The sequence below is a fragment of the Pseudopipra pipra genome, chromosome 1, assembly GCF_036250125.1.
Source record: "Pseudopipra pipra isolate bDixPip1 chromosome 1, bDixPip1.hap1, whole genome shotgun sequence".
In the NCBI taxonomy this organism is placed as follows: Eukaryota; Metazoa; Chordata; class Aves; order Passeriformes; family Pipridae; genus Pseudopipra; species Pseudopipra pipra.
In genome coordinates, this window is record NC_087549.1 from 118,748,270 (window position 1) to 118,892,448 (window position 144,179).

The window sequence follows — 144,179 nt, forward strand, 5'->3', positions numbered from 1 at the left end:
TGGTAGTGGTACAACACAAGGGAAAAATTGTTTTTTCAAAAAACAAATTTGTTAGGCTTTCCATTGATTTAAAGAGGCTGAAAAACTGTAGGCTCAGAAATACTTGAAACAAGTTAAACAAATGCCTAAACTTACCATATTTGTGAGGAGCTACTTAGTTGTTGAAATAATGTGATAATTCTTTTAAAAGTAAGCCTTTTAAAAGTAATGAACTATGTCCATATTTACATGTTCTCTTCACCAAGAAACACAAAGACAGCACCATCTTCCTGTGAATCTCTAGCTGCTGCAAGAAGTTTCAAGTGTCATCAGCCCTTGATAAAATTAAAGTTTCTCCAAGTTTTGCAGCTTCATTTAAAGGCATCCTGCAGGTTCTTTAAATGCCAACAAGTTTGTAGTTTCTTATAGGGGGAATAAATTCTGTCCTGTTTCTTTCTTAAAAGTTCTTTCTCTCCTGTGGTTCCCATAAACAGTAGTAGTAAAAGTACTTTACATACACAAAGTCATGTACACAATTTTAAAAAAGCAACCTACCAGAAAAAAAAAAGACAGTGTAACAGCCATCTGTTTGTGTCCACAATGTCCAAAAAGTGTAATCCATAAGTAGATATTTTCATCTGTGTCAGAGGTGGCTTGTTCTGTGATGCTCATCACTGTTGCTGTACATGTTGTTGGTTAAGCCATTCTTAGGGATTTTACTGTAAAATTTCTCCTCCAAATGTCTGTGAAGGGCAAACAGTGATTAAATCAGTACCTTTGAGAGGTGGAAACCCTGAGGCCACATCAAAATTAGTCTTGGTGACCAATACCTGACGACTGAGATTAAACTATGCTTTTCTGAGAACCATATTGCAAACCAACACAAGAATGAAGGCTTTTTTTTCCTACTTGTTCTTATAGATAAAAGTTATATATAAAAAAATGGGCTAAAGTGTGATGAGCTGGCTACCTTGTGATTTGTTCCCAGTAATCAGAGAAAAACTTCATCTGACCTTGTGGATGTGTGGGGAGAGCTGTGAAAAAGCACGTAGCACTTGTGGTAAAAACTGCATCCTCACTGCGAAAAGGTTAATGAAAGTAGAATCCATGCTCAACTGCCCTCCCTAGTTAATCCAGATGGTCACTTTATGAAAAGTAACCCTTGTTTTGGAGTAGAAGAGTTCAGGTGCAAAAAAATTAGGGAGGGATGCAAGTTGTCATTAAATGATACAGAGGAGTTGGCAGTGAAGAAACTTTCTATTTCCTCCTTCCCCCTCCCCACTTCACAGTTTGCCTCCCCCTGATCATGCCAACACAACTAGATGTTGGGCTGTGTAATAAACCAGATCCCTGAAGTGATCCCAGTAAAAATAACCCTTCTGACTGTCTACAACTGAAGTATAATTCTTGCAGAGCTCTTGAAGACCAATTTAATGCTTACTTTATTTAAAATAAATAAGACAAAATGATTAATTGTTTTATCAGAAAAACACTACTGTTAAGCATTACAGAGTGGTGCATCATGCTTTTTCCAATTCATAGATTTTTTTTTACAGCCAGAAGGGGACTAAATATTATGAAGATGATTTTAAGTTTGTGGAGAATAAACTAACGGAATTTTGAGTGAGACGTAAAAATTGACACTCTAAAGTTAAAACTAGATTGGCAGGATATCTAAAAATGCAATATTGAGTATTTTAAAAAAAGAAAGAGAGTGAGAGCTAACCTTAATAACAAGAAAACATGCAAGACCAAGTGTAAGTTTTTGAAAGATAAATTTATTCCTCTTACATATTACTGCTGCTTGCTAAAGCTGTCTCTGCCTAGTTTAAATAGATTGATGAAAAAATACTAAACAATAGAAATGAAAAAGTGTGCATTTCATACAAGTGAAACAGGGAACAAGAGAATAAGCAGATTTCCCAATCATCAATGTCTTCTAAATGCTTGGCAGGGATAACTTTTAAAAGCAGTGCTCAGTGTCATGCAAAAGAGAAGATGGTAAGTAATGACACAAGTCCTTCAATAACACGGCAGTGGCATTTGGTTCCCAAATTATTTGTATAACATGCACTGTATTGTAATTCTGTTACTTTTACTAAATGCATATTATGCTATTTATGATAGAACAATTAAAGAATTGTCTGTGAAAGACTAGGCGACCAGATGCTAGCAGAAAAATCATCAAAAATGCCCTGATAGAAAGTGTAGTCTCAACAGGGGGTTTTGGCTCTTAACCTGAATATTGCAACTTTCTGCTTTCAGTCTGTAAAGTTTCCTGGACTAGAGAGCAGTTACAAAAAGCTTATTCGAGGAAATTTCATTTTGATTCCTGCAGCTTAGGGAGCTTCAGCATCATTTTCTCATCTGCTTCTCCATTCCACTCACTTACTTGGACAACTTTCTCTCCTCTGCTTGAGTTGAAGCAACCTTTCACCAGTGTTGTTCCAACCATCTATTTCTTTCGGCTTCATCACTATCAGATGGTGTGGTGTAGTATTAACATCTTTATGTTTTAAAGTCTCTCCTCCCACACGGTGGGTAGCTGGGACTTATTTGGCTACAAAAAAATAGTGGTGGGAAAACCTCCACCATTTTCTAGAGAGATTTTAGGAGAAGAGCAAAAGATGATCTATATCTTTCGAGACAGAAAATAAACCCAAGATTTACTGAACTCTTCTAGATTGCAGGAAATTTTATAAGCCTACCACAGCTTAGAGTAAAGGAGGAGCAGAGAAGGGCTTATCTACGATGCAATATAGTAACTAAGATGCTTCACTGTTTCAGATTATGACAGTTCAGCTTTTTCTGGAACTAAAATACAACTTTTTAAAATGTTAGTGCCATTTCAAAATCATTTATTGCTGAGCTCTAATAATAAATTTTTCTTTAGAGTGTCATTTTACTCTTTGCATATTCATTAGCGTCTTGTTCTCAGCCATAACTTCTAAGACCTAATCTAACATGAACAAAACAATATTTAAATCAAAAAAATTTTGAACTCAGATTAGAGCACTTGTATCTTCTGCAAACTCTTTGCCTTGGTGCCAGGTAGTATATTTCTCCTTCTGACATGAATACGCACATGGTTTTACTAAGCTATATGTGGCAGATACCTTGGCAGTCTTTCTTTCCCACATCCATATTTATCAAAAATCTTTACAAAATGCTAATATAATTTTAAAAGTTGGAAAGAAAATATCAATTAAAAAACAGTTTAAGAAGGTCAATTTTCATTTAAGTTTACTAATGGAGTTTATTTCTTTTAAATGTTGAATTGTGACTCCGGTTATTTTAATCTAGGTTCCAGGCCTTTTGTGACCATTGTTTGGTTAAAGACAAGAGGACAGTGAAAGACTGAGTGAAAAGAAGATTTACAACACTCTTTCCCTTGTTAGTTACATCCATGTAATTATAGCAAAGTGCTGAGTGGGTACCACTTTGCCATGTACCTGAAGCATTTTTTTTTTTGACAGTGCACTGACATTTTACTAACACAGCCCCTACTGTGACTGACAGTTGGTTTTGGACTAAATCATATAAATTGAATAGGAGACAGCGGCTATTGGCTTGTTCAGCCAAAGCCTATTTTCAGAGTAGATTAACCTCCATGAAGCTCTGCATTATTGCACAGCTCCATGCAATGCTGCTGTCTGCAGCACAGTCTTACCCTTAGCTTGGCTACTAAGAGTAGCCAAAGGCAGTGCCGTAGAAAAGCAGAGGATCACTGAAAATGTTTTCTTTAGCTGCAACAAAGATTATACGTGTGCCAAACACATCAATATGGCAGATGACCTGACAGAACAGGTAGTTAAAACAATTTAGTCTTCTTAGGAATGTTGTTCCTGGGATAAAAGCTCAAACCTCAGCTCTCAGAAAAAATTATTCTAGAGCATCGTTTCTATAGTTAACACCTTGAGAAGGAAAAAAGTGTAGATGAATATTGTTACTTCAACACTTTTATCTGTTTCATTTGGTATTTTCCAAGAGCCAGTTCAATGCTATCTGAGTCTGTAAATTACTGAAGTGGAAAGCATTTACTTCTATTGACTGGGGAAAAAAAAAGTGAATACCATATTTCTATTGAAGACGCCAAATCTGAAGGTGGTCCAAGAAATTGTATTAATGTAAGCTGTCACCCAGAATCAATCATCAATCACCAGGGACAGATGAGAAAAATAAACAGGAGCATAAGAAGAGATATGATGGAAACATGGTCTAAATCCAGCAGAGCCCAGTATTGATGGGAGCTCCTGTGTGAGTTTTCTAAATCAAGTTTGTGCTCTTTTCAAGGGCGATAGGACTGTAAGATTAGGGCTCCCAGCTGATCTGCAGAGACCCCAGTGACGGAGGAGATTGTCATATCACTATACTGGCATGCTTTACTTCAGACATTTAGACCAGTTGCAATTCAAAGTAATTAAAAGTAGGAGCCCAAGATTCAATTACTTTCTTCAGAATTAAGCCTCAAGTTCTTGGAATAATTCGGGGTAGCCAAGATAACAGCCCAAGGCTGCCAAGTGTAACACAGGCACTACAGGACAGTTGTACCCTTTTGCTGCAGCAGTTGCAGGCTAGGCAGATGACAGGAGGTATCTCCTGTGTCCAGGCAACTGATTCGAGAGCCTAATTTCTCTGGATAACCCACAGGAATATGTAGGCACCTGCATCAGTTAGTTCAGGGCATTGACGTTAGAGAACGTGATCACAGCCCTTAGAAACTATTTACAGAGACAGGTGGCCTTGCCTGTTCACCCTTGCAAATACACATCCTAAGTGTTAGTGACCTCTCATCCCTGCCACCAAGATTAAGATGGGATTGAGTCTACTGTTGTGGAATGGTGCAGTCCGTTTCCCTCTGATGACTCCCATCCTTCCCCAGGAGAGAAACTCTATTGAAGTGAAGCAATGGCAAAACTGCCTGATGCTGAAGCCTGCAGCTACAGGCTGTCTTAATATAGGCTGCTGTATCACACCTCTTCTGCTGGGCCTCTCTCTGACTGCGTAAGCAATTCACACGGGACGGAGAAGAGATTTGTGCAGAGGGGTGGGGAAAATCCCATCCTTGAAAAGATGGTGAAAAGGGATCATGTTTTGTACATGGCCTCTGGCAGGTTCAAATGTTCGATTAGAATTAAGTAAAATCAGGGCTTGCAGTATGGGTCTTTATCTTCCATGTGAGTGTCCTAATATCCTCTAGGTTACTGGCTTCTCCAGAATTGCCTTAGAACACTTGTTTCATCCTGATATAAAGAGGGAAATTTCTGAATTTTTGGCAGGATAGTGAAACCACCCAGTTACAGTCTCAAGGCATGCACTCTCTCTCCATGGGAGGTGAGCAATCTCATTCCACACTGTTCCCTCAGGTACTGGCCCAGCTCCATAGGCTGATAGGGAAGGATAATAGGTCTACGGCCCCACCTCCTTCCTTTGCCTTTTTGACATCCTGCTCCCCAAATCTGAGTGACAACAAAGGCTAGTGCCGTAGTTCTTGGGCTGCCTAGGACACCCACAAGGCAGCCTGTCTGCATGGATGCCAAGGCTCAGCTGGGAGCAGATCCTCTGCAACACAAACAGCTTTGGAGACTCAAAAGCACTTGCTTCCTTTTCCAGCCACTAGCAGCTTCACCCTGGGTTACCTGAATTAGTTCAGGGTCCAAAGTTTCCTTCCTACCCTGCCACTCCACTCCTGCGTGACAGGAGCCCTAGGAGTACTGGCCAAACCTCACCTGTTGGAGGGGTAGGACGGAGGAGGAAATTAAACAGTCATTGAGAAGGCTCACATAAAGCGGAAAGATAATGACTGCTCCAGCCAGCTCTAGCAATCGCCGCACAAACTTCCCCACACGGCGCTGCCAATGCAGCTCGCTCCTGACTGTGACACACCTGCTTGCTGAGAGCTGTGCTGCTCCGTGCCAGGGCTGCCCACTGCACCGACTGCCTGCGACTGCTCTGCGCTCCGAAACAATGCAAGCAGCAAAAGGCAATCAAACAACCCCATGCACTCCACTTTGACACACAAAGAGCCAAACTCAGACCTATAGCTCTCAGTCCTAGTGTAGTAATGCACTCTTCGCATCCTTGCTACCTGTGTATGTGCTATGTACCAAGGCCGGAAGTCACGCTTTTCTGCCTGTAGAATCCTCTACGTGATTTACAGAACATCACCGAGCGCATTTTAGGAGAATCCAGTGCTGGAAAATGATTTTCAGTGAATCTTTTATTAATCAACACATGCCAAATCATATCTGCAGGGGGAAAAAAAACTCTAAAAGAAACCCAAACAGAAATAATAGAACAATTATTGCTTGAAAATTCTGATTGCCTATAAATTATAACTCTATTCAGCTCCGTGACAATTTATGTTTTCATTTATGAAACCATTCTTGTTATTAACTTTCAGTCTTGTTTACTGAGGGAAGTAGGAATACACCAAGCAGGCAAATCATTTTAAACCACATCTTGAAAACACAGGATTATGGCACATGGGACACGTTTATTACCACTGTTTTAGAGCACCTGATAAGTTTAAAATGGGGCCCTATTTCAAAAGGCAGGGGTTGGCTAGGACAAGGCAACTTACCATGACCGCAGTTCCTAATGTAAAAGTGTCAATGTGCTTGGTATATTCATAATGTGTTTATTCTCATTACAGTTTTCAATTTGTCAGTGTTTTACTGGCATGCAACCACAGAGCATAGACAGCTATTGCTGGTTAACCTTGTTATTGCAGACAAGTTACAAGTCCTGACAAGAGTCTGATAACTGTGCCTACTTATTTTAAGCCATACATGAGGAAAGGGTAGGAGGTTCAAAGTAAGTTATGCTTTCCTGTGTGAGTCCCCATATGATCACTCAAAGTTACTGTAAATATAAAAGCAGAAATGCCTGATTGCCTTTTTGTCACTATGACGCTAGATAAGAAGGTAGTCAAAAAACAGAATCAAACATGAGGCTGAAGTTACAAAAGTGTAAAACTCTGGAGTCTCAATCCTCTAAAGCAAATGTATGGATTTAGTCACCTGCACAGGTGCTTGCAGGATGGAGGACTCATTCACTTGCAGATAGTCTTTCCTGGAATCTATATCCCAGAAGAAACAGTGATCTAACAGGTAAAGAGTGGAAATTACTGTTTCTCATGGTAAAAATATGTTTTTCTTCTCCTCCTTTTCCTCTTAACATGTTTACTGCCTATTTATCTGTCTCAGCACCTTGTTGTATCCTGATGTAGACTTTGATTGTAAACTTGCTGGGTCAGAATAATCTATTTTCCTATTAATTTAACAAAACCAAAACAACTTGTAAAAAAACCCCCACCATCTAGCCCTGGTCCTTGACTGAGGCCACATATCAGTGCTGGAATGTAAATATGATCTTACTATTTGACCAAATGCTCCACAGCAGTTAAATAATAAATATAGAGTTGTGAAGAAAAAAAAAAAAAAGAAAAAAGGAAAAAGTTTAGGCAATTCATGGATGCAATTTCTCAGATCATGGCAAATCAGATAACACTCTTACAGCTTCCCAAAAAGAGATACCGAAATAAAATCTTTTAAATATTCAGAAATGTTGGCCATGTGCTGTTCCTTAAAAGTGAGGATCATGGATGTGCAGGCCTACAACTAAAAGATTCATTTCCTATTTACATTTTGTCATCTAAATTAGAAAGCCACCAAGGACTGCCAAAAAAAAAAAAAAAAAAAAAAAGGAAAAGTCATCGATCTTTAACAAGCATCTGCCAGTGGCCATTTGCGCATCAATTCTGATTGTTGTCCTGCTGTGGAGAGAAGTGGTGCTGCCCTGTGTATACCTTTGATTTCAGCAGAACTTCCTTATCATTAAGGTCTATTAGGGTTCATTAGTGTCCTACAACATGAGCAGCCGACATATGGGAGGTAGAGCAGAGAGAGCCAGGATTCTGCTCCCAAAGAGCATCTGATGCTGCTTGGAAATCCTGCTTTTTCACTCTAGGAAAATGCTGCCTCTGAAAAGGCAGCATCTTACACATAGCATTCTTGCAATAGAGTCCCATTTTATCAGAAAGTTAAAAAAAAATAAATAAAATAGCTATACTCAGAGAGCTGTGGAGCTGCTGTAAAATTTAAAAAATCCTGCTCTCATTCATCTTTTAATATTCCCTCAAATTAGATGGAGAGAAAAGATAGTTACTTGCTTCACCCTCACCCTTCTCCACCCTATCATTTAACCACAGAAAAGACTGATTTATAACGACAGTAACTTCTGTACTATCAGACATCTACAAGTTTTCAGTCTGCCATTTTACCTCACATGAATAGATACTGCAGACTTAACACGCTTCAAAAAGTTAGAACCATTTAATGAACTACTACTAATGTGACTACACTTCTGAGAACACGCAGTTCTTTCAAATGTGTTTCCAAGTGAAATAACGCTTCTGAGATTTATAATAACACATATATTTTTTTTCCTGAAAATTCAGGACTCAACTAGCCGCAAAGCCAAGAGTGGCATGTAGAGATATCTCCTAGCTCTGGACTGGACCATTTTCAAGATAGATGGCTTTAAGTAGAATTATGCTTAAATTATTCTTAAACATTTGAAAGCTGGTTATTTTCTTCTTTTAAATCTATTTTGACCCAAGTTTGGTTTTAAGAAAACAAAGTAAATTAAATGTAAAACTGTCCATTTCTGCATGTGTTGTTTTGCAGTCCTGTGAATGTTCTGCATTAGGATACTCCAACTCAGATTAGAAATTTCCTACATGATTTCACAAAACTTCAAGATGGAACACCTATTCCTCTGATAAAATCTTTGTTTAGAAAAACCTGGTCTTTTAAGTGCAAGCTTCCTGGTGCCAGTTTTGCCACCTTGGTAAATATTTATAAATGAGTCACAAGCCTCTGAACAAAAACTTGGAATTGGGAGCCTGACTGAAGCACTGTTATTAGTACACATATTCATGTTTCACTTGCTGACCTTGTATCTGCTACTTTTATGGGAAAATCAAATGCTTTTCATTATTACATTCAATTTCTGTCCTATATTTCAAGCCACATTTAAATTCTACTTCTTGAGGCTTATGCTGATGTGTAAACAGAATGTTTCTTTATGAATCATACAGAATTGTCAGCACCATGGGTCTTGGGTAAAGTTCGCACACTGGATAAAGCTAAACCTCAAGGGACTTTTGTTGAGTCTGAAATGGCACATTTAAATCGACTCTGTTTATATCCAGGGCACAAAAGAAGCTTATTTTTATACTCTGATACACCTCAGTATCAGGAGGTGAAACATCAAGAGTAACAAGGAATAAAGGGTGTAACAGACATTCCCTCAAAACCAATATACTTTAATGTACACGAGTTGCCATACCAGGGTTAATCCCATTTTTAGCTCTGTGGCTGACAGTCCATAGGGACTATGGTGTCTCCACACAGACATGCTACATAGGCAGCCTCTGTAACTGTCCTTGGGCCAGTAGATTTACATGGCAACACACTGTTTTGGAAAAACATCACAGTTAAATTAAGGTTGTTTGTTTGTTTTTCTTTTACATTAAGTGCCAAGCAGAACTTAAGAATGGACATGAACTGTGTGAGGTCCATCACCAAGGGATTCCTGGCCACCAATTTACCCCAGTCATTCACCACTTTGAAAATGGAGGCTGACTTTTCTTAACCAGTTTCAACTTGGGATCAAAACAGAAAAAAATGTATATATAGTCTCTGCTGCAATCCTCATCTTCACGGGGCCAAGATCATTCCATATACACCACCACCCCTGATGCAACTAGAGAGTCAGAGATATCAGGCTGGTCACCTTGCACTTCTCTGCAAAAGATTGTTGGGGACATGAATCCCAAAAGAAGTTGCAATTGCAAAATAAGCCTCCTACAGAAATGCAGGGAATGTGCTGGAAGGAAAAGACTTTTCCTTTCAGTCAAGCAAGGTAAACCACAGCAGGTATTCTCTTACAGGTCTGTGTACTACCTGGACCTTTAAGGTGTCAGAATTATACACTTCCCTGATCTGCAGCAGAACAAAAAGAACCAAGCTTTAAAACAAAGAAAAGCATTTATTCACTTTTTTTTTGCCGAGGCTTTAGATTTGGAAAGATGTGACAGAGAAACCCCAACAGTGAGGGGAAACAAGACAAGGGAATTCATGACTAAATATATGACATTCTTTTTATTAGAGTCACAGTGGCTGATGAACTGAGGGCAAGCTGCTCATAAGGTGAGGTATATAGGACACGACGGAGAAGGGTTTGAGTGGACAGTAATACAAGTGTTACAGAGTAAAAAGGAGAGTTATATTCCCATCAGTGTGCGACCTGCTGACATGGTTTTAAACAGCACTACTCTTACTTAAAATGTGTTAAAACACAGTAGTTAGCCAGGGTTGTAGTGTAGCTCATTTTTCTAGTGCTAATGATCATGATTGCAGGAAGAAAAACTACAAAGACCATAAACTAAGTGCAAGCCAATATGGGAATACCTCCATGTTTGTGGACAGACTGCCCTATTTATTCAAAGGCATTAACTGGGACATCTTCTCGTGGTGTTTGAATGGGTAACAAGATTATCCTTAGCAATATCACAATTAAGAAAGTGTGCAAGAACAGGCTGATTATCAGAAACAGCACAAATATTTTATTTTCCTGCCTGAAAATAGTTGAAAGCAATAGAAACAAGTATCTGGTGCCAAAAAAATACAAATATTATCACTCCAGCATGAGATTCATGAGCCAGCTCTCAAATTTGAATCCAAACATTACTGACAATTCTTTAAAAAAAGTTCAGTAATATGTTTTTTAAAAATTCAAATGTTTCTGCTATTACTTTTTTCATCTAGATCTCAAAGGAGAAGTATCGGAACATGAAGAGAAAGGTCTGGCAGTCCTGCTGAGCAAGATGAAAACACAACAGGAGCTAGAAGACTCACAAAACAAACAACCCCTCCCAATTGTTTTTTTTGGTGCGTCTTTTTTTTTTCTACATTTCTCCAAATGTGAAGTCAAGAAAAGTGTTTTTATATTTAGGAAATTATCCCTACATTATTTGATATGTTCTTCTCAATACTATTAGACTATTACTTATGTATACTTGCTGAGAGCGTCCTCTCAAACTGACTGAAATTAAAGGGACATTAAGGCTAATTCCCCCCCTCCACCCCATTTTCTGGAGCAGCTGTGGAGAGCTGCAAGAACCTGTGGTGGCAAAGGACAAGTCAGTCCCTAGTGGTGCCTACATCCACTATGTGGCTGCAGGGGCAAGTAGGGGTCCCAGGAGGTTGCACAGACATCTCCACCATCCTTGTACAGGAACCACAGAGATCCACATCCCGACTGTGCACGCTGCTGAGCCCTGGACTAGCTGGAGTGGGCAGGCCGTGGCTCTTCACCATTGTCCACAGAGAGGAGAGGCAGAGGGAGATGCTTGAGTAGTTCCCAGGGAGAGATCTGAGAGGAGCAGGGGCTGGGGCTCTGGAGGCAGATACAGGCACAGGTGTCCACAACCAGAGTGCCGGAGGGAGGGTCACCTCGCCAGCATGGGTCCAGATGGCATCGCACATGGCTCTCCTCTTGCCGGAGCCGTGTCTACTGAGGCAGCACCTAAGGTCACAGCAAGGCTTGGCAGACACCTTACAGAGCTTGGATTTGGAAGGCCAGTGGATTTGCAAACAACAAGCTGCTATCCCCTAATCTGGGGAGGGCTACCTGGTGACCTTCCAGAAGACAGTGCCTACCAGCCTTTGCCCTAGGATGGGCAATCTGCCTGCTCCAGGAATAATAAAAAAAAAGGGGAAAACAAAATACAGTGGTGCTCCTCCACCTATCCCAAAATTACAGCTCAGGGTCAGTCGTTCCTTGTCTAGAAGACTCACAGAGAGAGCATTGTTTGGCTAGTGATATGTACCCAGAGCATCTGGGAATGCTGGATCTGGGCTTGGAGGCAGCAGCTCTTACCAGCCAGGTGCTGTGCATCAGACATGGTGCTTGTCAAGGGGCCTTGGCCAGGAGATATGGTGCCTGGTCAACAGGTTTTGATGCTCCCAACAGAGCTAGCAATTTCTACCTTATGCTTGAACACTTTGTTCTTCCTCCCTGCTTCTCCAACCCTATGCGTGGCCACATGCTTCGGCATGTGTGCATATTGGTGGGTGGGACATGTACATGGTACCAAGTGGTAGAATGGGTTTACCAGGGATAGCACAGTGACTGTGGGAAAAAGTCCAATGGCATGTCACACACTGTGTGCCCCAGGAATGAGACTGAGACAGTCGAGGGATACTGCAAGGGTACCTCTCTCATGAGGATATGACAAGAATCAGAGAAGAAGATGATTCTTCTTGATCGTCTAGATCAAGAAGCCTTGAGAGTGACATAAAGTGACAGAATAGTCAGATTTCCACTCAGAACCACAAATTCCAGAAGTCTTGTGACTTATACATAGTTTTTATGTTGTTTTTTTTACTAGTTCCAAGAGCATGAAAACATGATCTAAATACAATGAATACAGATGGATACATCACTCAACCTGAAGCAAGAGAGAGGGTGGACTGCATTGTGCATCTCAGTAAAGTATTAATATAATAGGAGATGTACCAGCTCATCTTATAAAACATTCTTCATTCTTGTCCTTGAGCTTAATTTGTTGTTGAGGCACATGCCACAGTTGAGTATTTCAGCTCATTTAAGGAGTTACGACCCAGCACCATATCGAGGCTACCATATTCCAAAAGACTGAACATCGCTGTTAATCACACCTTTCCAGCAGATCCAGAGAGGAAATACCATAAAATTGTTGAGTAAACAGTGCATCTTCATTGAATAAAGATGAAAGCTCAATTTGAAATATTTGAAAGTAATTTTTAAAGAAAAAAGAAAAGGCGTGAATTCTTATTACACTTTTGCACAAAATCCTTTTCTGCTGCTATTATGGTGTACCTTCCTGGGATAAATACGTGGTTTACAGCACCTACATTACAATGTATAACTTTTAACACTCACACTTTATGCTGTAACACATGCACAGACACTTTTTTTTTTTGCTCCTTGATCTTCTTTTGGATATGATTTCTTAAGGCTTGTCTACACGGGGGAAGTTAAGCAGCACAGCAATTCCAGGATAACTACTCTGTGATAGCTCCCTGTGGACACTTCATTGCACTAAAAAAAAAGACTTTATTTGGGAATAATTACTGTGCATTGTGAGTAGTGGAATAATTATTCTAGAATAAAATTCAGTCTAATTCCAAGATAAAGTGTATACACCCATGCAGGAGTTTTTGTCTGTTTGTTTGGGACTTCGGCTTTTTACCCCAGAATATGAATACTGTATAGGAGTAGGTAGAATATTTTTCTTTTCCCCCTGGAATAGCTATGTTAGTCCATTTTTCCTTATAGATAAGGTTATGGTATGGAGCTAAATAAAATGTCTGTCACCTGGATTCTTGTTGGTTTGAAATGTAGTTTTTGTCAGTCCAAAATAGCTATGTTGGCAGATAGTAACAGGCTGATGGGCCTTTCCATGACAAGGATTTTCTATTCCTTGGTAACAGGAGGATTTGTCCTCCTCAGCATACTCTTCAGATAGGAAATCTGTAGCTGGAAGCCAAAGTGTTACAAATTTTATTTTGTGGGATCATGCTGGAATATATCTTATCTTTTGTACATCTCTAGCAAAAAGAGCAATTGTCTCTGGCCCATAAATCCAGAAGACTCAAATTGTGACTGGCAAACTCTTACCTAATAGTGTTTTGTCTCTCCTTTCTCCCTAAATGCAACTGGCTAATTATTTCAAGCAATTAGGTAATAGACAAAGATCCGAGAAGGCCTTGATGCTTTGCCTGATAAGCAAAGCTGAAACAGCTCTCCACCTGGCCAAAACACAGGCCAAACACAGGCATCTCTCCTGGTCTTGTAGCACTGATCTTTCTCCAAGTTCACTCAGGCATCCTCTATCTCCTGTATTTATTACCTCTCCCGCCTTTGTATTTTAACTGGCTTTGCTCTCAGGCTGTGGGTGGAGTGAAATGTGTAGAACCACCTGCCCATGATGCTGTGTTTCCATTCAGCTTCAGGAAAAAAAGGTTTATTCAGTAATTAAAAACTCTTTTTTTGCCTTTAGATGTGCCTAAGTGTTTCTAGCAGAAACATAAGTCACGCAAATGAATCCATTTCTCATTCATCTTGCTGGCCCGCCTTTCCCTTTCAAAGATATGTAATTCTGCAATTCTGGTTGAGGGTGATCTTCAGGGTCCTTAGCGCTTTCATAATATGGTCTTTCATTTTCCTTCTTACCCTTCAGCATTTTTAAGGAGATCTGGCAGGAAAGGATGTTTCAGATACAGAATGTGTTTGTGGTACTAATAGTCCAGTGGAGATATTTAAAGCATTCCATGAACCATAAGGAGTTAAATTCAACTGTCTTCAATATGAATCAGCTTTATGTGCAGATAAATTGCCAGGCATAGAGCAAATTGCAAATGTTGCTCCTGATTCTGTGTACACCAGCATTTTTGGTAATTTTTAAACATTCTATATTATCTTTTAAACAACAGATGGTGTTAATAAAATTATAAACCACACCCCATAAAATGCCAAACAGCAATAGCATTTTCCACGGAAATAATACAAGGTATAATATTTCCACATTTATGAAAAGCTGAGCATGAAAAACATTCAGGTTGCAAAAGATAAGACTCAAAATAGTCCTTTTCATTTCTTGTTAATGCAGCTTCAGCATTTTAATTAGTATCAATTACTGTGAATGGAGTTTTGGATGTGTTTTAACTTGTTGAAAAGTTTCAAAAAAGAAAGTTTTTATTTGTTTGGTATTAGTCTCACTGCAAGTTCAGATGTGCCATGTGAAAAAAAAAAAGGATTTACTTTAAGAAATGGAGTTTGCTTTGAATCACTTAAAATGAAAGAGATGGATGACATGTTTAGTTTTTTGTGAGCTCTGAGTATTAAATTACTTAATAAAAGAAAAGTAAAATTTGGCAACGCTAGGTAAGTAATCAGAAAATAATGAAAACTCTCTTAAATAGGTGACAAGTCAAAGCTCTATCAAGGGCCAATTTATATTCCAAGGAAATCTCACATTAACTTTGATCGAAGCAAGAGCTTTTGGTCCTTCCACAGATGGAAAAGAATATAGACTAGTTAACGTAGAGATCTTTATTCTACTGACATTTTCCAACAGTTTATAAACTAGATGGAAACAGACTGGCTTTCCCCTTCAGACTAAACTTGTGGTCTGAATATCACTGCAGGAGAACTCTACAGTAGTTTCTCACCTACAGTATGGAGACATATGGACAAAACAAGTGTCTTCTATACACGCAGGAGAATGCCACCAAGCCTGTCATCACTTGGGTCATTCAGCACTTTCTCTGCCTATTTTGAGCCCAGCCTGCTGCCTTATCACATTATGCTAAAGGGAGAATCTGTTTCTTCTCTCCTCCATCTATCTTTTTGATATTCACAAGGCAGTCCTCTTCCCCCTGAGAAGTCCAACAGTCATGGCAGCTCAGCTACTAATCTTAAAGAAATGAAAGCAGAGTGTTTTTGTTGAGAGCTGGGCAAGAAGTCTGGTATTGAGGATCTGAGCATAGCTAGACTGCAGCACAACGAAGTGTGAACCCAGTCAGACTCTGCACTTAATTATGGAAAGTAGTGATTATGCAGGATGAAAGTCCCGTCTCAGCCAACTGCTGCCAGGTCTACCTGTCTTAAGGTGTTCCAGCAAGGTGTGTGGCTGAATCCTTGTAGCTCCACCCTCCTTTCAGAGTCTCCTGTGGCATGTGTGCATCTTCATTTTATAGTCTTCAGGGCTAGTCCTCTGAGTGCAGTTTGTATGAGTCAGGAGACTCACGCTGGCATTACCAAGATCAGAATCTAGCCATTTGTATGTCTGAGCACATATTCTCCTTGAAACAAGTTTGTGGTAGTGTATTCAGGAATGTTTCGCACTTGGGTTCAGATCTGGTTCCAGCTGGAGTTCCCTTGTAATGTTCCAAATCTCATTAAGTTAATGAGAGTTTTTTTCCAGCAATTTCAACGGGATTCCCTGTTTCTGTGCCCACATCTTCAGCTCAGCCATGCACATGGGAAGCCAGGGTAAGTGTCGGGAACAACAGGTCACACTCCATCCTGGCTGCTCCCTTCACAGCAGGACACTGAGCAGGGAGGCAGGGCAGACAGGTAGCCACTCTTGCCCACCTCCCTTATGCCTTGCCTTCCCCTGCTCCCCAGTTTTCTCTGTTTATTGGTATGGTCAGAGACTTGAATTTAAGAATGGAGGATAAGAAAGTTGCACAAGTAAAAGGAAAATTAAACATGAATTCTGTGGAGTGCACACTGACATTGCAGCGGTGTGACCCCCACCTACAGGTCAAGTTCAATTATTTAACACACACTCTTTTCCTTTCCAAGTATATTATCAAATTGCCCTGTCACATCTGGCTGCCTTGTTGACCATCCCCAAAAAAAGAGACTTCAGACAGAAGAGACTGCCCTCAGATGAACTGAGGGATGGCTGGAAACCTTGCACAACAGGTGACAAAGCTGACATTTTCATGGAAAGAAGACTGTAGCAATCAGGACAGTCAAACCAGTACCTTTAATGAGAACTAGATTCACCTACACAAACAAGTTGAATGGACTCAGAGATACGTATCTTCTCATATCCAAATCATATACTTCCTATTAGCACTACAATTATTATACAGACTTACTAAGAGAAGACAATCTTCCTAAATATTTATTTAGTGTTGATAGAATTGCTTACAAAACCTCTCTCTCATTCTGAGAATCTCTTACAAGACTCCCTTGTTCCCAAGTTCATTACTGCTACTTATATTATTACTGTAAATCTTTCTAATGCCTCAAATGCTTGGCTCAGAAGAACATTTTTATAATGAGGGTGGGGCAATGCAAAACTTTTCCTCTCCTAATTCATTGCTAAATTGTATTTGCAAGTTCAAATGCCAGAGTGATGAAATCACAATATTATTCATTGGATTTTGTTTGATTATTTGGTAGTGTTGTAGGGAACGTATCTATAAAACAACATGAAAAGCAAAGCAACAGAGCTGTAGGGGTTTTCCGGAATTTCTCTTCCGCACACATCAATTTTACTGTATGACTGTCCTGAAAGATTTATGCTTTGTGTTTTGAGGGCCAGGTTTTAAATGGCTTCACAGAATAAAAATATTAAAATTTAAACGCAACTTTAAAAATGTGTGTTGGACCTCTGGGCCTTCTGAAGAGGTCAAGTTCAAGACACTTATAAAAAGACCATTCCCAGAGAGACTGCATGGGAAAGCCTATTAACATTACTGCTTTCCCTTTATTTCCCCTTTGATCATAAAATAAGGTTATGGGTGGCAAAAGCTGTAATGGTGGGAAGATCCCAAATAGGATAGTATGATTTAATCTAGTGAATATAAAAAACCCCAAATTACCAACAACAATATGGTGGGTTACCAAGCAAGAGCATGATTACAAAGTGCCTTGCTAAGGAGAAACAAAAACAAAAACAACAACAAAAACATGGAAAAAAAGGCCCTGTAGAAGTACATAATAGGAATGAAGGGGGTTTTTTTAAAAAAAAAAAAGGAAGGGAATTTTCATTCTACTTCTTCTCCAATTAAATCTCATTTTGTCCATATGACAAAAAGCGTAACTACTATTTAAAGTTTTCCTAAATATTGAGTAAAAATAAACAAGCTCTGCATCTGGCTTAGGAAATAACAAAGGACAATTACCTGTTTACACTAGGGACATGACTCAAAATCTCCATATTCCATACAGAGAATATCCTTTTCCTACTTTTGCAGGCCTAATAGTGACAGTGAGTGATTTAGGGGAAGACAGGGAGAATATACAAGTCTACATAAGCACTTCTGAGCCCATTTTCATCCAAACAAATTGGCTTTTGATTCTTATTTGTATTTTATATTAAAAGTTGGGGGCTTTTTCTCAATTTTACTGTACAAGGTAAAATTTAGAAAATACACTATATGAACTGTCTTCCATTGCTTCTAAGGCCATTTTTTTACTGTGTGGGTATCAAAAGGTCCCTAGTGCAAAACAGTTTAAGCTCATTGATTTTAAATAGTCCTATCTAAATAAAAGCAAAATTTGGCCCTGAATGCCTCTAAGCAGAAAATTCTGTTACTGTCATGAATATCTTAAATGTAATCGTTTTTCTTTTAATTAACATTCTAAAGAGAAGAGGAAGTTGGAAATCCAGATAAATCTGTTATGAGTCAATTAAGAAGCTAGGATTAGCATATGCAATCAAGATGGGTGCAGCAGGATTTCATGGAAGAGTTCATGAGGAAGCAACCAGGATGTATCATTTGCATGGGCAACCTCCTTGGTTTGTGTTCTGCTCAACCTCAGTATTGTTGACTTGACTCACTGCATGAATATTGTCAAGCAGTAGCAAACCACGATTTCATTTTCCTGCTTGCCCAGATACAACTTACTTTAACTTGCAGTTTTAAAAAAGACAAATCATATTAACTATGGCAAACAGTATTGGTCCTTTTTTTCTTTCTGCAGATATTCTTTTTAATAAAATCTTTTCCTAAACCCCAGTTGTATGAATATGCTGTAGACTGTCCTACTCTTTCCTGCATCAGGCAAATGATTTTGAATACCCCTCTTAAACTAAAGTGGAATACCTCACACATAGGCCACCTGAACAATGGAAGCCTTTATCAGCGGGTGATTGATTAGTGGAAGGTATAAAAGGAATCGATGATCTCACACAAGTTACTATCAGATAAGCATTTATATTCTAAAGCCGATGGACAATTTACAAGAGAATGCAGCACTTTTATTTTTGTTTTTGTTGTTAGGGGTTGTTTGGTTATTTGTTTGGGATTTTATGATTTTATGAGTACAGAGCTTGAAACTTTTAACATTTTCAGCCATCGTGGAGAATCTATCTTTCCATGGTGCATCTTTTCTTCAACTAAACCAAAGCTACAAGTATCCCAGGATAAAAAACTAGTATTTTCCTAACTTCACATTTCACAGAAACAAGAATTCAAGGCTTTTGAAATATGATACTCAATGGTAATAAAAATAATTTAATATATATCTGTGATCTCAATTGTTTTGAGAAAAGCTGTACATAGCACTGCAGAACAATACAAATTTAGTACAGCTGCTGAAAGACAGTCATGACTGAACTCATTTTCAACATATGGCATGATTTTGCTTAGATCTACACATTGAAGAAGTTTGATGAAAACTAAACAATTGTTCATAGATCTCAAGCCTCAGTTACCATAGTTCACAGAAAGCCATACACCTAATGCCAGTTAAGAAAGCTATTTGTTTTGTAATGACTACAACAAGAGTATAGAGCATGAAGAAATGAGGAAAACTGAATTTCAGCCACCTGAAGCCGTGTTAAAAGCGCATGTCTGCTTTGGTGACTTCACAATCAGTAGTTATGATAGGCTTTGCACAACACTGGTTTTCCATGTGTTGACCAAGGTTTACATTAATACTAGTTTAACACAAATTTGATACCTTCAGATTCAACAAAGAAAATTATACTACTTCACAAATGTAGTTTCCTAATTTGATTTTTTTGGAAAAAAAAAAACAAAACACAAATCTGAGTTATTTGTGGGGGTTTTTTTGAATGTGCTGCACAATGAAAGATGGCAAGGCCCTGACATTGTAGTAAAGACTGACCATTATAATCATGGCAAAGATAAGCCTTTATTCCAAGACAGAGACTTCAAAGTCTCAAAAGAAACACATCTACTGGACCTTCTTTTCTCTTACTGAATCTTGCTCAATTATATTTGTCTACATCATAGTCAATCTAAAAAGGGGAAAAAGAGTAAGGAACCCTACAATTCAGAAATGCTCAACAGGGACTACATTTTTAGAGGGTGTAAACACATTAGAATATATCAATGTACATGAACAAATTTGTGTAGAAGGGTGTGTTTCAGAGGCTTCTCAATGTGTGCACACTATTAAAATCTGTCTGAGATCTGTTTGGAGAAAGCAACAATTATATTTCTTATTAAAGAATATGCAATTATAGCCTCTTAGCACTTCCTGCTTCCTTCAACAATGAAGACCTGTCTGTACTGAAGATTATAAAGTCCTCCACTGTTTCACTGGGTCACCAGACTAAACAGGCCAATCCACTTTCACGGCAATTTATTCCAGATTTTCTCTTTTGGGCCAACTTCTTTTATAATAAAACTGGGCCTAGCAGGAGATTTACATCACTGTCACTGCAGGAGAGCTAGACCCTGTAAAATGACACAGAATGCTGTTTAAACTTAAACACTAAAAACTTCTGTGAAGTCCCTAATGTATTTATTCTCCTATCTATTATTTTTTTTAATTCTTCATCAGACATTGACAAATATGGTTTTCAGACTTCTCAGGTTTCCACAAAAGTTACCACAGCCATAGTTCCTTTTTGTTTATGGTATTTGTCTGTCATCAGAAAAACCGGAAAGTCTACAGTTCAGATTTCTCAGGATCATAAATGGTTTGATTAAACTACAGATGTTAATTAAAACTCAAATCTGTATCTTTATGCATAGCCAGAATAACCAGCTTGTTAGCTAGGGAAAGCCCAAGATATTTAGAATATCCATATTGTAGGATGTAGATCACAAATGGGAGGGTTCCAGGGCAGCTTTGTAACCTCCTCTTCAGTCGTATCAAGCAGGTTTGGGGAAGGGAACACACATGGGACAGACTGCCTGAACAACTGTGCCCATACATCCTATAAGTGGCAAAAGCAGTCAGTTATGCCACAGCAGAGGAAACTTGTGCACTGGACTGCTGTCACGTTGTTACCTATTTTTTGAGGAATATACTGCCCCCTGATTTTGCAAGTTTTCAAGTAGGCAAAATGAAATTATTTTTAAAGGAGGAATAAGCATCTTTGAATATAATTACACTTTCCCCAAGAAAGGTCAAAATTTTCATATGTAGTTCCATTTTAATTTAGATAAATTCCATAAAAATATAATTCTAACCTTGTATCCCACAGGACTCAAAACCAATATGAGTGTCTAGCCATGCTAGCCATTAGAGCATCTAATGGGAAACACAGTGAGAATTTTCATTATAAATAAAACGCAATCCAAGTTTCCTGTGCGGTCCTTTGCAATACAAAGTAAAAATGGACAAGAAACTCTACTCAGAGAACCATTACCACCAGATATCAAGTACTGGTGTTAATATGAAACCAACTGTATGAATTATCAGATACTGATTTATATGGCCTAACCCTATAAAGGCTTCTGGTGCTCCAAAACTACATTTTTCATCCCATGGTTCCCTACCAGGTATCCAGTATCATGTTTAAAAGTGTGACCCTCCTGTGGCTTACGTAGGGAGACACTTGGGTGGCCTGGAAAACAGCCAGCACAGCATGTCTTGACCTCAGCATAAGATGAGTGGAGTTAACCAGGGAAAACATGAGGTTTGTCCCAAATCTAAAATCCTGCCTCCTTCTTAAGCCAGCGCTCTACCTGAGGGTTACCTCTAAAGACAGGGCTGTCTGAGAGGTGCCTCCATCCACTCAGAATCTACACCCTGATTCTTTTTATGAAAATAGGTTCCTGTGATCTTTCCTTCAAAACTTATGTTTTATTAAAACATAGCTGGAGGAAAAGCTGGCTTCTCATCTCCCACTATATAACAACTCTATGATTAGAGCACTCACACAATCATGGGATTCATCTCTCCTGCCCTGAAAGGCCCCAATTCACAACTCCTCTCACCCCAGGGAGGACTCTGACCACCAGGCCGATGGTTATTTTAGAAGAGGCAGTCTCGACCCTTCTGCTGAAACAGCGCCCTTGAGCACAAATGAATTCAAGATCATAATCTAATGTTTAGGTTATTCCCAGGGCTGGGGCACACACTGAGTTTTCTCGGGATTATTTCTGTCTTCACTATGTTAAATTGTTGTGGAATACACAAAACATGCCCCTCAAAAAAAAAAAAAAAAAAGTAAAAATAGTCCTGGGAATAAGTCCTATCATTACCGCTGCGACGCTGCTGCACTTTGTCAAAAAGCCAGTCATGTCAGGGAATCTGGGCACACTCCAGAAGTGACCCGGAGGCCAAGATGACCAGGACACTTGAGTGGAAGAATATCGCAGTAGTGATGTCCAGAGGACTTGGGTGGGCATGAACACTCCTGGAAAGCCACTTGGGAGCCACAGGGGGAAAAGGAACTAACTCCAAGGCATGAATCACGACAGCCAAACATAGTGCTTTGAGGTTTAGGCAACTGCTTAGCAGAGGTTTTGTGAATCACAGCTGTTTGTTCAGATGTTTCAATTCTAACTGAGTCCCACATTTCACACCATCCAGATCCTCTTATTGATCAAAACACAAGTATTGACAGAGACATCTTTGTGCTCACCAAAATATCTTTTTATTTAAGAAAAAACAGCAGCAATTACCAAAGAGAGTTGACATGGAAAGCATTGAGTTGTTACCTTCACAGCATAATCCTTGTCATAGCTCAGCTGACAGACTGATTATTCAAAGTATGGTGCACCTATGGCTGGGAATCATATTGCAAGGCTTAGGGCTTGACACTAAAACGGCCCTGTCTGTCAATAAATACCACAGAAAGAATTTTGCTAAATCCTATTTTCACTTCACAATATTCCCAAGGTGAATATATAATATTGCGGAAGTAAAAAGTTTATTTTGACATTTGACTTCCACTCCATGATAGAAACATTAGCAAAAAGCCCTACTAACTAGATGCTGTAAACTCCAGACCAAAGACATGTTGCTTTAAAACTTCCTCATTCTGGCCATGTTTTGTTTAGGCCCCTACAAAATCTCTACATTTCTAGTAACAAAATGTATTTTTGTCTCTAAAGACAAACAGTATGTGAGATGTTTAATATTATCACCTATAGCAAGAAAAACTTTTTCACTGAACTTACCAGGAATACAAGAAAAAAGGTAAATTTCTTCTATTTCTTCTGTGTTTGTAAACCTATTTACCAAGACCTAGTGGCACACCTTGTAACTCCTAGTTAGGTATTTAAAATTGCAACATGACTACAAGTTAAATATAATTTGTGAAATATATGCCATATTTGAAAAAAAATGCATGTAGTCAGAATCATATGATGATTTAATTTGCATAGATGTAAAACCTGAATTTATTATACACAACCTATATTCATAAAAGTAGACAGTCACCTGGTTTCTCTTCACTGGTTTAATCTGGCAGTCCCTCACTAGAGGCAACAGAATTTTTAAAAGCAGCCAAGATGAACCAGACACCAAGAGGAAGGAGAAAAGAAGAACAGACAATGAGCAGGAAAAATGGTTCACACAAGTATTAATATAACTCCTTCAATCCTTTAAAAAATTACACTTTTTAGACTGACAGAAGACGGAGAGAGCAGTCAGACAAAACAGAAGTGAGTTTGATATCACTGATGTACCCACAATAAGTTGATTTTTTTCCTAAAGAGAAGTTTTAAGAGGAAATATACAGGATGCAGCTTACTTTTTTAAGTAATCCAAAGATCTCATGTAAGAGATGTGGAACAGAAAGTAGTTACCATCTTGGAGAGAAGCTGAATGGACTGACGTACTGTGTAGCATCAAGGCTGGAAAACACAGGTCTTCACTAAGTGACTGGAGGACACTTAAGCCAGTCTGGAGACAGATAGATGAATTTGTTATTACTGACAGGATTCCCATTTCAGAAAACAAATTTTCAGGAGAGACATTCAGACAGTGAGGTGGCATAGGCCTAAGCTTGGGAGATTGGTGTCTAACCAACAAAGAGTAGAATAATCAAGACTGCAGAAATACCCTGACGATACATTCAGAAAAGTCTGACTACCTTCCACTGAGTCAATAGTGAGACGGAACACCAGACAAGGTTGAGGTACTGCTGATAATGGCCACTTGCACCTAAAATATGCACAGAAGGCTACAATGCATGGTTGTATTTGTTCACTACCATTTTCATCCTACAACAGGTAATGCTTAGAACCGGTTGGAACACAGTTACTCAAACCACGTCTTAACATTTCAACAAGCAGCTGAGACATCTATGTGTAGACCATGCTAGTATGCAGGCTTCTTTGTTATGTTTCACAAGTAACAACATATAAATAGTTTACAAAACCTTGGCTGTGGGTTTTTTATGTTAAGAAGGAAAAAAGACCCAAATGTTATTTTCAGTTTCTGATGTGCTTAGCTTAAAGCAAACCACGAAAAAAGCAAACAATCGTAGGGCATGCTAGGTGGCATGTAGTTTTTTTCACTCATATAGCATTATTCATATACTACAAGCTGGAAATAAACCATACTTGGTAATGTACATATTACTTGAGAACAACATAAGTATCTGAGCATTACTGAGAGTTCTGTTGCTCATCTGTAATTTCAGGCAGAAGATGGCCTTCTCTGTCAATCATGGGTAAACATAAATCTCAAGTATCCACACATTTATACAGCGTTTCTTCTTGATAATGAACATTTCATTTTCCCAGCTAACATCAGATAGAGAAAAAAAAAAGCCACATGTATGTATTTGGTTCCTGGATCTATGTGGATGCTTTTAACCCCGTTCTACTCCTCGCTGAACTTCGTTTTCCACCCCTCTCTACTCATGTCTAAACATAAAGATATTTACATGTCTGAAAGGAACTGGAAAGCAACTGGGATATTTCCCAGAGGATTTTAAAGCTCTTCTCACACAAAAGAGTCACAGCAGCACTTCGATAAGGAGCACCTCAGGAAAGGTCTCTGACATAGTTACAATTAGCAGTTTCATCACTTTCACTATCTCACTTGTAAGTGAAAGATGAGAACAGATACATTTTCAGTTAGTATTACCCTTCCCTGGAATCACTTATGTCTGTCGCCCTTATAGAATGGGTCATCAATAAGATGGTCTTTGGATAAACGTACTTTTACATAGTATTCAAAGTCCCTGCAACTGGTGGGACTTTGAAATCTCATGTATATCTTTCCTTGGCAGGTTCTAAATCCACAAATTCATGAGTAGCTTATTGTGATTCATATGCCACTTTCATTTTTGGCAGGTAATGCTAATGGTATTGGAGAATGACTATTTGAATGAGATCTGCACCCACTTCCCTCAAATCAGGACTCTAAAAATGCTCAGAATGGAGCTGTCAGCATAAATAAAAAAAAAAATTAAAAAAAAAAAAGCCAACACTTATTCTGTATAGGGTTTTGACCGTACAATTCCAGGCCCCAGGGATGAGCAGGATGAGCAGGACTTTCTATAGTTCCTGTAGAAGGCTGGGCAAGCAAACATCTAGGAGTGGACATTGAGGAAGAGGAAATGTCTACGTGTCAGTAACAGGAAAGTTATATTGTATGCCTGCTTTTTAGGCATGCCATCTGTGCTCAGTCATACCACACAGCTTTCATGACATGTCACAGCTAAAGGGCAGGCAATATATGTCTTGCTTCAGTGACATGAATGACACGATTTGGTACATAACTCTCAAACACAGTATATGGTTGTCCCATATGTTTTTCAATGTTTAGACCCATGCTAAGTATTTTGATACTGAAAGCACTGAAAGTGCATTATAGTGAAAACTGATGCACACTAGGTAAGCAAGAGCAGCTTACCTATACTAATGCTGGACTTCTCATTATGTTTTGTTGACCTGTAACTATACCATAACATTCAGCAAATATTGTTTACAGGAGCCTAATAACAAGCAATTCTGTTCCCATTACTGCTCACAATCTCATGTTAAATATTTTTTTCCAAAGTAAACTGGCCTATGTAGTTGAAAGGTACCACCACACTTTTTTTTTAAAGCTGGATAAATCTTATCTTTACAAAAGGAAAATGTGAGCTAAAAAAAAAAATGTATTTTGACTAACTTACAAAATTGATGAAAAATAAGGTTTATATTACATTTCTTTTTTAAAGAAGCATTTTCCATAGCACATTTAAGAATCTTTAAGAGGGAGCTTGGTCTAAATTCAGTTCCAGTCCTGGATCTGCTCTTAAATCCACGTGTAGCCTCAGGCAAATGTGTTAATTTTCCTGTTTCAGTTTCCCTGCCTTTAAAGTAGGGATAACGCGACTAACCCACATAGCTTAGCTGCAATTTGTAACAATGAGTAACTTGACTATTAGATTTCTGAGACATGAAACATGATTATTATTAGGGCTTACTGACCAGCCAGTCAGAAATGTGATACAAAATAAAGGAGATGGATCTTTGACAATACAAGATGCAGGTTAGTCAGTCAGTCAGTCTGAGTAGCCCTGTGAGGAGGCAGCTCTAGGAAGGGGGGAGTTGGACTTATAAAAGTGAGAATGTTCCCTTTGTACTGATTTCCTATTTATTACCCCATGGTATCAAAAGACCACAGAAAGCTAAATTCTCTCTGAGAAATGAATAGGTCCAAAGCACTACAACAAATCAGCTGCAGGCAAATAAATTTTTATCTGTGTAAGTGAGCTTGATGTTATTTTCTAGTGGAAATGTCAGAATTGATTAAAGACCTAGTATTTCTATCTAAACTGAGAATAGTGAATGATATGTTTTAAAGGGAGAAAAAGTCAGAGGACTGATAACATGGAGATAATGGGGTAAATTAATTTCTGGTGTTGTTGCATTAATTTGGTACTCAGCATATTGGGTCCAAATTTGCACCACTGTACACAGTACAAATAGGAGTGCCTTTTAATAACTAAGACAAAAATACTCTTCCCACTGGCAAGGTCAATATTATTAATTGCTATTCCTATTATTAACCTTTGGGCTTGTGTATCCTCCATGGATTAATGATTATTCAATAACTGAGCTACAAGGTTAACTTTCTAATAGCAATTAATAGAAGGGCATACCGGTGGTTAACTAGGAAAAGCACTGACTTATCAACTTCTTGGCCTTGGTCTTGTTTATGAGACATGCAAAGGTGCCTACAGGAATTGTACCTGTCAGTTCCCAGAGCTGAAAGAGGAAATCTGCCTCAAAGTCGAGACAAATAAAAAACGGAGATTGGGCTGACATCCGGGGCCCCCTCTCTTCTCAGTCTCCTAGGGAATAAGAAACAGCCTCAGCTTTCAGGGAAACCTGCACTCATTGCCAGCGTCCTTCTCCAGGAAGTCTGCTTCCAAATCCTGCATCGACGAAGAGAGAGAAGAAGGTCTTAAAAACAAAAGAAAAAAGAACAAGTACTTCCCCAAGGAGAAGTTTCACGAAAAAAGGCAATTCTCAAACAGCGTTACCGATGAGCATGTGGTGCCGGGTGAAACACCAGTCAGGAGCACCAGGGGTGATGAGCGGCGGGACACGACCCCGCTCCCGGCCCGATGGGGAAGCGGAGGTGCTGGGCGGGCAGAGGCCTCCGGAGGACGCATCCCCAACCCTGAAAGGCCGCCAGCGCGGTCGCGGAGCATCGCTCCCTCAGCTACTTCAAATCGCAGGTGGCCGTGGGGCACTGCCTGCCCGAAAGGGGCAGCCGCCAGAGCGCTGGGAGTAGCGGCGCGGGGGCAGGTCTGGAAATAAAGGAGTGGGGGAAAGATAGACAGAAGGGGGAAACCGGGGGCCGAGGAGGGCGGAGAGAGGGCCGGGGGCGCGGTGCCGGGGGAAGGCAATGCGGGGACGGCGGAGGGTTCCGACCCGAGTCGCACGGCGGCGGGTCATGGGGGGCGGTAGGGATGGACACTCGCACACCCTCGCCCCTCGGGACTTCCACCAAGTCAGCCCCACCGCCACGCGGGGCCGGGAGCCGCCGGAGAGGAGGAGACGCCGCGCACACACACACAGACACACGCCACCTCCGCGTTCCAGCCGCTGCTCGGTTCTTCCTCCCCCCACCTTCCCACCGCCGCCGCGCAGGCAGGAAGCAGCAGGCGTGGAGCCGAGCGGCGGCGCAGGGCTCGCAGTCCCCCGGCCCCAGTCGGACCGGCCTCCCGCGGCCGCGCTGCCCCGACGGCACCGCCGCCCCCTCCCCGGGGGCAGCGCGCACCTCCCCGCCCGGAGGGGCTGTGCGAGACAGCGGGCGGGGGGAACGCGGGCACACACACACACACACATATACACACACACGCGCACGCACACCGCACAGACACGCAGGCAGAGGCAGGGCTGCCCCACGCCGGTACCTTGCTGCCCTGGTGTTTTCCGTCCGGGCTCCTCCTTGCTGAGGCAGCTCGGAAGCGGAGCCGAGCGGGCGGGTGCGTGTGTGTGTGTGTGTGTGTGTGTGCGAGTGCATGCGTGTGCCTGTGTGTGTGTGTGCGCGAGAGCGAGCGAGCGAGAGAGACTCTCCCCCCTCCCCCTCCCCCTCCTCCTCCTCGCTCTCCTTCCTTTAAACGCCCACTCCTGATGGGTGAAAAGACAACTTGAACTTCAGTGCAATTAACTTCGCCGGCGCCTCGGAAGCCGGAGGTGTCGCCGGCCTCGCCCGCCGCGCTCCCATGAGTGAGTCGGTCCCGCTCCTTCGGCGTCGCTCCTCGGGGACGGGGGGGACGGGGCCGTGCCGGGGGCACCCGCCGCGCTGATTTACCGAGGCCGGCGGTGCCGGCACGAGAGGGCGGGCGGGGGGAGGCGCGGGGCGGGTGGCTCCGCTCGGCGCTGCCGCTGCAGGAGCTACTCGGCCGGCACGGGCTCACACCTGCCGCCGCGCCGCTGGCGCTCGCCGGCCCCGTTCCGCTCCGCTGCCGCCTCATCCACCACCGGCACAGGGAGAGCAGGGGGAATGGGTGACAGAGGGGGGAAAAAAAAAAACCGTAGAAGTTTGGCAAAGTTCTCACCCGGCCCCGCGCGCCTCCCGGCAGCGGCGGGTACGGGGCGGCGGCGCCCCCGACGGCGAGCGGTGCGGGGCGAGGCGGCGGCTCGGAGCGGGCTGGGGGGTCGCGGGAAGCCGGGTGGGGGGTCGCGGGGTGGTACTTCCGCGGGGCGCCGGGGTTGCCCGGCGGCCGAGCGGCGGCGGCTGGCCCAGCCGCGGGCGCGCCCGTGGCAGTGGGTGGCACGTTCCCCCCGCCCGCCCGCGGCGCGACCCGGCGCTGCCGCTGTCACGGGGAGCAGTGCCAGGAACTCGCTCGCCTCTGTGCTCCAGGATTGTATTTTTGATTTTTCCGCTCCTTCTCCGAACCCGCCACCCGAGGTTTTGCTAAACCCTCGCCCCTTTGTCGTCGTCCCTGCCGGCTGCCTGGGGGAGCGCTCCTGACAGGCACCTGCCCGACCCGGAGTTTCCCTCTGCCAGTCTCCAGCTTTCTCTGACTGCGAGAGAAACTTCGCTAAAATGCAAGTTTGCTGAAACACTTTGCACCAGCTCCTAAGCTGAAATGAGTTTAAACTGAGGAAAGCTCTCCGTTGGTTTTAGTCCATCCAAATGAGCGCAGCACTTTTGAGAAAATAATTCTCAAATTCAGATGCAGAGACTCCAGGGCATGTGATCTGGAGGTGCCCTTTCATTCTGGTCCGTGCTGCTTGGGTGGGAGTTAGCAGCAGCCCTTTATTTCTACTTTATATTATTTTGGTACAGTGCATTCGTATATTTGTCTGCTGTAGTCTGCTGGCAAACATTAGCATTCAAGCTTACATTTTTGACAAATGTGCAGACAGGAATAGCATGAATAGGCATCTTAAATATTAACAACCTAAGCATCTGTTGTGAAACAAATTTAATATATTTACTCTGTTTTTCTCACATTGTTAGAAAAGGTTACAATAAGTGTAAAATTTCAGCTGTAGTTAGCACAAGGAATGCTTGGATATTTCACTGTCTCTTCAAGCATTTAACACAATCACCAGATAGAAATGTGTCAAATCAGGCGCACTATTCAAAAACAACTTGAAACTGTAAGTGTAGAGTGTATAGACATGAATGTAGGATGTTCACCGCAATTTCTATCTTCTAATTACTCTGCAGCACTATTTGTAGAATTTGAGAGTGCTCTTTTCAGTCCCGTACTCCTATATGCTCTTTAATATGTTTTATACATACACTAATTTTCTAATTCACTTCCTATTTGAGATTATTATTGGTAGTACCTTGCTTTTCAAGTTGAAGCAATGGTTTTCCATGGAAATGTGAAATAACATAGAGTAGGTAAAAAAATGAGCAGACAGAAAATGCGTGTTCACGTATAAGCATGCGTCTGAACAGACAACGCACACACATAATAAGGCAACAGAGGAGAAATTAAAATCACTGGCTAGTATGCTATGTATGCCCACTCCTGAATACAGCTAGTGGAAAAGAAACAACTGACTCCAAGGAATTCTTCCGTCCCTGGAATAAAACTGTTCAGAGTAGAACAAGAGCACAGAAGAGCGAAGTCTCCAAAAAGACTGTAGAGTTATTTCAGGAATCAGTGCATTCCTTCCCTTTTTCCCACAGGTCCAAATATGTAATAAATAAGTCCTTTGTATGCAAAAGAGTTTACTGGAACAAAAAATATTTAAATGAAATGCTTTTTGTGCATGCACTTTGAAAAACTGACCATTTCCTTTTTATATTCTTTTTTCTTAATTCTTTAAATAGGAAAGTAACTCTTGCAGTTTCCCCTCGCCTGTTATTTTAGTGATTCGCATGATTCCTAACCTGCTGCTGTGCTCCTAAGAAAACACTGTAAAGCAGAGTCGATCTGTAACTCACTGATGGGACATAGTGCTTTGGCAGCATGAAAAGCAGAGAGAGACTGCCCCACCTTGTATGCGAGCAGGACACCTTTTTGGTTTGCAGCGTAGGCCCAGCAGGTCAGCAGATGAGCACCTGCCCTCTGTTCATGTGCTTCCCAAGGCAGGACAGGCAGCGCCAGCCCTGCCTGCAGCCATTCCTGCAGCCCTGCCAGTATCCCACAGGCACCGACCACCACGTTCAGCCCTGCTGGGGACATGGACAAATCCACCCCCGCAGCACAAAAACCTCTTACAGAGGTTTCTCCCGCATTTCAGGTTTGGGCTAGAGAGGGGTTTACTGCCATTTAGAAGACAATCAGCTGAAGTCTGATGTTCTTGTTAAAAAGCAAACCACCAAATCTTTTACATGTATCAACTATTCAATTTTTGGAAATATTGTCACCTTTTTATTGTCATCTATTTTTTAATCTAAGCATTGTCGGAGAAATTTGAAGTAATTCTTTAGGTTTCCAGCTGTATTGGGGGAAAAAAAAATCAAGATTATTTTATTAACAAAATAGCATGTAATATATAGAAAAAGATATTAAAAGCAGATTTCTGAATTAAAACTGGAGGAAATATGACTTCTGAAATATTTTAGTCATATTTCTAGGAACTATGGTATTTTAACATAGACTCTAGTGAAGCATTTTATTGCCTTCTTGTGTATAACTGCCATTGCTCTCTCTAGATATATTTAATATATAACCAATGAAGCCACAAACTTTCCTTCTACAACAGTTTAAACACATCTGGAATGTTTTACTTTCTTATAATTTATGTTAATAGATGTAGAGTGTATATACAATCTTCTCAGACATCATTGCTTTTTCCAAAGGGGAATTTTTTTACTTTCAGTCAGGGAATATATTTATAAGAACAAAATAACTCAAAGTATAGGCAATTCTATATATCATTTTATTTTCTGTTATATTAGGTTGATTATATAAAGCTTTCATTTAGAGCAATGAGATGATGAAATTACAGAGGAGTGATTGGCTTTTGTTTTTTTCAAATGGTTCAAGTTGAGGGCTGCAAAAATGAATGTTTTTGGTAAAGTTCTTTGAGTACATAATATTTTTCATAGAATTCTGACAAATTAATTTAATAGAAAAGCCACAAGTCTCTTAGCGTGGAAGGCTATATTTTCAGGTAAAATGGAAGTTCTGCTTTTGCCGTTATAGGCATCAGGCTTCAGTAATCTGCTCCTCTTGTGGAATGAACACTTTCTACTTAAAGCTATCATGCACCTACTGTTTATTTACGCTGCATTAAACTGACAGCACGGCAATCAGAGGAAAAAATATGACTTACTTTCCTGAAGTAAACACCAGCTTATAGGTTAGTGCATGTATTTATATTCCTGTCGCCACTAAATAATGGCTGTCTCCAGTTTAATATCTACCTGTGGTGTTACCGAGGGCTGCTGGCTCTTCCTTGTTTAAAATGAGGAAAAAAACGAAGGGGGGGTGAAGAAGAGAAGAAAGTTTTGTTATCATTCCACTCCAAGAGGAACTTAACAGAAAAGTGATTCGGTATTCCTTTCTGTGGCATGCTGAAGCCAGTTTTAAAGACATAGTATTCTGTTTTACTTGGTGTAATTGAATTACATCTCAAACAGGGAAAACAGAATTCCTTAACAGTATTTGTCTATCCAAGACACTGAAATTGTATATTCAGGCAATGGCAGATTAAGGGCAGAAGCATTTTATTAATAACTGAAAGCACATATGTGTGTGTGATGAAAAATGTTCTGCAAATCTGTCACTATGCAATCAAGTGCATTTTTTAAACTTTAGTTGTCACAAAGTTGCTACTGATTCTAAAAAAAAAAAAAAAGTAAAACAGTTTGACGGTTAAAGAGTAACTTACTGTTCTTACTGCCTGTTATACTGAAATTCTGCAACTTTATAAAGTCCATGTCAGAAAGCCCTGTTGATGTTACTTTTAATCTTGGACTAATGCATCGAAGTACCTGGCATTTGAACTGAAGATAACTGTAGTCAGAATAACCCATAGTTTGCAGAAAGCTTCCCTAAATTCTCTGTTGGAGAATTACAGTAATAACCTCTACATCAGAGGTCCATTTATTCCTTAGATTCTGAAATTATTACTTAACATTAAGTTGACTTGTTTGTCAGTTCCCGTGGCAGTGGTATCCTTAACTCTCAGTAACCCTGACCATAACTTGTAACTGTTACTTCCAAAAGGATATACTATAATGTATAAAGGATACACTAATAATACTAAATTTCCTTCAAAAATGTTGGTGTTTTTGAATATTTGCCATCCTGTGGCATCTAAGTTAACCACAGTTATGACCAACCCTTCATTACTTAATTGGTATCCATTCTGTTGCTTTGCAAATGTCTACTTTCTAATGGTTTCTGCACTGCATTGCTCTCAGTAGGTATAAGTCTTGATAAAGATTAATTTTAAGGAGACTTGTCAGTACTGATCTTGTACATATGTTCTGATCTGGTCCTCGTGCCCTGTACCAGCTGTAATCTACTCTTAATCTGTGTTATCTGGTGCAGTATAGTAGGAATGGCAATGCAATGTAGTAGTAATAGTAGAGTGTAGTAACATACCTCAGGCACTGTCTGAATAGTAAATATTTCCTTTTAAACTTGTTGGGCCTGACTTTGCTCCCATCCACACTGGTGTGTCACTGCAGAGGTTGGTAAACCTTCGTTTTTACAGTTTTTGTAGAGTGTCAGTGTTAGGTGTTCAGATGGGCTGAGAAACACACTAACACTTAGTATTTATGCCAAGGTCCACCTCTTAGCTATTTATTTGGAACACCAACACAGTGATCTCTGTGGAGATTGGTTGTCCTGTGAGACACTGCGCATCTGTGTATGCTGGGATTAGGACTCTAAGAAGACTTCCTTTCACTGGAGCCTATGCTAGCTCTGCTCTGTGAGCTGTTGTAAAGCATCGCTGGAGACACCTCTCCCCAGCTGTGGGCTCACAGGAGTTAGCTCTCGCCACCTTGTGCTTCTCTGTTGTGAACTGCAGGTTAGATAGGCAGAAGAGTCTGCTTGCCTGCAGATGGGCCTCAGTCACCCCAGCTGCACCTGGGTGCAGAACATCAGGATGGGCCACATCTATCAGCTGGGTTGGCCTTACATAACTTCCAGCGACTATCTGCTCTATCTTTCCCTTGGGACATTATGACATGATATGACCTGAGGAGATAAGGGAGGTGCTTTAAACCTCGAGTGCATCTCATCTTCCCAGGATCCTGCTCTGACAGGATTTATTTGGCCAGCAGCAATCATTTGTGGGTCATTCCACTTGCTGCTCACTAGACAAAGTGGTGATGCACTCAGTTCACATATACTTGGAGGACTGTCTTATAATTTTTTCTAGTGTCTGGACTCCTGGTTCTGGTTTCAGCCCTGACAAAAATGTGTGATTTTGGGTTCATAACTGTCCATGCTATGTTTGCCATCCTTAATGCTGTGACCTTGATTTTGAAAATGCTCAGTAGTCACAGCTTCAGATGAAAGAAAAGGAAGCCGCCGCGCACTATTCTTCTACAAATGTGGCCTTTAATACGCTTTAATATGGTTTATTTACTTAGCTATAAAATTAGTAATATATTTGTTTCGTAGAACACCGAAGGATTAAGTAATTCTTTGCATTTGTAGATCAGTCCTAGAGTGGAAAACATTTTCAGCACAAGTGCCAAGAATTGCTGCTCTGAACTCAAACCCACATGCAAAGGTGCAACAAAGGTATATCCTTTTCAGTAACTGCACTTAGAATATATGTCTGGTCATAACAGCCGGGTAATTAAAAACATTTTCAATGAACAGGAGAAAAATTCTAAATATCATACATGCCCTGAATTCCTAATTCTATTACATTAAATAAAAGACAGAGAGGAGGGGAAAGAGAGTGGGAGAGAGCGTGCATGCACACAAACTCACAGAAAGACCAAAGGCAAAAAATGAAGTGGGGAGAAATTGCACAGCGAGTTTTAAAATGTTCATAATCAAAGATTAAATTAATATTTTTGTGGAGAGCAGTCTTAAAAAGATTTTAAATTATTGACGCTTTTCATCATAGGTGGGCTTCCTTGATAAATGTAAGAAGTCTCAAGAATAATTAAAGGCATCTTAAAACTTAAAAATGACAGTTTTAGCTTCTAAGGATTCATTGTAATATAATAATACTGTATGCTTTTTAGTGTTACTTCTGCACTAGACATTTAATTACAGTCTTTGTAAGACATGTTATCTGTGTAGTAACCAGTGCATAAAAAGAATGATATTTACTTTTACATACAAGCTCTTGCTTGCCAGCTTTCTTTTTAAGATTATAGATTAAGATCTCCAATCCAGAATGTTCATGTCTTCAGTGAAAACAACTTAATTTGACACGATTTTTGGGAGGAATGGGGCATTTATTGTAATAGTACTGCTTCTGTAGTCACACTTTTTGCAATAATACTTGAACTGCTGCTTAGCAGTGTTTGTTTTTTTTTGTGCAAAGGCCCAAACTCAGCATTTCTTTGCTTGTTTAAAGGATGGATTTTAGACTATTAAACGAAAAAGCTGTTTAAGTTTTATATTGAGAAGTAAGATTAAAAAAAAATCCAAGAGTAGGTTGGTAGGTTTTCCACAGGTACAGCTTATTGCTGGGAGGAAATTTGGGGCCTGATTTTCCTATGTCAGATAATGAGTATTGTCTGAAACACATACTGGATAATGTAAATTTATGGGATTTATAGCTTGGTCCACACATTGCTGTGGAAAAGTGCAAGAAGGTGGAGAAAATTAGTTTTTCTTGTGATACATTTGCAGATTCCCCTAAATGTGAAAAGTGCTCTTCCACAGTTCCTAGATTTTGCACTGCCGTCATTGCAGGATGAGGCACAATGGAGACCGCATCCAACCGTTTTAGAGCAGAGCTTTTCAATCGATCGTATGTATCATATGTCTTCTTTCAGGTCTTGTTTTTCGTTTCTTATCTAGAAGTCCTGTGCAGGAATGGTACAATATTGGTGTTGAGGCCCTAGTTTCGGTATCCTTCGTAAGAAAAACTCACAGTCAAATCAGTCAGTCAAAATCAGTCTCTGTCCCATTGACTGTATTTTGTTGACTTTCTTTTTCTTTTTTTTCCTCTTCACTTGACTCACTGAATCCATAATCCTTTTTGCCATTCCTGATGAATTTTGCCATAATCTTTTTAAGATAATTTTATAATAACATGTTTATATTTGAAACTTGTGGTTCCACTACTTTATTTGGGCTGCAAGTCCTACAGGTAACTGACTTCTGCATTGCCACTTAAAATGACAATTAGGATACTCACAGGTGTAGTTATTGTTTTCTAAGCATTCCAGAAGAATTTTATAGATACCATGCAAGAGAATTGAACCAGTAGAATTTCTTTATATATTTGGCAGGATGACAGATATGCCGTAAGAAGCATTATACTGTCTGATAAATTGCATTACCAAGCACTATTTCATATAGGTCCTGTCTCTTTAAAAATGCAGTCTCCTCTATTTGCCCTATTAATTGTTGATATGTTGCCATCCACAAGACAAAAATTAGAGCTGTAATTAAATAATCATGTGATGCTCCTTAGTGCCAGTGAGAGCAAACTCATTTTTCCAGGCCCTGATGGTCACTGATTATTGTATTACTACTGGCTTGCTTTATTTTTTTTTAATGGCTCTGTATTGCTGGGTTACCTAACCACTGCCCTTCTTTTCAAAATTAAAGGAATTGAAGAACATTAAGTCACTTAATTGGCCAGTGGTCTACAGGGACACAAAGTAGTCATACCTTCTCTGCTTTTTGGTCACTCAGTTGGTTCTACTGGGAGAACTACATCAGTGGTGTGGTTGTGTGCCATTTAATTTACACTGGTGTTTTGGCTGGGATGGATGCATATAGGGAATGCCAGGAGAATTACAAAAGGAGCAGGGTATTAAAATTCAGAAATGATTAAAATTGAAATAAAAGGATGCTGCTTCTTTGCCAGTACTCTGGCAGTCATAATGACACATAGAGATTAGTTTCCACCTTCATCTTTTCCTTCTTTCTCATTTCCTCTTGTTTATTGTTGACACATTTTCCTTATGTCTCTGCTTCTCAGTGCTTTTTTTTCACTGTTATATATTCCTACTTTTTCTCTTTCCTTAAGCATGGAGAAGCTTACTTAACCTTATTATAACAATAACAGAATAGGTTATTAATATTTAATATGCACATGATTAAAATTTCTCTCTTAAACATAGGTCAGCTCTATTATTAACTGACATGTTATTTTTCATTAAAAAATTTTTATTCTGCCCTTACGGTTTCTCAAACACCCTTTACTTTGGTGGTGATTTAACACATAATGTTTAGAAAACTGTGTTAGGCTAGTGAAAAAAAAGAACTTACCAGTCATGGATAATCAATTATGCATGAATTCAGATATAACAGATGGAAACTGGTGAGTTAAAGTTTCTCTTTAGCTTCGTGATTTTTTTGTTTTGTTTTTGTGACACCTGTCTCTTATGTATAGATAAACATCTAACATAGCATACTGCTTTTCATGCGTCTTTGTGTGTTTTGCTTTTGGGGTTTGGGTTTTTTGTTTCTTTTTGGTTTTGTCGGTGTGGCATAAACTTATTTTCCCCTGTTCATAACTTACTATTTTTAATTTGTTTGTCTGTGAGCATCTCTATACTGCCTGCTTTTTCTAGGGCTAAATTTTCTTGTGATGAAGCCAGCACTTAATCTTCTAATAACTTACACAATGTCATTTAACCTTAAAATTGAGTCAGCACGATATTTTAAATTAGAGGAGTTCACTTTTGCCTTCAGCTGCTCATGGCCTATAGTGTTATGACATTAAAGCAACAGGATAGACTGAGGTTGGGCATATATATGCATATATGCATATACACACATTCTTGTGATTGTGATACTTATGTAGGCGTTCCCTCCAAAGGCATTAATTAAATTGCTTTCTATCATTTGACAATGAAGTAGATTGCTTTACTGCTTTTTATTAAAAAGTTCAGTATGGACTGGCCATAATATTGCTTTTGGCCATGGGAAGAGTTTCATAGACGTAAATCAAGTGAAAAAGACAATAACACTTTTTGACATGCCCACAGCAATGACCACTTAGTATTAAGTAAATGAAGGGCTGAATATGTTTTCTTTCTCTTTTTTACACAGAAATATCTAAAAGAACTTTAAGCATGGGCTTAGATGTGAGATGGGAGGGTTTCTGTGTAGCTCATTCCTGGCAGCAAATTGAGCAATTCTTATATTTGAAGGTGTCCCGTGTTTCAAAAACATGGGGGTAAATTAATTTGGACATTACTTTTCTATGATTGCAATAATTTGGAGCATTTCCTCACATGGCTCCACCCACCTTGGAAGTGGCATATTTGCAGATGTGGTGCAGAGAGATTTTCCATCTGTATACCTATAAAGGAAAAATAAGTTGAGAGAATGCACTGCATCTTTTTCATGAGCAGAATATTCCAAAACTTCTTGTGAGCATCTTACCAATATTTGTGAAGGAAAAAATCTAATATGGGAAAGAGTTTGTAGTATAACCTGCCAGAAGCAAATCATAGAGAAGAGATCTTTCCGTAAAAATTTTGGTATTTAATGCAGGAACTAATTTTACACACCTGTTCAGGCATTTCCTTCAAGTGCTTTCATGAGTATAAATTACTATCATAAATATTAAGCAAATTTTGCCCTAAAAATATTGTATTCTACTGGGTTCCCAACTGCTGCTTTCCATCTCAGTTCGTTTCCATTGTAGCCACTTAGCAGGAAATCTAGAAACGTTGTTGTTTTAGCAAATAATACATTAAATATATGAATACATTTTTGTTAATTTCTCATTTATTTTTGGTTGTTTTTTCCTAAATCAGAACAAGTATGTTGAACATGTACAGGGTGCTTGGAATGACATTTTGAAGTGATTTGGTTTTGCTTTATGTTGTTTGCCTTAAACTAAGCATACTCTGACATATGTATAAATGACCTTTATCTTAGTAACACTGCATATGCTAGACCTTTTTTTAGTTAGTGCCTGAATATTAACAGGTACCTTGTTCCTTAAAAGAGCCGTGAATATTAATGGCTAATTGTTCCTGAAAAGAACTGTGAAAAACTCATTCATTTTGTCTTTGTTATTGTGGAATCATCTGAGATTGAGATTGGAAGGAGCCCTAGAAGAAAAAGCTAATTCGGCCAAAACCACCAACTTTCAATTTGTTTTACACCACAACCACACATTTTGCATGTATTTTATGTACAATGAATATTGACTCCTGTCAAGTTTGGCTGTAATTAGATGCACAGTTTTACTTTAAAGTTTTGAACCTTAGAAAAAGCGTAGCAGAACCTGGGCAGAGTTCTGAGTTAATAATGAAACTGGAAATAGGACATTTCATGTGGTTTTGTGTTTCATAATGAAAGTTTTACATAGTTAAGTCATCAATCAGTTCTAACCATTTCCTTAGACTTAAAACTCTTCCATGTTTTCAGTTTGTATCAGTAAATTTTTATTCATACTATCAGGTCAATGAAGGAGATGATTCTTCCGTTGATGAAGTATTCCTATGTAAGAAATCACTGTGGTTTGAGTTCAGCAGCATGAACATCTAAGCTGTAGATAATAACGCTTGAATAACCCTCTGTAGAGCTAAGTGCAATGGTTTCAGATGTTTTCTACCACAATGCACAGCTTTTCTTCGGCTGTGTGAAATTGATCCTTATCCAGAACTGTTCGATCAAATTTCTGTATTCCTAACAGCATACAAGTGATGGAAAATGAGTCAGGAACTGGAAAAAAGCAGAATCAGTCAACAACATTGCAAACCACTTTGGAGATAACTTGCTGTACCTTTGCTCTTAGCCAGTAAAAATAACTGGATCTATGGATTTATATGTCCAGGGATCATGGTTTACATACTGTTAAATTAAGAGAGCTTCTATTCAGACACATCCCTAAAATAACCACTTATCAACTGACTCTTCTTTTAGGTAACAATTATATGCCTGTCTCATGCCTAGGAGTTATCTAGCGCTGTGATGATCAGAGTTTCAACAGGAACCACTTTTTTTCATCTCCCCACATCCCATATTAAACATCTTCATAGGAAAGACCTTAAAATTATACCTCTGAGGAGAAAGCTGTGAAATTAGTGACCTGCTGAACATACACTTATGACATAGGTAACTTGACTGATCCTAAGACACCAACTCTCCTCCTTTCTTCCAGCTGCCTAATTGCATTAAATATAATTATATAAAAGTTCCATTGCATTTTTTTATTTGTTCTTTTCTGTGGAAGTAGCTGGCTGTAGTTGCCACATGGAAATTACGAGCATGACTCATCAAGGTTCTAGTCTAGGTTCTAAGGATGGAAGAGGACATGGTCCCCAAAATGCTTTTTTTAAAGTTGAAGCTTATTATTTGAAGTAGTTGTGAAATCCACAGTCATAAAACATATTGGCTTATATTAAATAACATATAGATAGTGTTTGTGGGAGTTCATGTCCAACTACAGATAGGCAGTGAACTGAAGTTTGTCCACGTAGCAGGCAGAGACACTGCAACTACAGAGTAAGATATATGTAATTAACCATTAATATTCATTGCTGTGATCTTTGATGGGCACACCTCTGTTAAAATTCTAGGCAGCTAAGATTTCTTGTGGCAACCAGAGGTAAAAGATTTGCTGTTCTCATTAGGGGTCTTGTTCACCCTTCACCATGCCAAACGTTTTTGTTGGGTTTTACTCCTTAATTTTCTTTCATCATTTTGCCTCTCTGTGACTCACCAAGGGGCGAACTGAAATAACTCTTGTGGTCACATCTGCAAAAGTATGTATATACTTCACTTGTACAAGTGTCCTAGTCAAAATAGACACCCAGGTATGAAATGACTTGCACAAAATGGTGTGGTAGTTTGAGTAAAAGCAGCTTGTTTTATCCAAAACCACATTTTGCATATTCTTATTAAACTCTGTTTTTAAAAAAAGATTCTGTGATTGAAGTACATTGCAGATAATGTTTGCAGGAGTAAACGAGCCTCGTCACAGAGGCAATCAATAGGGAGATGTCTGTTTGTATATGATTTTACATATCTGCAAGCTAGCTGAGACATCCAACTACAAAATAGTGCACCATGGGACACTGTGTAGATATCTGATACTTCCCAGGGGGTTTGGGGTCTGTAAACTAATGAATGCACTACATGTAGCCATATATGTAGGTTTTTCACCTCTGACGAATATGGTAAGGATAATTTACTTCACTTAATAAGCAATTAAGTGCAGTTCAATACAGCTGACTATCGTAAGTTAAATATTCATTTTACGTAACTGTTTCAGGACATGGTGTGTGAGAGAACACAAACGAGCAGAAATTGCTCATGCAAAATGTGAGAGGGGACGACAGCTTGTGTGCGATGCCTTTCAGTGCTATGAATTTCATTTCATAGCACTTTTGCTTTTTGACAGGCATCCTATCCAGGCTGGGGCAGGTTGCAGTCAAAAAAAAATCTAGGTTGGTATGTAACTTTTGAGTTCAGCGTGGGGGATGTTGCAGAATGCTGTGATTCGCATTGGTGTGCATCACATTCTTGGGTCATATGTAAATTGAGATTGCTGCAGTCAGGTTGGTTAAAGCGTTCGAGCAGTGTCAGGCAACTATTGTTGCTCAGGGCAAAGCAAAGGGGAAGTCAGTCTGAGGAGACTGAAAAACAACTTCAATCAGAGGTGCGAAACTTGTAGGGCTGCAGGACTGCATTGGCACAGCAGCAGTGACTGTGATGAGGTTTGCACAAGTAGTTGTGGGATAAGAGAGTAGGGCACATCCTTCCCCTTCACCCACAATTCTGTCCAACCCACATGGCAGTTAGGCACAAGCCCACCAAGAAGTCATCCACCTTTCGGCCATAGATGTTTACCTTCAGAAAGCCACAGATTGGTATTTTCATTGCCTTGCTGTCCAGCAGTTACCAGTAACCACAGATGTGCACCAATCACCCCTTGCAGTGGGGGAAAGGCATTCAAATCCCCACCAAAGGGAGGTTCTAACAGTCCCCCGGCCCTTGCCCTTCTCTGCATCACCTCCAGCACAGGTGCTTAAGAGTCACCCAAATGGCCACAGTGTTGTCAGGAGTACATATGTATAAAACCCAATCAGCCTTATCTCCCCGAAGAAATCTGATAAAAGAAAATACACGGCCTTGCTGGTTTTGCTCTGCTGCCAGGTCATTTCTGTTTGTGTTGCACAAGAGCCAAGCCTCAAGATATGGGCCCATATTTCCTAATTTATTTTGAACAAGAAAAGATTGGAATAGAGGCCTTAGGAAGCACCAAGGCAGTGTGCCACACTGGAGAATTTGTTTTGCTTTGCAGCTACCGAGACCACTGCTCGAGAGTTAATTCATCATTGAGTTGAAAAAACACAGCCCAACTTTTATCTTATTTCAACACAACCTAGTGCAAATGCATTTATATATCATAAACATAGTGCAACAACTTTATTAAGGATTAATAACCTTTATTAAGGATATATTTGCCTGCTGTATGTTGACTAGAAGCTATGAAAAATGTGATGTTACTATTGCCGCATATTTAAATGATTGGCTGCATATGTATCCATGACAATATCTATTCATCTTCTGTTCTTTATATATATTTTTATTATAAATAACTTTCTTCTAGTGGAACATTTTAATATCAAAGTTGACACAGTGAAGTGCAAATTGTAATAGGTCAAATGAAAATCAGATATCTGTATCTTGAATTTATTCCAAGTACTTTGGTATTGATAAGAGATATCTGATTGTTGTCTATCTGTCAAGACATAGCAGCCTTTAGTAATTTGTGCTTTCTAGTCAAAGCAAGGGTTCCACGCTCAGCTTTCCAAGTCTGTAGTAAATACTTTACCAGGCATAAGTGGTGTATGGGAATTAGATTAATCCATGTGGTAGGAAATTTATAAGGTTTAGTACATATAAGCAATTTCAAGAAGAGAGTTGTTTTCCATAATCATTTATCCCAAGCATAGGAAGCATATGCACAATTATATAATTAACAGAATATTTGTTTGTCAGTGTTTGGTTAGTGTGTGTAATAATATCATTATTAGGCCTTCTGTGCTCCTGTATTATCAGATTGTTATCTCCCTGCTCCTTTAATTCACCATCTCTGCTTTTTAGATTAATCACTTTGTTTTAATCCAAACATTTTAATTTTTTTTTTTAACATGAAGAGAATGATTTGTGAACACCAAAGCAAACTTTATTTTAAAAGATTGTAATCTTTTGTTGTTAGTTATTGTCATGTCTGGTAATCATTTTGATAAGGTGGTGTTTTAGTCCCAAATCTTGTTCCAGATCATATTTGCTCTATTCTAATCAGCTCTGCATCTCTCAGATTATCTTCAGTGTCCTTCTCCTGTCATGCTGCAGGCAGCATACTGCCAGCTGAAACTCTCACATCCTTTATGACTTTCTTTAGTGGTCAGTCTTGCTGAAGTTTACTGAATCATGCTTTTTTGAAAAGGTTGGAAAAAATGACACAATGTTGATATTTTTCATTGTGCCCACAAAGTTTGAATTCAGCTATTTAAGACTGGTTTTCCTCCAAGTATTCAAATGTATTGGGAAATAATAATTATCTTTGTTTCTCTTTTTTTTTTTAAGAGGGACTGAATGATAGTCTATCTTGTTGGAAAAAGATTGGTTTCTAAACAAACAACCCTCTAGACAGTTATCCCTTGATCACATGTTATGGAAGATGTCATCTACATTTTCCCTTGCTTTCTTTGTGAAATATGTTTCTTGGGTTTTAGGTTTTGGTTTTGTTTGGTTTTTTTTTTTTCCCTTTTCAGCACTCTCTGTAACCACCTTAGTAACCTTTTTTCAAGACACACAACATAGATACAACTTTTATCGTTTCCTACGTATGCCACCTCCACTTGCTCTGCTTTGAATAATAGTATTATGTAAGAGTGTATTCATTTTCCAGCCTTGCATTTCTTTGCTTCTGAGATTATAATCTATTTTATGCACTGCATAATACGATACATATTTCATGCATTTCACGCTATTACCATTTTCTTTTTTCCTGCATGCCCTGTATGCTATTTGTGCTTATTTTGGTAAATGTCAGTGTGTTTCTTTACCTAGTCTTGATGCATTCTTCTTCTTTTATAATAAGTAATAAATATGTGTAGTGAAAATTTTCCTCTTTATAATGTACAGAAGCCGTATTATTTTGCGTATTACAGAACTAGTATTAGCCTTCCCACTCGCCTACTTTTGCTGCTGCCTCATGTTTGTATTGGAGTTTTTTGGTTTTGGTCGTTTTAAAGTTACTACCCTAAACATTTTGGTTATGTATCTGTCTATGCAATAGTTCATGTTTTCTTTGGTTGATGATGCAACTTTCCTTTTAGGCATAGTCTACTTAAACACTATGCATTTTATCAATAAAGAAGTTTAATTTTTCTCTTATCTCGTAGCTTGTACAAACTTGTTGCTTTCAAGTTTGGCTTGTCGGGTTACTTTTTTCCAAGTGCATGATGGGAAAAAGCCATGTCTGTCTCGCAGTTATTTGTCAATACTTTACCACCTTTTAGCTTTCACCTTTCAGGGGTGGCCTTCGGCCCCGCGCTGCGGACAGGACACAGGGACAGTTTTGTGACGTCCCGCACGCAGGCGGGGACGTGGCATCTCGCCGTCCCGAGCCCGGAGCGATGTACCGCGCTCACCCCACGGTGTGCTGGGGGTTGCTCTGGCTGCCAGAGCCAGCGGCGGGCTGCCACCTGGATGATGCCCTCCACGGAACGGGGCCGGTTACACCCATCCTCGGTCACCTTTAAGCAACGTGCCTGCTGCTTTACCTTCACCTCTGTCGGTATCGAACGTGGGGGGGCAGGAGAAACTTCTTTCCCCCACGTGGCCCTGCAGCTCGCCGGGGGGTCCCCCCGCGGCGCGCCCCGACCTGCGGGGCCGCCGCCGTGCACCTGCCCTGCCCTGCCCGGCGCGGCCCGCGCAGGCTCCGCGCCGAGGGGCGGGCGCTGCGCTGGCGCGGCGCGCCCGCCAGCAGGATATTGTTCAGCCCTCACCCCCGCCCCTCCTCCTGCTTCTCCTCCTCCTCTCTCGCCGTGCTCGTCGCCCCCTCCCCGCTCACCCCCTCCGCCGCAGGCCCCATATGCCGCGTGTGTGCGCGCACGGGTCGCGCAGCCTGCGCGGCGTGGGGCCGCGCGCGGCGGGCATTGTGCGCGGGGCCGTGCGCGGCGGGCATTGTGCGCGGGGCGGCGCAGGCAGGGCCGCCTCACCCGCACCCGGCTGGCTGCAAATTCGTGCGCGCCCGGAAGCCGCACGCCCTCTTCCCCCGGCCCCCCCGCTCACCTACCGGCGGCGGCCGCCCCCCCCCCGGCCCGGCTCGGCCCGGCGCCCCCTCCCCGCTCTCGCTGCGGTCCCCTCTGCCACCGCACTTCTCCCGACCCCCCTCCCCCTTCCCCGGCCTCCCCTCCCCCATGCCTGTCTCCTTCACCACCACCACCACCTCCTCCTCCTCATCCTCCTCCTCCTCCTCCTCCTGCTCTGCCACTTTCTCTCTCTCTCCCAGGACGCGTCGGATGATCCGGGGCCGCCGGGGAAGGGCTCCAGGCAGCAGCAGGGAGGCTGCGTCCTCCTCCCGTCTCTGGCTGGGGGGGGGTGGGGGGTGGAAAGCCGGTGGCCTCGGTGTTATTTTGTATTAAAATGAGGAGGAGGAAGAAGAAGCAGCGGCAGCAGCGGCAGCGGCAGCGAGCGGTAGCGGAGAGGAGGAGAGGAGGCTGTGAGCAGGGGACGGCGGCGGCAGCAGCAGGAGGAGGAGGAGTAGTGATGAGTCAACTAATAATTTAATGGGGACAGAAACAGAGAGAGGGAGAGAGAGAGAGGAGGGGGGGGGGAGCAGAGCAGAGCGAGGCAGCTCCGTCCGGGGACACACACACATACACACACATATCCGTGTAACATCCAGCAACAACCACCAAACCGGCCTAAATAACAACCATACCCAGCCAGCCAGGGAAAACGAGAATTAAAAAAAAAAAAAAAAAAAAAAAAGACAAAAAACAAAGCCTACCATTATTATTCTTTTTCAATTGTTATTGGGTTTTGGTTTGGGGTTTTTTGGTTGTTTTTTTTTTTTTGCTGGCTTGGTTTTTGTTGTTGTTGGCTTTTTGCAACCTTTCTGTTTTATATTTTTTACCCCTTCGTGCGAGTAACTCTTCTCGGAGTTCCCAGATTTTCTTTTTTTTTTTTTTTTTTTTTTTTTTTTTTAATTTGCAGAAGCAGAACCAGTTTTTTGTTCTTCGGGGCTCTTTTCCTTTCCCCCCCCCCCCCGTTTAATAGAGAAGATTTGGATTTTTAACAAAATTTTAATTTCTCCCGGTTTTGGACTCGGAGGGAGTGAAACCTCGTCACTTTTTTGTAGTGGTGGTGGTGTGCCTTGTTGTGTGTGTTTCCTTCCTCCCCTCTGTTCTTTTTCTCTCCCCTCCTCTCTCGCTCCCTCTCTCCCCCCTCACTCGCACAACAGCCCCCGGTAAATGAGAGGAGACAGGTCCTCTCTGCCTTTTTTTTTTTTTCCCTTTCCCTCCCCGGACCGCAAAGGCAAGATTAAAAGTGGCATTTTAGTGCCTTTTCCTGCAATTTTCTCTAAACCTTTTTTTTTTTTTTTTTTTTTTTTTAATCTCCAGTAGCGATCTCTGGGGCTGAGGTTTCCGCAGAAAGTTTGGGGGCTGTTACGGTGTGTATTTTTGCGAAGGGGGAGGGGAGCGGGCTCCTTCTGTGTGTGCTGCTCCTCTGGGTGCCTATTGGAGAATAACAGTGTAAGTGACAACCTAGAAGTAGACTTTCTGCTCTTCACACTGGATAGAAAAGCTGCCTTTTTTTTTTTCTTTGCTTTTTTTTTTTTTTTAATAACCCCCTTTCTCACTTGCTCCTGTACGCACTGGTTTTATTTTTGAAAGGATAGCTAGACTTAAGTCACCCTCCACCTCCATTTAAACCTGCTACTTATTTTTAAATTATTATTATTATTAATTACTCGTTTTGAGCGTTACACTTGTCTGATCAGTTTGATCTCCAGCTCTGTCTTCCGTTGCTAAACCTCGAAAACTGGCTCTCTCAAAAGATATTTAATTTCTATTTTTTTTGTCCATTGCCATTTTTGCTCATGGCTACTCTGTTTCTCGCTATCTATTTTTGCCCCTCCCCGTCTAGAGGAAAATAGCAACAAGAAAAAAAAAAAAAAAGAGAATATTAGGGGAAGTAGTCCTCAGGTCTGCTGCCCCCCCTCTCTTGCCCCCCTCCAGAAAGGGGGGGACCTAAAAAACATCAGTCTTGAACTTCTTCCTCTTCAAGAGCTCGGGCTGCAAAGGAAACCTCCTTTGTTTTTGTTATTTATATGCTGTCAAGTTTTGAAGTGGTGAGTTTCGGGTCGGTTTTGCTAATTTCACTCAGAAAACTGCAGTGTTTCTGTTTCTAGATAAGTACTTTGCTTCTTTGTCTCTTTAAAAGGTCACAGGGAAAGCTTGGCCTGGATTGTGAGAGCCATATGGAACGGATAAGTGCGGAGCCTCTCTCAAATGTGATTATGGGTTTTTATGGGGGAGGGAGGGAAGAGGAGGGGAAAGGCATGGGGAGGGGGCTGATTCAGGAGGAGAGAAAGAAATAATATAATACCGGCTGCGTTACGTCGCGACAAAAGGAGATACCGCACCGAGTCTCATTCAGAAATTGCGCGGTGTGCCCGTACGTGTGCGCTGGCTCTGGGAAACTGTGCCTTGAAATTGTGCTCTTCTCTCAATGATCTGTGATGAAAACTTGTAGTTGTGAAAGATGCCTAAATGCGAAACCCGGGGAAACTCTTGGCCTGGAACCGGTGGAGATGATAGGTCTTTGCTGCAACCCTCTCCCTGGGCAGGCCATGCTGGTTGTTGCTCATCACTATTTCAAACTGAGGTTTCAGTGAACTTTAGCCTTGGGCATGGAGTTTAAATGAGTAAATTAGGTGTTTTATGTGCATGTAATTTTGCTTTGTAACATAAAGCTTTTTACAAGATGACTAAGCGGTGAAAGGATGCCGATGGGTGGGTATTCTCAGGCCAAGCGAAAATGACCCATTTGGTGTTTTGGTTGTAGTCAGTGTATTAACTAAGTGGCGATCTATCACTTTTATTCACTGTACGTGATGTAGTCTGATTCTGACTCATGATGACTAGATACTTTTTGTAGCAAAGAACCTCGGTGCCTTAGAGTACTTCTCAAGTTGCCAAAAGTAACGAGGAATTTCTTATTCGAGGCTTTTTTGTGTGTGTATTCTTTTACTCTTCTCCCCCCCTCCGCCTTTTTTTTTCTTTTTTTGTTAATCCTCTTATTCTTGAGAGAGACCAGTCTCAGAAAAGCAGCCCTGTAGTACTTTAGCATCGTCAGAAACATCGGAAGATGTTAAGTTTGAGTCTGTAATTCTTTGCTTAGGTTGCACTTAGCACAGTTTAAAAAAATCTTTATGAAAAGTGGCTAAAATAGGCATGTTTACTGTTAATGAGACATGCGACCTCAAACAGATGGGATAAAGATGAACGGTAAACCTTAGCTGTCACCTTACAGCATAAGAAAAAATAATGATTGTCTGAAGTTAATCTATTTGGTGGCATTCTTGAGGTTGCTTGTAAACGTTTGAATTAATACATTACCTCTTTCTTCACCGTATCGGGAAAAGCAGCATGATGTTCAAACAAGAAAAAAATGGTTTACAAAATTGTCAGTGGCACGTATACCAGTTGAAGTGTATATATAAAAAAAAATCCAAGATATTTAGACTCTAATAGCTTTGCTCTGAAATGTGCGGAAAATGTATTGAATTACTAGGCAACTGAAAGAAAGTAGCAATTACCAGATTCACACCAGTCTTTCTAAATATGACTTCCCCACTATTTGTAATTGCAAATGTAAATACTAGTTCATAAATTAATGTCTAGTCACCTGTCCTTAGTGATTATATTATATATGTAATCTATATATAATATATGTCTGTGTAGTTACACCTTTCTCAGTCAGAGAAAGGCAGGGTAAAATACCTAACAATCACAAGAGTATTGATTAGTGAAATCATAACCAGAAAGATGTCTCTGCTCTCAGCAAGGGATTTTTTTTTTTTAATATAGTTGGTAAAACAGATTCTGATGAGTGACAAGAATCCTCAAAACTTCCTCTGTGTTCTAGGCTTGGGAGATTTTTAGTGATTTAACTGTAATTGTTATTCATGGACAGAGGTTTCAAAAGTTTGTAAAAAAGGAAGTACAGACACGCTAACATATACCTTTTCTCAATTCGCTATTTAAATTCTGGTTTTTTTGGTTACCAATAGCTGTGACAGCATTACCCAGGTTTTGAGGTTTTTTAATATTTAAGAGCTTCAAAGGTACTGTAGAAATTGTAGAGTTATTTCCCCAGCTTTATGTTTGGTGACATACTACTTCTCAGTTATTTTTCTTAATTCAGTAAACTAAACTATTTAACACTTGAAGCTCAACATCTGAAAAATTGCATATTTTGAACATAGCAAGAGTTGATAAACTCTTTGTATAATATTGGTCTGGAAACTCAAAAGCAATTGTCTCCCGCCACTGCTTTCTGAACTTAAATGTTAAATTCTTTTCAAACTTCTATTTTTTATGGGAGGAGGTGGAATTGTAGATGGACAATATCCTACATCTCTAATAAATTTGTTACTCCTTCAACTAAAGTTTTAACAAATTCTCTATTGTAGTTCATCTGTTTTTTAATCAAGTAGATCAGAAAATATTTTGCTAGAATCTTTTTCCTTCTCTCTGTCTCCACAATAAAAATACCTGTGATTAAAAGCAAACCTTTCTCTGAGATTTGTAACAATAGCTGTGTTGGAGCACATACCTTGACAATCATGATCATTTATGAGAGTCTTAGTGTCTCTCAGATTCAGTAGAATATCTCTGAACAATTTTTTCTTTTGTTTTAAAGAGGTACTCTAGTTGGCTTTTAAAAAATAATTCCACCAGATTATTATACAATCTCTCTGTAAAATGGGATGTGAGGTCATTTTTGAAGAATAAGTTTGTTTCTTTTGAAAAAGGCATTTCTTTCTAGTTAAAATAGTTATCTGTTCTTTATGAGGTTATGATACATATATATCTCTCTCTGTACATGTGCAGGCTGTGTACGTATACATATGCGCACACGTGTACAACATATATATTTTTTTTTTGAATCATGGCAGGTGATCTTTAGAGGCGGGACTGAGTATGGATCATTTGAACGAGGCAACTCAGGGGAAAGAACATTCAGAAATGTCTAACAATGTAAGCGATCCGAAGGGTCCACCAGCCAAAATTGCGCGCTTGGAACAGAATGGGAGCCCATTAGGAAGAGGAAGACTTGGAAGTACAGGAACTAAAATGCAAGGAGTGCCTTTAAAACACTCTGGACACCTGATGAAAACTAATATTAGAAAAGGTAACACTTTTGCTAATTCTGCATTAGAGAAATATGATTTATAATATTTGGGGGGGAAGCATACTTTTGCAGACTCTACTTCATTTATATTTCAGGATTAAATCTCCATTCTAAAATACTATATATTCCCAATTCTGATATAAATCACATTTGGGAAATGTAAGCTTCATGCTTGGGTGGAGCATCTTGCTATTCAGGGTGGAGTCTGATTTTTGTTAAGGTAAAGGCTAGCTCTGGTTAAAGCAAATTCTTACATTGAAATATAAGTAATATTAATTCTTCGGGTAAGTGTTGGGTTAAGAAGCGCAAAAATGTGCAAGAGTAAATACCGAACCCCCAAAACAAATTCTCACCTTTCCTCTTAATGATGGTCCTAAGATTGGAAGGGCAGCAGTATTTCCATAACAGTTGCAAGTTGGTTTAAAGAAGAGAGTGTAAATCTTTAGGTATCACATTGGAAAAGTCATTTATGATGTCAATCTTTGCAGTTTATTTTCTTAAGTACAATTCATTATTGAACAATGAACAACTTGGGTGTCATATTTTTCAGTGGCTGGTTTGCTGTAATTAGACATTTACACAAGGAAAAGGCACATTTAGAACCATTGATGTTCGTATATGGATGGCTTTTGTTTGCATTGAAAATATTTTCAATGGACAATAATATAGAAATTTTACTTATCAAAATGTGTAAGTCTTTTTGACCGTGTCCTACAGGCTTGCTAATTTAAATCAAAATATGCTGCATGTAATTTGGCATATGTCTTAAAACATCCTCTACTTTTCCTAGCATAATTGGTTATGCTTATAATCCAGATTTTTCTTGTATTTGCTAAGCAAAGTGCAAAATGGAACCAGGACTATTAAACGCACAAAGTTAGAAGGCAGAGGAATTTCATTGTGTCTGATGCATAACATTTATCGTACAATCATTTATTTTTTCCTCGGTTTGGTGAAAACAAAGAATATATTGATCCTGAAATGAACAGACACAGCAGTCCGTATTGTTAGATCTTTATCTATTAAAAATGGAAAAACAGCACTTCAGCAAATTCTTTGGCCTCTGCTCATGATTACCCTATTTATTGATTGTTTGCCAAGAATGTATGCATCTTAAGAAAGCCAGGGTAAGAGCATTAAAAATATAATTTATTACGGCTTTTCAAGCAGAGTGCATTAACATTGTACAGTGAAGCAGTGGGGCTTTATAAAAAGGACTTTCTGACGCCTGCAAACATATAAGTTCCATAAATTCCTAAATAGGAGATTTCAGCTGTCTCTGGTATTATGTGATATTTGCACAGCAAACTTTAATGCCAGGACAGTTTTAGACAAGGATTCTACAGACTTCACTGCTCCTTATGGCAGACGTGCTGTTTACACAGACTCGTAAACCTTCAGCAAAAGCTCTAACACTGCCTTCAGGTTTAAATCATGCTGTATTTTTAGCAGGGAGAACTGACCAATGCTCTCCCCTTTAATACTAGAAGGTTATGAAGTTGCTGCACTTGGAGGTCTTGCCAAGTACTAGCAGGAGTGATCAGCCAGCTGAGATTGTGCTCTCCTGTATAACATTTTTCACATTAACAGAAGGACACTAGTGACAGTTTGCTAAAAGATTTAGTGTCTTGATTTGTAGTCAGATGATACCTGTGTTGCACTGCTGGGATCGACCTCTGATAATCTATGCTGTGCTTCAAAATTTGGCCAAGAGGTTCTCCTGTGTTGTTTAAAGTACCTCGTTTTCCAGAATACTGCAACTCAGAAAACCGTGTACCTGGCAAAAAGGGTACTGATAGCAGCGAAGTACCTGTGTGTTGTGTCTGATCATAGCTTAATTTGTAGGAACTGATAAGGGGAAAAACAAATATACTTTAGCTGGGTTTGAGTGTATCTGCACTGTTTGTTAAAATGAAACTTTGCTTACAGTTTATCTTCAGGAATTACTGGTAAAACTATTTATGAATTTTGAGCCCTTACTCTGAGTCAGATGGCAATAGGTGAAACATCAGTTGTGAGAGCCTGGAAGCGAGAAAAAAAAAACAAACACCTTTTTGCAGATGAACCATGTGTGTCCACAGCTTAATTAAAACCAACGAAGAAAACACCAGTTTGCATGTACTGCTTTTGCTTTGGTCTTCTTTCCCTTCCTGACCAGTCTCCCTCACATTTAAAAAAACCAACCAAACAAAAAAAGTCAAGACAGAAATGCGTCTTCCTGCACTACATAAATATTGGCAAGCTTTTACTCTTGTCTTTCATGCTGAGCCTATTGGGCAAACTGAGTGAGTTTGTGAGCTTTTCCAAGCAAGCCTGAAGGGGTTTGTTTGCCAGAGATTGGCTCTCTGGTGAACAGATGTAGTTTAAATATACGTGCTTAAAGAGGTATCTTTTTTTATCGTGATTTCTTGCTATATGTTAGAGCACAAATCAACAGACGTTGGTCTTAAAGCGTATCTATTGTCAAGAGTAAATCTTGCTTTTAGACTATAGCATGTCAGGTGCATCCTAGCAGGTTAGGAGGTTTCCGTAAGTCTAGAGGGCAGTGGTTATAGAGGCATTAACATTGTAGGACTAATTGGAGTTCCTGGGTGCCCTGTTAAAATAACCCTTGTCATCATTTATGCTAAAGATGATACCCCTCTGGCAGGCTGCCATAAGACAGTTCTGTACATCTGCTTTTAACCCTTTTGCTTTCTGTCATTAAGAGATCCTAACCTGTGCCGCTGGAGACAGTGGAACAGGATTGGGATCTAAAACCACAGGTCCAAGGTCATCATGTCATCCGTGTCCATCTGGGAGGCTGGGAGGGATTTGCATGAAGTCAAGGAATCTGATTACTGGGAGAGACTTTGTCCCTAAAACAGCTTGGGTCATTTGTTACTTCTCTGTCTATTGTCAAAAGGGAGGAAATGGAAAAAAAAAAACAAAAACAAACCACAGAAAACCAAAAAAGGCTAAAGGAAAGAGAAGAGGTTATTTGCTTAATATTCTGTGTAGCGTATGGAAGGGTTTGTCATATGATGCTACAAAACTGGAAATTAGTAATTAACTTTCAGGCATGCCAAAATACGTTGTGGGATGTACAGTGCAGAAGACAACAACAGCAGCAACAAAAAAAGCCCAAACTGCAGGTACACTTCTTAAAGCGGCATTGAAATCATGATTTGTTTCTTAAAGATGCGAGTGAAAGTAGTGCTCAAGTGCACTCAGTGAATGAAGCACGAATTAGTGTTAACTTTTGCCTTGTTTCCTTGTGTACTCTTTTCAGAGCGAATGTATAACACACAAGGTGATTTGTTGTTGATGTTGAAAGCAATTAAATGTTTTTGGCAGGACTAAGAAAGTTTTAATGTTAACGAACAAAATTATGTAGCTGGTACTAAAATGGCTTACAGTGAAGACATCTGCAGTATGTATTTAGGTTCTCATGCTGCCTGCTACTCACAGCAAATCAGGCAGGACAGAGAGAATCAACTTCTCTTCAGTCAACCTTGTTATTTCTGTAGAAGGTAATTCTTTAAATCTGTATCTGATCAAGCGAGATAAATTTGCATTTCTGCTTTTCAGAGAGATGTATCTTTTGTAGAACTTTATCTTTTTTGGAGAGGGTGAGGGGAAAGGACTTGGGGAATATGTTTGTCAAATATTTGTGATGATTCTTGATTCCTCTCCTCTGCCTGTTCGTACAGGTTTTATTTACATAACGCTGTATAGACCCACCTACTCTACTATAACTCAAGTTTAATATGTTAAATTTAATTTTTTTTTAATAGGAAGTATGCTTCCAGTTTTCTGTGTAGTGGAACATTATGAAAATGCCATTGAGTATGATTCTAAGGAGGAGCATGCAGAATTTGTGTTGGTGAGGAAGGATATGCTTTTCAACCAACTGATTGAAATGGCATTGCTATCTCTTGGATATTCTCACAGCTCTGCTGCCCAAGCTAAAGGTAAATAAGATTATGAAATTGTACGATGACTTATGTTTGTTTGTGGGGTCTTGGGGGAGGGGCAGGATTTCTTTCAGGAATGCAGGTTTCACTTCTTAAACTTCCTGTAAATTCAGTCTATTTTTTTTTCCTTAATGCGTTTTTAGTTAGTGCATGTTTTGTTCGTGGGGAATGTGGAGGTAAATTCTTTTCTTTTTTTTTTTAAGAAGAGAAAAGACTTCAACTGAATCATTAGTATGCTTATTGACCTTAATAATCTGCTCCACTGAGGATCCACAAGGAAGTGTAAAGCATATTTGAGCAGATGGACTGTTGAGAGTCAACTTGCATTTATGACTGAATATCCAGTTCTGTTTCTTTTATTTTGTTCCTCATGGTTTTATAGACTGCAAAGTAATTTTTTTTTGTGCTCAGTTCTTGCATTGCAAAATCCTTTCTAATTTATTAAGATGAATGCTAACTATTATATCATGTCCTATTGAATTCATGGGAACTTAGGAAAATATACTTCTATACATACTAAGAAATGCATTTGTATAATTTCATAATATAGATAAAGCATATCCTTGGTGGTGTGTGGGTGGGGGTTTTTGAGGGGGGTGTGTGTTCTTGTGTTTTGCCAGATTTAAGAGGCTAGAAACAAAGGTGGTGATCCTGTTAAAATCAGATAATTTTTTTACCCCTATGAATTAACAGGTAAATTGCTTTCTTTCAATTTTTCTTGCCCACTGTCCCTCCCCTCACAAAACAACAATCCTGCAGGGCTTATCCAGGTTGGGAAGTGGAATCCAGTTCCACTCTCCTATGTGACAGATGCCCCTGATGCTACAGTAGCAGACATGCTGCAAGACGTGTATCATGTGGTCACACTGAAAATCCAGTTACACAGGTGAGTTGCACTCCAATTCTGGGACATGAACTGTTACTTTTCTGCTCTTAACTGTTAATATTGCTTGTATTTAATTCCCATTGTGCTTTGTGCTCAAAGTACAAAGGCTTGCCTAAATTCTTTTCTAGTTACTCTAATTCTTCTTTAACTTACAGTATACTATTCCAGAAAACTTTTATAGCTCTGATACATAGATTTTCTTTGGATATCTCATTAAAACTATATTGCATTTTAGTCAATTAAATGATGCATTACAAGAAGGCATTTTACATAAAGTTTACTTAAGAGAAAAATATTTTTGCATATCATGAACAGTACCATCTGTGTGCATTTTGTAAAAGAATGACTTGCTCACACTTATTGTTGCTGTTTAGGTTCTTAAATTTCACAGCAACAAAAAAGAAAAAACGGTTAATATATTAATGCTTTTCATGATCAGTCGTGAGAAAGCATTACACCTTAAATTGTTTTACCAAGCGCATCAGAGCAGGAAGGTAGAAGTAACATGAAAAAATAGTCGCCACATGCAGCTGATGTATAATTCATGCATCAATACAGCAGATGTGTTGTATAAAGTAATTAACTAATCGGAACAATCAGGAGACCGAGAGCAATCTCCAGATGCATCTGCTTGATGCGCAAAATGAAATCTGTCTGTCTTAAAGGAATGTTCTGCAGCAGGATGCAATCTTGTAATAATCCCTTTTCTAATCTGTGTTTCAAATAGTTGCCCTAAACTAGAAGACTTGCCTCCTGAACAATGGTCTCACACAACAGTAAGAAATGCTCTGAAGGACTTACTGAAGGATATGAACCAGAGTTCATTGGCCAAGGAATGTCCCCTTTCACAGGTACTTAGCATAACATATAATAAATAATAAAGCACTATAGGCAATGCTGATGTGAGATCTGAGATTTCTACAGACTGTAGCAAGTAGTAGCCATGGAGTGTATCTGCCAAAAATGCAAATGCATTTGACCACTTCATGATCTTTATAAATATGCCTGCTTCATTTTGAACATAGTCTTACAATGTTTCCCAGGGGGAGTCGTGAAAGGTTGTTTACACCACACTAAAATCGTCTCACAGCAAACTGGATTTTAACTGGTTTTTGTCTTCAGTCTTTGAACTGCTTTGATGCAACTACTTTTTTCAAGCATATGTGTTCAAAATGTTAAAAGGCTCTTTACTTACTGCTGTCAAAAGTACTATTGAATCTGAATGCTTGTTAGATAACCTACAGTAGTTTTAAATGCTAATTCATAAAATGAGACAATCTTTGGCATGCTATATGAGAAGGGAATAAAGAATAAAGCTCTTTGGGTGATGTGCTGTTGTTGCAAACAACCAAAGGAAAATCAGTCATTTATTAGTTCTAATCAAAATATACCTAAACAAAAATGAAACCTCAATTTATGCATTGCTAAATATTGAACCGATGCTTTCCTCAAGCCTTAGTTGTATTGTTCTATTTTTGCCATTCTTTTTGTTCTTCTCTTGTCAAATTACTGCAAAGGCGCAACTTGTTTTTCTACGCACAATGGTGCCCAATGATGCTGTGGTGGGAACATGGTATTATTTTTTACCTTTTAAATTTTAAAATGTATTTTGTTGTGCTGCAGTGGAGACTAATTCAGTATACAAATAAATGATGCTAGTTGTGGCAGGGAGGGGAAAAAGGGAAATTATGGAAGCCAAGGTATTTTTATGGGGATTTTATTTCTCTTGTTCAGAATTCTGGAGTCCGTCTCTGAAAAAGTTCAGTTAATCTATAGAGGACTAGTCTCTTTCTCTGTCTGTTTTTCCTGCAGATATATTAGCAGGCTTGTTTCCCATCACTTTTTTTCCCCTACGGTTAGATTGTTTTCAGTGATGTGGCTCCAATATAGAAAGTTCTGAAGTGGAAATAATCAAAATTATCTTCACTGGTTGCAAACCGTTCCAGTAATATGTCTGCAAAGTTATCTTGTATGTACCTACTACAAAAGCATGTGAGCTTTTGCACTGCTGGCTTGTGGAAGCTACAGATAACTTGGGATTTTTCTCCATTTTATTCTAATAGTGGTACTTTTTACTTGGTAAGGATAGAAAGCAAATAAATTCTATTGAGATGGAATATCTTGTTTCTATTTGGACATCATGTTTCACATAGAAGTTTCTGTATATATGTATATGTAAAGCAGAAAAAAGTTTTTAAAAGGAAAACTTTGTTATAGACAGTATCATGGTACTGAAGACAATTCAGTAATTACGCTCTTCTAAAAAATTGCTTTTAAACTATACTAAGTTTTTATATAATAACTTTATTGGACAAAAAAATCTTGCCTAATAACGGCTCTTCAAGTTAATGCTTGAGATGACTAAAACTCCAGATTACAGAACTCTGATTTGGAACTGTTTACTGATTTGTGCTTCTTTATTTGTAAAAGAATATACTTAAAGCCATGAGCTTCTTTCTGTTATTAAAAACGTGCTTGTTACTATTGTCCTCTCTATCTTCACCAGCGCTGAGATAGCTGGATTGAAAGAATTTAAATAGCTTCTGCTTTTCTTTTTTCTTTAAGGACCAAATCATGTTAAGCTTAAAATACATTTATTTATTCCTAACTTTTGGAAAAACAAGTTGTTACAGTGGTTGGTCGAGAGCCCAGCAGTCAGTTTAAACCTTCCTATTTCCCTTTGGGAACTTGAGGGAAGACGCGTTGATCTGGCAGTGTCCTTTTCACATGACTAAATTGATCTGTATTTGCCTAACTAATAACTCATTGTATATCACTTCTATGGAAGTGATTCTGATTTAAGACTGTCAGTGTTTTATTAAAGGTATTAAAGTCTGTGAATTGCCCTGCAGTGGCGTGCTGCTGCAACAGAGGTGAGAAGTAAGAGCAAGGCAGAGGTCAGGAGGCAGTGTTTCCTTAGGAGTTCCATCAAAGTGGGAGATTCTTCTGAGAGCAGAGAAGGGGTCTCTCCTATTTTGTACTTCCACAGGTATAGGTAATGCCATATGGAGTGTTTCATCACAAATGCAAACTAATGCAGTGACACCGTACCATAACTTATTAACACTGTTATGGATATAATTTATTAACCACAGAAAAATGACTCCAAGTGGAAACGGGAGTAGTTATCGTTTTCTGTCACTGTCATCAGCAATACCCTGTTTTGTGTAGGTATGGAAGGATTTGTTTTAAAGTATTGAAGCAGCTGTGCTCCATGCATGGCATCTCCGAAGCCCTGTTCTCACTTAAAATTTACTGGATTTTCTTAAACGATCTTGAATTTTTTATATTAAAAAATTGCTCATATTTGTTCAGAATACTGGCATTCTATGTACTGCAAAAAAAAAAGATAAACAAAACCCCAAGCAAACTATTTTATAGTGCAGATATATTTAATAGCTTGAAAATACATGAGCAAACAAACTTTGAGAACCAGTTTGTTTCAATTAGAGAGTTATGAGAACTTAACAGTATTATTTGCTTGAGTGTGGCTTTTTTTCTTTTAATTTTTTTTGCCATTTGCTTTCTTGTCCAACTAAAACCTTGTGGCATAAACGTAAGAACTCCTCATGCGTTCCTTGGTAAAATACTATTGTGACTCTTGCTCTCATTAGAAGAGTTGTATACATGGTGATTTTTGAAGCTACTATAAATGTCCAGCACTGTGACTGCTGTGGCCACACCTGAAGGTCAGGTTTATCGCTCAGTATATGAGCCCGCATCATGGGGAATCCCTGTAGACATGTCTTGGAGTGCTCAGGATGGACCAGAGCAAATACATGGCTCTGAATTGCTGGGGAATTGCCAACAGGCATCCAGAGGTTTGGTCTCAAATTTTTGGTATCAAGCAGTCAAGGTTAAAGGACACTGCAAATTTTGCCCGTTCTGAATTACGGGCTGCAATGGATATTTTCAACCTTTACATCAAGTTTGCAGATTTTATTGCTAGAGACTAGCAGCATGTGCAGATGCTGAGTGAAAGATGTTTTGCGTTTCATGCGCACAGCTCGCTTCATTTCTCCTTCCTCTCCAGATTTCTTTTGATGGGGAAGGTAACTCGGAATTTAATCTAGGACTCAATTTTGGGCTGTCTTGTGCATTCCATTAACTTGGTCTGTCTTGTGAGTGGCCTAGATCTCATTTCCCTCCTGTTTTGGCACTTCAGTCTCCAAAGGGTTGCAAAGAAATTTTTCTACCATCAATTCTTATTTCCAAACCCTTGCACAGAAGCTCTACTCTACCTCAGTCTTCTGGGAGCTGTTCTAAAGTGATCAGGCAAGCAGACAGCTCTGTTGCATTTACTTATTTAATGTTAGTCTTTCAGTGTCTCTCCTCAGCCTTAGTCTCAGCATTTTCATACTTCACTTTCACAGTTTTGCTCTATTTTGATTTTTAGTGCAGAAGTCTTTTATTACTTCCACGGTTAATAACTGAAATACTACAGGCTGTATGTATGCTGATATTAATAGGGGGTTTTTTTTCCTCTTTTGTCCCTGTTGAATTATTGTCTTTCACTCTGTCTGTGTATTTATATATGTATATAGTTATATCAGGTTTTATGAGGAAGCAGAGAGCAACATGGGCTATTGATCCGAGAAAAGAATGCGAAATTCTTTTGATAATTCTGGAATGAACTCACTGTGTGATTTTGAAGGTTTAGGTGTACCCCTTATCTTCAGTTCCTAGAACCATGTCTAGGAAAAGAAGATAACAAGTCACTCTATGAAGAGATCATAGTGATTAATTAGTATCAGGGCACTGCTTCGAAAATATGGTAGTGGTCAAATGACATTAATTTTTCTTCTGGTATTATTTCACCTGATTTTTTTTTTCTACGAAAACATTTCCTAAATGATTATTGTTAGTATTCGCAAACAGGCGCTTTATCAAACCACTGCAAAAGCACTTCTGAAGCAATGTATTCTTTCTCTTATCCCATAGTATCCTGAAATGTGAAGGTATTTGGTGTTTTTTGTTTGCGTTTTTTTTTCCTGTTTTGCTTGTCCTTTGAAACTGCTTGTTTCTAGTCTGACTCTCAGGACAACCATGAGTCAGTGCATTATAGATGAGAAATTCTAGGTCTGATATATAGTAGAATCTCAAATCTCAATGGCTTTTTTCCCCCAATATTTTGTACGAGACATGCAGTATTTCCATTAAATATATCCAGAGGCTGTGATACTCAGGGACGTAGTAATTTACAGACATTGCATTACTATTTTAAAATTTTTTTGAAGATATTTGTGTGTTCCCCCCTTTCCCCACTGTATAATGTCATTTACATAATTTTGCTCTTGGTGATGAGGGAATAGTGTTTTCTTAGTCAGAGGGATATACGCTTGCATTCCATGAAATGTATGCATACACAGAACAAGTGCTGGTACGATACCCAAGTCTGAATAGTTTTGCACTTGTGATAAGTATAACTGTCCTGACTGCATTTTTAACAAGCTTCCATGCTGTAGTGAATGATTCTCTGCATCTGACATGGGCATGTTATAGATCTTATACTTTCCTTTTTGTTCAGATATCCTGCCCTGAATTTGCGTGCTATTTTACGCAGACATCAGGCAGACTTTATATGATCTGGCAGAGACAACAGGCAGAAAGCTTTCTTGGAACATCAGTGTTTCTCAGTTCACCTGATCTGAAGGCACCTGGCCATCATAGCAAATAAACGGCTCAATAGAAATCCTCTTACATTTCCTCACTGCTGTTCTGACCAACCCCCTTCCTAAATAAAAAAGTTATGTTTTCTAAAATTGGAATTTCTATACCTATACGTAATCAAGGAACGAACTATTAATAGTTGCCAAAATAAATACGTTTTATAAGCAATTTTTAATTCATCCTTTACAAAACCAAAAGGTGTGTTTTACCCCCTCCCCTTTCAATTTTACCTACCTAGACTTGAGATCGAGTCCTTGGATTTCTTTGTTGCTTGTAAGTCTTTTCTCTCTTCCTCCCCTCCCCCAATAATTAATAACCTGAGTAAGGAATGCAGCTCCTTTTTCTGCTTTAGAAGTTGCTGTACTTTAGATTTTAAAGATGTCATTAATTATTTCAGGGAAGTAAATCCTTGAGGGCCTGGGTTCAGGTTTTGGCAGGCAGGCCTTTTCAACCCACCTCCCACTTGCTCAAGAGCATTCACTGTGATGTCTCTTCAAGCTGACATGGTATCTGGATTTTTAAAACATTTGTGATTAACTATTAAAATTTGTGGCTATGATTTTTAGTCATCCAGATAGAATGGGCAGTGCAAAGCGTGTTGTTGATGGGATGAGCGAGATGTAATGCACGTGTTGGTAGAGCTGTGTGAGGACGTTCACAGGGTACTCAACCTTTCAACTGCTTGATCATTTGATCACTAATCTATGTTCTTTAGATGCACTTAAATGCTCTGTGTTAGAGCTATGTCAGTCTGTCTACAACTATTTTATCTGGGCAGTGCCCTATTAAAGGAGAAAATATATAGCTATTTTTTTCTGTCTCTTCATTAGAATTAAGTACAATAAGGATTTAAAGTCCCTTTCCAAAACAGTTATGAGGCTTGAAATTATTGTGTGGAGGAGGGGAGAAATGTGCCTTGTTCCTCAAATAAATGCAGTTTCTGCCTTCAGAGGAGTGTGTAAAGTGTCAGTGTGTCCCTTAGTATCTGTGCTGTAATGAGGTCTTGCATTTCTGCTTTTGAAAAGTGGAGGAGTCCAACAGAGGAATGGTGCTAGTGTTGATAGTTTGTTGGGGTTTTTTTAGCACTGCTAAAGTCAGCTGTGTGGAGTTATGAGCACCTGTCCTCTGCCAGGCTCTCTTGTGAACAAAGTACAAAATTAATGTATTTTTGGGACTGTGTGTCCCACGTTGTGGGCTAACCATTTGTGATTGTATCTCAGCAAATTTTGAGAACTGTGTCATGTGAACGATTATCTGCATCATATGGACTTCAGGTTTTAGGAAAGTGACAGAATGAAAAGGAACACAGCACTCTTGCTTCTGATATGTTTTCCTTCAAAAACATGCATGTATTGTAGAACTGAGCCTTACTTAGCTTCTGTGTTCATTCAGTGGTCCTGAGAATTGTGTATAGAATAACTTGCATTTTAAATATTTATAGCTATGTTCTTTTTATAGATATATGTATACATATAACCATGCTTTTTTTTTTTTTTTCATCTGGGTACATTTAGAGGGTTGAGAGGCAGTCAAATAATGCACTGCTACAAAATTTTGTATTTATTCGTTCATGTTTCTTGCATACTTTTTAATGCAGTCGTGGCCAAGTGCAAACCCTGATTGATTTATTTTTTCCATAACTTTGAGAGTTAACAAGCCACTCCTCCAGTGTTCTTTAAAGCAATATTGCAAATAAGTCTTTTTTTTTTCCCTTATTGGCAAATTTTTGGCTGTAGAGTACTGCACAAGTATAAACAACATGAGAGATCCTTTAACATAACATGAGAGAGCCTTTAGTCGCTTTGCTCCCTAGCTTTGGAACTCATTGCCAATTGAAGTAAGGAAAGCTTGGCTGTTGGGACTTTTAAATCTAGACTTAAAAGTTATTTGTTCTGTTTAGCATTTTTAAAATTATTCTATTAGGAATTGTATGTGCTTCAGTTTTAATTTTAACTCATAATGATTGTAAAGCACCCTGGGATGCTTGCATGAAGGGCGCTACAGAAACCCAAGATTGCATTGTACTGTGTTGTAATGTATTGTATTATTACATGGTGCTGGAGTTGGACCACGGACAATTCATATAGAAAGCATTTGAATACTTAGCTAAAGATAAGGGCTGTGTATGGGGGGGGGGGGGTACTGTCTTTTCTTGCTTCTTTTCCCCCTTTTCTGTCAGTTATTTTATTAAACTAAATTAACATGGCAGTTATTCCCTAAGAAATGCCAGCATAATTTACTGCTGCAAAGGGGCTCAAAATGTAAACCAGATGATAAACTAAAAATAAAAAAGTCCACATTAAGATTTAATTGCACTTCCCTTTCTATATTACGTTCTTATGTAAAATACATTACAAAACAGTACATTCTTTATCACTTCCTTCACTTTTAACTGAATTTCATTAACAATAAAGAAATATATTGTCTCTATTTTCAGTAATGTCACTTGACAGTTAATCCCTTAACTTGATGTACATGTCTTTAAGAATTTTTTTTTTTTTTTTTTAATAAAGAACATGATAGCACTGACTGGAGCCAAGTATTGCACAATCATGTGATTTGCAAGTTTCCCAGCTCACAGCTTTGCCAGTGCAGGTCAATTCACACCTGCCACACTTATGCCATTCTGGTCCTCATGTTGCTTTTTCCTCAGTGATTGTCAGAGGTAGAGAGAGTTGTGCATGCAGCTCCTTCCTTCCCCCCTCCCTCCACACTCCAAATGTGTGGTAAACCTTGTGCATTGGAAGTGTCTCCTCAGGAATTAAATGGAGTTTAATTTCTGTCCATTAGAAAGCTGCTATCCACATCGCCAATTAAGCCTTCTATTTAAAGGGTGAGGAGATACGTATGTCTACATCTTAATCACTGCTGTGACTGGTTTGCAGAGACCTGCCCTGACTGGTTCAGTTATTACTAGCAATGGTGGGAGGCACAGAGATCAGCATGGTTATAAAACCTACCCAAAAGCTGAGCAAATTCTGTAGGTGCTGTAGCGTCACTGTCAGCAGATTTGAAGCTGAGGTACATCTGTGTTAGGGGATGCAGGAGTGTAGGCATAAAGATGCGTCGGGAGAAAATTACTTGAACTGGTAGTAATTTTTTACCTGATGGGAACAAAAGCAAAAACAGGACCCACTTGTTGAGAGGCAATGCTCAAGAGACAAGCAACTCTCACCTTGTCAGACCGGACTCATTGCATGCCTTCACTCTAATCATAACTTAAAAGAGATGAGTTTCTCAAACAGACTGAGCAAAACTCAAAGCTTGCTCCCCTACCATCACCACTTTTTTCTTTTTTAATTAATAGTTAGGTTCTTTTTATTTCCAAGAAACATGGTAGGAGAACCCTAAGGTGAGAGTGAGCTTTGTCTCTCTTTCCTTGGACACTTCTTTAAGAAGAGCACAAATAGTATCAGATTCCCCTGGTGCCTTGCAGCTGTGATCAGAGGACAGGTTTTTCAGGACAACAGCAACCTTAGACCTGCCTCACTCCAAGCCATGGAATAAACTGCTCAAAAGGGAAATGTTCTGTTCCCCAGAGGTGGGAACAGATGAAATGTTCTCCTTATATGCACCTGTCTCACTTTTATTTTGTTTTTTAGGTTCTAAGATTTCCTACACTGAAAGCTGCAGTTCTTCCATAAGCTTGCACCAAAAGAGGGGGGAACTGTGCTAAAACACAACCTGTGCCTCGCTGTGCCACTGTTCCAAAGGATTTGATACTTTATAGTAAACTGTCAGGGAGAAGGTTGGGTTTTGTGATGGTGAAAAACTGAGACCCATGCAAAAGGACTTTCCTATCAATGGCCTTTCTAGAGATGGACAGGAGATTTCAGCTCTATAATTTTACTTAGGGTGTTTGTATTTGAAACAGTATATTTAGACTCTTAGAATTTTAAGGGTTGTGTGTGTATCTGTATATTTATGAATATATCTTACAATAAAATTCCACCAAAATATGCATGTCAGCTAGTACATCCCCAAGTTCTTAAAGGTGTGTTCCTTCACTTTTTGTAAGGAGGAGCTTTGTGTGCTAAATTTAATATAGCTACATTTTTTAAAATGTATATATTTTAATGTAATGAGTACCTAAGAAAAAAATTTAGTAAATAGAACCTCGGAGTGCTTGTGCATATTCCTCATGGAAAGCTGGCTGGAACATTTCTCTTTTGAGATACCTTCATTGAATCCTGGATATTTTTATGAACTCTTCAGAGTGTTTATACTTTTCACAAACTCTTGATAGTGAAACGTAGCAACAGAGGTGAAACTAGTATCTTGGCTAACATATGCTTAAAATGTCACCTTTATATGATTGTACTTGGTAGAAGTTAAGAATCCATAGCAAATTTCATACTATAAATTATTTTTTTCCCGACAAATTTTTACATTTTTCTCAGGACAGAAAGTAGTTTGTTCATGTGCTTTTAGCAGCACCTCCCTCAGAGAATTTGGGTCTATGTGACAAAGAATAATCAGATGTACAGGTGGCTCATAAAGAGGTACATGGCCTGAAACAATAAAACTGACACTTAACCATTTAAACAAAGGATAGGTAAAGGATGGTATATTTGGCACTAGAGGGGTATTTAAGCAAGCAATCAGAGGGATGAGAGAAGCACTCGCTAGGAGCAGAAATCAATGAAGTTCAACCTAAAAGCTACTCTTACGTTAAAAAAAAACAACCAAACAACAACTAGGAGAAAGGTACATAAATGGTACATATCTAGTGAAAGAGATTAGCATGAATGTGGTGAAAGACCCAGCACAAGAAGTCTTCAGATAAATATCACATGATTTCTCTAGCTCAGCCAGTGGTAACTTGGCTGAACTTGGAAATTGCTAGATGAAGTTCTAGGGTCTCTTTTTATGTAGATTCCAAAATTGATGTTCAAAATGGCCTCTTTTGAGACTTTAAAAATCTGTAAAAACTTGTGTAGATACAGGAAAAGGGATCAAACAAAAGGCCACACACCAAAAGAAATTCAGTAAGACAACTGTTAGTGCTACTGAGTCTGATGACTTCTTGTCTGGACATTGTGCCTTAGGGCTCAACTTCATGCCAGACATCTGATGCTTTGCCTAGCAGAACAGTGGAATCCGAGAAGAGAGTTGCTGAAAATCACGTCCTATTTCCCAGCAAGGAAATCTTCCTTAATGTGGTGGATATTAAGCAATTCTACAAAAACTGTATTGAAAACAACCATGTGGCTGGTTGAAGATAGGGCAATTATCAACATCTCTGTGAAGAGAATGTATATGCTCCATTTTTGTGGAAAGTTTAACATACACAAAGCTAACGTTAATGCATTGATAGGTCTAAAATGTCCTGTATCACACAAAACGTTTGTATTAGGATAGCATTTGAAAGCATGTGCATTAGGATAAGCATTCCGGATAGGAAACAAATCAGAAGCACTCTGACCTGGCTGGAACAGAGTGTTCAGAAAGAAAAGCAATCCACCTGAGAGGAAGACTGAAGGTGTTTCAGATTTTCACCAGATCAGTTTGTGAGATTTCCAAGGCCTCCCCTACCTCTTTATTTCTGTACAAGAAATGCTGGTTTGCCCTATCCACATCCATCTTGGATAATTCTGATTGATATCCTGGGCTCTAGCTTCCTCTAGTCTTGCTTGTTGCATCCAGAGGAGAAGAGGTGAGTGTAGTTGCACAGGCCTCACGTAGTGCATTGCCTAGAGTAGGAACAGCAGCCTTCTGGAGAGAGGTTGAGGACCCTGTCACCATATGATGGAACTGGTAAGGAAGGATGGAACTTCCCCTGGAGTAGCTTAGCTCTGGTCCTTTGCACTTGAAGTCCAGCCAGTGTTGGAGCAGGGCTTCTAGGTTTGGCTTCATCCAGCAGAAATTCTGCCTGTACACCCTGAGATCTTACTGCGATGGGCACCGATGTGGGAGCAATTGGTAGAGCCCTTAAAAACACATATTCCCAGTTCAAGCTGAAAGAGCGGTGTTACTTCTGAACAGCTCTTCCAAATGGATTCCTGGCTGAAATGGATAGTGCTTTTCTTACTCCTGGAGCTCTCAAATTTCGGAGCTCTGCTGGCAAAGGCACTTGCATAATCAAAATCTTAGGGTGTAATAACTCACCCCTCAATTTAATTTTAGTTCCATGAAGTAAACCAAGAATTAACTTATTAAATACTGATGATTTTGCATTTTATACTTTGTCCAGGTTGATATTAGGAAGGGTTTAGCCAGGACTTTTACTACTAAGTACCTGCCATTTACAAATTGTGTACAATAAAAATCAGGATTCTTAAAAAGATTGATGTTGGACATCTGACAATGAAGACAAAAATGTGTTATGTCTCCTTATCTTTTATAGGTTGAGGTTGTGACTTCTTTTTCTTCCTTTTTTTTTTTTTTAAAGTCTAAGGCACTGTGCCATAAAGCTTGTAAAGCAGTTATGAAGTTCTTCAAATCTGAATTAACATTTCCCACCTACCTATCTTTCTCTCTTTTAAGCTTTTAACCTTTGTAGTTATAAGACTAGTATCTTGGGAAGCAGCTTTTTATTTGAGCTTTATTTATATCCATCAGTGGGAGATGCTCAGAAAACATTGGGAGAATGCTGCTCTGTCATGCAGCAACTGGGAATTTACATTACAGAATGGTAAAAATAGTGCAAGGATCAGTTCCTTCAGATGCTGAATCCTCATTTCGGATTTTCAAAATCTTCCCATGTGTGGGTATATTTCTATGCATATCTAAATATATGCGTATATATGTATATGTTATTTGGGTTCTTTTAGTTTTATATCTTCCCTCATTATGTTCAATGTAGCTTTATGTTTACATTAATACATACATTGATAATAGTTAAAGACAACATAAGGCAGAAAAGGAGGAGGAGATAATTTAGGTTTTACAAGGATAAGAGAAAGGAGGAAAGACGTGCTCATGTATTGAAGGAAAAGCTTGTGCCATCATTGTAAATCTGCCTTTTATTCAGTTTTAACTTATATGACCAGCATTTGCCATGCAGATCCTTACTTTTCCTGACCCTGGCAACAGTATGGAGGTCAGATAGCCATCCAAGTGCAATGCCAAAGGCACAAACAAAAGTTTTTTTCTTCTTTGTCCATCTGTGGGTTTTTCCCTGATCCTACATGTTTATAGGGCATATGACAACAAATTCCGTTGCGTTATTTGCTATAGTTCAAGCTAATGGACCAAGGAATTTAACATAATTCTTCATATGCAGGTTAACTGTCCATTTCATGATTCCTTGTCCAAAAAACAGCTAGTGGCTGGATATATTTGGTCTGCTTTTATTTGGAGTGGCAGATGATATATCCCTGCCATGCCAGAACACTAGGAACAACATTTTGCCCTGGTTGGGTTTTTGCAGTACGTGGGCTGGCGTAGGCTCAGGCAGGCTAAAATCTTTTGATTTGGGGATAATCTTGTGTTATCTGGTTGGGGCTTGAATGTTCCCTTCTCATTTGAAAAATGTTAACGTAGAGCCTCCTGAGAAATAAGCACTCCTAAGAGTTCAGCTTGTATTAAAACTGATGCTTGCTATTTCCACGCAAACAAAAGCCAGTGATAGTGGCTAGGATAGGGGAAACAAAGTTCCTCTGTCCTTTATGAAAAGATCCTCCCCACCCCCAACCCCAAATCTTTAAGTTCTGCTCTGCAACTTTATCACTATTCAAACTAGGTCTAGGGACAAAGGCTCGTAGCTTTTCTCTTTTTCTTTTTTTTTTTTAAAAGGCATGTTAGGTTTGCAGCACTGGGACATGCTTCCCTGCTGGTGTCTAAAGATGTAAAGCGGAGGATTTATGGAAGACAGAATAGAGCCTTAAAAGTTTGGCTTTAAAAAACGGAGCCAGTAGTTTGACAGATTGTTCAGTAAATGTTCATTTTATTGAGAATTATAAAAAAGGTGCTTAACGCCTCTGTACCATTAATATAATACATTTAAAGAATACTGTCAAGATTAGTGTTTCAGTTCTGAAAATTGACTGTAGGGTTTATGGGCAGCACTGTTCATACTCTGCTTGTAAGATGAGGTATCTTCTACTTACCACTTGACAAAACCATTATTTTGTTACAAGGCTTTATACTGAAAAACTTGATAAATAGTAAAACGTAAATAAAATGTCATTTGAAAAGTGGGAGAATAGTTGCTGCCTGTCTTATAGCCAGATTTAGCAGATGCGGGTTTGAATGTAAAACAGTTGTGAAAATAGCCGGTGTCAAACTAGTGCAAAATTAAACTTGTGGGGTGTTCTGTTTTCAGTGTCTGTCATTGTTGAAGTACTCCATTTCAAAAGCATGCATTCCTTTCTACAGAAAAAAAATCAGATTCCTTAGTTGAAATTAATTAGCATTCAGAAACCAGATAGCATGTTTTTGGGTATTCATGAGATCTCTGTTTGAAAAAATGTTTTTAACTTGTAGAAATGTGTTGCAACACACAGATGGGAAGAAAAAGAAAAAAAAATCTCTTTAGCAAGCACTGTGTGTAAAAGGAATATTACATTTTGCACGCTCCTGATTACCCTGTGTAAACAGTTTTTGACATCTGTCTTTATAGTTTTCGAGGAGAGGAAGACTTTGTTAAAAGAACCATTTTTATACAGCAGTCACCATTTCAGTCTTGCTTTACCTGTATTATGAAAGCAGATGGTCTGCATGTCTTTTGAATATTTATAACTATCAAAAACAATCTCTTGCTATTCACCCTTAGGCTTATGAGATGTCAGGACTGTTCTGGTTGAAAAAAAAATCATCTTGGGTGTTTACAGAAAGGGGATTACATTAAGCTGAAATGACTATACATTTTCCAGTTTAATATTTGTCCATCAGCTGTTTAATCGTATTTAGATAATTGTGTAAATAAGTTGTTGCAGCCCTTGCCCCTTCCACTGAGCAGGCTTGAAGCTTTAAACACCGATGAATGAGTTGCGAAAAAGCTCAGGTTTTTTTTTTTTTTTTCTAGTTAAACAACCTGGAAGGCCTAAATAAGTTTTGGTTACAATGCTCCTTTTGAGGGAAATGTTTAATTTGCAAAGGAATCCCCAATATCTAATTCAGCCGAGTTGTGTTAGGAAGCTGCTGTGTCTGTTGCTCTCTGCTAAGTCTGTTAGCATGTATTTGCTCTGTGTAAATACTGCAGCCCAAGTACCCCTTCATGAGGCATGAAAACAACCTTATTCTGCCCATATAAAAATAATTTTAAGGTTATTTAGGGGAAGTTTTGGGACTGTGGGGGTTAAAAGCTTTTTTGACTGGAAGCTGAGCAATCACTGATAACAGATTTTGCTGTGGTTGGTTGATTTGGCAGAAAAGCATGAACAGTTTTGGTTTAGATGATTGAATTAACCTGATTAACATTGTTTTTGTTGCCTTGCAAAAAGGACAACAGTATACTTTTAGCGATGATCGAACAGCACTTCACCTGGGTGAAGAGCAGTGTTAGAGGCAATGACTCAGAAATGCCTCCCTTGAAGCACCTGCAGCAGTGGCTGCAGCAATTAGCCAGCATGAAAGGCTCAGGTCCTCCCTGTGTCTGACAGGACGCACCTTGCATTAGATCCTGGCACAATTCAAAAGGTGCTACTGTTTTATTGGGTTTTGTTTGATGGGTATATGAAAATATTTCTGGTTGAGATTTATGATATTTCCCCAGGGAGTTCCCCAACTTCTTTGAGAAAAGATGGTGTCTGGTTTTCAAATCTCTGGTATTTAATCTTCCAGAGAAAATGGGATTTTGTTCAATCTACGCTGGGTGAACCTCAGCTGAACTTCAGAACAAATTCTACCCCTACCTCCACACAGTTGTTGGATGCCTAATTATAATTAACTTATTTGGCTAAAAAAAGAGCACTTGGGCTGCAGCAGATGGTATCATTCCAGAATAGTGGGATTTCTGTGAAGGTGGCACCATTTCAGATGAGATCTCCCGATTCTCAGAACAGGACTGCAAGTGATGTGGTTGGGGGGAGGGAGGATGGGAGAGGGGAAAGAGGGAAATTTGAGATCTTGAAGTCTTTCAATGATAAATTTCTAGGAGATAAGTTAAGACTCTGGATCTGTGACCAGTTTTTGCAGTCTATCAATTTTCTTTGCAACGTGTGAAAAAGAAATCTGATTATGAGTGATAAATGTGATGCATTTGAATATTTGTGTGATATATTTATATTCGTCATCCTTGTACGTGGAAGGCGTCTGCCTCTGTGCCTCACAGATAAGGAGGATATATGCAGTAGTATCTGAATATGATGCAATATGATTCAAATGCAATAATTTTGATTTTGATTATTGATAAGTCAGGACATGGGGAACTCCTCAAGCGTAATGACCCAGGTAATATGAAAAACATCGATATGCCTCCAGTTTAGACTGTGTATCTCTGAAGACCACTAACTCATAGGCTTAATCTTAACTTTTAGGCCATAAGCATGCCAGACATGCATATATGTAGATTGACATTAAAATGTACTGTATTTCTACAGTAATAGGAAATTCTATAGCAAAGTGCATCTCTCTGCACTGATGTGACTGCAAGTTTGATGACAATAAGTAAAGCAGAGAAACAATGAAATTCAGTGTTGTCAAGTTATTTTCTGAGTTAACAAGGTAGTAATATTTTATCTGGCTTGTAAAATTTTGCCTTCAGTGAATTAGTAAATAAATCATTGATTCCTCCTGATGAGGATTCTTAGCGTAGGTAATATCACTTGAATGTTTGCATGAAGTGTTCTTGAAGAAAATGCAGGATAATTTTCATTTTTAAATGTGTTTATAATGTCTGCCTTTTTTTTTTTTAATCTACTTTGAAGAGCAGGGGCAATATCCCAATGTTAGCCATCAAAGCTTGAAATTCACATTGTGTCAAAGAAGTTAAAATTCCTAGCAGTATTACTTAAACAGACCAGTCCTCTATTTCGTTGTAAAGTAACTGCATTAAATTTATTCCTGAAGAAGCAGGGAGTTTCACAAACTGCCATGTCATTTGTATATCATCTTTATAAAATGACGTGGACGAGAGGACTAGGAAATCTAAGACAAACACCTTCATCAATAATAGGTAATTTACTAAAATTATTACTAATATACATGTTTTCATGCTTACTAAAGTTAGTTGGGCAGGAGAAGACATCTGAAAGGGGCAAAGTAAAATGAGAGAAAAGCCACCTTGGAGTTTAAATGGCATCCACAAAATATGCATGAGCTGATATGGGATAGTGGCCCATGAGAGGTGCAGTTCCCTATTTTGCACATACCGATCTGCAGGTTTTGCATGTAGAGTACCTCTGTGGTCATATAATTTACCAGATCCACAAGACTTTTTAAATTATGCCTTATGTATCTTGTGCCCATGTTTAAGATGGTTTAATCTGTAAAAGAGCTTAAAAGATAATTTTGTACATATTAGACATTAATGATACTGCTATTTTACTGGAAATTGAAATTGGGTTCAGCTGGGCTTGGTTCAGGTCATTCAGGCTAGAGTTGCAGTAGTCTATTAAGATTTCACTCTCCTTTTATACCACTGACAAAAGGCTTCTAGCTAATTTCAGAAATGCCAGATTACTATCAAGAAATGGCAAGAATTTTGGTGATTCAGAGAAACATTAAAATAGCTAGCTGCTGAGTAGAGGGTATGCACATTCGGCATAAATAATACTGCCTCACTCTAGCAGTTCTGAGCCTCCACAAGTAGCTTGTTACTGAGTAATACCTTAGAAAATGGTTATAATGAACTTCACTAAGATCAATAATCAAGGTACATTTAGTCAGAAGCTGAACTAGCTTTATAAAAGAAGACTTATAGTAATATTTATTGCATTTTTACTCCAAACTCTTTCTTCCAGTGTTTATTGCAGTTTATGTAACAAAGGGTTGATGCTGTGCATCGATTTTGTGACAGTACAAATATATCTTAATGTTACGTGCTCAATAGCGAAGAAACATAATAATCAGGGCTTTGTCTTCTTGACTGTCATTTTCTTGATACACTGGACAGTTCTTGTAGTTAAACAAAAAGTAACTACTTTCCACATAGAAATTTAAAGGGTGACAAAGTTCAGTCTATTGAAATTATATTTGCTAATTTTGTTGTTCAGACGTCATATATTGAGTATAGTTTTCAAGTTGGAGCATTATCTCATTTTGCAAGGCTTAGTCTTAATTGATTTTGTAAAAGAATGTACTGGAACTGGAAGTTTTATGCATTGTAAATTCTACTATTTTAAAATTGGTCAGAACTGAGCAGAAGGTAAATTTCTCACTGTAGCTATCTGATATCTTGAGAACCTTTGAGAAAAAAAAATCTCTGTCATCCTTTGGTCTATTTTACAGCTAATATTCAGTTACAGAATTAGACATGACAATAAGCTTTTCATAAGCCTGTTTTTGCAAATCACTTAAAATACCCTGTTTAGGAAAAGCAAGGCTGGGTTCATTTTGGGTTGTTAGATACATATTTTATTCTGCTATAAACCTCTTTTTTCACCCTATTCATAAGTCATTCAGGTAAACTTTGATGCTACAGTTTTCTGGGGTTTGCTCTGTGATGAGTGGCACAGAGAAACTGGACATGGGTAACTTGGGTCACTGCTTGCATTTGTGAAGGCAGTGTAGAATATGTATGCCTGTAAACTTGTGTGGGTATATGAAGGGTCACTCAAATTTGGAAGAAGGAATAGGATGAACAAAATTCACTTTCAAGATTAGCATCTTCCGTCCAGAGTGCGTTTCATTGCCTGATGTTTCTTGGTCAATAACTTTGTTCTTCCCTTAGTACATCTGCTTTTTTTTGCACCCATTTACGGTATACCTTGGTTTGTTTTCGTGCTCAATTAATGAGTTTTTTAAAAGGCTTTGGAAGATAGGATTAAAAATGCAATATGGTTCTCAAACTCTAAAAAAATAATGGTTCAACAATTCAAATAATTTGTGCTTTGACTTGTACTGCTCTGTATTATAGATATTTTTTTTCTTCTCCCCTTTTCACAGAGTATGATTTCTTCCATTGTGAACAGCACTTACTATGCAAATGTCTCAGCAGCAAAATGTCAGGAATTTGGAAGGTGGTATAAACATTTCAAGAAGGCAAAAGATATGATGGGTAAGCAAAAAAAAAAAAATTGCCTTGATGGTGGTTACATACCATTATGTGTCACATTGAGGTCTGTCACAGTCATATAAGAAGCCAGTTCCCTTCACAATAAGTTTAAGATGCTTTTGATGAGTAGATGTAGAAAGTACATATATAGTGAAAGAATTCATTTAAATAAATATTTGCTATCGAAACAGCCAAGCTGACTTGGGTTGCCAGAGATGTAAAGCTGTCATTCTGTAAATTTAGAGATCTTCTACCACCCAGAATAATTGTTTAGAAAACCTGTTCCTGGAACTGTGACGAACTGATTTTTTAATGTATGTGGTTTTTTCTTGCTCTGGCTAATGTATATTTAAAGAAACAGGTTTCTATAACTCTCACTACATCCCAGCAAGAATGATATAATTTTATAAATTCATATCTTTCTCTAACTTTGGGCCCTAATTTCCATTAATTTTAACAAATATTTGTTGTGACAATTGTTTGCTTGTTGTAGTAAGTACAAGTAAATTATTGGATTAAAAAAGTCTATCACTGGGACATATTAATTCTGTGATACCTTTTCTCTTTCTTAAACCTGTTCACATAATTTTAAACACTTCATATCAGAAAACTTTTAAATAGATTTCAACAGAATGGAGAAGGGGGTCCTCAATTTGGATTGACTTTTGAGCTTGACTTAGCTTTCAGTATTTGAAGCAAAATCATTAATCTACCAAAACGGGTTCCTTGCCTTTTTATAGCTTAAGGCTATAATGAAGACAATGCATCACTTTTGTGATAATTGCTTGAATTACTATTCTGAGTGAATGGCCCACTTGGGTTGGTCTCTACTTTCCACGAGTGAAAAAAGGCAGCTTCTTTCCTTAATCTACTTTGTGCCTTCTGTGCAACACTAAAAGCCTTCTTCTGAGACCACCAAATTTGGTGGTAAGACTTCAGTTGGTTTCAGGTGGTCCATGTGTGAGGCACCAGAGTGCCTGCATGGGAGAGTGATCTTTCCACAGCAGCCTCTCCCACTTCCTTTGCAGCAGCACTCTTGCATGGCACAATCCCTGTAAAATTTTCCTTATGTGGCCTGCCAAGACAGGTTCACCATCCATTCATCTGGGGACAGTAAAGTCAGGGAATAGGAAACAAATGTGGTTTTGTGTATTCCTGTGGAACCTAATGCTGGGGGGAGAGGCAGCACTGCCACCAAAGCCACCTGGGTGAGGAGTAGCAGGGCCTCTGCTTGGGGACTGATCCAGGCTACGGAAAATAGAACTCTCTGCAGAACAACTGGTTTGGTTTTTATCTATTAAGTTTCTGCTCATGATAGGACAGGGGAGAAAGACAGAGATGTGAGTGGGAATCCAGGTGATGATTTCTTCATCCAACTCTCATCCTTGTGGAGGAAAGGGTGGCCTTGCGCTGATGACTGTTAGCGAAGATCGTAATTACTATGCTTTAAAAAGAAACTGCTTTAAAAAGAAAAACAAACCAAAAACCTTTACTGTTTAAGAAAAAAATTGCTACTGGACTTTGAATTTTTAAATAAATCGTATTTTCTTAAGGCTATTTTCAGACCAGAGCTGCTAAAGCTCTAGAAGTGAGATAGTTTAAAATAAAAAAAAATGACATATGTTGATAAAAAGGAAACTCCTTTATATCAGCCTAGAGTTATTTTATATTGTTTAATCATGCACAAGAGGGGAACTGGAAGAACTCTTGTAGTTTAAGAAACTATGTTGTTAATTAAAAAGGAGGGTGTGTCAAGGCAGATGAGTTAATATAAGAAAAAAATTCAACCATGTTGCAAGTCACTGAAAAAAAACATGCGTACATGGTTGCAAGATAAAGCAGCCCATCTGTGTAATTTACATAAATTATACTAGTTCCTAACAGTCCCATACAATTGATGCAGCATCTAGAAATTAGCAGAGCCTGGGGAGGTCCGCACCTCACCCTACTTGTTACAGATTTCCAGTGGCTGGGAACTGCAGATGTCGTGTCAGGGACATCATGGGAGGAACAAAAACAGTCACTGGGGGCTTCTATCTCTCTGGGTGGGGCATGCTTTCCCATAACAGTCCTCTTTACCCTGCACAGATGCACTTAGTGTTTGCACTTACTGTTTGCCCTACATTGTCTGCAGTACAGAGAGTGGTTTTTTGTCTTTTGTCTTTGCCCTACAAGGTTGCTACCTTGTCCAAAGTCCACTGTTGGGATGCAGCAGCCCACTCTTGACTGGGTTGCATTGCGCCATTTTGTATTTGTTTCTTTTTATAGCATGTCTTGCAAGGACAATCAAGTTTGTGATTTTCAATCTGATGTTGGCGTTTTCAATGTTTCTTTTCCACTGTAGTTGAGATGGATAGCCTTTCTGAACTATCCCAGCAAGGTGCCAACCATGTCAACTTCGGTCAGCAGCCGGTCCCAGGGAACACAGCCGAACAGCCTCCATCTCCTGTTCAGCTTTCTCATGGTAGCCAGCCATCAGTTCGGACCCCGCTTCCAAACCTGCACCCTGGACTTGTATCTACTCCCATTAGCCCTCAGCTGGTAAATCAGCAGCTGGTTATGGCCCAGTTGCTGAACCAGCAGTATGCAGTGAACAGACTTCTAGCCCAGCAGTCCTTAAACCAACAGTACTTGAACCACCCTCCTCCTGTCAGTAGATCCATGAACAAGCCGTTGGAGCAACAGGTCTCAACAAACACAGAGGTGTCTTCCGAAATCTACCAGTGGGTCCGTGATGAACTGAAACGAGCAGGAATCTCACAGGCAGTATTTGCACGTGTGGCTTTTAACCGAACTCAGGTCAGTTGTCTTTTTTATTTATTTTTTTTTTAAGTCTAAGAGTCCCTTTTTTCTCTCTCTAGTTAGTAATTGCCATCTTTAAGTCTCTGTCCTCATTTCTACCTTGTCGCTTAGATCCTTTGAAGGAAACATGCTTCCTTGCAGGGCCATTGTCCCCGTTGATACAGTACCAAAATTTTCAGGGATTGGTTTGTGGAAATAGCTACTGTTTTTACAGAAACCCTTGTTCCTCTCCATAAACCATGTGATGGTTTATGACTAACTGAACCTTCCCTGGAAAGGAAATGAAAAGCTTTGTGCAGAACCATTCACAAAGTCACCCAACAGATTGCCTTTTGTGCTGCAGTTGTACCCGTACTGACCACATACGCAGGTGTACCGGAGATGATCTTTTATTCATGTTCACATTTATTTTTAATATTTTCTAGTGAAAGTCTTAATAACATCTTTTCAGGCTTCTGAAAAGATTAAGAATCAAAGGCTTTATCTTTAAAGAATCTACTTTTTACATGTATTTCTGTAGTTTGTTGTAAAAACAGCAGTTGCTGAGCTTGCCACTGTCCACGTCAGAACATATACTTCAGCTCTTCAATGCAGAAAAAGCTAGCCTTAGCAAAGCTGATAAGTAACACTAAAATGTGTTATTTTTTACACCTGTTTTAGAAGCTAACCCTGTTATAATTTATTCTGCTCTATGAATTTAACTTAATGCCATGTTGCATGGAATTTAATCAACCAGAAATTATGGAAGAAATGTCAGTATATTCAATGCAAATAATAAGATCTCAACATTTTAGAAGTATGTTTTAACAGAAAATAAAATATTTTAATGGTATTTTTTTTAATAGGAAATATGGTAAAAATACAGAGGTAAATTTGCTTTGGATTCCACATTTGTAAACGAAAACATGTACTTAGGGAATAATTTGTCCATTGCAGATTATAGTATAACAAAAAAATTGTAATTTGGGCTTCTGTTGAAACAGCTTTGTTTGTCCCTGCGTAGCTTAGAGAATAAAAATTCCGTTTCAAATGCTCTGGTACCAGGTTTGAATCAGCATGTCATTTGTAATTGTTCTGAATTACTATTGCTTTAAAATTTTGCATACTCCTTTTGCTAAAAGAGAGTCATTGTGTGAATTCTCTGTAGAGCTCTCTGTTAGTGTGTCTTTCCTCTTAACAGCAGAGGAGCTTTTCAAGATCTGGGTGTCTCATACCAAATTTCATGATATACATGAACTCATGCAAGGATTGCTTGTTAGGTTAGGTCCAGGCAGTTTCAGTTGTTACATTTAAAATTAAGTGACATAGAGTCTTGTTTAATACAATGTTTAAAAATTTAAGTATTGATACTATAAAGTATTGAAGCAGTAATTGTAGCTTCATGTTACAATGGTTTGCAGCTGCCATCTTACCTGGACAAAAAGCCAAGCAAGCAATTCAGGAAATAAAGTTTATTTTATATTTACTTCTCTCTCAGTCTTGTCTAAAAGCACATTGTTTTCTCTCAACTTTCTTCCCCCTCTGAAGTAAATTTTTCAGTTGTTGTCAGCTAGTTTTGCATACAGCTTTTGGCATATCCTTTGTGCATAAGCGATACTTGTTACCTGAAATACAAGGATGGTTGATTCTGACTGGGCATTGAATTGATATGACACAGTATGAGAAGATGCCCTTTAGATGTGATGAATGCAACTGTAGAACTAGATTTCTAGTGCAAATACTGACTCTACTTTTGTATTCGTATTATTATTTACACTAATATATATTAAAAATATGTATTAGTGTGTATTTTTCTTACTACAAATGTTCTTAGATATTTGTTTAAAGTTCAGTTCTTCCACGGATGTTGTGGTTAACCAGCTCAGTAAAAGGTGTTCAAAGTGACCCAAAACTGGGAGGAAACCCTGAAATGATATTTGTAAACAATTCCCTTGAAGAGATATGAAATAGATATAGATATGAAATAGATATATATTTTTTGACAATTTTCAACCAAATCTACTTGAAAGAATACAGAGTAGTATCCCTATAGCCTACAAATTGTGCTAGCTAATCAAGTTAGCATTTGCAGTTGGATACATAAGATTTTGCATTGTTTTTTATGTATTGTGGAAAATGTGATGAGCAAAAAGGCAAAATACTAGGAGCCTAGACAGTATTAGTCTCAGTTTTGCCAAGAAATATCTCAGCGTACTTTTCATATGAAGCAGAGCCCCACTGAAATAGGAGTTTGTTGTAGGCACATTTCACCTTTGCAAACCTTTTGCTAATTTTACCCACAGTGACAACTAATGTCCAAGGATAAACACAGGAACCAGCAATTCTTAGATGAAAACCTTTAGATTTGTTCTGTTTGCTGTACTTCTGAACTCATCACAGCTTATTCCAGAATACATCACAGTTAGCTGGAGTTAAGGCAGCACTTAAATAACTGATGCTATTTAGAAGTTATTTTCTAATATTGATGTAATATCTTGTCTTTTTTTTTTTTTTGTGTGTTTGGCTAGTGCAAGTGAAAATGCTTGTTTAAATCCATCTACTATTTTCTGAGATAAAAAGCTAACTCAGGCTTACCACTGACATTTTTGAAACTATCATAACTATATTTGAGACATGTCCAGGGACTAGATCATGCCATCAGTTTCTAAAGACGTAAGAACTCACTGATATTGGTTAGGAGTTCTGTGCAAGAAAGATCTGGTGTCAAGATACAGTCTCAGATGAGGGGAGAGATTTGCTTTCAGTGTAAAAGTTAAGGAAGGAAATGATCTATAAATTAAGAGTAGTTTAACTTAATGTTTAGTCAATAAAATGGACTTTGGTGAAATTAGAGAATTTGGTGGTGGGTTTTGGTGGGAAGGTAGCTTAGTGTGGTAATTCAATACTTGGACCTAATTTTCAAGATTTTTTGATTTGGGGGCAAAAATGTTGACTGGAAATATTTCTACTTTTCCCCAGTCAAAGGAAAGAAATTGGTAAAAATAATTCTGAAAACTAGAGTGTCTATTAAAAAAATTATTATTATTATTATCTATTTATAAAGCAGAAAAAAACCCTTAGCCACACTCTAGAAGTGCGTCCTTAAGAAAGAGAGGGTATGACTTTAATATCTTCTTGAATAATTTCCCCCAACCTTTAAGTTCCAAATGGTAATTTCAAAACTGAGTTTTTAGGAATATGTCTTGTCAACTTTAATCGAAGTCCAGATATTTATAACTTGAATGAAAATTCACATCTATACAGGCACAATAGAACAACTGTATAGGAAGCAGAAAAAATTTTGAAGGGCGGAGCGCCTTTCCACAAGAGAAATTTCTCTGTGCTCCTTCTAGGAAGGCTTCAGAGTACAGTCAGATCTGGAGTTTTGCTTGTCTGTCAGGAGTTGTGATTCCAGTTCACTGGATATAAAGAAATAGGTTGAATCCTGTTAGCACCTCTTTGCAGTGTACCATGGAAAAATTTTGTTGAGTCACGATTTGTGCTAGCAGATCTGAGTTTCACCCCAAGCAAGACTACCAAAGGGTCTCTCTGTTTGCCTGGGTAATTTTGGTAAATTATGTTTCAGCTGCGAGTTCACCGAGTGAATAAACATGGTATTTTTTCCAGCTGATATCAGTGCACTTTACAGACACCTCTGCTGTTTTGAAAGAGCAAATTCAGTATTTTCTTGTGCTTTGCTGGCCAGAAAATGGCATTGTTGTCAGTTCACTGTCCTGGGTGGCCCTGAACAGCTGTTGGATGACAGTGACGATGCATTGGGGCAGGCCCCCAAAGCATGGTGCAGCAGCCTCCCATCAGCAGAGAGGCTCTGCCTGCCCCTTTACATGTGCAATTAAACTGGGAGTTTCTCTGCTCTGTTTTGTTCTTAGAGCTGGAGCAAAGCACCAACATTTGTTGGGCTGAACCACCTTCAGCGCCCTAAACAAATAAATAAATTCCTCTCCCATTTCTGTTTTGTGTTTGTAAATGTAAACATGAGTCAGGAAACGGAAGGCTTGAGTTCCCACAGCAAGTCTGACATTTGACTCAAAGGTGTAGCTTAGCCTGGTGCATGGCAGGGTGACGAGTCCGCGCTGCGTGAGCAAGGAATTGTGTTAGTCATGGTTGTGGTTGGAACTGTAACTGAAGGCTGCCTGTCTCAGTTTGTGTACACATTCAGCCATAAGGTTTGCTGTGTGAACTTGGGTGCTGTTGTACGAAGGTGATCTCTTGGCTCCATCTTCACGAAAGAAAACTCTTTGCTTCTTTTGCCATGTCTGACTATTGTAATTTTTCTTCTTCTCAGCAGTGATAATGTTTGATCTGAAGGTTTTTGAGTACTTCCCAGTGTTTCTGCTGGATAACTTTTATCTCTCCCTCCTTTCTACTTCACTCCCATGTTTGTTTAAAATATCAGCTGCCAGGACACATTGCCTTTCATTCTTATATAAAGCCTGTTCTCATATATGAAAACTTCTGTGAATTTAGGACTGTGCTCATGCTAATTCTGGGCAATTGCTATATCAGAGGAGGATGCCTGGATGCAGTAGACAGCTCCATGTAATTGTAAAACAAAATCTGAGTTTACACAAACCACCTTCTCAGGCACTGTTTTTTTTCCCTTCCCTTTTGTCTTTGGCACACTTCATTTTCCAGTAAAATGAAAAATGAAGATGGATTATTCAAAATTGATAACAGTAATGGACCATCATGTAATGTTTTATTGAATTTGAGTTCTGTAAATTATGTGGTAGAGAGAAATTTGCCTGCTTAAGTATAACAGAAATTGCCACTGTATTCATATAATTCTTCGTAGTGTAATTTAAGAAAAAGCACGCTATCCATATCACTATTGAATAAAAGGTAAAAGGTGCTATTACACTATCATGACAGCTCTCCTCTTGCTACTAAACGACATAGATAAATGTGTCTGCTTATAACTTACTTGGCAGGGATCCAGGCTTGTGGGTGGAGCTTGTGAATAATCTGCCACCTGGACATGGGATAGGAGCACCCTGCAACCTAGAGGGATAGCATTCAGGGATGTTCTGCGTGTTTTGGGAAGGTTTGGGCAAATTGCATTTTTCTTCTGGGAGCTTTGAAGTTCTATCAGTCTGATAAAATCTATCTGAATCAGTGATTACGTTCAAAGAGGAGACAAACTGGGGGCCAGACAGGCTGTGTTTTTGTTCATATTGGCAAACACTTTAATTTATCTCCATTTTTAAAGAATTCGTAATGAGCTTTTGAAAGCCCTGATAATATTTATTGAACATTTTTGTGCCATTAGTAATGAATTATACTTGTAATAACATGTAAACTGTCTTTATTTTCAATGAAACCTGGGAACATTTTAAGAAAATACATTTCCAGTGCAAAAAGAATGCAAGGGAGGAACAGTGAGGAGGGCTCCGAGCCTAACGGTGTTTATAATCTCTATGCAAAACAGATTTAGTTTTTAAACAACCTGAGGTACAATATGAGAAGATCACACCAAGACCAGTATCTTGGCAAACCAGTTCAAGCCTGGTAAATTGAACAGTAAATCTCTGCATATTAGCAGGGGTCAGGATGTGAGAGCTGACATTTTCTTTCTAGGATTTTTCCCATTGTACATTTTGTCTAACAACTTCTAGCCAAAGTTTTGTGTTCAAAAATTGAAGCAGTAGCAATAAAGTAATATTTGAAGCGGGCAAACTGTATGCTAAGACTTTGCTTGCAGCTGGTACTACATCTTGTTTTTCATGTTCTTTCGTCACATATTCTGACCTTTAGGTTCAGAGCCCTATAAGTAAACTCTTCCTTGCCTTTTCCCAGATCTTTCATCTACCCTCCTCTCTCTGCATCTCTGTTCTCTACCCTGCTCCCATCTCAGGTAAAGAGCTAGCGATGGGAGAAGGAGAAGGGAATGAATACTTATGGCATTTCTAATTACCAAAAGGTGTCCCACAGCAACGGAAATGCAAGAAAAAGAAAAAAAAAACCATTTTCTTTATTTCCTTATTTCACTGAAAGGGAAAAGTTATACGAGAAAACCAGCCTTTTTTACCTTTTTTAGCTGCCCGCTATGTGACAAAGGCTTATACAAGTGAATATTTTCTATTATGAGCTAAAGTATTTTTCAAGGACATTTCCTGTGGCTGACAGTGGCCTTACTGTTTGTAAGGAGTCTTCCTTCCTGACAATGATCACTCCACTTGAGTTTAGTTTTTCTTGACGCTTTTTTCCTGGTGAGGTTGTTTTCAGCTCTGTAGCAGTCAGAAACCACATGTTTAGAACTACCCAAAAGGAGGTTGTAGCGATGTGGGTGTCTTCTCCCAAGGAACAAGCGACAGGATGAGAGAAAATGATCTCAAGTTGCAGCAGGGGAGGTTTAGATTGGATATTTGGAAAAATTTCTTCTCCAGAAGTGTTATCCATCATTGGAACAGGCTGACAGGGAAGTGGTAGAGTCACCATCCCTGGAGGTATTTAAAAGATGTGTAAATGTGGTACTTAAGAACATGTTTTAGTGGTGGACTTGGAAGTAAAGGGTTAACGGATGGACACTATGATTTTAAAGGTCTTTTCAAACCTAAATGATTCTATTCTGTTCTCTGCATCCTGTGCTCTGCAGACAGCTTTGCCATGTCTCCATTTTGGTGTACTCAGACCTAGAAAAAAATGGTAGACACAAATTTAATTTCCATATTTGCTAACAGGGAAATTTATTATTATACCAATCATTAAGAAAAAATGTAAAACTTATACGTGACCCAAATGCCACTTTTGTCAGTAAATCATTGCACCTTCTACATGGTTTCTGACTGGATACAACAGAAAAAAAGAGAGATCAAGAAAAGTGATAAGAAAGTATCCCCCAAGACTATTATTTTTTTTAATACTCCTCTGAAATATTTTTCATGCTCAGTGCTGAAAGGCTGTTTGTTTTTTTCCATCCCATTCCCCTTTTACGTGTTCAGGTACAGACAGGGCCAGGAGGACCACACTGGCCACAGTGTAGTGGTTAGCACGTCTGTCCTTAATCACTCAAGACATGGAGGTGCAACAGGCACATACAGAACTCAGACCTGCACTGGGTGGGCCCTGACCCTGCCTAAGCACAGCTGCCTGAGAGCAGTGGCTTTGCAGCAGCATCTCCATAAGGTGCTGATGCTTATGCCTGAAAGGATAAGACCTTTGAGAGAGGTGACAACTTCCACAGGTACTGTGAGCATGAGACGTCCCTACAAAGATGTGTCTTGGCTGTATCTTTCTCTTGTACTCCTTTAGGAATGGATCTATTCAGTCAGGATTGCCTTAGTTTTAGCTTTTTTATTGTCTGCTTCCTTCCCTCCATTTACCTCTCTGTTATCCCGAATAACTAACAGCAGGTCTTTAGGAAAGAAAACATTGGGTTGTGTTATTTCTTTAAATTCACATGCCAGTTCCATTGTTACAGTAGCAGTAAAAGCCTCCCATACTAATCCTCACCTTGTCCCAGCAAGCAACAGCATTTATTCTAAAAAGAAGTTCACATCTGCTTTTGCAAAAGTTAGTTTTCTTATCACCATCTTGTTACTTCAAGACAGTAGAGCATTTTTAAAAGGAGACATATTTAAAAGGAGAATTTGGCAGGGAGGGTGGATTTCAAGAACCTGTTGACATTGAAGTTGCAGTTGCACTCACAGTTTCATAAATATTTCATCTTTTAGAGGAATTAGGTGTCCCAGACCACCAGGCCTGCTCCATTGCTGCAAGCCGAGATGAAACAATTGTGTAGAAAACCTGGTGTGGTCTGTACAAGCTGCTGACAGCATGCTATCCTCTGCAGCCTGCCACTTCAGGCTTGCTGCTGCTGATGCCTTGTATACAGTTTTCTTCTCATTTCCCAGTGTCATTGCTGGGCTCTGACGGTAAATGGACTTAGGAAATGAGACCTGCACAGCAGGTTCTCAAATAAATATCCCAGGCGATGGACTGGGTGAGGATTAGGGTTGTCCTGATTGAGGGGAGGGGAAGGTGCAAGAAGGAGGAAGGTGAGGGCATCTAACAGTGAGTTTCCTCACTTGTTGCTAAACTCCAATATACAATTCTTAGAAAGAAATACTGACTTAAAAAATATGGCCCCGAGTCAGTTAAGCAGTACTTTAGGAATGTTGCTAGTTTATCATCTCAGATAACTTATGAAATATCACTTCCTTTCAAAGAACTGTGTAAGTTGCTAGAAATGTGGAAAGGCTTTTTTTTAGGTTGGTTATGCATTTTGTCTGTTAAGCCTCAGAACACCCCAGTGTATCTCACTTATTCTTAACATCTCATGATTGTCTGTCGACTGTGAAAGATTTTATGGCAAGTTAAGCCAGTAAAAGGAACGAGACCTATTAGGCAGATTCAGTTTATGTTGTATGTAAAACAGGTACTTAATAAAATTAAGGGTACAATTGAGGCTCTCTTCTCTGCTGCCTAAAATGCCATTAATACATTCCTATGTGGAGCAAATAGTGCATTTGCTGCTCTTCTCAGCCCAGCAGTAAGAAGAACAAGGACTGATAAGCAGTGGCTTTGCAGAGCACAGTTTTACAGGAGCTCACCTGGGCTAACTCTCGAGCCTATTTTTTTTCTTCCTTCCCTACAGGGCTTGCTCTCAGAAATCCTCCGAAAGGAAGAGGATCCCAAGACTGCCTCGCAGTCCTTACTGGTAAACCTTCGGGCTATGCAGAACTTCTTGCAGCTGCCAGAAGCAGAACGGGATCGAATTTACCAGGACGAAAGGGAAAGGAGCTTGAATGCAGCCTCTGCGATGGGCCCCGCACCTCTCATAAGCACACCACCCAGCCGGCCTCCACAAGTAAACTGCTCTCTCTGTTTTTGAGATTTGCTCGTTGTGTTTTCACACCGTCCTGCTGCGTGATACGTTTTTTACAAAAAAAGAAAGCTTTTGCTATTGCATTTTTTTAAACACTCATAGTGTCATTATTTGCAGTGCATACTACAAATTAAATTTAAGAAATACAATGGGTGATAGTAGCAGTAATTTCTACCTGTTTTCTACTTTTAAGATAAATTCTGTCCTTTATGATCCCTATAGAATTTTTTTTCTTATTTTGTTGAGATAAGAGCTTTGCTGGGCCTGAAAGATGGTGGCTTTTAGCTGTCATCTTTTCCTACAATTCTCAGGTTCCTAATGTTAGAGATTCAGATGGGGATTTTGAAGGATTTAGACCACTAAACTGAGAGGGAAAGAAAGCAGAAGTATGAGTACATTGTAGTGCCTTAAAAATTATTTTCCAGAAATCAAACAGGTAAAATGGAAGCGATGTGGAAAAGAAGACTCCATCCCAAAATGCTAGGCAGTTTTTCACCAGGTTGAGTTGCTGACAACTGGGTAACATAACAGACTTGCTATATTACTCGCTCTGAAAGATTTGGATATGTTCATTAAAGCTTCATTTAGTATTTATTCAGATGAAACTCCTATTGATTTCTGTAAAATCTATTTTATTTAATTCTGCAGAAATTATAAAGTTTGGTAGAGTGACATCCAGAAATTTAATGGCGTAGTCCTTGGGTCTATGGAGGAAACTCTGATGCTTCTTTTAAGGTACATGGTAAATACATGTGTGAGCCATAGGAATGCACAGGATTTCCACAAAGAAGAAATGTGGTTGTGAGCGAAACACTCCAAAAACTGAATCTTTTTTGAAATATTCTGCATTGCTGTGGCTCAAGGTTGTACCTATGCAAGGAAAAAATCTGATCTGCAGATATGTGGGCATCATGCTTTATACACAGTCCAGATTTGCTATACAAAGAAAGGCTTTGGGATTGTGGGAATTTTGTGATGGTTGAGTATATAAACAGCAGGTTTTCATTAACCAGTCATAGGCTTGTGACTATGACTATGTTCCATACCCATTCTGAATGCTATAAATTTCTCGAGATTATTTTTCTAATTTTCCTGCAGCTAATGGATACTAAGGACCACACTAAAGTAACGAATAACAAAATTGTAGAAGGGAGAACAGAAGATCACCTTGACCTGCTGCAGTACTTTTCACAAGAAGAGAAAAAAAATTTAGCAGAAAGAACAGACTGTGCTAATGGTGTAGTTTTGTTATCATTAACTGAGTTTAGTCTGTAAAATCCACTATAGATATTCTTCAAGACAAGAATCTATTTACATAGTAATGCTTTAGTGGGAGATAGTTAAATAGAGATAACTGTGTTTAAAATAACATTTGAGTTTGTTTTAATATCTGTACCTGCTCCCACAGCCCAGGTAATTCAGAGCAAAGGCTAACCCTGCTTCTTAACTTATCTCTTTCTGCCAAGGTAATGTCTCACTCTGTCTCAAGTGGTCTTGGGCAATTTCACAGCTAAAGAACAGAGTTAATTACAGGACCTTCCAGAAGGATGTCAAGTCAGAGGTAGTCCTTGTATTGGTTTTAATTCACACTTTAAACTGTATAAATCCCTGGCAGCCAGAAAGAAAGTGAGACTTAGGGGTTTTCTTAACTGACAAAACATACTGTGAGTCCAGATTTGGGGGGTGGGGTGGGTGGGGGTAGATATCTGTCTCTACTGTGATCTTGTTCATAATTACATTTCATTTTTTTTTAGTGTGAGTCAGGAGTATAGTTAACCTAATTGTGACAGTTCAAAGTGGAAACAGCATAGGTTTTTGTTTTAATCCTTTTCGGATGGAAAGCAAGTTAACAAGGAAACCTGATAGACTAATACTTGAGGTCTAGAGAACAAAGCAGTTATTTTTCCAATTTTTTTTACTATTCTCTGTCATTCAGCAAAACGTATTCGCTTGCCCTAGCAAATCGAGTGAGAATGTAGAAATCTCTCAGCTGGGATTCTCTATGACGTTTTTACATGTTTCCAGAATTACCCACCTATAAACATCCAAAGCACTTTCCACCTGCTGCTAAGTGTTCAGAGTCCTGAGCTTGAAAATTGGGATATCTGTGTTCGTAGCATAAGTACAATACTTAATGCTAGAAATAATAATGAAATTATCCTAGTTGTAACACTGGCAAGTATGACTTTACAAATCACAGCAGAAATAAATTATAGTCAGGATACTGCAAAATTATTAATGCAAGCTACTACTCTGATGACTTCCACAAAATGTCCACAGTTTATTGAATATTTGATACTAAGGGAATAAAACAACTAGCATCCTTACTACTAAATTTATTACAAGCAATTATTTAAAGTTCACTGTGCAGGAATACAGCATAATATTTTTCCAGCTTGGTTGTGAGCTTCTTGGATAACCATTGAAAGAGAAAACAGACCGTTTATCCTGACAACAGAATTTACGCAAGAGCCAACATATTTAATATTAAATCTTTAGACCAGTGTAACATTTGAAACAATTAAACTATGAAACCATGAAAAATGGGAGCTAATATGCCACACATGAAGGTTTATTTTGCAATTGCAAGTTATCAGTTTCGGAAGGATGTGAAAATAAACATCCTGAAAAGGATCTATTTTGCATTTTCGTGTTGCCAACTGGTGGCCAGACAGTAGAGCAGACTTAACCATTTAGCAGCTGAGCTTGTTCTCTGTAAATTTTGCATACTGTTGTATGCAGAAAGAGAAAGCGTGACCTTGGAGGTCTGATTGGATAGTAGGAACCCACCAAGCATAAAACCCTAGTGCCTGAGTTAGAACGAACTGTGCTGAATTTATCTCATTTTTACAGCATTCTTACTAGTTGCTACTTGAGCTAATGTATCTGGATTGTTTCCAGTTCTTTTTTGAAATCCTTTAAGAAGCTCTTTGTCCCCCTTACTTTTCCCTTTCTCTCTGACTTAAACAAAATGCAAAATCTTACTTTTTTTTTTAATTGGAATCATTAGCCTGTAATGCATGAGCTTTTGGGCTGCATGTATAGCCCTCTAAGCTGGTCAAGTTGTAAAAGTCTGCTACTATGTTCCACACTGGTGGACTGAGCACAAAGAGACAGTGTACACAAGAATTTTTCCCTTGGACATTGTTCGTCTTGCCACCCCGGGGGTCAGAAGCCTGTCTGCCAGGCTCTTTCCTGGGGTACTGGAGTTTATACGTATTAGCATCTCCATCAGGTAGGTACTGCATGGAGACGTAGTTTAACCTCTGCTAGAAGGAAGGAAAAAGGTTGTTTCATGTTCTACTTCTTTTATTAATTTCCCCCCACTCTTCAACATCTTTGTCTTGCAGATCACCCCACAGAGGTAATTTTGAGATATTCCTTGATCAAGTTCAGAGGATGAATCTATTGCATGCTATGTAGGAATGAGAGGATCCGGGGATACTTTAGAGGATGCTGAGATGCTAGGGATGGTGGTTTTGTCCCATCAGGGCAGTTTGGGATGTGGGGGGGAGAGGACTCCATCCTCCTCAGTACGAATTGTTAGGGAGAATGGAGTCAGGTGGCCAATTTACATATTTTGTTTTCCAAAGTATTCTGCTTAAAGCTTTTTAGCCTGGAGTTATGAACACTTCCTTCTCAGGACAAGTAATCTCCATTTCAACAGAGCTGAGGAAGAAATCCTTCTTGCCACTCATATTCCGCAAAGAAAATTTGTGTTAACTGTTGGGCCCCATCATCATCCTATGTAAAAACAGAGTATATGTAATGTCAAGAGCAGAATATAATTTCAACAAGACAATGTTTTAAGACGTATCCGCAAATCTGACATGAGTCATGGTTCTAGGTACTCATTGACAAAAACCTTCATCTCATAAATATAATCCTGACCTCCCTCTGACTCCAGATAAATTACAGTTCCTTCATGCTAAAGCAATGTCAGCTTGAGTCTCAGAGATAGGATGTCACTCTTGAAAGACTGGTCTCAAGGAGGACACTGCTTTGAGTTGTTTGAGGACCAATGAACCTCCATTGCAAGGAACTCTTGCACCAGCTTCCATGAAACTTGATGGTGGAGCCCTGGAGTTTAAACACATGCCATATGTCAACACCAGCAAAATTTTTATTCTTAAGGCGCCAAAATTTGAGCTTTAGGTTGATAGTCTTTGTGGCAAGTTGCGTTTTAACAAAAGTAAAAATGAACAAAATAATAAATGCAACCCTCTCCTCCCACCCCCGCAAAAACCACCATGGAGGAGAGTTAATGGAAACCCTGACACTTAACTATAACTGCACTTCCAGGCGCCACTGTAATAATGGAGTAGTAAACCTTGTTCTGATAAAAGCTGTTCTGAAAGCAACAGCATTTATTGTACCTCCTCTGCTATTTGCAGAGCAGAACTGAAAAGTAGTTTGTTTTGCCTGGAATGAACTACTTTATGAATTTTAATGTACGATGTAATATTAAAAGCTAAACCAGGATTAAAGAAGATTTTTGTTCCCAAGCTAAAACAGTACTTATGAGAATGTGTTATATAAGATTTTTTTGTTTCAGTTTCAATGGGGAAGGAATGAGCTTCCATGTTTGTGAAAACCTCTTCATATTGGTTATTTCTTCTATAAAAACCTGTCCTTTTTTTTTTTTTTTAGGAAAAACTAAGTAATCCAGAATTTCTTGCTACTGTAATCAGTACTTATTTGATGACAGGACATATATGGGCTGGCCAAGAGGGGATGGATGTATTAATTTTTTCAGGTATTTTTAGAAGACTAAATTGATTGGTGATAGGAAGATGACCAAATGAATTTTTGATTCTCAGTGTGTTACATTTGTAAAATAATGCTCCTCTGTTCAGTTAGTATTTGCAAAGTTTAGTTACTCTAAAAAAAAAAAAATTAGCTGATCTATGGTTTCTTTCCTAAACAGAAAATGTGGCTGTAAGTGTGGGTGGGGTGGGAGGTTGTGTTTGAGTGGATGAGATGAGAGATTATGTTTTGTTTTGCTTTTCTCTCCAAAATGAATACTTTTTCCACCTCCTCTCCGAAGTCCTGAAGTGGCATCGTTGAGGGCTTTTTTGTTTTCTGTTGGATTTTTTTGAGGAGGAGGTTGTTTTTTCAACCGAGCTTCAAACAGCCTCTGTCTTGAACTCAATTCTAAATTCAACACAACAGCCTAGATGCTTGCTTATGTATAAATTATGAAACAGTTTTATGTATGGATATTCTCCAAGAGGTTAATTAGCATTATTGCATGGAATTCATCAGACCAGAGCAGACCAATAGTCCATCTAGTCCAGCCAGAGTCTATACCTGATCCTTGAAGAGAAATTATTAAGAGGCAGGGGAAGAATTTTTATACTTGGCCAATGATGTAAATTGGAGAGGAAGAGGGTACGGCTGCGAACCACAACTCTTGATAATCCCCAAACCCATCATTTTATAACTTTAAGGCTTTTATTCTTCAGAAGATCTTTGGGCTAATATGGCTTTTTGATGCAAATACTACTGTTTTCTGAATGCAGTTAGGGTTTCCTAATTAAATATCAACAGAGGGCAATAGGAGTTTGTTTTCACTTCAGTGACATATTAGGTGCTGTTGAATTCATTGTACCTGTATAAAGATAGATGTGATTTGTGAACCAGACTGAGGATTTGCAGTAGTTCCCCTGGGTTAAATGCATATCCGTATTAAATTGGACATTGAGAAGTGTGGACCAAGATGCATAGTTTAAATTATGTCTCCAGCGTGGTGTGTGATGTTTTTTGATGATCTGGGTGTTCAGAGCTCAGTTAAGTGGTCTATGAAGTACTACTGCAATGTGAAGCTGCCTTCTGAAGCTGAGTAGCAATCAAAAAGGTAGTGTGCTTATAGAAGAGAGACATTTGTTCAGGATCACAAGAGCAAAGTGTTTCCTTCCCAAAAGACTTGTGTATGCGAGCTGAATACCTTCATCTTCTTATCTTCCCATTGGGTCATTCAAAGACTAGTTACAAGTTAAAATTATTTGTTTGGGGAAGGGCTGAAATCTGTTTGTCATAATTTAAACTTGAGGTCCAAGAAGGCATGTTGACAAAGCCATCACTTTTTCATTCTCTAATTTAGCTTAGCCTGATTTTTACATGCACGCAGAGAAGTCTGTTTCTAGTTGCGTGTTTAACATCCCCATTGGTTGTCAGTTATCTTTTGGCAAGTCACTCTCATCTAAAGGTTATAAATTTGCCACTGATTTTGTATTTTTAAATGATTTCACTGTATGATGCTCAGGAGATGCACCTCTCTTGCGGCTCCATAATGATTTGCCCAGTGTGAGCTGTGCCTTTTCCTGCTCTGCAGTGGGAAGGAGAGTTTTGTGCTGCTGCTCCTCATGATGCCCACTGCCTCAAATGTTTCTAAACAGCTGTTGGCCCAGGTTTGGCCATCCTCTGCTGCAGTGTCGCTGGTAAAATGTCACACTGCAGAAAAAGGGCATGGCTGCAAAGTGCCAGTTGTTTTCAGATGAAAGCAAATCATATGATTAAAGTGTATGCCACGTTATGGGGGTTTTCTTCATTTCCCTTTTTATTTAGGACCCCTGTTTTCAGATCCCAGAAAGTGCTAATGCCTGCCAGAATGGAGGCAAGGGGAAATGCTTGTGAACACCTTGTTCTTGCTGGAGTATTGCCCCTTGCAGTTAATGGGCTTATGTTAGCGCAGCTCCTGAACAACCTGATAGACAAATCAGGCTCGACAAAAGTGGCGTGCACTCCCAGTTTCTGGGCTTGATTATTTTATCTTTAAAGCACTATGGAGGATAGCTAGCACAAATTGAGCACAGCACTTCTAGGAAAAAATGGACTCCTGATTTGCCTAAGTATGTCTCTCACTCAAACCCTTTGACTCTCGTATCGTGAGACCTGTGACATATGAAAGCTCATAGAGAGTGAGATTAGAAAATGAATTATCATGTTGTCATGATTTCCCTTTGAACCTCAAGGGACTTCAGAGCACAGGAAGATGCTGACTTGCACTGGATCAAACTGATAGTGAAAGTGTGGGTTTAGACATGTACTTAAGAGTAGGCTGAATCATCTTCTGGAAATGCCAGGCTCTGTCCACTAGATTTAGAGTTAGGTTAAATGACTGTCTTAAACTAGATGTGTAACTTTTGAATAACTAAATTAATTCAGCTCTCAACAACCTCAATATGAATCAGTAGGTTTGAATTGAAATGTAAAGGTTTGATTTTGCATTGTCACCTTCTAGGTTCTTGGCAGAAATCCAGTTTTTCCTTTTGTTTGGTCCACTTTAGGATTAGTGGTTTATTAGGTTCACTAATCCTGGGCAAGCATTAGAAGAGTAACTGCTAAAGACAGACGTTATCCTTAACTACTGAGAATATTGTAGGATAAGCTGAGTACCTGCTGATTTTTTTTACCTCTCAACTGATATTGCAGAAACTGCACTCTAACCTTGGTGGGATGATGCTTGGTGTTGAAACAGCACTTCCATCATTTCCAGAGGAGGAAGGAAAGGATAGTCTCCTGCATGTCATGTCACTACTAATGTATTTTTTTGTTGTTTTCCTTAATGCTGCAGATGCAGCATAGAGGTGGTACCGTAATCATTCTGTCTTGTTTACGTGTGTTTGGTGTTTATTTAACCTGGACTGCAAGAAGAATAAATATTTGATGTATGTAAGTGAAATACAACTAGAATCAATAGTTTTAACAAAGTTTTATCTTGGTTTCATGAAAGAGTGGTTAAAGTATTGCATTATTCTAAATTATCTCTTTCTTAAAAACAGCTTAAGAACTAAACTGATAAGATATATTTTTAAAAGTTCAGTCTAAAGCCACAACTTTTCAACATTATCATGCATTTGAGTGTACTGGACATAAGATGAATCAAGATATATCTCTCAGGTTTCTTTTTCATTAGAGATTCTTTTATGTTGCATTCACAATTTTTATTTTATTTGTGTGGGGCAAAGAAATCACATAAAGTTTAAAAAGTCTCTACAAGACTGTTTGACAAGTTTCCACCTAATTTGTTTTATGGCATTGAAATTCGCAGTGGTCACTTAGTGATAATTCATATTTCAGATGCACTCACCCGTTACAATGTGCTGAATTTTCTTGTTTCCCAGTCGCTTGAACATACAACTTTAAGTCTCTGAAAAGCTGAAAGAATATCAGAGAAAGATTGAATAAAAGGAATAACATGCAAAGAGGAACTACTTGGGGAGGGAAAGAGAGGAAAATAACTTTTTCACAATGAAAAATGTCTCATATTTTCTAGGTCAAAACTGCTACTATTGCTACAGAGAGGAATGGAAAACCAGAAAACAATTCCATGAACATTAATGCTTCCATTTATGATGAGATTCAGCAGGAAATGAAGAGAGCTAAGGTGTCTCAAGCACTGTTTGCAAAGGTTGCGGCAACCAAAAGCCAGGTAAAGCTCCCAGGACGTAAAGAACTCTGTGTCCTGTGCAATTATTGCCCCTGCCCCAGTTTTGATCTATTTCTGTGTGAGTTAAAGTGAGTGGCCGGGTCAGCATATCAGCCCAATACCACAACTTGGAGCTCCTTGCTGAGTCCGGAGGTAACATCTGGTTCCCCTGGACCAGCAGGGTTGCGAAGCGGCCTCCCGGGATGTCTCATTCCCTTTTCCCCACCAGCCAGACACCTTCCCTGTGCACCCATGGGTCTTGGTGCGGCTCAGATGGCATCAGGTTGATGAGTTCTTTGCTGGTGTGTACGTGGCAAAAGCTGTGGGCAAGGTCTGTGTATTGCTGCCAAATGCATCTCAAGGCTTTGGTATTTTGCAATTACATGTGCTGCAATGAGTTCCTGGGGTTCTGGTTTTTTGTGAAAATATTTAGTCAGACCCACTGGTGAGGCTGTGCATGGAAGGTGGACAGCACTGTCCATGTCAACCCCCCCCCCCAAAAAAAAAACCCCAACAAATTACAGTTATACATACAAGTTATATCTGAGAAAATATGTATAGTCTTTGTGGAATATGATGTCTGCTTGGTTATTGCGTGTGTGCATACATATATATTGCATATTCAGTTTTAAGCCTTTCTTGTGTGGTTTCCTATTCTGTTTTCTTCAGATTAAGAGTTTCTGTCAAGTTTAGTGGCAAGAGGGAAATCAGCAAGCACTGTTTGAGTGTGATTATCATAAGTGACATGTCTTCTGAGAAAGATCACTGAAGTATGCAAAAGCATTGATTTAAGTGAGAATGTACTCAAGAAGTAAAGGAAAAACATACAGAAAAATGGAAAGGCTAGAACCATGTTTAGACCAAAACTCAAAGAAATGGCAAAGGCACCAATGTTGAATTTTCACATTAGATTAAATGTTAAGTCCACTTAATCCACTACTCCTTTACTTTTCTAAAATTGCTTCATAGAAAATTTCAGCATCTTCCGGGAAAAGCTTATGATGCTCAGTTAGACCATTGTTTCTTAGGCCGTCAGCATTTTAATGCTGGTTTTCTTTTTAACAAGCCTTTAATGTTTGACTTCTACATCATTCACATTTTGGAGTTCACTTCATTGTACAGAAAGGATGTTGTCTCTTAAGTTATATGGTGTAAGGAGCATTTAAAGGGATATTTTGGAAATGTTATATCAAAATGATTAAACTCAAGCTGCGGACTGTAAAAATTATAGCTTTATAGGCCACATGCCTGCTTACCCTTCAATCACTGTCAAAGTGATAATTTCAACAATAATATGTTTCTTTTATTGTGGGATTCTAAACACCAAGTGCTGTTTAAACATTAAACTGAATTGTTTATGTTAGTGCTGTATTCAGTGTGTCATACATCAGGCCACTATAATCTCCCATGGAATGTAAAAATTCTGTCATGAATCATGGCTTGTATATCGGAAATTACTGTAATTTTGATTGGAAATTACAGAGCTCTTGAAATGTTTCTAATTATGATAGAATGTTGCAGCAACTTCCAACCTGTGTGCTCCTCAGATGTCTTTATTTACATGTCAAGACTTGGGGTTAGAGAACTGTCCGTTTTCTGCACCTTCCCCTTTCCACTGCAGTTCTCTGCAAAGCTAAAGTATGAAACCAGTCTGTCAGCCCGCATAATTTTGTTCTGATCTGGTTTGTGTGATAGTATATTTATTTAAGTGCAAAGCCTTAAAATTTCGAGGTGGGACAGCTCTTCCAATGCTGACCTTAAAAGGGACACGTAATCAAAGTGAAACCCAAAAGCTTCCAGAGGATGTAGTATAGGCTTATTTGAGCACTGGTATAACATTTAGATTCTTGTACAAACTTTGCTACCAAGTATAGAAAACAACACCAAACATGTAGTTCTTTTCCCTTTTACTATAGTGATTATAGTCATATTGCCAGAGGTTATTTTTCTCCCCAGTTTCAGCAAAGCAGTATTAATTTATATGTCAAACAAACTTTCAGGTCTGTAGTTAGACAAAGTGTCATTTATAGTAGAAAGCTGCTTCGCAGAAGTAACCTCATAGGTAAACTGGATGTATTTGAGTCTTCTCTAACTAACTGACTACTAGTCACCCAATTAATAAGTTTTAAATATGTAGCAACACCACATATATTAAAGGAGATACCTGTATTGTAAAAAATTCTGCATTGGAGCTTGTCAGTGGTACAGATAAATATTTCCTGGGACAAAAAAGTCTCCCTTGCACAAAAAAAAGAGGCTTGTCCAAACATATTCTCTAAGAGAACATCTCTTGAGAAAGATCTGTTGCTGATATTGTTTTAATTTGCGGATATTAGGTCCATGCTCAGAACTGGAGATCCTGGGATAATCATTTCAAGTTATAGTGAAGAGTCTGAAGGACACGTATTAGAAAGAGATGCATTGGTTAACAGTTTTGTTTTCTAAAATGGCTAAAATTGAACATTGCTGGTTTTATCTTATTTTGGAGATAAAAACTTGATTAACTTCTGAGTGTATTCTAGAGTTATGGCATAAAACAGTATGTGAATTAAACCAGCGCTGTGAGTGGACAAAGGTTGTTGTTTGCTGGAGGGCTTTTTTTTTTTTTTTTTTTTTTTTTAAGGAACTGATTTGGGTCATCATTAGATTGCATGTCTAAGCAGCCAGCATCTGCAAGGTGGCTGGGCTTGCCTGAGCCAGGAGACTGCAGATAATGTTCTGCTGACTAGAGCACTTAGTACAGGATTGCTATTAAATGATGTGCTACAGGAGTTTCTATTTGAGTAGAGCCAAGGTAAAAAAAGAGCATCTTCCCTTGTGCTGTGTTAGTGCCTTTGGCAAGAGTAGAGCTGGAAATCCTGGGATAATCTCTTCCAGTTATAGTGAAAAGTCAGGAGGACACATACTAGAAGATAATGCTTTGATTAACAGTTTTGGTTTTAAATCCTTCTGAGTGATGGAGAATCGGGTGTGGACCTGATGCTCAACAAGCCAGCTGGCTGCCAGGGCCCAGTGTGACAGAGGTCATGGCACAGGACAAGGACACGGTGACAGGATCAGGCAGAGGTTTGCACTTTGCTGGCAGCTTGTTGGCTTTCCCAAAGATAAGGACTGTCTGGCATATGGGTTTGAACGGGTTTGGGGACTTAGCTCTAGGACATTCCTTCAAATGTTGAATTCTTTTTCCACGTAGAAATGAATGTATTCTGTATATTTTTTTATGTTTCTGTGTTTTTAAGGATGGATACATTATGTACCGGGTAAATTCAAATTCTGTTAAATTAAAAATATATATTTTTAAATTTAATATGGTTATACTGAGGAGCTAAGGAAGATACTATAATTTGAATTCCTGGAATACATCATATCTTTGGGGAGTTTTAGAACTATAATTGACAAAGCACCTAATATCAGTGTTTCAGATCTTATGTTTTTATTGTAAGTTGTCTGTCTAATAGGCCTGCATATTTTTTTTAGATTATGTTGAAAAGAAAGCTTTGGAAAAATGTATGCAAAAGGAAAAGAGAAAGGTTTACCAAGTGTTTTGTCTCTACTCCCAGGTTGTTGTTTTTCAGTATAGAATGGCAATGCTAACAGTTTTATTTGCTAAAATCTAATCAGCACACCTGAATAAGTCTAAATCAAAAGAATCCACACATATATAAAATTGTATGGCATACGTTACTTTTATGATACGATATGTTTCATCATATTGGATTTTTATTAAATTTATGACCTGACAGTCTGAGTCAAGTAATTATGGAAGAATGTTCTTAATTTTGTTATTTAAAAAAAAAAAAAAAGGTTGATTTGTGTAATGATCATTAAGGCATCATGGTTCAGTAACTGTGCAGTGGTTACGATGTTCTCATGTGGGAGCCAGGGATGAGTTTTTTTCTTGATGGTGACAGATGCTGAAATCTAATTTTATTCCATAAAAGCAGGCAAACAAACAAACAAAAACCCCAACCTAAGAGCCCTGAGAGATAAGGCAAGTAGGGACTTGTAGTGTTTCTGTATGTTTGCTGTGTTTTGAGAAGTTATATTTATATTATGGCTTATCCCGAAAAGCTGTGGCCTGCCCATGCTAGGCCTGAGCAAGGAAGAAAGCAAAACTTTGCTGAAAATCTGCTTACAGATGCTTCTTAAATTTAGGAAACTACATTTTGCAAAAACTGAATTAAAGTAATATCAAGCTCCATACTTCTGAGAGTCTCATGCACTACAGTGTAAGGCTGTTAGCCTGCACTATTTACCTTAACAAGTTTACTTTATAGTAGAATAAACAGGTGAAATCAATACTCTTCTGCAGTGTCAATTTTGCTTATGGCTCTTCATGACCACATAGATGCCGAATGCCCTCCCTTCTCACCAAATAAAAATGCCTATATGTAGAAGGTGAGACACTTGGCTCTCATGCTTTGATTTTAATTTTAGAATAAATCTAATAGAGTACTACCCATACCTCAGAAACCTCATCTAATTACATAGAATTTTGACCTGTTACTTCTGAGCTGTTGCATTGTGTGGCCCAATTTCCTGTCCTTCCATCCCTGCCTTTCACTTTGGTGAGGCAGTTAGCCCCCTTGGAAACCAGTTTCACATGCGAAGTATGTAGATAAAATCACTGATTTCGGACCATGCTAGAGTCCACCCTAAGCCATCAGGCAAGCATTTTGTGCAGTGGTATTTTATTAGAAGTGTTTGACTTTTTCCCTTTGTATGCACCCAGAGCATCCCCCTCCAAGAGATTGCATGGGAAGATCTAGTGGGTAGGCACTAGGCAGAGCATCTAGCGCTCATGAGTAGATGGGAAGGAGTTAAATGGGAAGGGAATGCTAAACATTGGCACTAAAATTGCTTTTGGCATGTAAATACCATGCTTTTCCTGACATAAATATTTTCGGAATAGGCCATTAGAGTTCAGGTATATAAAACCCTGCTTTTACTGGAAATTTTAATGTTGTAGTAAACCTAGAGATTTATAGTGAAAAATTGATGTGTGTTATCTCATTTTTATCTTTTTAACCAGCAGTTTTATAAATGCTATATCTTTGATCTGGGTTTTTCCATCTAGAGACTAAGCTATATACCCTAATAGGAAAGTCATTTTTAAACAGCTTCCCACACTGAACAAGCATGGTATTGTGGATCTGGCACGGAGATGTAACATGCCATTACTGCAGATATAGAACAATCTATTCAACTATTTTCCAGTGAGAGGAAAAGAAACCTTTTTATCACCAAGAGTAACCCTCTGGTAATAATGTGGCTTTAGGAGGGGATCCTGAAATTTGTTTCCAAAGCTGTTTCCTCAGGGCACTGCACCTCAGGCTACCCAGTGGGGTCCAGTCTGGGGGGCAGGAGGGGCTCAGTCCTTCACCTGTCACCAAGCGTCTCTGTCAAGTCCTCTCCTGCCTTTGTCTCCCTCAGAGCAGCTGAGTCACTTCCTGGGTTTAAATCTTGGCTTCAAAACCTTCTCCCCCCCCCCCCCCTTCCTCCGTGTACAATGGATTCTCTGTGGAGTGGGGAGGGATGCTGCACAGGGAGACGCGAGGTGGAAACACAATGTACTCTGAGGTCTGCCGTTTCACAGGACAACCTGGAAATAAACTTTTGCCCTGGTACAAAGGCAAAATAGAAGTTAGAAAATATTAGCTGCAGAAGTACACCACACAACAGCATCTATTTTTTTATTATTTTTTAATTTTATTTTCCTCCCTCCTCGTTGCCTGGGGGTGATTGCTCTGGCAGTTGAAGAGGTGCCATGAGCAGCAGGAGTTGGGATGGGATCGGGTGTCAGCAGGGTTGGGAGAGGAAGAGTGTGAACTGAGAGAGCGAGATGGGCTTTTGCATGCAATCAAGAATTGCCCCATAAAGCAGCGTGTCATTCAGTGAAACTGTGAAACTTGGCAGATAGAGCTGATTTGTTTCTTTCACAAAATATCAAGTTACAGTCATAGTGTGTTCTGTCTTGCCCAGGTTGGAGGGAAAAAGATTTTCAGGTTTCCATTGGGGGGAAAAAATGAATGCTCCAGGTCCTTCCTCTGCCCCATGTCCTAGTCTCTTTTACAACATCTCTTCTCAGAAATAAAGGTTAAAACCTCAGGAAATTTACTTGGGTTTTTGGTTGTTGTTTTTTTTTTTTCTTTTAAATTAATTCTCAGAAAGTGGGTATAAAAATTAAGTTTAGTTGACTCTCATCACTTGATCTGGGTAGACCTGAAAAAGGGCTGGCATTGATCCTGACCATATCCCACATTATTGGTAAGATTTTTGTTGAGTGGGTTAACTTCAGTGAGCCTTGGGTTCCCGCCAGTAAGGAGTACACAGCAACTCCTTGAATCAACAAATATGCACTGAAGAGAAGCCACCTTAAAATCTCCAAGGTGGTTCATATCAGCATGCCCATGTAAATCAGCATAGAGGAGGGGGGAAAAAGGCATTAAAACCTGAAATAATTCAAGCCAAAGAAAAAGGTACAGAATGGAAAATACTTAACTGGTAAGAGGATTATATTGACCTCTTCAAAATAGCTCCTTGGGGCCAGGCAGCCCTTTCAACACATAAGGTAAAGGCTGGATTTGTTGACACATCAATGAGAAAGTGTGCTTCCTGAGCCTGCTTTACACATGGGGTCAAATCGGCCACGGCTAGAGGTTCCCAGCCAGGCAGGTGGCAGAATGAGCTGTTCAAACACTACCGTTTAAAGGACTGGTAGCAACTTCAGGAAAGGGAGTGTGTTTGAGCCCTAAGGAGAGCTTCCCTGGAGGGATGCAATGCACACCTGCCCTGTGCAAGTTGGGAGTTAATGCTTAACGCTCCTGTGGCCACAGACTGCGGCGCATCCCTGGGAGGCGCTGGGGCTGGGACCGCTCAGTGCCTGGCAGTATGCAGCCCACAGGTGTCCAGAAACAGCAAAGTGGGAGAGTGGGTCTTGGTTGGATGGTTTTTGTCTGGTGGAAAGAGCATAAATGTGTGAGAGAACCAAGGAGAAATGCAAGTTTAAGTCATTAAATGTACAAATGAAAAAAAAAAGCCAAGAAGAGAAAGCTTTTTACAAAATATAAAATTATGTTAAAGCAGCAAGACGGCACAACATAAGGAATGTTTGGTACATGTTATTGAAACTGAAAAATCAGAGTATGGAATGAATTATAATTTAGCATAATCCATAATTTTGCAGCTTTCATTTTGAATTATTTATCTTATATGATTTGATTAAAGATAAAACTGGCTGACAAGATCTCTAACATCTCTGCATGTCTTAATGACAAATGAAAAAACTCCACATTATAACTTCACCATTTTAAAATTTTTATTTGTATTGTTTCTATGTAGCTCCCTTTTATTTTTAAAGCATACTTCAGCAACACAATTGTGTACACACGATTCCATAACCCATCAGGCTTCAGTGTTGCCTCAGTACCTCTGATTCAGTAAATCAGATCATAGGCAGCATGCTGTCATATAATAAGGTGTCTGATCCTTATTACCAGTTTGTTGATGCACAGACTCCTTCAAATTGACCATTGCAACACATGGTTTCCCCTGAAACTAGCTGTGATAATTAGCGTGGCTCTAATGAGACAGAATGTCACTGATCTTGTGCTGAACTGTCGAGTATCGACGCTACGGATGGGAACTGTCAAAGCTTGCCATCTGTGACAGAGCTTGGCATATTCCATTTGCAAGGTAGAGCATGCTCAATAGACTGTTTTTAAACAAATGGTCCATTTCTTGATTAGGGCTCTGTGTTCTGTTACTGTGGAAGACTTTATATCGTAGTTAAACTTTTTGCTTTTTTTTCCCCCTTTTTATCTGCTGAGGTAAGCTCGTTAGGAAATGAAAATGTTATTGATTCCTTTGGATTTTTGGGGAGACCTGGGGAGGAGATGATCACATATTTCTTCTTCTTCCTTCCCCCAGTTATGTTAATGTAGTTCTTCTAAGGCTAGCAGTCCTACAAGCCTTTTATCTGATTTTTTTAAGCATTGAGGGATAGGCATGGCATAGTTTTGAACTATAGAGGAACAAAAATTAAGAAGTCTCAGGTGACGTGCAGCAGGAGCACGTGCACCTGGGATGAAAGATTGAATCAGTCAGGAGAGTCGGGCACCCAGGCTCCCGGGACTGGCCCTGCAAAATGCCATGCAAAAAGTCCAGCGCTGCTTATCATTCCAAAATATGCTTTGTTGCTTTTTATTTCCTCCTTCTCTGGCAGACCACACAGGGCTTGTTCTGAAGAACATTTTCACTAATCTGATCAGGCAGCCAAATACGCCGGGAAAACTGCTTTAATGATCCCACTAATTACCTCAAGTCAATATGAACTGTATTATTAGACTGAGGGAAAATATTCCATTAGGTCTCCCCCTTGGGAGTTTCTCCGCTTTGTGATGTCACCGAAGCCTTCGCCCTCTCGCTTGTAATTAATTTTATTTACACACGCAGGCACGCACAAGGTCACACCTGCACAACCGGAGCTGGCCAGGGAGCTAGTGGCACTCAGGCTTAATCAGATCTGTCATAATTACCATTCTGCATGTTTCTGACACACGCTGTGAAATATTTCAATTTAACTGCCGCTACCAGCACAACCAGATGTAGTGTGAGTGTGGCTGCATTGGAAATATTATTCCTCAGGATAAACTCTCTCCTCCTCCTTTTTCCTCCCACCCCCTCTCCCTTTTACAGCTAATGTGGCACAGAAGCTGATGTATCCTGTAAATCTTGAATGCAGCGCTAGATTGATAACAGCAGATTAGACAGTTTAACCACAAACAGCTTGTTCATTTTTCACAAATGAAAACCACATGTGGTGTAACTAAAATTTCAGGCTCTTTTTTTTTTTTCCCTCCTCTTTGGTTGTTGTTTCCTTTTGTGTGTGCGTGTGTGTGTGTTAAGGTCTGCCTTTTACTGTAAAGGGGTGAAATAAAAGAGTAAACATATAGAGGGTAGATACACTGCTGTCTTCAGAGATTGTTTCTCCCTGACCTTTATTAAAAACCTTCATTACTTTGGCAAAGAAATCAGATACCGCATGGGGGTTTGTCACTCATTCTGAGACTTCCTAGTCTCTGGATTTTATGCCCATTTATTAATGAAGTCATCCTACTGTGCTGGTTTTCGAAATAACATGCCAGCAAACACCTTGCTTTAAGAAGAGCTTCTAATGAAAAAGGTAGTCTTCACTGCTACCTAGATTTAGCAGAAATAAAATTTTATGCCAAAGTTTTTCACCATGGATTTTGTCTTTTTGCTAACTCTTCCCTCTACCTCTTGCTTTGGGGAAAAGATTCTTTTTAAAAAAGTGTTCAGAATTTTGGCAAATGGAAAATTATTTTTTTATTAAAACATTCCGGTACTTCTTATGAAAATAGATTATGAAAAATGAAACTACATGTTTTCTGTAAATTGTTTTGCTTTTTTTCACCATCTTTCCCTAATTAAACAGCCTTCCATACTTGGTGTTTTTTTTAAACCATGTACTCTTTAGTAGACCACTGTTGGCTACTTTTTCTACACAAAGAAAAAATTAATGCAATTTTGATAGAAAGTTTTAATTATAAGATTCTAAAACAATTCTTACAGCAAGGAAAAAAAAATATCAGTGTGCAGAAAGCAACTGAGCAGATTCCCCAAAAGCTGTTGCAGGTATTGTCAGGTGGGAGGACTGGTGTAGTGCATCAGATAGAAATTCATCAAATCTGTAATAAGACTTCCAGGAGAGGTTTAAAAAAAAAAAGTACCGTTAGTAAGAGATTGTTTTATCCATTGCCAGTGATTTGTGATGCAGTGGCAATATCGAAAGCGCAGGAGACAGGAAGCTAAGATAGTGTTCAAAGTCGGTCAGAAGAAGGTGGGCAGGACAGATTTTGAAAGCCACTGAAGTCATGGTTTGTAGCAGAAAATCTGTCTGTGTAGATGGCCTCCCAGGCTGCTGCAGAGAGGATTAAAGACCCATACTTGTATACCACTTGGCCAGCAGTTACTGCATTACTAGCTCCCCAGAGCTCAGCTGGAGTAGGTCGGTGCGGGTGTACCTTCTGTGTCCCTCATCACATGGCAGTGCCATCTCCGTTAGCGACTCCCCCAGTGGCCATGCAGACCCCAAACAAAGAGAAAATCTTGTCCTAGAGATACAGCCGAAGCCCTGGAGGTTCTGTGGCTGCAAATGTCTCAAAAATGAGCTGAACTAAGATGAAGAGGAGAGCAGGAAGGGCTCATGTTGGATGAGAAAATTAAATGAACTGTCAAGATTTTTGCAAGGCTCTCAAAATACAGGTCTCGTTTCTTTGCAAAGCCATTCAAAAAATGTCATACAATTGGGAAGCACTGGATTGCCAAAAGAAAAAAGCGTGGCATCCTCTCCCACCTCCGTTCAGTCTTTTATTTTTAGGGTTTTTTTCCTTAGGTAGAGTTGTTTCGGTTCCTACACTCCAGATGCATGAATCAGCTCTTCCCCAGGCAGCACCTGCTGTCTGCCTGACAAGAGGTGCTGTTTCTGGCAGGATGGATTTTCTTAATCTCTCTTCCTGCTTTCTATACCCTCACCTTCTGTTTTGTTTTCCTCTCACTACCTTCCCTTATTCCTCTCATTATGGATCTCCTTTTAGTCCTCCTTTGACTTTTTTCCACCCCTTCCTGTCCCTTATACACCCTCACCATCCACTCTCACTCCATCTGCCTCTTTCTCCTGCCCTACCACTGTCCCCTGGCTGCTGGAGTCCCATCCCAGGCACATCCCCCGACACACCGTCCCTTTGTACAAATATCCCCTTGTGCATGGGGCACAGTGTGGGCACCCCATGCCTTTGGCCTTCACTGGGCTGGTCACCAGCACTACTGGCTTCGTGGATGAAGCATCATTCCTTTCCCTGTGTGGTGACAGATTTAGCCAGGAAAAGAGCCATACTCTTGATTTCTCTGGTTGCTCATGCCTGCTGTAGGCAGATCACTTATTCAGGAGGCTTTTCAAGATTGAGTATATCAGTGTTTTAACTATTAAAAAAAAGGAGGAAAGTTTGAGTGAGCTGTATGAGAGTTAATGACAGACATAAACGAAAACAAAGCTGTGGTGGCTGAGGCGAGGAGGAGGCTGAGGAGTTAGCGAGCAGCCTGTGGTTCCCGGCTGTGGGGGAAGCAGGGTACCAAGTAAACAGCGCAGAAAACAAAAGCAAGCTCAACCCGTAACTAAACAGGAAATGACAGGGTAAAATTCCTGCTGAAAAAATGAGAGCTGCCAAACACATAACTGCAAAGTATAAAGGCATCTTGTGCAAACACAAATATACAGTAACAGTCCGAGAAGCAATTTGTTAAAGGAGTGACAAATTACAAATCAGGTGAAGGGCTGCTGGGCAAAGGCAGGAGTGAGAAATAATAGATATGTGTTTTCTCCCTTAATGTTAAACTGGGTAATTCAAAACACATAACACCTGAAAGAATGTTACAGAATTTCTAGGTGGAAGGTGAGAAAGATGATGTTCTGTTCCAGATAATTTTTAATTTCACCGTTCCTAACAATTTCTCATTGCCTCTATTTTTTTTACTTTCTTCAAATTTAGCTTCTAAGTCAAAATTCAGATGTTTGGTTGTGAATTACCTCAAACTGTTGGCATCTACTGAATAGTCTAGGGCAGGCATGCAGCTAGTTAAGTTAGGAAAAATTCCGATTTGCAAATATTTATCTAATATCAAATCTGCCAGATTCTATCTGTTATTCTATCTGTTTTTTCATTTTTATTCCTGTGCAGTATCATATTCTCTTACTTCAGGATGGCATTTGAGAAACATATGAAAATAGTTTTCGGGATCATTGTAAAGCAAAGATATTTGGACTGAATAGTCCTTAGCAGAATTCCCTGAAGTTTTGGACCCCAACTAAGCAAGACTTTCACACATATCCATTAATATCTAGTGCTTAGCATCTCTAGTAATACAGCATGCAAGAGAAAGCTCTACTGATATAGGAACTTTCTACTGTTTATGTAAAAGCAGTTATTTAAGGGGAAAAAAGCTAAGAGGGTTTTAAATGAGATTCTTTTTATTTTTGCTTTGGAGCAGCCAGTTTGCTTTACCTCTGAGAAATCATGTGCTACTCTCATTTATTACAAGGAGAGAGACTAACAGGATTGATATTTTTCACCTGAGGAACAGGATGGGAAGGATCATGGCAGGAAGAAGCGTTCTTGCTCCATGCAGCCCCTCATTTAAGGGCAGAAGGTAGTGCCGAAACTGCTGCCTGGAAATATGGCTAGGGCTGAGATTCAGGTGGGCTGGCACTTTTCTTGGCCAGCGAGGAAAATTTTAACACAAAGAACTGCTGTCTAGGAACTTCTCCCCTGTGGTTGTTCTTGACCCCATCGTGACAGCAAACTATCTGGAAACACTCTGGTGTTGGTTCCTACCCAGGAGTGAGAAACCCGATGTCTCCAGCTTCCCTTTTGATCTAGCTTTCCTATTGTTCCTAAAGCTACAGGTTTTTTAGCTTTCTGAGAGCTTCACTGCCTTTCTTTTTCAATGGGTCAGACAGACACTTCTGGCTGCTCCCTACTCATTTACTGAGAGGCATCTATCTCTCACAGATACGGATTTTAAAGATTTTTTTTTTAACTGCTTTGATATAATGGATGTTATTAATTTTCTGACTATTTCTATGGTTAAAAAAATCTGCAGGAAAGTCAGAGAAAAGTTTCTTTTCAATTTACTTAAGACTCCCCTCACCCTTGACATTATCAGAGCATTAAGTGTTCTTCACTATAAAACTGAGAGCTACAGAACTAAGCTTAACTGCAAGAGACCAGAAATTTTCCCAGAATATTTAAATGTCTAATTGAAATCTATATGAAAACTTTTATTTAAGCTGTGAAAATGTGAAGGGATGTCTGAGAACATATTTGAGCTGTGTATGTTTTGGAATGATGTCACTTGTTCGAACATCTTGTCAGCAGAACTGAATTTACAGTGACGTCCAAATATCTGTGAGCCTGTTATTCCTCAATGTGTGGAAGATCTTCCCCTGATCCAAAATGAATTCTAGAAAGAAAAAAACATGTGACAAGAAGCCACAAAATTAAATTACTCAGTCTGGGAAATTATAATATATAAAAAAAAGTATCTAACAACACAATAGGCACACATATAAGCAATTACAGAAGTGACGCTTTGCCCCTATGGCATTTTTACTGGAGGTCTTTCCCCCAAAGCAAATGTTAAATCTCTGTAAGCAACTTAATAGCAAACATTTGCTGTTCACTTGTAAACTGATAGTAGTAAAGAAGATTTTTAAAATTGCCAAGCTCTTTCTATTAAAGATGCTAACTAAACTGCAGATATAGCTGCCATACAAAATTGATTGCATGTTTAAGAATAGATAAATGTGGGCTGTTAAGGGTCATGGCTGGATTTAGGATTGTATTTACTTTCAAGGGACACATTGGTATTGCAATGAAATCAGTATTTCTATCTACTTAAATAAAAGATAAAGGGCCATATATTGCCAGTCACCCTCTGTGAAACCCACTGACCCATTTCATATGACTGTATTATAAAAAGTAATGTACCAAACTAAGTGACTTATGTAATAATTAGCAGGTGTTTTTTCTTGTGTAGTTTGGGGTTTTTTTATTGTTAAGTCCATTTTTGTCAGATGTTGTCTTGCAATTACAATAACAGTTGAATTGTATGTGTGAAAGAGGAAGGATCTAGAGCAGAAGAGGGCAAAGTAAAGCTTCACCCCTTATTTTTTTTGCATCTATTACTTTTCCCCCTTCTTTTTACATATGAATGTAGTTGCATTTTATGTAAGATTTTCAAAGGCGTCCACATTGTTGTTTTGATTAGGGCATATGCTTATCTATCATTGCTAGGCAATTGAAGGCAATACTGTAAGAAACATACATTTGAACAAGGGAAAGACAAGGTGGAGGAAGCTGAGAGCAGAGAAACTAAGCTTGGGAGAAGCCCTTCGTTGAGATTATTGAATTCTCTCTGTACTCAACTAAAAAGTAAGGATACTTATGTTTTCAGTCAGGTTTAGAGTTACAGGTTAGGTTTTTTCTTTCCATGAGCTGGTGGTATGTCTCCAGTACTCATACACAGGGAACACACCAACCAGTTTTGATACAGCTTCAGACCTTAATCCAGCAAGTTTTTTGGAAGCACTGACTTTTAACCACTCACTGTGGCTCCAGGTAGAAGCAGATGTCCAATGTGACAGACAAGACTGTCGGAGCAGAGCAACAGCTCTCCAGATCATTTTGCTTCTATACTTGTTTGTTGCTTGTCATTGAATTTTAGAGATTGCTTTAGCAAGTTTCTTTTTCTTATTTATTTGTTTAGATGTTTACAATAAGAGACATGTATTTAACTTCTAAATGCTACAGCTAGAGAGAAGAAAAGGCAGAGGGATGAAGAGATGTTAGGAATCCTTTTCCCCTAAAATACCACCAAAAAATTGTGGTGAAATAGTATCAGTACCACTGCTAGCTATTTGGTCATTTGTTTTTCACCACCCAGAGAAAGGTGGAGATAACATCCAGACAGATGGTGTAGCTGAATAATGGGTAGGATAAGAAAGTTGAGGAAATGGCATAATCTGTTTCAGTATTCTTCAAAGGAAGTTTTTTCCTGCTAGTGAAGTTTACCTTTCTTCTGAAAAGCCCTATGAGGTTGTGGGGTTTTCAGTTTGTTTGTTTTTCTAAATCTCATCTATGATGATGGCAGATACAGATTTATTTAAAATTCACATCTGGCTTCCCTTTTCAACGTTCTAGTAATGAAAGCCAATAAAATAGATAAACCAGAAATATATGGAGATAAAGGTTTCAAACTTTGTCTGATTTAGGGGAATGCTCAAAGGCAAAGCCTGAAACTTAAGGCTGATTAGTGTAAATAAAATACTAAGGCAACCATCTTTCTGGGGACACTTACTATCACTTTAGGCCACATATCAAGATCTCTATCCATCTTCTGGAATTAGCTGAAAACCAGCTTTTGCTTCTTGAATTAAGGATAGACATTTTTTTCTGAAAAATAGGGAAATCTCAAAGTATTGAACATTCACTGCAGTTTTTAAAATTTAAAAAGCATGTACCTCACAGAAGGAAGTCAGTGCTTATCATTTCTTGAAAATATAAGCTAAAATTAAAAGACTTTCACTAACAAATGTGTTGGTCAATATCAAAAACTGCTAAGTCTTGTAGATTATTCGTTTTTGTAAGTTTTTATAAAAATACCAGTTTAATAAACTTCAGTTCTTCTGTGAAACATTCAGGTATATTCAGCTTTGCACAGGAGATAACGTGGACACTTAATGAATTTTAGGAAAGATAAACCTGCAGTCAGGAAATTTCAGAAGAACATCCAAGTCTAAAAAGGACTGTTCTCATCATCTAGGCTTGTTCCCATGGCTGAATCCACAAGTATTTCGTGCAGAAAGAAGTCAAATTTAAGTGATTTCACCCTGAAAATGAGTTTTGAATCAAATGCTCTGTTCTTACCCTGTGGTGGGTGGTGCCTGTTATATTTTTTCAGATAATACAAATGTAACACAAGTGGCTTTTCCCAGATAAACTAAAGCAGCATCCATTGTTACTTATTTGTTGTATTTGTTTGTGCTAAAGTGACGTTTGCTTATTTTTGCTTCTCAATGCCATATGCATGAGTTTACTGATTCAGATCTCCCTGAATTTTTGATCCTGTTGAACACTCTGAGAAATCTCAGTTGAAGGATGTAATGCATTTTCCAATCAATATGTAGGGGAAATTTGGCCTTATCAATTTAAATGCTGGAGATCCTTTCATTGCATTATGGAAGAATCTTCTCTAAGCAGAGATTATTCTTAAGAACTTCATAACATTTAAAGGTTAATATGTTAGGTAAAGAACAATATCTTAAGACAAACATTTTTATTACAGGACATGAAGGGATAGTTCTGATTAAATTACATGATTATTTGAATGGGAAAGAAGACAAAGTGCATCATTTCTTGCCCTCAACTTTAATGCCTTTAATCAAATAATGACCTTCTGGAAATAGTTAATTTTAAGCATTTGGAAAGATCAATACCACTTTGCCACCAAAAAATGGCCCAGATGATGAAATTTGATGTATTTAAAGTACCATTTCACCCTTTTAACCTAGTAAATAATTTAAAATGCTTTCAGTACTCCTTTGCTACCATTATGTATCTCGCTCAAAGTATTATGACTTTTCCAAAAGCAACCTCTCTGTGCAATGTGCAGCTTACAAGTTTAATACTAAAGACTAAGACTGTATGCATGTATGGCAGTGGCTATGTTGGCCCTTTTTCTTCCCCTCTATATTTGGATTCTGTTTTGAAAAGAAATAGAAATAGCTAAGGTGAACACAGTCATTTGGAACAATCATGAGATTGTAAAGCAAGTTGGATTGCTTTTGAAGGGGAAAAAGTCAATATTTAAAGTTTAGTCCATGCGTTCTTTTCCTTTGTTTTGTCTATAAGCTTTCCTGTTAAAGGTGAAGGATTTGGATTGCTCAGACAATTAAGAGCCCATTTTACCAAGTGTAATTTCATATCTGTGTTCTATAAACTGGAGTGCCTTCAGCATTGTAGATAAAAAAAAAATTGCCCTCTATTAGCGTGTTTGTGGGCAGATTAAAAACAGTCTTCATTAGCATAAGTAACACTTACAGATTCTTTTAAAAGTAGGAAATTATTTGTTGAATGATAAATTGCTAGCTTTCTAGTTAGTTGCTGAAAATGTGCTCATTCAAAATGCCTACTTTAGTTTAGTCTACAATACTCAATTTTTTTTAGTTAGAAGTACAGTTTAATGGATTATGTACTTAGTCTTTGTTCACAGTAGATGCTTAAATGCAATTCACACTTTCTGCTAAAATGTTTATATCAAATACCTCCCTATTTAGACTCATTTCTTTTAACACCATATATTTTTATTATACTATATGCCCCAGAGAATGATACAAAATAATCCTAGATATACTATACAAAAGAAAAACTGATGATATCTTAGCATTGATACTCTAAAATGTTTTGCCTTCTTAGATTCAAATTACAGCCTTTCTAAAAAATGCTGAAGTCTTTGTTATTCTGTAAGAAATATTCATCATTTGCCAAATTAGTACCACTGTAACAAATTGACCAAACATGTTCAATTGCTCTACCTTGAAACCTTTTCTTCCCAGACTAGATATGTTTGTTGCTGATTTGGAAAGCTTTGGCCAGAGAACATTTCTCATGATTGTAATGTTATCCTCTTTGATCTAATTAGGGTAGGTATTTACACCTTAAGTGTATTTTTTTTTTCTTTTAATAAGAAAGATACCAGAATGCAAGAATAGTTTGTTAGAAACCATGTGAAAGAGCAGAAGGTTTTATTTATACACTGCACAGGTCAGAATAAAATAGCATTTGGATCTATAGATAAAATGCATAGTGCTTTCTTTAAAATAAGCATGCTCATGGGTATTGCAGAGCCCAAGTTTTGGCAGTTATCCTCTTTGCGCTTTTCATGCAATAGTTTGGCAGTTCGGATTTCACAGGTTTTTTTCCTCTAATGTCTTGTGTTTCTTTACTAAATCCCTATCAGAAAACCAGACAGAAGACTCTTATTTATTTTAAATATCTTAGGTTTAGCATCTTTTTTTTTTTCACCATTTTCTTGCTTACTGTAGCAAGACCTTTGCAGATGGTACTTGGTTACTTGAAAGTGCATAACAGTATTTTCTTTGTAGCAGATGGATTTAAGACTTTTAGTTCCCAATAAATGTAGGTTTACAATACATAACTTTACAGGATTTGTGTTGTATATAACAGGTTTGAACATATTATCTCAGAATTCATCTGCATGGCATTTTCAGCTTATCCAGGGCCCATGCCAGTATTTTAAGTAATAGGGAGAGCATAGTGATTGATAGCAGCTAAAGGCGTGATTTTGAATAGAAACAAAGGTTTTAGAACAGAAGGTGTCAAATTAAACTTTGTCAGTTTGAAAAGTAGTAACATCCTGAAAGTTCTCCAAACATATTTACATGTGGCTAATGTTTATATTTTGCCTTGTACTCTCTTTATATTCAGTGTAATGTTGCCTGGCAAATTTACTCTGTTTTAAAATCAAGGTTGTTCCCAATGTCATTGCAGAGTTTTTGGGGGGTTTGCCTTGCTGCATAAATGTATCCGCTTCATTATTTTAAGTCTGTTTTTTTAACAATGTAGTATATATGCTGTATAAACCGGCTGTGATCTAATCTGAGTTATAAATATTTCCTTATTATTTTGTGGTCATTTCCACTTCCTGTAAGACGATAAAGTCGGGGGGGAAAAAAACAAAAACGAAAAAAACCACCAAACAGCAAAAAAACAACCAGTCGCTCAAGCCCTCCTTCAGAACAAATTGTTTGAACTAGGCAGAATGTGCTCTAGACTTAAAAAAGCATAAGAGGAGAAAAATCAGCCCTGTTGCATTCACTTGTAAATTCAACTGCATTATCTGCAGCAGTTCATACCTTTTTAGATCAAATGGAAACAAAAACTTCAAATTTTCCAGAACTTAAAATTCACCATTAGAAAAGTCTGGATGATTACTTTTCCTAAATTTTATAAAAACTTTTCATACACTCTCCTTTAACTGACTTTTATGAATGAGTTTTATTTCATATACAGATTTCTGAACTTGAAACTAAGTGAAATACTTATCATTTTGTTTGCTTGTTTTGAACCAAAAGAAAGAGTATTGGTATAAAGTCCTTAGTCTCTTAACAAAGAAAACCTCTACAGCCTCTCTTACTGTCCACTCACTATCTTTTCTGAGAACGTTGGTGAGATCAACTTTCATAAATATGTTCAGAAATAAGCAGTGAAGACCAAAAAATTGTTTCTATCTGTGTAATTATAGAAGAATTCAGTTGGTTGTTTCCATATTGTCCATCATATGTTTCATGAGAGTGTATCTGCTTCTTTACAAGTGTGACAAACCCAGTGGAATAGAGATATTTTAGTAGAATAGCAATACATTCTGTGTACCCTGTCAGAAGTATGTGTCTTCAGTATCTCAAAATTGCTGCTTCCCTGAAAGGCTAGAAGGGGGCCTGCTTCAAGTTAAAATTAATCAAATAATTTTAGATAAGAAGTTTAAAGTATTATTTCAGTGCAAAAGTTGACAGAAAAATACTGGAAGTACAATTTAGCCATCAGTAATTAGTAAAAATAAGGTCTGATCTAGTAAATATAGAAACAGAAAAGACAGTGAGGGGAGAAGGTATTTCTTAGTTAACAAAAGCTGTTGTTGTGTAGCATGTTTAGTCAGTGTAAAATGTGATTGCCTAGGAATTTTTTACTATTGGACATTTTTTAATTATAAAGAGTTTCTACTGTCTTCTTTCAAAAAAACCCAAAAACCTGTGATGCACATGCTCAGCACACAAAATATGTGCAGCTTCTGAATGCATGGTGCAACTTCCTTTCCAGTCTGTCTGTATGCCTTAGAGAGGTGTCATGGGAGGGACAGGTTGTCTTTTTTTTTTTTTTTTTTATTTCACCAAACTGTCATGGTAGTCAGCTCTGCTCTTTATTTCACCACCATTAGAAAGAGGGCCAGCAGTTTCAGTGTGAAGCAGTGAAGATTGTAGACAACCAAAGGAAAATTTTTGTGCTCTGGCAGGGGCTGGTTTATGGGTTGCTTTTTTTTTAAAGAATTTTGTAACTGCTTTTCAGTTAAAATATCTAGATTGGTTTCTCTTCATCATCTTCCCTCCTCCATCCCCAACAAGCTACCCCTACTTTCTGATTGCACCTTTTTTAACTTACTGCAGAAAACTAATACTACTGTTGAGCATAAGCCGGCGCGTATACCCATGAGTAACATGTTGATTTTGTTAGGAGCATGGAGAGCTTCCATATTACCCTGCTAACATATTCCAGTGAGATTCCACAGACCCTTGCTACTGTTTTGAGAGCATGCCATATGATTCCAGCTGGGACAGCTCTATATGAAGGCATTTGGCCATGTTTCCCAGTCACCTTACTGGAGGAATACCCAGCAGCCCCCTTAGTGCATGGTCAAGGAATGGGGTGCACTCCATCTCTGGGCTGCAGGGGAGCCCTTCTGCTGCTACCATTCTGTGCCCTCTCCCCTCCCGCCCTAGCACACCTTGTGAGCAGCTGGCAGATTTTGGCCCCATTTAAATTTTTGCTTTCTCGGCTCTGCTGCCACCATCTCTATAACATTTGTCATTTTGATTGTTTCTCAGGGGCATTTTCTCCTCTGTCATTTGTTCAGTTTTCCACTTATATCTAAGCGAATATACTTCGAATTTTTATACACACCTCACTAAAAATTTTTGTATACAATATGAATGCATTAAGATTGTTTACTTTCACCTCTTCCTGTCGAGGCAATATTTTTACACTGCATTTATTAACTGCTAGCTAAAGATATGTATGAATGTGTTCAAGAAAATATCTATATTGTGTCTATGTATCTATTGTATCTATTAGTAAACTAGTCTGGATAAACCATTAATCTACTACCAGTACACATAAAAAGGATCTAAAAGCTTCTGTACATTTATATTATTTGTTGATTCAATAAAATGTCACATTATCTTTCCTACAGCATTAAGAAATAAAATTGCATGGACCTAGTTTTGAAAACAGATCCTTGAAGCTAAAAGGAAGGAAATATGCATGTTTTATACATGTAATATTATGTTTCTAAATTTTAATATACCAGAAAATTTCTGCTGATGCACACTGTCCTAGCTAGAGGGTTTGCGCTTTTCTTTTCAAACTACCAATGCACAGTTAAGAAAAAAATCCTCAATTAAATTTTCGAGAAGACGTAAGGAAACATTAAATTTTCAAGATTAACTCATATGTCTCTTTCAGAAGCAAATTAGGAACTGCTACAGTTCTTGCAGGGGATTCTGTAGCCTTCATATTATGTATTCCAAAACCACATCTGAGTTAGAGTAGGTAAGCTCTTGGGCACATTGCTGTCCTGTGATGTGGAAGTGGTATAAAGCGTATCAGAAGCTTGAGCACATCTTGCTCCCCTCCAAGCCCTAATAATACTGTATGTAAAACTGAGAGAATGGTTTTTTCCGGGTCTATGAGGACAATCTGGAAACAGAGTCATGTATCACTTGAAATAAGTTCACCTACAGAGACACCTTTACTTGTAGCAGAAATGAAGTTCTTACTTGGCTGCATCCAGTCAAAGGATTCCAGTCTTTTGAATGGATGTTAGGGAGCTCCTGTACCGCTGTGATTTATTTTAGGCAGTCAAGGCAGATATCTGAAGTACTTTCTTGTTTTGAATAGTAGTACCAGGAATGTAAAAATTGCTCAGCAGACAATCTGTTGGCTCCTGAAATATGGTGTCCTTGCTGTCAGATGGGTGTAGCCTTGCATGAAAGAGCATAGGCAGAGCAGAGAGTATACTGGCATTGGTGAACCCCTTCTTCTGAAGCGGGGAGCATGTAAGGGATTCTGCCTTCATCAACTGGTTTGTTTCTAAGCTAATGAACAGCAGCACTGTGGTGGGAAGGTGCTTTCCAAAATGCTTGTAGTTGGAAGAGTCTGTAAAACAGGAGGGCAGCCTCTCAGCGCATCTGTGTTTGCTTTAAGCTCAGCTTGCACAATGAAAGCACCTTGGTATCGGGGGAGAGCATGAGAGAATGCAGTGCCTCTAAAATACACATTTCACCCTCATTTTGCCACTCACAAAGTGAGGAAAAAAACTAATGTTTTGCTGGTGTTATCTTCAAGGGGTGGCTCTGTGAGCTGTTACGTTGGAAAGAAGATCCCTCACCAGAGAACAGGACCCTCTGGGAGAATCTCTCCATGATCCGAAGGTTCCTCAGTCTTCCTCAGCCTGAACGCGATGCCATTTATGAACAAGAAAGCAATGCAGTTCATCACCATGGTGACAGGCCTTCCCACATTATCCATGTGCCAGCAGAACAGATTCAGGTTAGTTTACCTTGGCCAATCTCGCAGAGCGCTAAGTAAATAAAGCTTTAAATGGAGCAGAGGAAATTAGTGTTTCTTTCCTCCCGGCCAGGCTAAATGCAGGTCTCCCGATACAAGATAAGAGCACACTGCCGGTCCACCACCGGGGTTCAAAGGAGACCATGCGACCACCCACAGTTTTCGTTTCAGTGCGGTGGTGTTTTGCGAACGCATGTGGTGGCAGTGCAGAGGCAGCTCTGTGCGGGGCAGGGCAAGCTCTGCGCTGGCTGTCCCTGGCTGGACAGGCGCCAGGGCCAAAAGGCAGGGCCGTGTGGCACCCGTTGCCAAAGGTCTTCCCAGCAAAGTGGGAGGACCTTGTTGCGCTGCTGTTCAAAAACTAAGCAAGAACCCTCAGCAGTGGCGGCTCGCCCCCAGGTAGGAGTGACGGGAAGGGGATTCCTCATCCCACTTTAACCCCAGCTGAGACTGGGGTGAGTCAATATTTGTTTGTTTTTCCTTCAGAGCCCCTCTCCCACCACCCTTGGGAAAGGAGAGCATAGAGGCGCTTTCTTACCAGGCCTGCTGACCGCTGGACCTTGGCTGGGTGCTGCTCCGCAGGTGAGCTGGCACAAGGGCACCATGTCAAGGAGAGAGAGGAGGGGATGCAAGGCCCACGCCATGGGGCTTAGAAACAGCTACCTTCCACTCCGGGGCAGCTCTGGCGGTGCCCCCTCCTCCAGGGGCTGCACCCACCCTTTTTTGCTCAGACAGACGCTGCCAGCCGGGAGCGGAACTGGCTGTTTTGCTGAGCTTTGTTGCCCAGGTTGTCAGTAGGGACTGGTGCCTCTCTGAGCTGGGCACACTTTAATCGCCTCTCACAAAAGGCCTGAGGTCAGTCTTGTAACTGCTCCTTCTTAAAGGGCAGATATTACCCCATGCTTTCCCAACCTCAGCTGAGACCCTGGGTATCATTTGTATTACCTATACAGAAAAATATTTACAAAGCTAGGAAGGATAGAGTTATCTTGCAGCCAGAAACAACATGAGTGTATATTAAAGATAAAGCAAACTGAATAAGACAATCCCTTAGGATATCAAGTACTAAAATAATTGTGAAAGCCTGGAAACTTGGTGTTTGATTTAGCAAAAAGAGAGAGAAAGATCTATATTAAGTAATAAAACAGCACTTGTTTGAAAATGTACATTGTTTTTAATAAAATCGCTTCTTAAGGGGATAAAAGGAGAAGCTTATGAACAGTATGAACATTCAACCACTATGCCGCTTAGATTTTCTTGCCTTGTTGATAAAAGTTGTGTGTTTGATCTCACAAATATTATTCACATAGGCAGTTGCATTGTAATCTCTTAATATGACTTGTAAGAGTAAGGATTGGGAGATTGGGCCTGAGTTTTGTCTCCGCTCTTGTACATGGTAATTGTTGTAGATGCATAAATATGTAGCTCAGACTCAAGTTTTCAAACCGTATATACAAAGCCTCGAGTCTTGTAAGAATTTAATATGCTGGGAGTAGTCTTGAGTCTCTTTAGGATTGGAGCCTTGAATGGGACTGCTCACATAAAACATGAAACATGAAAGGGCAGGAATAGGGATGAGGAAAGAGCCCTAATTCCACTAGCATTTGTGTCAGACCTTAGAATCTGAAGATCACTTAAAGCAGTGGCTTCTAAACAGGTTGTGAAGATCTCTGCAAAGCCTCCACAACCACAAGTGGCCCCATGAAAGTGGACAGAATTATGCTTCCAGTATTTATACCATTTGTACAGCATTTTGTGCTTTTTAGTGTCTCAAAGAGCTGCAACTGGGAGCTTGGAAACCACTACCAACACACAAAAAATTGTCGAGGGGAGACGCGCAAAGGGAAATGAAATGTAGTGATAGCAACTGCTTGTTTTGCTGCGGTTGTTTTTTAATAATAATTGGTGGTTTGCACCATATGACAAGAAATTTGCTGATCCAAAATATCTTACTAACCAGTGCTTCCTGTGCTGTGCAGCAAAAGAACTGTCAACACAAACAGTAGCTGATAAATTTACTTTTGATTTTAAACATGATCTTATAGTGTACTGTACTCTGGTGGTAGATGAGAAAAACATTTCTGTCCCTGGGGCTCAGTGCCTCACCTTTTAAGAATGTTTCTGAATCCATGCTTGCAAAATTTCATTTTAAGCTCTTGTTAATTATTTACATCATAATTTCCTTTATCTTATTCTTCTGATGTGCATACTGACTCATTTTTATTGCCTGAGTTTTTGGAATGCAGCATGTTCCCTTCTAATAATAATAGTGCAACTTATTTAGAGCTTTGCATCTTAGTGCTTTATAAATATTAACTAAATAATCCCCAGCTCAAACACAGAGGCAGGTAAATAGGTCTGTTCCCTGCTTATACTTTGGGACACAGGCAACACAGGCCTGCTCCAAGACCACACGCAAGAGAGGTCAGAGCCAGAAGGGGAAACAGAGATTTCCTACCTCCAGATCTCTTTGTCCTTGCCGAGGCTGGGTTTGACAGGGTGACATTAGGCACTCCCAGCCAAGGCATTCTGTTGTAATGTTTGCAAGTTTGACGAGACTTCAGTGCATGCTGAGGTCAGATCAGCAGTGAGATATTTCCATACTTAGCTAAAATGCTCTCCTTCTCCCCGATTCCCCCATCCCTTCATCTAGCTATTGCTAGAGATTTGCAGCCCTTCTTTTTGGGCAGCAGCTGCTGTTGCTGGCAGAGCTCTGGCACATTTGCCCTCATCTGGCACTTTTCTCACTTTGCCCTTGCTACAGTTCTGGCTAAGCTGGTCAAGTTAATCCTATACCATGTCACCTACTTAGCATTTTGTCTTGTCTGCACTTGACTCATGGAGCATGTTCATTAAAATTTGTCGGCTAAACCACACCGATGTTGTATCATCACCACTTTCAGTCAGACAAAGCCAGGGTATTCTTTTCATTCTTTCTTTTTTTTCCCTTCCTTTTTGTTCTTTAAACTTACTAAGCCCTTGTTTATAGCTTTGCAATTCCCCCCTACCCCCGGGATTTTCTTGGTAACACAATATGAGCAAGAATTCATGTACAAAAAAATGCTGTTCTTTGTCTTGCAGCAGCAGCAGCAGCAACAACAGCAACAGCAGCAGCAACAGCAACAACAACCAGGTCCCAGACTACCCCCAAGGCAACCGACAGTAGCATCACCAGCTGAATCTGAGGATGAAAATCGTCAGAAACCCCGACCGCGAACAAAGATTTCTGTTGAGGCCCTGGGGATCCTACAGAGTTTCATACAAGACGTAGGCCTGTATCCAGATGAAGAAGCAATCCAGACTCTCTCCGCTCAGCTTGACCTGCCCAAGTACACCATTATCAAGTTCTTTCAGAACCAGCGATACTATCTCAAGCACCATGGGAAGCTGAAGGACAATTCTGGTTTGGAGGTGGATGTTGCAGAATACAAGGAAGAAGAGCTGCTCAAGGATTTGGAAGACAGCATCCAAGACAAAAATGCAAACACGCTTTTTTCAGTTAAACTAGAAGAAGAGTTATCAGTAGAAGGGAACACAGAGATTAATGCCGAATTGAAAGACTGATCTAAAAGTATTATTTTCTTTCAACAGTGCCACTGGTATTTACTAATGAAATGAAAATTCCATCTTGCGTTCTGTCAAAAACCTTTATTATTCATTGTTTGGCCAATGAATCTTCCAAAACTTGCACAAAAGTTGAAAAAAGGATAATGCAGACTGCACTAGATGTTTTACTCTGTTTTACAAACTGCTTCGCAGCAACAGATGAAGCGTTGAGGATTGTTTGATATTAATTTGTGTTCACTGGATACACTGTGAGTGTACCCAATAAGCATGATACCAGTGATTTTGATTCTGGAGCCTTCAGACAAGCATTACAACTTTTGTGATTTACTGTTTTTTTTGTTTCTGTTTTGTTCTTGTTTTTTAATTATTACTGTAGCACTCCACACTTGATCTTTGGAAACTCACATTTATTTAAAAAAATAAAATAAAAAGAGTTTGTTACTCTTGTTCTATTGTATGTTACAAAAGAACTATAGACTGTGGAATGCAGTTTAAAGATAACATATGCCAACAAATGCCTTGTATTATATGGCACTGCCGTAATTCAGATTTGTTTTCTTTTGGAAATAAAGGTCACTGTATTTTTTTTTCCATTCTCATTGTTACATGGTTTTAAAGAAAATGAAAAAGAAAATGTGAAACACAATTTAGTCCTCATTATTTATTTGTAGATCCTGCAGCATCATGTTGTAATTAATTTTTTTGGAAGTTTCCGTTAAATGTAATATTGCTTCTCTTGTTATCATACTGATTTTTTTTTCTATTTATAAATGTATTTTGATGGGCAGTAAAACAAAGTGTCTTAAAAGTTTTAAATAGAGAAAATGTGCTTTACACAGTTGCCTATAAAAAGTGCTCTATGTTATCCAAGCAATTCATACTATAAGCTTCACTCTTATTGTTGTATGCAATTTTTACTATCATGCAAATAAGCTTAGGTAAATAAAACTAATAGATCACCTTAGAAACTTATGCAATTAATGTGAAAATAATTGATGTTTGCAATGTGTCTTCCTTTGGTTTACAATCAATTTTAAAGCTACAGCTGTATAAATTTTCTGTATAAAGGTGTATTTCTTTTTTATGAGTTTATTGCTATGAAAACACCAGTTATTTTGTTACAGCTGGCTGTTTTTATAAGTGTATCACAATTTTCTTTATGCAGAAATGTTCTGACTAGGAGTGGTTATTGACTGTAACTACACAATTAAAATTGTTTGTATGGTATGATATGGCAGGGTTTGTCTGCGTATGTGTATATCTGGGAGGAAAAACCTGTTCCTAGTGCACATCATACTTTCTTGCCACCACTTTGAAGATGACATTTCAATTGTTCTCCTTTAAAATCACAGGCAGATTTTTTTAATGACCTTCTTAAAATTTGAATTTAGATAACATACTTCAAAAAGAAACCTGGTTTGGTTATGAAAATCATAACCTGTCTTTTCTTGGTTTCAAAACTTGCCTGCCCAACAGAGATAGCAGGATATTATTGAGTCAGAAGGCTATCAGGCATAAACATATTTACAGTTCCTGGCAGTAATGCACTTATAATGGATACAGCTGGTTTTATTTTACACTAGAATTATGCTAACACTGTTCCTTGCACTAATGTATAAACATTAAAAAAAAACATTAATAGTCATAAATAGGAAGGATGGGCTTTTCCCACAGCAGTCCCCTTCTAAGCAAGATTATTTTTAATGGTCATTAATAAGGTTCTTGATAAAGTCATAATAATTGGTGACCTCTGAATTTATGCAAGGCTCATGTCTAGGCTAAAGAGCAGTCTGCAGCTGAAAGCTGTGAAGTACACACTGTTGTTCTCCTAGGAGAGAAACAGCGTATAACCCGTGTGACTTGGGACTGGAATTCAGCTCAGTTCTGAAATTACTAAAAGTTTACAAAACTCAACATGAGTTTCAAAGACACAAATGACTGTTAGGTTGCAGAAAATGTCTTTGTTTAGTTCTGTTAACTTCTTTAGGAATATCCATATTAGGCAACAAAGCAGGTTTTCATTTAAAACTGACGCAGGTTGTCCTTTTTCTCAGTGCTCTTGTGGGTCCATTGAGCGGCTCCCAGCTGCAGCACCTCTTGGCTGCTCCCAGGACTGTGTTGGAGCTGCACCATGATTTGGGCTTGGGAACCAGTCCAGTTAAAAGAAAAAAACCTTAAAACCACTCTGGGAGGGAAAGAAGCCTTAGGAGAGACACATACATGTAATTTGGCGTTGCATTCCAATAAAAAGACAAACTATACCCGCACTTAAGGGACTTGTAGTAGCCCAAAGCTATGCTGGTTGGAAAAGGGCAAAATTAATTCCTAGTCCACGGACGTCACTGTGATCAACATTGTATTTCTTCCCTCATTTCAAATGGGATCACTGCTTTGCACAACCATGCAGCCACTCAGAGCTGGGACAGATCCTTGTTCACAGCCAAGGAGCAAGATAATACATATCCCAGGCAATGAAAGCTGATCTGATGTGCAGGACAATACCAGTGGCACCCTTGGGTACACTTTTAAACTAGCAGTGTGTGCATAGGTGGGGTAGGAGAGAAGCTGCAGGGAAGACTTTCTTGAAATATCCCTCTCTCCACACTAAATGCTAATACACACAGTACTCCTAATAGCAGAAACAGGGCAACCCTACAAAAGTATAAGAAGAAATGTTTATAAAATTGTCTTTGCTATTTTGCAAGCAATTTCCTTTTCTTTTATCCTTTTAAGTTTTATGGGTGCTGAAGTAGAGACCATGTGTGCTTGCAGATGGTTATTATAGCTGTTTCTTTTCCATTATCTTCGGTTTTCTTTCTCCTAGCGTAGCTGAGGTTGTCTTCCAAGTAGTTCAGCCTGTGTAGTTGCACATTACCTGTGCAGGGGTTTGAATCATTGCCTTTCTGTGTCCCGGTGGGTGGGCTGTGAGTACAGTCTTTTAACTTGGCCTAAGTGACCAAAAGCATTTTTGTTAAATCCTTAGCAGTGTTTTCAAAGGTGATATGGGTACTAAGGATTCCAGCTTTTTGTGCATGTGAGACATTTATACTGTTAGGAGTTAAGCTATGACAAGCATATGTCACCTTGACTCATGGTCCAGTTAGACTACCTACCTTATGTCCTGTTCTATTCCTTTTTCTCACTGTCTGGTGGAATCCTACCAAAAAAATTACAAAAAACATAACCAAAACAAAACGAAAAACCTACAAAAAAACCCAGAAAACAAAAATGCAAAACCAAAACCCACAACCACAACTTTCCATTTCTGCAAAGGTTAAAAAATCAGACTGGACGTCGGTAATGAAAAACAGAAATCGAGACATCAAAACACTATTAGTTGGGAAGTTGTTAGTAAAATTCACTGAGTAGGACTTCACTGAGTGTATGTAAAATGAGTATTTTGTATATACTTAGTATGAGGAATTAATATAACTTCCTAAGAATAGAATTTAAGCTGCAAAGAAAGCCAAATGCCTAAAAATGAGGGAAGCAAGTGCTGAGAGGGGATGGCAGGACTCAGCTTTTGCTATAAAACTGATGTTACGTATTTACCATGTTTTATGGTGTTTACCATAAAAAGTAGAGTATTTTTACTTCCTGATAATTCCCATTAATCTATATTTAACAGACAAGATTTATATGTATATGCTAGAGTCCCCAGTGTGTGTTTTTCAGCCCTGCAAGAAACCCAAAGAGGCCCCAGATTCCAAGAAGTCCATGGCTTGGGGACAGTCTCACGCCCCAGTCACACATACAGAAGTTGCTTATCATTACAAAGAGTTGCTACTCTACAATTCAGTGGTTTAGATTTGTGTTTTGTATAGCTACCTTAAATTGGTCAGATGACACAGCAAAAACTGTCCATGTATTAAATTATTCTGCTTAATTTTTTCTTAAAGTTGGGAAGGTGCAGGAAATGGAGAAAGAGGGGAAGGTTCCTCCAAACCAGTGATTTTGTTGCAGTGAATTACTAAGTTAGTACTTTGGTTTTGTGCTGGGAAAGCAGCAGATATTACTAAGTTCATTTGCCAAAGCAAATGCCCCATATGTTAAGAGCAGTATAAATTAGATATTATAGAGGCTCTACTTGAACGTCAAGTATTACCAATTCTGCTTAGCTTATTGAACTTGTGCTTTGAAGTCAGGTACATTGCAGAGACCAAAGGTATTTTGATTTTTACATAATGATTTATATTGTGCTTTGAATAACAGTCCCACAGCAAAGCAGGGATATAAATATACTCCCAGGCCTTTTTTTGCACACAGAGGTAATTTAGGTTGGTCTCCTCACAGTGCCTTGCGTCCACACAGTCTTTTACTACAACAAATGAGCTAATAATTCAAACTGCAATAAGTGATCCTCCTTGGAGCAAGAGTAGTGCTACTTGGCAGTGAGTTTGTTTGCTTTCAGGTTCATACGGGAGCCCTCCCGCCCACTCGGCTGCTGGCAGCCCTCCCACTATCTCACACAGTATTGTTTCTCTTTGACCTGACCCGGACGCTCTTCCTGCTCCAGGTCATCTTGCCCAAATGCCATCTCTCCTGGTCACATGCCAGCACTCAGGTATATGTGCCACAGTTTAATATGTGGCAGCAAGGACTGTGTGTGTCTGATATCACCTACCCTTTGTCATCACCATTTATGCTGTGACCCTGGCAGAGTTGCCAGAATAAGCCACTTGCATGGGAAAGAGAGTGATAAGTGGAGCAAACCCAACAGGAGCCAGGTTGTTTCTGGGCTGATGGAGTAGAGGGGGCAAGGGGACGTGCATCGCAGAGGGGAGAAAGAAAAGGAAAGAGGGAAGTGCCAGATAAAGATTGGAGAATCAGTAAGGTCACAACAGCTACCCTTGCATGGGGGAACATGCTCTTTTTGCAAGCTGTGCTACAGCAATACTTAAAGTACTACAGACTACTGCCAAGACTCCATAGAAAATGTTCTTGATCTAAAATGAACAATGGTCTCCAATTGTGGGATTTGCCTTGGCAGGTAGTATCTAGGGCAACACAAAAGCCTCAGCTGTCCATGGCAAAAGAGGTCCCCTATCAATTTGTCCTCTGGTACTGTCCCTATGTGTAAGACATGCAGGATTCTTTTCATCAGCTGCTGACATGTTACCATGGCAGATGCATTTGGGACTCTCTAGGTAACTTGCTTACACACAAAATGTGTTAAAGTAGCAACCCTCTCATTTTCTTCCAGGATTACATCTAACCACAAGCAGTATGTCTGCAGCCTCAAACCTACTTTTTGGAGCTGTCTCCTACAGTCCTACTTCTCCTCAGACCAGATGTGCCACAGGAGTTGAAAAAAAAATGTGTAGTATGGATCAGATGTTTATCGTAGTGTAAGAGAACAGAAAAAAACATGACCTTTGGGGGTGCACAGAGTTGTATAAAGCACACACAGTTCAGAAGTTTGGAAGCAAGTAAGAAGCTTCAAGAGCCTTCAGAGAGAGATTTCATACTGATATAGTCAGTTGCAATGATTTGAAATTGTTGGAGCCAGAAAAGTTCATGCATAGTCGTACTGAATTTGCAGAGGACTTTCTCCCAGAACAGAATTTTAAAAAAAAAGGGCACTCTGTTTTGTTATTTGCATTACAAAATAAACAGTCTTTGCAGTACAAGCCTTATTGCTCTTTCCCATCCACATTAAAGAAGGCCACTATCCTGATAACTACCAGCACTGCCCACAGCTGCGTCCCATCTTGCCTCATCTCGAGGAGGTTCCCCTGCACATAGCATGCCCCAAAACAGCTTAACTCTTCTTCACTCTCCCATCATCAACCTAAACATGGCCTTTCATCTGTATGAATGAAATCTGTAGTCAGTGTTTTCACCTGGGGAAAGCAATTTAAAAAACAACTTACGTTAGAGCAAACCAGGGCAGGGAAAGGTAAACTAGGCTGTCCTTTCACAAGTGAAGGAAAAATTATTCTTTATCATTATCAGCAGGCAGCTTGGACTGTGAAATAAGTGCAGGTGTTGGATTGCCTTAGTAGGCAAAATGCTATACCCCCAGTCTAATAAGGATTTAATATCAGCTGAGAGACTGAAGGAGGCAAAAAAGGAGGAAAGGTGAGAAAAAATATCTAGATAATCTATCTCATTAGGGGCTATCATACCCAGAAATGGCTGGAGAATTGCAAGACTAGTTTAAATTGAAGGACATCTGAGTTAGCCACCAGGAAAAACTAAGTCAGGACTACTTTGTGGTTCACATACTGCATGTCCTGCAAAAATGCAGAGAGTGAACACAGTAACAGACTTGCTTCAGAGGAAAGATTAAATAGAGAAAGCTTGTAAAAGGGTGGTGGCAGCTTGCTTCTTCAGCAAATACCTGCAAAATTGTAAGTGATGGCTACAAGGTGAATACAGAAAGCAAATTCAAAACTTCTTGTAAGACAGCTAGAGCCAGTGTTGAAAATTATCAACCAGCAGGATTAAAAAACAGTAAAAGGGAGCATTTTTTCTGCACATTTAACAGCTGAACTCACTGCTATACACACCCCTTCATACCAAAAAGCGCAAATAGCTTAAAAAAAAAGTTCAAAGAAAATTGTGAAAACAAACGGTTGATGTGACCTTCTTTTGAACAGGCCAAGAACTGCTTTTTGCTCTTGTGCTGGGCAACCCACAACCCCGTGATGGCATCCCATGTGGACAGTGTCCAGCATCCAGTCAGTTGCTTTGAGTCCTCCATAGCCACAAGTGAGACAAATTTGAGTGGGCTGAAATTTGTTCTGTTTTCTTGATCAGGTATGCTAAATGCAGTTTGTGTACTTTATTGTCTACATTTTTCATAACCAGATTTTAAAACAACTGATCTGAATAATTTCATTGAGGAGTAGGTCACCTCATATTTACAAAACATTCCCTCCCACACATGCCAGCATAAAAATTTAAAACCCAAATCATTTTGGTCATTGCCATACTACCAGTGCAGTTACTGTTCACAACTGTGCTCCAACTGCAGCAAGAAAAGTAAGGCTCCTTTGACCCCACTCACCGGCAAAACCGGGACATTTTTTATAATTTGGTACCACCTTTCTTTCAGCCTTCCCTGTGCACCTCTCACTATCATTCAGGTTTAGCTGACCTGTTCCTTTCTCTGCTTCAAAAGCCCACTGAAAAGGTTCACAGAGGATTAAAAAAAAAAAATGTCGTATATACTTACATCATCACCTCAGGAGACGTTGCTCCCAAGGTTTTTAGGATGTGTTACAGGATGGCTGGGAGACGAATCAGAGGAATGTACTGGTTTGATTCCATGTCTCCTCCAGTTGTCACTGGGCTTTCTGCAACTCTGGGGAGCCATGGGCAGAGGGATGATCACTGCTGGGGGTAACCTCCCCAGGGCACCGCATAACATGAGCCTGACACCACTTGCAAGCACACTGTTGGACATAAAAAGCACCGTGGGAAAGCAGATCAAAGCAATGTGATTGCATTTCACGTTTGATGCAGCTCATTCCTGAAGCCAGGGTGAATAGCCTAATCCAATGTATCATTCCTGTGCAGGCAGACCCTCAGGCTGGCATCATGTCCCACAGAGCAGTGCTCCAGTGTGCAGCATCTGCCACCATCTGCCCTAGGGCTTGGCTTCAGATTGTCCTCCTCCTTTTCACCTCCTTTTGGGAGATGCTTTGCACAAACTTTGAAGGCCAAAACTCAGCCTGCTTCAAGCCCTTCAGGGCATTTATTCCCCTGCCACTTCTTGCACTACTTGATCTTTGATCCACACTCCTGACCTTTAAAGATTCAAAGGGGCAGATTTCCAGTGATTTAGCTTCAATTTCACTTGCTCTTATTTTTGGAAGTATAAGTCTTTCTGCTTAACCATTGCCTCCCCTGCTTAATCAATATGTCAGCTGTTGATCACAACCACTGCCAGATAGCCAGTAGATGGGACAATTATTCTCACAAGGACTTTTAAGCCCAGACTTTTAACCCACAAGGTCCAGCATGAAGCTGCTGCAAGAGCTCTGAGTAGCAGCTGCCCCTTTTCTACTGCAGCTGCTGAGCCACTCTCCTAATAGTCTCTGGCTACTTTGCAACAGCAAGGGGAAAAACTACTTTGTTTTCTAGACATCATAATATAAAAGCTTAGCTTATTGCTGCTGTAAGAAAGGAGGTGAAATGCCACAGCCAGCTCCAAAACAGCGTGGTTGTGATGTAGAGTAGTCTAGGGTAGTTCTTTCTACCTTGCACCCAGCCAGTGAATGAGTGAAAGGCACAAGACACAACAGGAAAGCTCTTCCCGCCTGTCAGTTTTCACATCTGAGATTTTTGTAAAGAGGCATTGGGGCAGATATTTATACAACCTGGAGCAGCTTCAGACCTGAGATCCTATGGCTCCTGACTTGTCTGCTGAGGAAGGGTCTATGGCAGCGTCTTTCAAACCTGCCTCCAGAACTTCACTATTTGCCTTGGGCCATGGCTTCACCAAACCCACTGGAATAACATCAAGAAGAAAAACAAAGGAGCAAAACATGCTACATGTTAGAAATAATTATTCTACTGAGGACCACCAAAAAATTTGATACCAACCTTCACACTTTCCAAGCGATATTCATGGCCACTGGACAGCACCTCTTCAACTAAGGATAAGAATGTATTTGGGAAAAAAAAAGTGTGTGGCCAAAACACTGGCTCAGCCACTTGAGCTCTAAATCTGCTGTGGCCTCACAGAGGTCATGGGCCATGAAGCAAAACCTGAAAGGGTCTTTGTGTTGCTTTGATATGGTAGGAATTACCTTATATTCAGCAAGCACTGAGACTGGGGATAAAAATAGTTAATTTAAGACCATATTACCCCACACCTCCTTGGTTTTGCTGTAAGCACTGGTCATCAGTATTAAACAATCTGTACTGCCATAGTTTAGGGATAGGATGTTATAGCTGCAAAGTGCTACTGGTACTAATGAGAAGTTATATGCTACATACAAGACAAGTACCTGTAACTGCAGTTTTCTGCCTGGACATGTGGTCCCTTATCCACTTCTTCAGTACTGAGGTCACGCAGGTAGGCTGGAGGGCGTTCCCAACTTCAAGGAAGTTCCCTCCCTCTGCTCTTTTCTTCTTCCTGGCTTCTGCCAGAGCACAGTTCATGTGATTCATTAAGGGAAAGCGAGACACAAAGTGAATTCATATCCACACTCTCAGTCCTTTCACAATACCCTGAAGTGAGCTATAGGGTTGCCTTTAGGGTCAGGAAATTGTTTCAGAGGATTTATGCTGACTTTTCTCAAATGTTCATATGCAACTGTGTAAGCGACTGTTATATCAAGGCACCTTGATGGCCCATGAAGGGATCCCTTCTAGCAGGCAGATGAGAGGGTCCTTCAGCACAGAGCAATGATCCAGTCCGCTGGGTCTGTATAACACTGTGTTAAAGGCCCACCACTGAAAGTGCCCTGAGAAAATAGCATCAGAGGCAAGTGAGGAACAGCACAGGGGAGAAAACATGAACAGGAAGGACTGCCTTAATACTGAAAATATGGAAGAAACAATAAAGAGAGGAGGGAAAAGAAATAAAATACAAGCAGATTACTAAAATGCACAGTAATGTCAGTAAAATCTCCTACCCTTCACCTGTACTAATTTTGTTCCAGTATTTCCTCTCATGTCTTAAAAAGATTTGCCAGTTTTACTCTCAGAGGGGAAAAAAATGAATAGAAGCTATTTCTTCCCCAGTGAAGGGAGTGTTCTAAACTTTGATGGACTTGGATTCTTCTAATTTCTTTTTTTATTATTATTCTTTCTTTTGGGTTCATATGCATGATGTTTATCTCATCCATGTATGGGAAGAGGGGGAGGAATGGGTAGGCTTGACTTGTGCTAACTGTTGACAACAGTTGTTTAATTTTTTGCAGCACGCACCCAAGTATCATGAGACTGAGTAAAATATAAATAAATATGCTCTTTGGAAACCCTATACATTTTTATGGCCTACAATACCTTCAAATCATGGAAAAACACATGTTTGTTTGTTTTTTTAAAAAAGATTTTGGTGGCAATGCTACTTCCCACTGCTGTAAACAAGGTCAGGAGGCCAAAATTAGTCTGTCCTATTTTGCACAAAATAGTCAACAACTTAAGATGTTTTTGCAATAATCAGAAAATTATTGACCGGTGTCAACACCCCCTTTCTGATAAACTGTTGAAATGTTAATATTCTTGGCAAAATTGTTTTTGCTCTAATTACTGTATCCATCTGCTCTATAAGATTGATTATACTGTGAGAATGTTTGTTCTCTTGTCTCCTGCAATGATGGGCCTCTCCTTGGCTCAGAAATAGTCCTGCCTCATCTTTACACAGAGACAAATGTGCAGCAGAAATCAAACCAACACTCAGCTCCAATGAAGTTGGATAAAAATTCCTTGAAGGAGTTAATACAGTAGATATCAACTGTCTCTTGGATGGACTGTCCTTTGGAAAACTATTGCCCTGGCCCAGATGAAAACAGCTGGCCTCCATTCAGCATGGATATCAGTGACCAGGAAGGCCACCAAAAATCTGGGAGCCCACAAATACTGGCATATCAGCAGCATTACTGATTCAGCTGAGGAGAAGTTTGGCTAGTTGGCAATGCCAGGCCCCCTCTACAAGAGCTCCTTGGCAAAGAGCAGCTGAGTTGTCCGACGAGCAGAGTGTTTCCTGTCCTATCTTTCATCAGCACCTGCAAAGGCTAATGTTACCTGGATTGGATTGGTTATTTCTGGAGCCAGCATGTAGTATATGTGCTAGCTGTGGTACATGCCAATAAAGACCCAGTAAATGTGATGTCAGGTATTAATCATTATTAAAGCTGATTAAAACAAAACACAACAAAAACCCTAAAACCAGTGGAAAAATAATTGCTTTGTTGGAAAAATCCTGTTGTCCCATGGGAAGGGGAGGAATTAAAAATTGCATTTGATTTTGTACTAGTCTTTCAAAATACATGCACAAAAAAGTCATGTCAACTCAAAAAAAATTATTTTCTTTGAGCGTTCTTGCACAGCAGCTGAACTTTTTCATTGGAATATGACGCTTTTCTCACACATAAAGTAAATTTCAGCAAAAATATTTCTTTTAGAAATAAAATTTTCAGATAAGAAAAGAAAAAGCAGATATTATTTTCCGGATACTGAACTGTGTTGTCACGTCTCAAGCATTCAAAAGTCACTGAGACTTGGGCTGAGATTGCTTTCAGGTTTTTCATTTTAAAAAAGATTTAGTGTCTTTGTAAAAATCTTCCAGATTCTTGACTCCATAGTGTGCATTCAGTGCATATACTTATCCTTGCAGAAAGAAGCTTAAAGGCTAGAAACTTTCAAAAAGGAAGAAAGACTTTCTAGGTATTGGAGGGCTGACTTTTTCACGGTTTTAAATTCATGACGTATGAGTACATCTAAGTTTTCTGGAACTGTAATGCAGCCTGAAGAGCATCTGCACCTTCATCTTAACCCTTCATTTGTGCCAGCAGGGAGTATTAAGTTCTAATCAACTAACACAGCCTGCTTCCAGTGTCTCAGCTACTGTATCATACAGGAATACTTTCAGAAGAGTTTAAGAGAGAAGGGGGAAAAGACTAACAAAAATATTGTTACTAGATTTATTGGACATAGTGTGGGAGAATGAGGTTTTTAAGTGAAACTCCTCTTCAGAAAAAGGTATTGTATGCCCTCATCCTTAATGTGCTGTTACACTATTTAGCGATTTATGTTTTTTACACAAGAAAAAAGTTTCAGTGGAGAGAAGGTGACTGCAGTCCAGCCTTGACATAATACCCCTCTCTTGTCTTCTTCTGGGCTTACCTTCTCCTCCCATTTCTTGCAGCAGTTTCCAACGTTAAGAGCCAGCACAATGCCATACCACTGCTTCCATTGCCTGAGCATGAGAAATGCAGAAGAACCTCCTATAGGAGAAATGTAGTAGAAGTTTCTGCAGACTTCTTGCTTCAAATAGAGTTTCTCAGGCGTGGGCATCAAGTACCTAAGACTTCAATTCTGCTAGTCTTTGTGTTTGGCGACCACCATTTAAAGGACTTTCCACCTGGAAAAGACAGATTTTGGCTGCTGACAAAGCCAGGCAGTAACAAGACTCCTTTCAAGATGAGCAAAGTTGTAGTTAGGTACCCAGGAGATATAAATCCGGGGTAGCTTATGCTGAAACCAGGAGGGATTTCAAAAAATATGTTGAGCTGACATCTCCTTTTAATTAAAAAAAAAAAAAAAAAAAAGAACAACCAAGAAACAAAAACCTTTTTCGAGGTGTTTTTCATTCTAAATTGGTTTAATCATAGCAGCCATAAAAGGACAGATCTGATTCTAGCAAGCATCATGGTAAATATATCACAGAAACTTTTGGCATGAAGATCTCTAAATCTCAGAAAGGAGAAGAACTGAAAGTTACAATTTGTAGGACAAATACAAATACCTCAGAAAAGGACACCAGCAACAGTAAAGACCTCACACTCCAAAAAGAGCCACTGGGAAATCCAGAAGTCCAAAAATAAATTAGGAGTTTTCTAAACATTAACCGCTAAGGTTAATCCTTGTGGAGGGACTTGAGCACTTTCTCATTGTCCCCTGCACAAAATACATGAAGGATTGCTGTGACTGAATTAGGCTCGATAATTTCCTGTCTGCCTGCAGACTCAGACTGACATCCTGACGCTGTCCTACACTGGAGGACTATTTTAAAAGCTGCCTTTACAGGCACACTGGATTTAATGCAGTTTTATTTTTAAATGAAATCTTTGATTATGGAGAACAAACCTATGGCTAGGGATACATGCTACAGAACCACAAAGTCTGTGGGGGACCATGCTTATTGCAGCAAAATCGCCTTCTCAGTGTTCAGCATTGCTGCCATGTCATGTTACAGTAATAACTGCAGATGAAGAGCTTTTAATTCATTGATAAAAGCAGAAGGCTAGAGTATCTGGCTAGCTGTAATGAAGCTTATTATTCTGCAGCTAATTTTCCGATTATGTTAGAGTTTTATTTCTGAGCACTTGTACCAGAAGACAGCATTATCAACATAATGTCTAAACATAGAAGGTCCCAGGAAGAATGTTAATGAGCTATCACCTACCTCAGCAAAGGTCCCTGTTATTAATAGTGAACATCCTAAGTATAGATCAAAAACTCTCCCTGAAGAGTGTGCAACCTGTGTAAAATATTATTACTCATTTGGAACATAACTGGAAAGTAATGGCAAAGTCATGTCTCATTTATAAAAGGTTGTGGTTTCTTTATGATGGTAAGTGGATGAAGGCACAGATGAAGCACCCTGGTCCAGCAGCAGGATTCCCACACACACACTGCAGCCCCAGCCATGAGCTGGAGCCTGATCCTGGAAAAAAAGCTGCTCATGAAGGAGCACTTGGTTGTTCCCTATCTTCTACCTTTTTTAACTCTCCTGGTTCCTTTTTTAAGGCCAGGAGGCCATGAAGACTACTGAAACACGGGATCTGCTTCTTCCTCTTACTTTACCACTGAGATCCTCCAAAAGTCTGAAAGAGGATACTGGCACATCTATTTCTGTGTCAGGGAACAAAAGCAATGTCATGATAGATTCATGGGTAAAGAAGAATCAAGGGTGTGACATCTGGGTAGCCACCCATCACTAAGATCCAAGCAGACCTTGAGTCAATCACATACCCTGGCATCTTCCTGGAAATACTGAGACAGGTTTTTGTTTTCCTACAATTCCTTCCAAATTTCATTGGGAAAAGGAATACTTCATGTCCTCTTTCTTTGCTATGGCTGGTCTCCCACCATCCCCAGACATAGGTCCAGCTCCTTCTGGGTGCTTAGCAGAACATAACATCATGTTAAAACAATGTCTCTTTGGACCACCCTCTCTCAAGAAAAAACATCACCACTGGGCTTCCTTGTGCCTTAGGAGTGAGGAAGAGCAAACACTGCTTTACTTGTTTGGAAATTTCATAAATATGTCCACTTATCAATAGAGTGATGAGAAAGTCATATATTGAGTTAGTCTTTGGCACGTTTAAGCTAGACCAAAGCACAGCAGAGATTGCTGTAGGATACACTTTGGGTTTGCATGTAACAACACTGTAGTTCAGAAAGGTTATTTATCCTAATCCACAGAAGCCCATAATTGCTTTGTAAGCTCACTGCCTATTTAAGGGAATTAAAGCTTGAGAGTTTCTCTCCTGTATTGTGTCCAGACAGAAAAATTTTATCTTCTACCCCTAAGAAAAAAAAAAGAAAAAAGAAAAGAGAAAATGCAAAAACCCCTCTAATTTTAATTAAAACACAATACTTGGCAGTCTATTTCTCTTTGCTATTCATTTAAATATTGCTGTCAAAAAACTTGATGTCATTTCCTAGTGGCAATGTGCTCTGGTTGTAAAAATCGGTTTAAAACTGTAGTTCATGACTTTTTTGTAAAAGCATCAGTTGTTGGAGATGTTAGTATCCAACTGACACAGCTGACATCAGACACCCATCCGCTGTCCCCAAGCTGAAGCTGTGGCAGGCCAAGGGGTGAGCGTGGTTTATCCTGCAGGCTTGTGCCCACCAGCTAGCCCGGAGGGGCTGTGGACAGGGGTGGCATGGCCATGGGGGCCAGCTGCCAGGGAGTTCCAAACCTGATATTGCCCTTTTTTGGGCAGCTGGCCTTTTCCATGCTAGGGGTCACCTGGTGCCAGGAGCAAGACTAAAGGGAGCCACCTCAGTCATAAGGCTTACTTTAATCTGACCCTTGCTTTTTTTCCAAAAAGGGACATTTGGGGGACAGTTGCACTCTAAACTGTGCTGCCTGTGCTCCAGCACATGCTGATTAGCCATGAAATGCCAAGCTGCCAAGCACAGCAGGCACACTGCATGCCAAGCAGCTTTCCGGGGTGATGCCTGGTCTGCACCAGCCCCAATTCCACACTGAGGTGCAGAGTTCCTGCATCCCAGGGCATGACAGTGTCACACACTCACCCAGGGGAGAGGCTTACCACTGCAGATGGTGGAGGTCTGACACACAGGATCCACAGCCTTTGCAGAAGGGAAAGAAATGGTCTGCAAAACAGCTGAGGAGATGGACAATGATGGCAAAATCCCCTCCCTGAGCAAATGCCAATGCACCAGCACAAGCTCCTCTGCATATTGGGTATTTTGTCTATTAGAGACCAACCCATGTAGCCACAGGCAATCTAGACTCCTTAGGGAAACAGAAGGTTGCCTACTTAGACTTATTAGGATGGTAAATGGCTGAGCAGCTGGATGAACAGGCAAAAATAAACTACCTGATATTCTTCCAAGTGCTATACAGAAACCATCCTCATTTCTCCTCAGTCCTCTTGGCTTTGCAAAGCTAAAGGGATTTAGATGCTTAACATTCAGGACTTAGAAACAAATCATGGCGATGTACACAGGCATCTTTGGAAATATGTCCTAGAAGACAGCCCCACTGATTTTCTATTAGACTTTCAAAAACAGAGGTGCTGGGATGTGGCAAAGGCAAGTGGAATTGCCAAGATGTTTTGAAGAACTTTACATTCACGATGACCTTGCATGTAAACAGCAATGTAGAATATAGGACTTATGTCCAAAACTTTGTAAGATTCAGGCAGATCACAAAACCATTTCTAACAAGATCTAATTCAGTAAGGAAAAAATCTCCACTGTTCATATCATGGAAATCTGGACAGGACATTAGATATCAAACTGCAGCTAATAGACAAATCATCATTGTGTCATGTGCCATTCACCTGTGACAAAATTTTAAGGACTTATCCATGTAGGACCAGCCCACATTACAGTATAGTTAATTTTTTATGTGGGGGTTTTTATCAAAACATTTTTTCAACAAACCATTATTTCTGGTATTGATGGCTTTGCATAGAGCTTTTCTCTAGAACAGTTACAGATGTTTTGAAACATATAAGTATGTATGAATAGTTCAAAGAGTTTATTCTTGTAATTGTGCATTACCTTGAACTCATGTCCCACAGATTCCTTCTATACTGTGGAATCAGTGTATTGATTTCCTTTTCTATCTACTCAATGCTTCTTTTTTGTTTTTCCTTGAAAGAAAGAAATTTTACGCAGCAGTATACACTGCAGTTTACTGTGCATCTCTATATTGGTAAGACGCTGAGAAAGACTGTACTGTATCGTCAGTCCATCTCTAAAGTCTGTTATTCTGTGACCCTTGAGCATGGAGGCCAGCATTTTCCAACAGACTGTGTAATATTAGGCATTTGAATCCATATTTATACACGTAAATAAAGTTAGCCCTGCTTTTCAGAGGACTTTCAGATCCCATCAGTGGGAGTTTTTATGGACAGAAGACTGAATAAGCATTGCAGGATTTAATTAGTACTATTACCCAAAGGAGTGCTTTAAAGATGGCTATATAAGAGGACGCTGATACAGTTCAGCAGATAACTGTTCCTTTTTTTCTGCATATAATCTTTCAGTGATGCTTAAGAGAGGAGAATATTTTTCCTTAAAAATTAAGTTTGGCTATGTACAGCTTGAAGTAGTGTTAGTCAGTTAATGGATCACGCATTAAGGATGTCAGTATTCAGAAAAAGGGAAGCATGGAAAACTAGGGTCAGAGTAAGAAAACTGTTTCTTCAAAGCTACACTTAAATGCTGACTTAGTAGAAGAACAATCAAGGACAGTTAAAAACACCTTTAGGAGTTTATATGTAGCACACACTCACAGCTTCTCAAAAGGAATGGCACTCATCACACGTATCCTTGAAAAAGGAGGAAGTCTGAAGTCAAAAAACACCACAAAATTTATGACCATCTTCAGCTGGTGCCTCAGCTGGTGTAAATCAGTGTAGCTCTGCTTGTTTGGAGGGAGTGACACTGATTTACACAAGCTGCATTGGACTGCTGTGCCAATGTGCTTCTTACATACCTAAAGAAAAAAAAATGTAAAAAAGGGGAAGGGGAAGATTTCTACATTTATAGTAGAAAATGTAGGATATCTGTACAGTAGGAAATCTGTACCTGTGTTTCCTATAGGAGAGCCCCAAAATAAAAGTGAAATTTCAATTTAGAAAGTTTCACAGTGGCAATTCAAAATATTTGTGTAACATAATTAAATTCCACACGTATGTGTTGCTGTGATGGTTTGGGGTATCTGTCTTTATGGAACTAGTGATCTCAGTTGCACAATATGAACTCGGCTTACACTCTTGATCTTGCTTCATTCTTAGTTTTTACTGTATTATATATTTACTTGTAGTGAGGCCATGAAGCCTGAGGCCTAAATATCTGTCAGTGAATGGGTTGGGTATTATATTGTTCATAGACTAAATAAAATAAATAGGGCTGAACAGATCAGCCCTAACAAATAGTAAGATGGCTCCAGCCTAACTTTATGTAGAATAAGATTTGGTGCAGAGGATTTTCTTCTCTCAGGAAAAAAAGACAAAGATGAGAGATGTAGAACAGGCATTTTAAGAGAATTCACGTAAGGATAAAGAAAAAAAAGGAATAGACTATATGTAATTTCATGTTCAAGAAAAGAAAGTTGAGCTTAAAAACATTAAGAATATGTCACAAAAAGGAATCTTCTAGGGTCCCAAAAGGACATCATTCAAAATCCAAAGATATCTTAGGAGAAATGCAAGAAACACTGAAAAACAGCTGGATTAATTTTGCATTGAATTCAGTAATGGATTCAGTCTGGACCATAGTAAAGAGATCTATACTTGTGAAGCATTCTGCAAAGTGTACAGCTTATTTAGACAACTATTTCCTCATGAAAGGTTACACCTAAAAAACCCGCACATCAGAAATCTTTGGAAGAGGCATTTGGGGTCTTTGTGGTGAGTCCATTGGGAGTGGGCTCTTTCAGGGAACGGTGGCAAACCAGGGCAGTGATTCTCCCTGCTGAAGTGAGGCAGGGACAGAGGACAGGGAAGGTAGAGGATTGCTCACCACAGAAGCTGATTGCTCTACAGTCCAGGGCATGTGTCCACCACCAAAATCTCTGCAGTGACCTGCAAAGACCAGGTATGGTCTGAGGACCCCCAGAGCTGCTTCTCTGTGAGACCTCCAGCCACATTCAGAGAGGGCTTGAGCTGGTCTAAAGGCAGTCCTTCTCTAGTTCTGCTAAATCTTACACCTTGTGGATGGCTCAGCCAATGGGATCATTTCTCAGTTTCTACAGATTTAGTTATTTACTCATAATCATTTCACTCACCTCTCACATTACAGCCCTGTTGTTCATCAGGTCTGAATTTATCTGGATGTCAAAGTCCATCTCCATGCACTGAGTTCATAAGAGAAAAGTACAGCAAGAAAAACTTCAAACAGAAGAATACACAGAGGTTTACACTAAAATTTTTGATCAGTCCTACTTAGATTTTAAACTCTTTATAGGTTTTTGGGAGTTGGACTAGACTGAAGTGCCTCACACATGATGAAGTGTGGATGGCAATGAGAGTCTGATTAAGAATGAGAAAACCAATCTGAGTAGAAAGTGATCGAATGGGGAATAAACCGAAAAAGTTCTTCCTGACTCATCCCTTTGGCATGTAGGGGAAAACTCCTGCAAAAGTGAAGCCAGTGAGTATTGCAGCCATAACTAGTGACTGCAGTGGGTGTTCATATGTGTAAGAAACAGATGAAAGATTTAGCAGATAGATGGCAAAACAGGTGACACAACTTCTGATTCTGACTTATGGAAATTGATACCTCTGCTGAAGTACAACCTGCTCTCCAAATCCTGACATTAAGATGAATAGCAGCCAAACGGCAACCCTGAGCATTTGATATTTGCGAGAGCTCAAATATTGATTGCACTACTTATTAATGAGTTTCATTCATAATAAATACACGGTATGTTTGCACAGAGGAGGTGTTTTCTAGGGGAGGCATTACATGCTGTATTAAACAATGAATAATTTCTTAATCTTAAATGTGAGTAAACAGCGGGATAGTAAGTGTCATGGTTAGAGGCAATTTCAGGAAGGTGCAAGTGTAGCAAGTGCTCCAGCACACCTGATGAGGCATCTCTTACCCTGAATGAAGATTTCTTTGATAGCAAACACTATGTGAGGTGTTATAAGCTAGAAATTACTGTCCTAGCAGACAAAGGGTTTGTCTTTTTAAGTACTAAATTCTGTGTTGTTTCATTATTGTATTTATTATGGTAACTTTCTGTGCTGCCCTTTTAGAGCTTCTCCTACTTGAAGTATAATTGCTTTTACAATATCTGGTCTTGGCCAAACACCCATTTTTTTATTCTCCCTGTAGATCTGTTTCAAAGAAAGTGTTTCCTTCATAAGACAGATGACACATTTGAAATTCAGAGAAAATAATGTATCAAAAAACCTGCACAGAATGGACTTTTTAGAATGGATGTTTAACATTGCCTTTCATAATGGCTGTATTCTCCAAATTGCTGGTCGAGTTGCCATTTACTGTAATGAAACAGAAGATGATGTCTTGTGTTTAGGAATTGAAACTTCAGAACCCTCAGCGTCCACTCTTTCTTCTTCCCTGTGTATTTTTCAGTACAGTTGTGAGAGCAGTCTTTAATTTCTATAATCAGCTTTTGATATAAGAGGCAAAACTGGTGATTATGGATAAGCAGAACATCTAACCAACAATTAAAAGAATCACTGTTTTATATTAAATATGGAACTTTTCTTGCACAAATGTTCTCTCAGAATACAGATCATTGCAACTGGGCTACTTGAAAAGTTTAGTGTAAAACTGCTGTGGAATGTTTTCTTTCCTTCACAGCCAATACCCACAAGCCTCTGCTTGCATTGGTCTCCAGTAGTCCATTCCAAGATTCACTGAAGGAAAAGGGAACTTGGCCAACATGGACACATCTACACTGTCTTGCCAGCTCGGTGCTCCAGCTCAGACTCTCCACCTGCCCAGCCTGTCTAACTCCTTGGCTGAGACAAGCCACCCTTGTGCCTGGGGAAACCCCACCCCCGGAGAGGACAGAATACTGGGCTTAGCTGCAACATGAGTCATGACCATGCAGTGTAGCAGGTACAACTCTTTTAGACCACATGGAGAAGCACTTCTTGCCCGCAGACAGGCACAGCTAAGAGTACAGAGCTCAACAAAACTGATCCTCTCCCTGCAACTGCAGGAGGAAGACTTGTATCTGAATATTCATGCATAAGGTAACAAACAGATAAAACTCTTCCAAGGTTTGATTGGTGATATGATTCACAGAACAAACAGTGGACCATTAAAGTATTTGCAGAATGCCTGTTATAATGTTTTAGCATTTTACTGTTACCATAGGCACCAAATTTCCCATCAAACACTAGCAAGCAAGATTGTTCTCAAGAGGAACAGACAGCAACTCTCACACTTGTGACTGGAGCACTGGATAGGTCTCGGACACACAAACATTTGGCTGTATCTGCAAAGTGGCAGCTTCAAAGTTATATCATTGGCTCTAGTGCAGATCCACTGAGACCTCAGACTCTTTTATTAGCTTCTTGACAGTGGTGGCAGCCTCTTGGATAGGAGCAGCATCACTTATTTTTGAGAAACAACATATGGTACTTAGAATCCAGTGGTTGCCAGCTTGTGATGTAATTAGCCATGATCTCTGAACATCTGCACTCATCAGTTAGCCTTTAAGTTGGTGATCTATTGTTCTACATCAGAATTGAGATTACTCTTTCTTTGGGCATGCTTCCTTCAAGAATGCTTAATATCTTTAGTTAAAGTTATTAGCTTCAAAACCCTGTGAGTATTCTGTAGACAGAAATCCTATTACAGATTATCACCTCGTCACACTTGAAAAGTTCTCCTGAGGCCGGAAAAAGGGGACTGCTTAAAAAGGCACTGTAGGACAGTGAAGGACCACAATACATGATAGTACTGTCAAAACAGAAATACTCTCCTCAGAATAACAATGTTTACTAAATCGTATTTGTAGACTGATATTGTCAGACTTACTGTCATGCATACACATTAGGTAGGTCCAATAGATTTTTAACAGAGAAATTGGAGTTTAGAAATACTAGTCAGAAGAACCAAGATTATGAAAATATTTCAAAATTTTGCTAGAGCTTTTCATTAGAATTTTTAATGTCAAAGAGTGACAGCCTTACAAGGTGAGCAAAGAACCACCATTTACTCAGTGATTTTTTTTTGCTTTCTGAATTGCAAAAGAATATTAACCTAGTATTTGTGACCAGTTATAACCTTGGATTACCAGATGGATTGAAAGAGACAGTAAGGCAAGAGAGAGAAACTATTAGTTAAACAAGTAATCTCATGGAAACCATATGGGCTGTTTAGGCAATTAGGATTATTCATTGAAGAAGGGACTTAAAGAGTCTTTCAGGAAGTCCATTATCTTTGATAAAGAGGTTACATTGGGCAATGTGAACTATCTGGAAGAGAAATGATGCTGGAAAAAAATTTAAAAGAAAGAAAAGAAATTGAAAAGAAGTAAAAATCCCAGGAATAACAGCTACATCTGAAATAGCACAATCAAACAATAAATAAGTTGGTGTATAGTTTCCCTAGAGGTCTAGAAAATAATATTAATTAGTCCTGGGACAGCAGAAGGAGAAAGGAAAAAGTCACTGACATGAATGCTGGGCACTCAGCAAGAAATCACTCATTTTTTCTAGCTCTGTATTACTAGTACTCATGCACATAACTATAGGACATCTAAGACAGGTCAAGGACACTTAATATTTGAGATTGTCAAGCTTATTGTAAATAGTAGTGCAGCTTCTCACTTAATAAAAGAAGGCTACCATGTAGCCTATATTGTATTTTCTTAAAGCTAGTTGAAGACTTTCTGTCACACTGCATCCCCCTGCAGCTTCTGTGAAGTAACCAACATACACTGAATTTTCCAGTGAAGCTTTATTCCCAGGCTAAACATACCACCTAAGTGCTCCCTGAAAGTTAGACACTGGACAAGGGACCTGGAAGATAAATTGATGCATTCGGAACAGACTCGTACAGACTGAGCTTGCTGAACTTCAAGCACAGCCAATCCTACTGTTTTGCCCAACAGTCGTTAGGTAATTCTAGGGCATCCCAGGCAAGATTATCTTTCATCACCACATTACACCACCCCTAACAGGTCTAAAGTCCCATCCTGATTCACAATGGAAGCTCTTTATGAGGCATGAATCCTGCATACTGTCTATTATAAAGATTAAAATCCTTCCACATGTGAGGGATGAAAAATTTGTCCTCTCTGAGAAGTTTTTTTCTGGAGGAGGCAAGTTCCTTCAGGTGAAGAAATAGTTGATCCATGTAATGAGGCCCTGCAAAGTGTCATTCAACTGAAATCAGGTTAAGATAACCTCAAATGACAAGCAAGAAGAGAATGTTTGTTTTCCCTGATTTGCAGTGGCTTTGCTATACTTGGCTGCAACACAAAGAATTGAGTTCTGATAAGCATTGCAAGAAGAGAAGATGATTGTTTTGCCAGCTTGAAAGAGAGGGGAACCTGGGGAATTCATTCTTATTTATATTATTACAAATATCTTTGGTTTTTTGGCCTCAGAGAAAAAGACCAAAGGACATTTGAAGCCTGCACTTTTTCCTGTAGCATTTTCATCAGCTGACACAAAGCCGGCCAATTTATTGCTCTGACTGACAGCAGCTGATCAAGTGTTCCCACAGCCACTATCACAGTGTGAAACATTGGGTTCAAAATGGTGATGGGTTCATTTGCTGTAATTCTAAATGGGACAGAGCCCAAAACCAGGATCCCAGCTCCCTTGAACTCGAGCTGTTCAAAATTCAGATCCGTATCAAAATCTTACTGCTCAGGCCCATCACTACTTAATTTACCAAGGCTGTTACTGGCACAGCACTTCATTCTGGCTGTCTTCACTAGCCCTCACATGGCAGCCACAATAAATTATGCAGCTGGGAATGCAATAGCATCCTAAGCGATTGACCTGTGCAAGGATAGTGAGATTGCTCACATCGCTGTGCTGCAGCCCCACACTGGGCAGAGCAGTCCTGCCCTCCCCCAAGGGGACAAGGACTTGATCCTCCAATCTCCTGCATGAGAGTAAATCTGGCCTATTTGGCCAGTGCTGCCTCCCTCCTAGTAGGTATCAATAGCACTGGATAACATTGACCAGGTAAGATTTCCCTTAAGCAAGTCTGCTTCCACCTTTCTTAAGAAACACTGTTAGTGAGCAATGCTGTAGCTTGTAGGAGGACTCCTCATGTAGGGACTGAGGTCCCTTTAATGAAGCCTTCACTTTAGCCTGCTTGTATACTTGCTGGAGAACTGATCAGTATTCCCATCTCTAAAGCAGGCAGTGTAGTGAAATGTGTCTGTGACTGCCTGAACCTAAAGCCCAGAGGATGACTGATTTGGCTGAGACTCGGGAGGTGCATGACAAATACAGAAAAAGTGGGTTAGAAATGGGAGCCAAAGGAGCCAGCAAAGTGTACCTCGTGGTTCTTAGACATGCAGTAGTAAAGGCATATCCCTAAGCACTGAGCAGCTCCAAACTGTTTCTTTATCCTGTTTTTTATGAGAGAGGATCCCACTGCAATGGTCCAGATGCCATGCTGTGCTGCATGCACTGCAGCCTAAGATCCTCAGGAGCTGAAGCCATGCGAGATCTCCCTGTCCTGGGACTAACCCGAGTTTTCTTCCATGGGGCCATTGCGCAACTTCAGCAGGTGCAATCGCACACAGTTACCGGGGTGTTTCCAGCTGACAAAGCCCTCCACAGATGGGGACTCCCTTCCTCACCGCTGACCTGCAATTAAGTGCTCTCAAGCTGCTGCTCCTACTTCCTCAAGCATAAAAACTTTCCAAAGGAGCAGAGAGGGACAAACTACAAGTTCCTGGCTTAGCTCCAGAGCCTACACAGAGCTGCTGGCTTACAGATCAGAAAATGACCTTCTCTCTGCAAAGGGAGAATCAGGGCATCTCTTTTACCTGTGAGATTGGGAGCTTTCCCTCCTTCAGACAAAAGCGCTTCGCACCGTGTCCTTACCTTCACACAGAGATTCTCAAGGGACAGACACTGAACAGCGTGGCCTATGGTAATGCTCATAGCTAGTGTGCACCTCGCTTTCTGTCTGAAGCATCAAGTATTCACCATGAGTGCTGAGCTACATATGGCACAAGGTATACATTATTCCACTGGCAGCCGTTATATGACACTGTAAGTAAAATAAAGTAACAGGTAGATATATTTTTCTTGTTAATCACAAACCTAATTTTCTATTAAAATGTATGAGATGACAAAATCTCAACAAACTCTTTAAAGCTATTACTAGAGGATAAAGTATTCCACCAAAGTATTAATATTAACATCATTAAAAGAGTTTTATCAAGTGTGCCTTTATCTCCAGATTGCAAACAATAGCAGCCTGAAGGAGAGATATGCCCTTGAGTATTGTGGTATGAAAACCAACAGCAGTTTTAGAGCCACATAAAGTCTTCTTGTGGCTTCAAAATTAGGAGAAAAAAATTCTTGGAGCCACAATTATAAGAAGTAATAGAGTAAATGAATCTATTTTTCATCACCTTGGGCTCTGAAAAGAAAACATTTGAGAATTATATTGATAAGAGAAAGAGCTGAGATATTCAAATGCATTTAATGTTGTTTTAATTGATTAAACTAGATCAGGAACATTTGAAAATGCATAAAGGAGCTGTTTCTGCATAAATATTCAAAATATATCTGGTTCAGAAGATAGATGCTGCTTTGTACATGTAAGTGATACAAGATATCTATCTTCCACAAAACAAATAATGTCTTAGAGTCCAGGAGATTAAAAGTCTTACA

At 39.3% G+C, this 144,179-nt stretch overlaps 2 protein-coding genes across 14 annotated transcripts; one reads left to right on the top strand and one right to left on the bottom strand.

Annotated features, from left to right (window-relative positions):
• Positions 1–505: 505 nt before the first annotated feature.
• Positions 506–28,712, bottom strand: LOC135423324 (POU domain, class 3, transcription factor 3-like). Of its 6 annotated transcripts, none has more exons than XM_064673464.1 (3): positions 28,130–28,712; positions 26,957–27,058; positions 506–722 (listed from the first exon to the last, which is right to left on the bottom strand). In XM_064673464.1, the coding sequence occupies exons 1-2, from the start codon at positions 28,691–28,693 to the stop codon at positions 26,960–26,962; spliced, it is 663 nt and encodes a 220-aa protein (XP_064529534.1). In that variant the 5' UTR covers positions 28,694–28,712; the 3' UTR covers positions 506–722; positions 26,957–26,959. The 6 variants fall into 6 exon arrangements, 3 of the variants coding, with proteins under 3 accessions (XP_064529534.1, XP_064529524.1, XP_064529544.1); XM_064673454.1 differs by lacking the exon at positions 506–722 and adding an exon at positions 17,578–23,667; XR_010434777.1 differs by having other exon boundaries at positions 517–722; positions 26,957–28,712.
• On the top strand, positions 28,344–120,659 carry SATB1 (SATB homeobox 1). 8 transcript variants are annotated; one of them, XM_064673380.1, is made up of 13 exons: positions 45,908–47,126; positions 47,219–47,288; positions 49,959–50,194; positions 53,971–54,147; positions 54,910–55,036; positions 55,764–55,887; positions 73,697–73,808; positions 76,150–76,604; positions 85,204–85,416; positions 93,713–93,868; positions 115,642–115,845; positions 116,347–116,442; positions 118,942–120,659. In XM_064673380.1, the coding sequence occupies exons 3-13, from the start codon at positions 49,984–49,986 to the stop codon at positions 119,422–119,424; spliced, it is 2,358 nt and encodes a 785-aa protein (XP_064529450.1). In that variant the 5' UTR covers positions 45,908–47,126; positions 47,219–47,288; positions 49,959–49,983; the 3' UTR covers positions 119,425–120,659. The 8 variants fall into 8 exon arrangements, with proteins under 8 accessions (XP_064529458.1, XP_064529489.1, XP_064529450.1 ...); XM_064673388.1 differs by lacking the exons at positions 45,908–47,126; positions 47,219–47,288 and adding an exon at positions 28,344–28,445; XM_064673371.1 differs by lacking the exon at positions 47,219–47,288.
• The last annotated feature ends 23,520 nt before the right edge of the window (positions 120,660–144,179 follow it).

What these genes read in the sequence shown, in the direction of transcription:
- LOC135423324 (XM_064673464.1), bottom strand. Translation starts at nt 28,693, where the DNA reads ATGAGGCGGCAGCGGAGCGGAACGGGGCCGGCGAGCGCCAGCGGCGCG. An exon ending in GAAAACACCAGGGCAGCAAG is followed by an intron (nt 27,059 to 28,129) that starts GTACCGGCGTGG and finishes CTTATTCCCTAG; the next exon opens with GAGACTGAGAAGAGAGGGGG.
- SATB1 (XM_064673388.1), top strand. Translation starts at nt 49,984, where the DNA reads ATGGATCATTTGAACGAGGCAACTCAGGGGAAAGAACATTCAGAAATG. An exon ending in GAAAACTAATATTAGAAAAG is followed by an intron (nt 50,195 to 53,970) that starts GTAACACTTTTG and finishes TTTTTTTAATAG; the next exon opens with GAAGTATGCTTCCAGTTTTC. An exon ending in GGCTGGGTGCTGCTCCGCAG is followed by an intron (nt 116,443 to 118,941) that starts GTGAGCTGGCAC and finishes TTTGTCTTGCAG; the next exon opens with CAGCAGCAGCAGCAACAACA.